The sequence below is a fragment of the Hyla sarda genome, chromosome 2 (genome assembly GCF_029499605.1).
Source record: "Hyla sarda isolate aHylSar1 chromosome 2, aHylSar1.hap1, whole genome shotgun sequence".
Lineage (NCBI taxonomy): Eukaryota > Metazoa > Chordata > Amphibia > Anura > Hylidae > Hyla > Hyla sarda.
Window position 1 is genome coordinate 369,594,873 of NC_079190.1, and position 144,179 is coordinate 369,739,051.

The 144,179-nt window shown below is 42.0% G+C and overlaps 1 protein-coding gene across 4 annotated transcripts; it reads left to right on the top strand.

Moving 5' to 3' along the window:
• The first annotated feature begins 19,167 nt into the window (after positions 1-19,167).
• NGF (nerve growth factor) lies at positions 19,168-118,784 on the top strand. Of its 4 annotated transcripts, none has more exons than XM_056560752.1 (4): positions 19,168-19,192; positions 39,389-39,684; positions 106,324-106,445; positions 117,952-118,784. In XM_056560752.1, exons 2-4 carry the CDS (start codon positions 39,552-39,554, stop codon positions 118,660-118,662), a joined length of 966 nt encoding a protein of 321 aa, XP_056416727.1. In that variant the 5' UTR covers positions 19,168-19,192; positions 39,389-39,551; the 3' UTR covers positions 118,663-118,784. The 4 variants fall into 4 exon arrangements, with proteins under 4 accessions (XP_056416727.1, XP_056416726.1, XP_056416729.1 ...); XM_056560751.1 differs by lacking the exon at positions 19,168-19,192 and adding an exon at positions 32,886-32,989; XM_056560754.1 differs by lacking the exons at positions 19,168-19,192; positions 39,389-39,684 and adding an exon at positions 32,949-32,989.
• The last annotated feature ends 25,395 nt before the right edge of the window (positions 118,785-144,179 follow it).

Sequence of the window (144,179 nt, forward strand, 5' to 3'; positions counted from 1 at the left end):
TTTTGCCATATATAGTGCAGCCCAGCCGGCAACTCTGCAATTCTACTCCAAGCATGACTCAGGGTTACCGCTCCTGGCAGGGAGAATTAACCCCGAGTCACGCTCGAGATAACCGCTAAGAAGGTTAAGTTAGGATTTTCCTGGAGTAAGTGTAAGCAAACTTTTACTTTATTGCGACTTTTTTTGCGAAATTCTCATTTTATAAATCTCTAACTACCGTAAGCTGATTAGTGAAAGTTGCTTACAAAAGCTGAAATAATTATTTTTGCTTTTCTCGCTCTGAAGAATAATTGTCGCAAAGAAAAATGTGTAGTCGCAACTGCGACTTTTTAACGACAAATATAAGAAAAAACAATGGGTAAACACTTTTATGAATGTCCCCCTATGTGTTGGAATGCATATGCAGTCAGCAATATGTCGTCCGCACCACGCAAAAGTTACACCTGCGACTGAACGGCGCAGAAGAAATATCAAAACGGGCTACCTGTTACACAGTGTATCTCGACACTGTCTGGAGAAACACAGAGGGGTCACCAACCCAATCCGGATATATCCGATCGACCATATCAGAGAACCATGTCCCAAACAGATTTGAGGAGCTCATCAAAGGGGAAATGTATTGGATTTTCCGACTGAATACACTTACACGGAAAGGACTTAATAAAGCCAGAGAGGTTAGCAGATAACAGCACCCCCCCCCGCCCCCGCCCCCCAAAAAAACAATAAAAATAAAGATATATGCATGTCAGTACATCTTTATTACACTTCATCTATCTTCCCCAGATACCACATTGTTTTAAAAGAATGCACACCTAATATCAGCAATATGGGTTTTCTCATCTATGACCATTAACCGATACAGCTAGGATAAGACATACTGTAACTAACTGTAACTAACATGCTGTAACTCTGCCTAACCAATGACTTTTCATCTTCATTTCAAATTGCTGGCCACTATTATTACTTTAATTATCATTATTACTATCATTACTTTTACTATTGTTACTATTACTACTATTACTACTATTGGTATTTTTACCTCCACTAACGGATAATTTTTTGGACCCACTTCTACACCTACAGTTTCTTTTACCATTGCCCCCCTATCTCTCATATATTGAATATACCCATCATCACCTCCTAATAGAACAGTCCCTTACGGAATCATTCTCACTCATTTTATATTTACATTACTTACATAATCTCCTGTCCTAGGATTAATTATTATTATCTATTTATTTATTATTACTGCCCTCTACCCTATGGCACATCCATTAGTCCCCTTATATTAAACTAATCAGTACACCATTGTACTATCTACTATATACCACATGTCCCTTCTCTCTTATCATACAAACATATAGGCATATCCATGCACACAACATATGCACACAACATAAATGCTCACTCAAGTAATACTCCATTATAGCTTTCATTTAGCTAAACGCGTTATCACTCCACTAACCTTGCTTCTTCTTTCTACATTATAGCCTTGTTTATACACTTTATACACTTGTTTATACACTTGTTTATACTGTAAAATCATTATGTGTCCACTATTGTATACATAGATATACGCTGCATGCGCTAGTACTGCAAAAGAATGTTGTTTGATTCCTAGTAAAAAGCCCTAGACGGCATCACAGGTCCCCCATTCAAAACTAAAACCTGAGCGGCATTGGGATAGCATGTTTCGCATGTCAGTGCTGCGAGCCCGTATGCACAATCACTGACACTTGCCGGGAGGACAGCGCAACTTCGGGGAGCGCGATCAACAGCTCCGTCGAATCACTCCAGCCCTGCTACTATAAAATATCAAATACAGACCATCCTGTCTGCACATTTAATAAGTTATACCTATTTTAGATGTGTTTATTGTTTGTTTTTAGATATTTATTTACATGTCCATGTGTTTATGTACTCTTCTGGCCCACAGGTGACATCACGGACCGGGGCTATCTCCCGTACTTTTCCAAATACTTTTAGATAAAAAAGGAGTGTCATTTGTTTAGCACCTCCGACCTGATGAAGCGAGGGAACGCGTTGTCTACCTGTTTATTTTAACTATCTTCTGAAATAAACCTATTGGTTTTACTACGGCTGGTATCCGTACCTTACTTGGTACCACAGCTCCCCCGCAAGCACCAGAATTGAGGACGGAATTCAGTGAGTAGCTCCTCTCTCACATATCTGACTCCAGTTATTAATTTGAAGACAGATCTGCATGCTAGGACTGTACTCAGATCTTGTGTATCACCTCCTGTTTACCAGCTGAAGTTACATAACTTTCATAGTTTTTCTGCTCACACTTCCTCATTCTAGTTTTCTCCTGATCTGCTGCTCTCCATATATGGCTGAGCTCACTCACTCAAAAGAGACAAGCACAGCATTTTTGTGTATTCAGCAGACAGGTAGCATTCAGAATCTGATAAGTGTATATACTGTACAAAGTACAAAATATACAAAACTTTTAATATGTGCCCCATTTTTAATACAAAGAGCATTTTTTAGTCTTAACATTTTTTGCAGGATTTTGCATTGATGACCTGTCCTGACCTCTGGGATCCCTAATATTCAGCAAAGCAAATGGGCAGTGACAGTCACTGTAGCAGCGTGGCTCCTCAAATGGGTACTCCACCCCTAGACATCTTATCCCCTATCAAAGGGGATAAGATGTCTGATCGCAGGGGTCCCACTGCGGCACCCCAGTCAATCAATGCACGGAATGAACTCCACTTCGTGACCGATGATTGGTGATGCGGGGGGGGATCTAGACGTCACAGTCACGCCTTGCTCATGACGTCACGGTCATGCCCCCTCAATGAAAGTCTATGGGAGGGGGCGGGGTGTGAAGGCCCATAGACTTGCATTGAGGGGGCGTGGCTGTGACATCACATGCTTCCGGCGCTCCGGCGCTGCACCCGACACTCTAAATGAACCCCGAGTGCAGCAGGGAGATCGCAGGGGTCCCCAGTGGTGGGACCACCGTGATCAGAAATTGTATCCCCTATCCTTTAGATAGGGGATAAGATGTCTAGGGGCTGAGTACTAGTGATGAGCGGCATTGCCCATATTCAAATTTGCGATATTTCGCGAATATATAGACAAATATTCATCCTATATTCGCGAATTTCGCGTATTCGTTACATTCGCATATGCGAATATTCGCATATGTGAATATTTGCATATTTGTGTATTGGAGGAAGAAAACAGTGAGGGGGTGGGCAACTTTACTATTGGCTGCTAGGGATGTTGTTAATTACCTCTGACAAGTGTATTTGCATCATTCTAATTGGCCCACAAGTGAAAAGAAGGAATATGCGAATATTCACATATGCGAATATTCGCACATGCGAATATGCGCACATGCGAATATGTGCAAATTCACATATGTGAATATGCGCATATGCGGAAAAAAAATTTATATTCGCAATTTCGAATATATAGTGAATATATTCGCAATATTCGTGAATTCGCAAATTTGCGATATTCGCCATAAAAATTTGAAATGTGAATATTCGCTCCCAACACTACTGAGTACCCCTTTAAGTGCAGTACCAAACATAATAATATCCATATATATCCTGCTGTGTATGTTACTGCAGCTCAAAAAATGTAAAATACGGAGCTGAGCTGCAGTACCAGACCCAGTGGCATGGACATGTATAATGCTGTGGCTGAACTGCTGCCTCTATAGATTAGTGGGAGTTCTCGGCTCTGCTTCCCCATTGATTAAACATTGATGACCCAAGCTAATGTTTGAAAAACAAAATGCAATTGATACTTGTAATTGTTGGCAAGGCCTCTCTTCAAAACTTCCTGACCCTCCTCATTACATAAAGTATAGTTGCCACCATCAAACCAAATGTGCTCATGATAGTGATCAGCAAAGCCTCGTCTTGTAAAAAAAAATGCTAAACATCCAGTCACCTTTGGTCATACCAGAAAGGACAGGCTTAGTTCCTGAGTAATCACATTATGGCCGGCAGCTCCTTTGTTAATCCTGATTGTCATTTTTCCAAAAAGTGCTGTCTATTCATTTGTAGAAAATAAATACTGCATAAAATACAAAGCATTCAGAAGTCTTTAGACCCTTTCAATTTTTTCAAATGTTTTTATGTTGTGGACTGTAAATCAACAGAAACAGATTTGTAAATGAGTATAAGTATAGAGCAGATATAGTGTTTCTGAGCACCAGCGGTATTACGTAGCAGTTCGTCGGTGCATGCTGATATGTGCTGGGGGGGGGGGGGGTGCTATCCAATAATGCACAAAGACAATATACCAAAGTAGAATGAAGATCCACTCACCCCGTTATTTGCAAGCAGAGAGTTCGTTTATTTTCTCATGATGAAATACAGACAAGACCCTTGCAGCTCGTGTGGGGAGAGTGTGCAAGACGCTGCAGACAATTGTTTCAATAATTTTTATAAAGAGTTTTTAAAAGTAAGTACAACAAGGGTAGCAAATACCCTGTACAAGGATTGTAAGTAGCATAGAAAAGTACATTAAAAGGACATCAGATCAACCAAAGAAAAAGGTAAACAACATGGTGGAGGTAAGCATAACACAAACGCCCATATAGAGCGAACAATGTCCTGTTCATACAAGCAAGTAGACCAATATAAGATGAAAATACATATTGGCCCTCATTTACTATTCTAAACCCGACTTGTTTTGTCGGGTTTTACTGGCGCATCTTTATCTGCGACATGTCGCAGATATCGTGCGCCAGTCTGCGACATGATGCAACATTTTTTCCGACGGACCCGATGTGGATTCTCCCAAACCCGAAAAAGGGGCGTAACCTGACATTTCTGAGCTTTCCCACGTATTTATAAAGGTTTCCAACCCGAATTTGTTGAATTGTTTTGGATTTTTCCCCGACAACTCAGAGGAGTTGGAAACCAAAACCAACAAAAACCACGTGCGACAAACAGGATGCGACATAATAATAATAATAAATACCAGGGGAAAAAAGCAGTTGGGTAAGAAAGCAACATAGACTTACAACCCGATTTTCTAAGTAAATGAGGGCCATTCTCTATAGAGTAGTCCCTGATACAAAACGAGGGAGTGTGCCCAAATGTAGGTATGTAATAGTCCGTAACAATCAATGGAGTTGCAGAAGAGATAGTGATGTTTAACTGTCAGGAAACTTAATTTCTTTTTTACTTTAGAAGGCAGTAACATAACAAAATGTGAAAAAATGAAAGGGTTTGAAGACTTTCCAAATGTATTATATGTAGGACCTGCTGTTCCTAACATTATAAGAACAGTAGAAGCATCTGTGTATCTATGTTTTGCACTGTTCTTTTTACTAACAAAAATGGAGAACCTTGGGGAACAGTATTTTCTGCGCATTCCTGCAGGATGCTACTGCTGTTGATAAATGATGTTTTAAACAAAAACTGGATTGTTCATAAAATGTTACAGCATGAGGTTATGAAATGTCTGAAGCAGTGGGATCCAAAATTGAGTGGGATGTAAAAATATGAACTGTCCAGATTGGATGACACTAAAGACATTGGGATTCAGAATCGGACCAAACAAAATGAAGTCCCCCTTGCACAGAGAAGGTTTATAACATACACTCCACAAAATATTGCAACTGCTGAAGGAAGTTATTCTTCCAAGCTGAAGTTGGCACTAGATTTATGGCTGATACAGTTACAGTGAACATCCTTTTTCCAGGTATACTATATACAAAAATCCAGAAAAGTGTAAAGAAAATATGGTGGGACTCACCTATTTGCTTGTTTTAGTTCTTTTATCTAAAAAAAATAAAATAATAATTCTTGGATAATTTTCTGTGCAGTGTATATGTGTCTTGTTGCAACTGGCATCTTGGTTGCAACAAGACACATATTTCCTGCATGGAAAATTTTTTACTATGATGAAAATCTGCAAATGGGTGAGTGCCATCATGTTTTCTTGATGCTTTTCTGCATAGATAGAGCACCACCATATTACGCATGTCAATCCCGTCAATGGAAAAGCTGCATAAGGATACTGAGGAGGATAACAGTGCCAGCTGGCTACTTTCTGAAATATTGTACTTCATACAAAAATGCCACCAATGACCTCGAAAAAAAAATGCTACTCTAGACATCCACCAGGGAGAGGGGCACCTACATTCTGCAAAACCATACTTTAACTACCGTAATCATAGCTAACATTGCAATATGAAGTGTGAAAAGGACTATCATTTCTTTGTTAGCATAATAATACTTAGAATAATAACTACTATTAAGGCATTTAGAATGATAAAACTCATTCATACTGTAGATGGCAGTGTAGCCTGCCTTGGTATTCATGTTTCTACCTCCCAATTGGCAAGTCCCGAGTTTGAGAAAAAGCAGAATGTAATTTAAAGAGCTTAAAATTAAATACAGATACAACCACAATATTAAATAACTGGCAACAGTGACGGAAGTGGAAGGACCCTGGAAAACTACACTAAACTCCTTCCTCCTGCAGGGTATCTTGGCATTGGCTCTACCCTGATGACTGATGAAAGCCACTCCTCTTTGCAGATCCTCTTCAAGTCATTAAGGTTTCAAGCTACCTACACAGATTTTTTAAGGGAATATGATCTGGAGACTGGCTAGGTCATTCTAGGACCTTAACATGCTTCTTCCTACAAATATTTTTTATGGGATTACTGTCTGGGGCTGGCTAGGCCATTCTATGGCCTTAACATGCTTCTTCTTGAGCCACTCCTTTGTTGCCTTGGCTATGTGTTTTTGGTCATTGTTTTGCTGGAATGCCCAACTACTACCAATTTCAATTCCTTAGCTGAGGGAAGAAGGTTCTTACCCAAGATTTGTTGGCACATGGCCCCATCCATCAACCCTTTGATGTGGTTAAGTTGTCCTGTCCCCTTAGCAGAAAAACACCCCCAAAGAATAATGTTTCTACTCACATGTTTGATGGTAGGGATGGTGTTCTTGGGATCATAAGCAGCATTTCTCCTCCTCCAAACACGGCGAGTTGAGTTGATGCCAAAGAGCTTGATTTTGGTCTCATCTGACACCAACACTTTCTCCTTTGAATCATTCATATGTCCATTGGCAAACTTCAAATGGGCTTGTACATGTGCGTTCTTAAGCAGGGGGACCTTGAGGGAGCTGCAGGATTTCAGTCATTCACAGTGTAGTGTGTAACCTATTGTTTTCTTGGTGACTATTGTACCAGATGCCATAAGATCATTGACAAGATCCTTCTGTGTAGTTCTGGGCAGATTACTTAGGGTACGTTCACACGTGCAGATTTTTTAGCGGGTTTTCCACTGCATATTTGAAAGTGAGCGGGCTCTTCTCGGCTGTCCGCAGCAGATTTTACATTCCGCCTCGGAAAATCGGCTGCGGACAGCCAAGAAGAGACCGCCCACTTTCAAATACGCAGCGGAAAACCTGCTAAAAAAATGTGGGCGTGTGAACGTACCCTTACAGTTCTCATGATCACTGAAACTCCACAAGGTATGATCTTGCATGGAGACCCCAACTAAGGAAGATTGACAATCATTTTGTCTTTCTTCCATTTGTAAATTATTACACCAACTGTTGTAATAGTTTTGTAGCCTATTCCAGCTTTGTCTACAGTTTTGTCACTGACATCCTTAGACAGGAGTCTTTAATACAGGTAACAAGCTGAGATTACAAGAACTCTCGTTAAGGGTACATTCACACGGGTGGATTTATTTGCGAGTTTCCCGCTGCGGTTGTCCGCAGCATATTTTCCGCTGCAGAAAATCCGCCGCAAGCCCCATTGAAGTCTGTAGGGTCTGCAGCGGATTTTCCACAGTGGAAATTCTGCCATGGCAAATCTGCTGCGGACAGGTGAAAAGAACCCGCCCCCTTCAAATATGCAGTGGGAAACCCGCAAATAAATCTGCTGTGTGAACTTACCCTAAGAGAGTATTCCTAATCTTAAACCAGTTTAAGAGACACTTGGGGACCAGAAATCTTTCTAATTGATAGGCAACCAAATACTTATTTCAGTAAAATTAAAATCAATTTATAACTTATTTTAACTACTTCTGGATTTACAGTTGCTATTCTGTTTCTCATTGCTCAAATAAACCTATAGTAGCTTTTAAGTTATAGACTAATCATTTCTTTGCCAGTTAGCAAACATACAAAATCAACAGGGGATCAAAACATTATTTTTTTTTTTTTCCTTTTATTGTAAAAACTAGATTACAGTTGAAAATTTTGTCTAGTAGAGTTTGGGCTGCTGGGTATCTAAAGGTTGCTGTTAAAGGGGTACTCCCTTTTTTTAAATAAACTGGTGCCAGAAAGTTAAACAGATTTGTGTCACGATGCCGGCTGGCAGGTAGTGGATCCCCTGTGCCAGAGAGGGATGGCGAGGACCGCGCTAGTGGACCGGTTCTAAGCCACTACAGGTTTTCACCAGAGCCCGCCGCAAAGCGGGATGGTCTTGCTGCGGCGGTAGTGACCAGGTCGTATCCACTAGCAACGGCTTACCTCTCTGGCTGCTGAAGATGCTGAAGATAGGCGCGGTACAATGGAGTAGGCAGAAGCAAGGTCGGACGTAGCAGAAGGTCGGGGGCAGGCGGCAAGGATCGTAGTCAGGGGCAACGGCAGGAGGTCAGGAACACGGACTAGGAACAGACTAGGGAACGCTTTCACTAGGCACTAAGGCAACAAGATCCGGCAAGGGAGTGCAAGGGAAGTGACTAGATATAGGGAAGTGCACAGGTGAACACAATAAGCTAATTGGGCCAGGCACCAATCATTGGTGCACTGGCCCTTTAAATCTCAGGGAGCTGGCGCGCGCGCGCCCTAGAGAGCGGAGCCGCGCGCGCCAGCACATGACAGCAGGAGACGGGAACGGGTAAGTGACCTGGGATGCGATTCGCGAGCGGGCGCGTCCCGCTGTGCGAATCGCATCCCCAACGGCCATGACAGGGCAGCGCTCCCGGTCAGCGGGACCGACCGGGGCGCTGCGGAGAGAGAGACGCCGTACGCGCTCCGGGGAGGAGCGGGGACCCGGAGCGCTAGGCGTAACAGTACCCCCCCCCTTAGGTCTCCCCCTCTTCTTGGGGCCAAAGAACCTGAGGAAAAAAAATTCAATTTTTCCGTGATGAGGTCCGATGCAAATTAGGAGGGGTTCTGTGTGGAAACGAACGAGACAGTCCCATCTTTTATTGTAAAAACAATAGATGTAGAGGGGTCTGGCGAGACTGGTCACAGGAACGTAGAACCTGTTGATGAGAGAGGCCAAAAAAAATTTTCCTGCAGATCCGGAATCCAAGAAGGCCACTGTAGAGAAGGAGAAGGCAGAGGCAGACATCCGCACAGGCACAGTAAGACGTGGAGAAGCAGAGTAGACATCAAGGACTGTCTCACCTTTGTGCGGAGTCAGCGTACGTCTTTCCTGGCGGGGAGGACGGATAGGACAATCTCTTAGGAAGTGTTCGGTACTAGCACAGTACAGGCAGAGGTTCTCCATACGGCATCGTGTCCTCTCTTGAGGTGTCAAGCGAGACCGGTCAACTTGCATAGCCTCCGCGGCGGGAAGCACAGGAACAGATTGCAGAGGACCAGAGGAGAGAGGAGCCGGGGAGAAAAAACGCTTCGTGCGAACAAAGTCCATATCCAGGCGAAGCTCCAGACGCCATCCGGAAGAACGCATGTCAATGCGAGTGGCAAGATGAATGAGTTCATGTAGGTCAGCAGGAGTCTCTCGTGCGGCCAGAACATCTTTAATGTTGCTGGATAGGCCTTTTTTAAAGGTCGCGCAGAGAACCTCACTATTCCAGGACAACTCGTAAGCAAGAGCACGGAACTGAATGGCGTACTCGCCAACGGAAGAAACACCCTGGGCCAGGTTCAGCAGGGCAATCTCGGCTGAAGAAGCTCGGGCAGGTTCCTCAAAGACACTTCGAATTTCCGAGAAGAAGGAGTGTACAGAGGCAGTGACGGGGTCATTGCGGTCCCAGAGCGGTGCGGCCCATGACAGGGCTTTTCCAGACAGAAGGCTGACTACGAAAGCCACCATAGACCTCTCAGTAGGAAACTGGTCCGACATCATCTCCAAGTGCTGGGAACATTGCGAAAGAAAGCCACGGCAATACTTAGAGTCCCCATCAAATTTGTCCGGCAAGGACAGGCAGAGGCTAGGAGTGGCCACTCGCTGCGGAGGAGGTGCAGGAGCTGGCGGAGGAGAAGATTGCTGGAGAAGTTGCGACTGAAGTTGGTGCGAAATGGTGGACATTTCCGACAGCTGACGGGTTAGAAGGGCGGCCACCGTGGTGAGGTCAGCGACCACTGACAGAGGAACTTCAGCGGGATCCATGGCCGGATCTACTGTCACGATGCCGGCTGGCAGGTAGTGGATCCCCTGTGCCAGAGAGGGATGGCGAGGACCGCGCTAGTGGACCGGTTCTAAGCCACTACAGGTTTTCACCAGAGCCCGCCGCAAAGCGGGATGGTCTTGCTGCGGCGGTAGTGACCAGGTCGTATCCACTAGCAACGGCTTACCTCTCTGGCTGCTGAAGATGCTGAAGATAGGCGCGGTACAATGGAGTAGGCAGAAGCAAGGTCGGACGTAGCAGAAGGTCGGGGGCAGGCGGCAAGGATCGTAGTCAGGGGCAACGGCAGGAGGTCAGGAACACGGACTAGGAACAGACTAGGGAACGCTTTCACTAGGCACTAAGGCAACAAGATCCGGCAAGGGAGTGCAAGGGAAGTGACTAGATATAGGGAAGTGCACAGGTGAACACAATAAGCTAATTGGGCCAGGCACCAATCATTGGTGCACTGGCCCTTTAAATCTCAGGGAGCTGGCGCGCGCGCGCCCTAGAGAGCGGAGCCGCGCGCGCCAGCACATGACAGCAGGAGACGGGAACGGGTAAGTGACCTGGGATGCGATTCGCGAGCGGGCGCGTCCCGCTGTGCGAATCGCATCCCCAACGGCCATGACAGGGCAGCGCTCCCGGTCAGCGGGACCGACCGGGGCGCTGCGGAGAGAGAGACGCCGTACGCGCTCCGGGGAGGAGCGGGGACCCGGAGCGCTAGGCGTAACAATTTGTAAATTACTTCTATTAAAAAATCTTAATCTTTCCAGTATTTTTTGGGTCTGTACTACAGAGAAAAGGGGTTTCTTTTTGGAACACAGAGCTCTCTGCTGACATCATGACCACAATGCTCTCTGCTGACATCTCTGTCCATTTTAGGAACTGACCAGAGCAGCATATGTTTGCTATGGGGACAATTCTTAAAATGGACAGAGATGTCAGCAGAGAGCACTGTGGTCTTGATTTCAGCAGAGAGCTCTGTGTTCCAAAAAAGAAAACCATTTCCTCTATAGTATTCCGCAGCTACAAAGTACTGGAAGGATTAAGATTTTTTAATAGAAGTAATTTACAAATCTGTTTAACTTTCTGGCACCAGTTCATTTAAAAAAAAAAATGTTGGTGTTGCAGTGTGCAGTCAAGAGGAAGGCTTGCAGGCTGGCTGGGGCTGATGGTGCCACAGTAAGTCAAGGTAAGGATGGGCAAAGGGCTTCCTCAGGTTCATACCATGTTCCTTGGGTGGGTCCGGTTGCTTACAGGGGCACGTGATATAGATGTTATCTAGGGAACACTATAGTGTGGTCTAAGCCAGGTTGTTAAGTGGGGTGCCCTGATGGTTAGGTACAGGAATCATTCCAGACACAGTTGGATAACAGTGATAACAGGGATAACAGTGATAAATTAAGACACAGCCTTAATGGTAAATAAAAGAGGAAACCTTAGGGATGTGCAGAATTGAGATCTTGATTTTCTCTATTTCAGCCTCTTAACCCCTTAAGGACCGGAGGGTTTCCGTTTTTGCATTTTCGTTTTTTGCTCCTTGCCTTTAAAAAATCATAACTCTTTCAAATTTGCACCTAAAAATCCATATGATTGCTTATTTTTTGCACCACCAATTCTACTTTTTAATGACATCAGTCATTTTGCCCAAAAATCTACGGTGAAACGGAAAAAAAAATCATTGTGCGACAAAATTGAAAAAAAACGCCATTTTGTAACTTTTGGGGGCTTCCGTTTCTACGTAGTAAATTTTTCGGTAAAAATGACACCTTATCTTTATTCTGTAGGTCCATACGATTAAAATGATACCCTACTTATATAGGTTTGATTTTGTTGTACTTCTGGAAAAAAATCATAACTACATGCAGGAAAATTAATACGTTTAAAATTGTCATCTTCTGACCCCTATAACTTTTTTATTTTTCAGTGTATGGGGCGGTATGAGGGCTCATTTTTTGTGCCGTGATCTGAAGTTTTCAACGGTACCATTTTTGCATTGCATTGCATAATTTTATTCATTTTTAAATGATATAAAAAGTGACCAAAAATGCACTATTTTGGACTTTGGAATTTTTTTGCGCATACGCCATTGACCGAGCGGTTTAATTAATGACATATTTTTATAATTCGGACATTTCCGCACGCGGTGATACCATATATGTTTATTTTTATTTTTATTTACACTGTGTTTTTTTTTTTTATTGGAAAAGGGGGGTGATTCAAACTTTTAATAGGGGAGGGGTTAAATGATATTCATTCACTTTTTTTTTCACTTTTTTTTTGCAGTGTTATAGCTCCCATAGGGACCTATAACACTGCACACACTGATCTTTATCATTGATCACTGGTTTCTCATAGGAAACCAGTGATCGATGATTCTGCCGCGTGACTGCTCATGCCTGGATCTCAGGCACTGAGCAGGCATTCGGCGATCGGACAGCGAGGAGGCAGGTCCTGTAAGCTTTTCGGGATGCCGCGATTTCGCCTTGGCTATCCCGAACAGCCCACTGAGTTAACCGACACTTTTTACTTTCGCTTTTAGCCGCGCGGCTCAGCTCTGAGCGCGCGGCTAAAGGGTTAATAGCGTGCGGCGCCGCGATCGGCGCTATTAGCGGTGGGTCCCGGCTTCACTATGATGCCGGGCCCGCCGTGATATGATGCGGGGTTACCGTGTAACCCCACGTTATATCACGGGAGCAGGACCAAGGACGTACCGGTACGTCCTTGGTCCTTAAGGGGTTAAAGTGTGTTTCTAACCTAAGACTTCCTCTCTTCTTAGAGGTCACTCAGAAGAGAGGGACTCAGGTTAGAAACACACTTTAAGAGGCTGAAATAGAGAAAATGAAGATCTCCATTCTGCACATCCCTAATGATGATGGTCTTCCTTTTGAGATGATGATCATAATGATGTTAATTCCCTGATATTGAAGCTGCAAAACTGTCATTGGAGAGGAAAATGAGCCCTCTCTCCTCCTCAATCTAAGCTAGACTCCCTGGGCTGAACTTCCTGTCTCTGGTAGACAAAAGGCTGTGCCAGGCATGCTCCTTCCACCTTCCAGAACCTTTCCCATATTGGTGAATGGGACAGTGTAATGCAATGGGTCCTTCACTCACAGCGAACATAACATTCACCAGTAGATGGCAGCATTACACATTTTTTTGACATAGGTATAGTAAAAATTGTAACTCTGTTCCATCATAAAATGGGTGTTAAGGCATATTACTTCACAGAATGCAAATGCCATGTCCTACAACCAATATAGACGACTAGAAGTAAATTTTGTTTGGGTGGTGGGTGGGTCCAATTACTAAAAAGATGCTTCATGGTTCTGTATAGTGCTCACTGTAGTTATGTGTACTTACTTAGCATACTCATATTATACATCCTTGTACCTTTCTCAGGGTAAAAAATAGATATAACAATGTTCAGAAAATAATAATAAATTAAACCAGTTTAACAATACAACTTCTTCTCACAGGAGGAATATTGTTTTGGGAGCCTGCAGCTTCATCAGTCTGCTGCTTTGCTGACATGCTACTGCGGTGTAATTTTTCCAGATTAAATAAAAAGCAGCTGCCATAAAAGGAAAAAAAAAACTATTGTTCTTCCTAAAAAGACTTTCCTGACTACAGACTTACCATACAGTATCCTTGTACCCACAGTAAATTGGTGAGGATCTCATCAGGAGCTAATGGAAGCCATGTGGAGACATATCTGCATTAAAGCATTACAGACTGTTTTATGGAAATGAACATGTAGTTTCTTCCCAAAGACTGAAATAGATGATTTACTGAGCTTTTTCTTAGGGGAAAATGAAGCTGTATGCAGCTGAACTCCAGCTTTGTTTTCACATGTTGGTTTCTGCCACTGAAACATCTGCATGTGCTGGAAGTACGCTGCCGGCTTTGTACTTCTATGGCACATGGCTGCCTATCAATAAGGGATCTCTCATCCATCCAGTCCCACACAATAATCCTGCCTTCTCAATGGATTCAATTCATCGGATTACCTTCTGTTCTTTACATCTGCTGCTATCTTTTCCATAGAATGCCTCTGCAGGATATCAGTTACCATAGCAGAGTCAATAGCTGACAAAGTGTAGAGTATAAACTCGCATTCATACATGAAAAAGATACATAATGGCTTATTAGCTGAATTATATCTAAGATGTAACCCAGAACAATAGTGATGTGGTATGGTGAGACTCCCTGTACCACCAAACAAATAACGAAAATAATTACCTGATGCTTGGGGCCCTTTTACACCTGGACAGGTCGTGTGTAATAGGGCATCAGATCGTATGCTTTTAAGCTACACATTGCCTGCAATGATCATGTGTGTGGTCCTGCCCACCCAACACCATGCTGTGTACTAGGCTGAGATCTTCTAGATCAGAATTTATATGGTCCAGGGGTCAGCATTTGTGATATAGCCCATAGAATCAATGGAGACAAGCGTTAAGAGCCATATCTAGATGGCCAACACAGATTTTTTATGGGATTAAGGAGACCGGCTAGCCCTCTCTGGCTAGACCTTAACATGCTTCTTCTTCAGCCATTCCTATGTTGCCTCAGCCATATGTTTTGGGTTATTGTCATGTTGGAATACCAATCCACAACCTATTTTTAATGCCCTAGCTAAGAGAAAAAGGTTCTCGCCCATGATTTGATAGTACTTGGCCCCATCCATTGTCGCTTTGATGAGGTGAAGTTGTCCTGTCTTCTCAGCAGAAAAATACCCCCAAAATATAATGTTTCTACCTACATGCTTGATGGTGGGGATTGTGTTCTTGGGATAATAGGTGCATTTCTCTGCATTAACATAGCGAATTTAGTTGATGTCAAAGAACTTGGTTCTGATCTCATCTCACCCCAACACTTTCACCCAGTTCTCCTCTGAATCAATCATATGCTCATTGGCAAACTTCAGATGAGCCTGTATATGTGCTTTCTTAGGGTATGTTCACACTGAGGAATTGGGGCGGAAATCACGCCGAAGATTTCCACCCCAAAATACAGTTTTTTTTCCTCTCAGAATAAGCAGCGATTTCGCGCGGAATTCACACGGAAATCACGTGGAATTCTGCACGGAATTGCATGCAGAAATGCAGGTTTCATCCGGAGGAGGAGAAGAGGAATATATCTCTTTTTTTTTTCACGCGGAAATTCCGGGCTAATTCCGCACTAATTCTGTGCGAATTCCGTGCGGATTCCGCACGGATTGCGTGTGGAAATGCTTCTGACTGAAAAAAAAAAATAACATTGATTTCTATGGGAGAACGACGCTGATTCCGCCTGAATGAAAGAACATGTTCTTTCTTCAAACGGAACAGACTTCCTCGTCAGAATTCTGCTTGAGGAAATTCCTCAGTGTGAACTAAGGGACAGAAATTCTGTACAACTCTATGGGGTTTTCACTGCTGAATGATTTGGAGAGGAAAAAGCGAGCAGAATTACTTGTGGAAATTCCTCTCCAATTCCTCAGTGTGAACATACCCTTAAGCAGAGAGACCTTGTGGGTGCTACAGGATTTCAGTCCATCACAGTGAAGTGTGTAACCAATTGTTTTCTTATTGACTATTGTACCAGCTGCCTTAAGATCGATGGTAAGATCCTCTGGTGTAGTTCTGGGCAGATTCCTCACCATTTTCATGATCATTAAAACTCCACAGGCTAAAATCTTGCATGGAGCCTCCGACCAAGGGAGCTGGACAATTATTTTGTGTTTCTTCCTATTATGAATAATCACACCAATTGTTATAAACTTCTCACCAAGCTGCTTGGCAATGTTTTTGTAGCCCATTCCAGCCGTGTGTTGGTCTACAATCTTGTCACTGACATCCTTGGACAGCTGTTTTGTCTTTTCCATGGTGAAGAGTTTATAATCTGATTGTTTGATTGCCTATCTGGACAGGAGTCTTTTAGACTGAATGGAGGTAAGGGTTAAGAGCCATATCTACATGGCCAATACAAAAGCGTAAATAGAAGCATCACAAACCAACAGTGCCAATTGATGTATGGGTGCAGGTGGGCAAGATATCCAGCCCAGACAACCAGCTGTAGTAGGTAGCCATGTCTAAGACATTATCTCACAAGATTCCAAGCATAATGTGAAGTTATAATGATCTTTATGTATTCAAGTAAGATGTAATGTTTCGACTGTCATCTGCAGTCTTTCTCAAGCATTAATAAAGTTCACTATAGCTTTACCTCACCCTTGGAGTGCTGTGGGATTATTTATTGTATTTGGCTACATGGCCAATATAATATGAAATTTTATTGTGATGATAGAAGTAATATCAGGAAGTATTATTTTACTGAGAGAGTAGTGGATGCATGGAATAGCCTTCCTGCAGAAGTGGTCGCTGCAAATACAGTGAAGGAGTTTAAACATGCATGGGATAAGCATAAGGCTATCCTCCATATAAGATAGAGATAAGCATAAGGCTATCCTCCATATAAGATAGGGCCAGTGACTATTGATAGGATTCAGATTATTGGGCAGACTAGATGAGCCAAATGGTTCTTATCTGCCGACACAATCTATGTTTCTATTATTACGATATTACATTTTAAGGCTAGGATTTCACTTGTTTTTTTTTTCTGGCAGTTTTTGGATATCTGCCACTGAAGTTTTTGAGCCAAAGTCAGAAGTGGAAGTCCTTCCTTTATATGTCCTATTCCTTTTGAATACACTTCTGGCTTTGGCTCAAAAACTGCAGTGGCAGTTTTCCAAAAACTGCCAGAAAAAAAAACAAGTGGAATCCTAGCCTAACAGCTCAAAACTTGACCAGACAGGCAGAAAATTTGCCAAATGTGCCACAGTAGTGCATGCTGAGTAATTGATTTGGTGCATCTTGCCAGATACCGTATTTTTCGCCATATAAGACGCTCCGGCATATAAGACACACCCAATTTTAAAGGAGGAAAATCTAGAAAAAAAAGATTCTGATCCAAATACTGTAGTAAAATATTTTATATCAGTATAGTTCCCTCACAATAGTTGGCAGTATAGTTCCCCCACAATAGTTGGCAGTATAGTTCCCCCACAATGGTAGGCAGCTCCCCCCCCCCCCCTCCACAATGGTTGGCAGTATAGTTCCCCCACAATGGTTGGCAGTATAGTTCCCCCACAATGGTTGGCAGTATAGTTCCCCCACAATAGTTGGCAGTATAGTTCCCCCACAATGATAGGCAGCTCCCCCCCCCCACAATAGTTGGCAGTATAGTTCCCCCACAATGGTTGGCAGTATAGTTCCACCACAATGGTTGGCAGTATAGTTCCCCCACAATAGTACGCAGTATAGTTCCCCCACAATGGTAGGCAGCTCCCCCCCCCCCCACAATAGTTGGCAGTATAGTTCCCCCACAATGGTAGGCAGCTCCCCCACAATAGTCGGCAGTATAGTTCCCCCACAATGGTAGGCAGCTCCCCCCTCACAATAGTTGGCAGTATAGTTCCCCCACAATGGTAGGCAGCTCCCCCCCACAGACATACAGCTTCCAGCCATATACAGTGTATGGCTGGAGGCTGTATGTCTGTACTGCCCCACAGTGTTCCGGTCACCGCTCCTCTGGCCCGGTGTCACAATCTACTGCTATGGCCTATGGACCATAGCAGTAGGTGTCGGGACCGGAGGAGTGGTGACTGGAACACTGAAGATTACGCGCCGCCGGTCACTCACCAGGCCCCGATCGCCGCGCGTCTTCCTCCGGTCCTCCTGTCCTCCGGCGCCTCTATGGTTGTACGCACGGGACGTCACTGACGTCCCGTGCGTACAACCATAGAGAGGCGGAGGATCGCAGGAAGACCGCAGGAGGACCGGAGGAGGGCGCGCATCGGCCGGGGAATGGTTCGTGACCCGCGGACATCCTTATGTCCCGAAAAGATTTTATCTGCCCGGGCCGGCTCCTGTGTGCGTCTGCAGGCGGGGGCCGGCCAGAGCAGGTAAAAACTAATACTGTATACTAAAAACCAGGGTGCCTCCAGCTGTTGTGAAACTACAACTACCAGCATGCCCAGACAGCCTTTGCTGGTCCGGGCATGCTGGGAGTTGTAGTTTCACAACAGCTGGAGGCACCCTGGTTTTTAGTATACAGTTATTAGTAATTCACCTGCCCGGCGCCCGGAACTGTATGTTCCAGTCCTAGGGCAATAAACATAGCCGGTGTGAGGTGAAAAATTCACCGGCGGTCATGAGGCTGCTGCGGGTGGGGAGCGGGTAGTCAGCGCTGTACCGCACCGCCGCAGCCTCTGTACTTACCGCTGAATTCCCAATCTCACCCGCAGCAGCCTCGGGCGTATATTCGCCGTATAAGACGCACCAACTTTCCCCCCCACGTTTTGGGGAAGAAAAAGTGCGTCTTATACGGCGAAAAATACGGTATGTTACATTCTTTTCTCTTCCTTATGCTACCTCTTGGTTGGTTTACTTACTTTATACCAATATTTTGCACCATGCACTATTAATAAAATTAATGCATTATGCTTAAAGGGGTACTCCGGTGGTTAATTTTTTTGACTATATGACATCTTCTTTGTAAGTTTTGTTTTTTTGCAATATACATGTGTTATATGTTTTGGCAGCATGTGTGTGTTTTTCTTACCTGTTTGTTGGGCAGGAAGTTTTGTAGTTTAGAGGGTTTTCTTTTACTGTTGTCCACAGTTCTGAGTCTGTTGTGGACAAGATGTCACAGCTTTTTTTTTTTTTCGTTGTCTGCATGAGGAATAAGCCACGCCCCCTCATCTCATCCAGCTGAGTGCACAGCTCCTCACCTCCCCTCCCCCTGCTCTGTATTCTAAGGACGCAGGTCTGCACAGGAGATGGAACACGGAGGAGATAAGTGTTATCTGAAGGGGAGGATGAGAAGGTGCACAGGCTGGGGATGTATGGACTGCAGAGGAATAAATCTCATACTGGGAATGATCTCTATGGGGGAGATTTATCAAAACCTGTGCAGAGGAAAACTTGCCCAGTTGCCCATAGCAACCAATCAGATTGCTTCTTTCATATTTCACAGGCCTTCATAAAAATGAAAGCAACAAGCTGATTGGTTGCTATGGGCAACTGGGCAAGTTTTCCTCTGCACAGGTTTTGATAAGTCTCCCCTATATGTGAGGGGGAGGGGGGGGGGGGGGACTCCTGAATGACACATGCTGGGAGTTGTAGTCTCTGTGTGTGTATGCTGGTGTTTACAAACCACTGTGCCTCCAGCTGTTGCAAAACTACAACTTCCAACATGCCCTGACAGACTTTGGGCATGCTGGGAGTTGTAGATTTGTAACAGCTGGAGGTACACTGGTTTGGAAACACTGTTCTAGCCTATTCAGCATACACATCATGTTACACAGGTGTTTCCCAACCAGTGTGCCTCCAGCTGTTGCAAAACTCCAACTCCTAGCATGCCCAAAGGCTGTCAGGGCATGCTGGGAGTTGTAGTTTTGCAACACCTGGAGGCCCCCTGGTTGAGAAACACTGGTGTATGTCCTACAAAGGTGTGGTGAACTACAACCCCCAGGAGACTACAGAGGCAGCATGCTGGTGTTATACCACAGACTGAAGACTACTGAATAATACATGCTGGGAGTTGTAGTCCCTTTTGTGTGTGTATGCCAGTGTATCCCAACCAGGGCTGATTATATTAGTGTGCTGTGTATAAGGGGGCCGACCTGGGAAAATAGTGGGATGGGTAAAGGGCGGAACGGAAAAAAAAAAAAAAGGAGCCGCCCCAAACCAGCAAGGCATGTGGCATGCTGGGATTTGTAGTTTTCAGCACAGCAAGAAACAGGAAATAGAAGCAAAGATAGGAAAACAAAGTGGGGGATAAAAAGATAACAAAGAACGGAAATAGAGTTTCCTAAACAACAAGAATAGAAATAAAACAAAAGAAATAGGGTAAGTCACAAACAGAAAAACACGTTGACCACCGGAGTACCCCTTTAAGTCAGTGTTTCCCAAGCACGGTCCTCAAGTACCCCCAACAGGCATTAGTGTTGAGCGGCAAAGGCCATATTCGAATTTGCGATATTTCGCGAATATATGGACAAATATTCGTCATATATTCGCTAAATTCGCATATTCGTAATATTCATGTTTTATTTTCGCGTATGCGAAAATTTGCATTTGCGAAAGTTTGCATATGCGAAAATTAGAATAAGCGAAAATTCGCAAATGTGAAAATTAGCATATGCAAACATTTGCATAAGCAAAAATTCGCAAATGCAAAAATTTGCATATGCAAATTTTCACATATGCGAAAATTCGACCACCAGTCTCACATAGTAGTATTAGAGCCTTCTTTACACCACACAAGCTGGAAGCAAAGAGGGGTGATCACTATGATGTGTACTGTGAAGAAAAAAAAACGAAAAAAAAACGAATATTCGTAATTACGAATATACAGTGCTATATTCGCGAATATTCGCGAATTCGCGAAAATGCGATATTCGCGAATAAAATTTGCATTGCGAATATTCGCGAGCAACACTAACAGGCATCACCAAAATTATATCACTTGTGAAAGACTGTGAAAGGAGATCCTGAAAGCATGACATGCTGGGAGTACTTCACAACCACATTTGGGAAACACAGCAGTAAATCTTCTATTATTCTTATCCCTTTAAAAAAAAAAACTTTTAAGAACTGTCTGGCAATGGGCAAAATGTCAGTAAAAACATATTATTGAATAAGTGGGCATTTCTAGCATGTCAACACATCACCAAGAAGCGGTAAAAAAAGGCAACACTGGTACAGCAGCAACAAGGGATCGGGAAGGTGACCCCTTTTAAACATGTTTTCCCTTCTTGGAAACTCCCTTTAAATCTGAAGCAAGACATGTGCACAAACGCAACCTAAAATGGGACTACTGTTTGTTTGACATCAAAGGCTATGGACACCTTTGGACTGTTAACTTATAATGAAGGAAACAGAAGTGAAGAGCATTGATCACAACTTTATTGCAGATTCCGAGTTGACTGCAACCACATGACCCCTACCTTCTGTACAATGTGCTACAGGCAGGCAGCTTGATTCTTAGAAATCAGAGACAAGGATCCTTAATTCTGGCAAAGTTATGTTTGATGTTAAACAGATGAACAAATCTGTTGGGTGCCTATCCTAGTGCCTGGTTCTTTGCAAAGAATTTGGAGCACTGTTGTTGCCTGCACAGCTATTTTTCAGAGAAAAGGCTAACCCCTTGTATTTCACATTCAGTTTTTTTTTTTTTTTGCCATTATCATACACATTGGCCCTCATTTACTAAGAGTGGAGTGTAGTTTTCTTTGTGGATTTAATTCCGTACAATTTATTTTCCACGGTATTTACTAAGGTTTCCCTACATTTTCCACTTTCCCTACACTTTGCTTTTTTTACACATGCGCTGATCTGTAGGGTTTTCCTCAGCTCAAATCCACTACATTTTATGTGGAAACCTTAGTAAATATGTTGGGTTTTTGTGAAAATGTCGGGAAAACGCCCCTTTCCCCAGACCACGCCCACTTCCCAGCAACCACGCCCCTTTTTTGGGTTCTCTTAGAAAAATTGAGAGTTAGTCGGGTTTTTCAATTCTGGCGCAAATTCTGGCGCAGACAGAATTTCTGGTGCAATGCGACAGAATCATGTTGAGTTTGCAATAGTAAATGAGGGCCATTATCTTTAGCCCCACAGCAATATCTGGTTTATCCCAGAACATGCATCCATATAGTTCATTACTGTACTTGAATCATGTGACCAACATTCAGAACACAAGAAAATGACACGGAAGTGGTCTATCCTGAAACAGCTGACCTTTGTAAACTACAGGATGACATTATCACCTATCAGACCCCTCTTCACAACTTACAAACCTATTAACACCTTAATAACATATTGTATGCTGCTTGTAATGTCAGTTTTTTAAATTTTTCCATTTTAGGCCCTGTTCAGACTTTGTTTTTATGTATGAACAGTTTTCTGTGCTATTTCCCCAGGATAGGGAATAGATAATGCTATTAGCCAATGGGAAATCGGTTGGGGCTATATAAACCCGAGCTCTGCCAAACTCTGGGATGGTTATTAAATTTACCTTGGCTATGTCTGTTTGTCTGAGTTTTAACTATGGTTAATTCCTGTTCATGTTATGATTTTAGTCGGCTTTTAGTACCCTGTCATATGTTAGTCTGTGTTCTCACTTTGACTCTTGCTTGCTCTGTATTTAGTATTCCTGTTTAGAATCCTGACCCATATTCCTCCATGTTATGGAGTTTGGTTTTGTAGTATTCCTGTTTATTATCATGATCCGTTCTAAGACTAGTGTTACATAGTTACATAGTTAGTATGGTTGAAAAAAGACATACGTCCATCAAGTCCAACCAGGGACTAGTGTTCTGTGTATTATATTTCTGTTTACTTCTAGGCCAGTATCTTGATCCCATGGTGGAGTGTGCCCGCTGGCTAGTAGTCTTTTTGGCTTTGGTATTGATGTCCCTCCATGTTTGGAGTGGGTAGTCTAGTTTGTTCTTTGTTCTGTGTCCAGTGTGAACGTGTTCTATGTTTTCTGACCTGTTTAGTGTTTTTCATTCAGTTCATCTGTTCATCCAGTGCTTCTCCTGGTTTCTGCTGTATACTTATTCCATATATAGTCTTGTTCATATATTCATATCTGCCGTTTATCTTGATTCTGGTTTCTAAACTGTATGCTTTTACGCTATTTCTTGCCCTGTTTGTATATTTATATCCTGTCTGGTTTATCTGTTTTTTTTCCCATTATGTTACTGACCTGTCCCCAACTATGTACGGTATTATTTGTGTACCTTTATGGCCAATGTGGCTCCAAGTTGTCGATGCGCCTTTTAGGGCGGATGGGCAAATAGGAAGGGAGAGTGTATCTAGGAATAGCTTAGGGCTCACTCTCCCTGTCCACCCCCAGTCATGACATTGCTGCTGTTTCCTCTATGATGTGAATATATATAGTTGTTATTTACCTTCCCTGAGGCTGTGTTTAAACACTGCATTTTTAGTGCATTTCTTCTGTTGCTGAAATAATGTTCCCAAAATGTTGGCACAAATAGTAATATTTTATGGTAATTGCACACATTTCATTAACCCCCTTAAGGACTCAGGGTTTTTCAGTTTTTGCACTTTCGTTTTTTCCTCCTAACCTTTTAAAAATCCTAACCCTTTCAATTTTCCACCTAAAAATCCATATTTTTGCTTATTTTTTGCGTAATCAATTCTACTTTGCAGTGACATTAGTCATTTTACCCAAAAATTCACGGCGAAACAGGAAAAAAATGATTGTGCGACAAAATCGAAGAAAAAACGAAATTTGGAACTTTTGGGGGCTTCCGTTTCTACGCAGTGCATATTTCGGTAAAAAAGACAACTTATCATTATTCTGTAGGTCTATACGGTTAAAATTATACCCTAATTATATAGGTTTGATTTTGTCGTACTTCTGGAAAAAAATCATAACTACATGCAGGAAAATGTATACGTTTAAAAATGTCATCTTCTGACCCCTATAACTTTTTTATTTTTCCACGTACAGGGCGGTATGAGGACTCATTTTTTGGGCCGTGATCTGAAGTTTTTATCGGTATGATTTTGTTTTGATCGGACTTTTTGATCACTTTTTATTCATTTTTTAATTGACCAAATTACGCTTTTTTGGACTTTGGAATTTTTTTACGTGTACGCCATTGACCGTGCGGTTTAATTAACAATATATTTTTATAGTTCGGACATTTACGCACGCGGCGATACCACATATGTTTATTTTTATTTACACTGTTTTATTTTTTTTATGGGAAAAGGGGGGTGATTCAAACTTTTATTAGGGAAGGGGTTAAATGACCTTTATTAACACTTTTTTTTAAACTTTTTTTTGCAGTGTTATAGGTCCCATAGGGACCTATAACACTGCACACACTGATCTCTTACACAGATCACTGGCGTGTATTAACACGCCTGTGATCAGTGTTATCGGCACTTGACTGCTCCTGCCTGGATCTCAGGCACGAAGCAGTCATTCGTCGATCGGACACGGAGGAGGCAGGTAAGGGCCCTCCCGGTGTCCTGTAAGCTGTTCGGGACGCTGCAATTTCACCATGGCAGTCCCGAAGAGCCCGACTGACTAGCCGGGATCGTTTCACTTTCACTTTAGAAGTGGCGGTCAAAGCTTTGACCGCCGCTTCTAAAGAGTTAATACCGCACATTGCCGCGATCGGAGATGTGTGGTATTAGCCGCGGGTTCCGGCCGTTGATGAGCACCAGGACAGACCCGATGTGATGCGGGAGCCGGAGCAGGATGTAAATATACGTCCTGCGTCGTTAAGGGGTTAAAAGCTTGTAATTTTTTGTAATCTCAGCTTGTAATCTCAGTCTACATTAACACCTCAATTGTGATCATGGGACCAATTACTTTTTTCTCATAGCAATACTTCTCTAAAAAATTTACTTTAAATTAAAAAAAAGACATCAAAACTGCACATAATGTGAACTGACCTCAACCCACTTATGAGTTTCAGCAGTTTAGGCTTCTGAAGGCTGGAATCTAGTCAAGTGATAGATTGATCACAAGGTGATCTCATTGGGGTATGTGCAGAGATTGGACTCCATCCACTTCTCCCTGCAAAGCCAGATGATTCATAAGAAACATAGCTAGCACTAGAAAATCATTTCAGTGATGAAATAACAATCAGTAAGGCTGAAAACATGTACCTGTCAGGTAAAACAGGTAAGCACGAAGCAAACAATTGATTTCAAAAGGTAAAGGCAGTGCTTAGTGAAGTCAACATGTGAATGCTAAATTTAAGAGTTCGTGTTGGAATGTAAGGGCTCCAAAATAATTTTGGGTTTGTGTCAACTGGGCACATGGACAGATGACTCACTATATCTCACATCAGCATTCTAGACATCATTTCCCAAACTTTCAGTTCTGTGTGCCATATGCTAAGCAAAAGGCAAAGCTTGTGAGTAACATATGAGCGACAGATACCGATAAGGACATGTAACTCATCTATGACTCAGCATTATAATACACTTAGGTCACATAACTAAATAACTTAATCATTTCTCTTTATTAATAAGCCCAATAGTAATTGTATACTACAAGAGACATATATTACCTGAAAGATAATTAGATTTCTATACTTGAATATATATTCTACCATTTTCATGTATATGTATAGATAAGTTCATACACACGTCAACAAATATCCATTGTTTAACTATGTTTCATTTCAAAACATTAGGAGCTGACAGAACGGGAAGTAAAAAATTAACATATTTTGGGACATACCGTATAAACCCGAGTATAAGCCGACCCGAATATGAGCCGAGGCCCCTAATTTTACCCCAAAAACCCAGGAAAAGTTATTGACTCGACTATAAGCCTAGGGTGGGAAATGCATCACCCCCCCCATGTAATCATCCAGACCCCCGTCATCATCCACCCCCCCTTTACCATCACCACCTGTCAATCCCTTCATTAGTGGTCTTCAACCTGCGGACCTCCAGATGTTGCAAAACTATAAATCCCAGCATGCCCGGACAGACATCGGCTGTCCAGGCATGCTGGGAGTTGTAGTTTTGAAACCTCTGGAGGTCCGCAGGTTGAAGACCACTGCGGCCTTCATCATCATCCCCCCCCCCTTCATCATCACCCCCTGCCAATCCCTTCCTCAGTGGTCTTCAACCTGTGGACCTCCAGATGTTGCAAAACTACAACTCCCAGCATGCCCAGACAGACATCGGATGTCCAGGCATGCTGGGAGTTGTAGTTTTGAAACCTCTGGAGGTCCGCAGGTTGAAGACCACTGCGGCCTTCGTCATTATCCAGACCCCCCCCCCTTTTGTTTTGTACTCACCTCCTCTCTGCGGTGAGCTGGTCCGGGCCATCTATGCTGCAGGGACTGTCCGGTGGGGATGGTTAGTCATTGCGGACTGTCCATTTTTACCGGGGGGCCTCTTCTCCATGCTTCGACCCTGGCCCCGGAGTAGTGAGTGACGTTGCCTTGACGACGACGCATGAACCTCCCTGTACGTCGACATCAAGGCATCGCCATTATTCCGGGGCCGGGCCCGAAGCGCGGAGAAGAGGCACCCCCGGTGAAGATGGACAGCCCGGAACGACTATCCCTCCCACCGGACGGTCCCTGCAGCACAGATGGCCCGGACCAGCTCACCCTAACGTCCCGCCGAGCGGAGGTGAGTACAAAACCGAGCGGGGGAGGGGCTCTGGATGACGACGAAGGCCCGGGCAGTGGTCTTCAACCTGCGGACCTCCAGATGTTTCAAAACTACAACTCCCAGCATGTCCGGACAGCCGATGGCTGTCCGGGCATGCTGGGAGTTGTAGTTTTGGAAGATCTGGAGGTCCCCAGGTTGAAGACCACTGTTAAATCAGACATTGGCAAGCGGTGATGATGAAGGGGGTGGCGTGGGATGATGACATGGTAATGATGACAGGGTAATGATGAAGGGGGGAAGATGACAGGGTAATGATGAAGGGGGGATGATGACAGGGTAATGATGAAGGGGGGAAGATGACAGGGTAATGATGAAGGGGGGTATGATAGGGTAATGATGAAGGGGGGATGATAACAGGGTAATGATGAAGGGGGGGGATGATGACAGGGTAATGATAAAGGGGGGATGATAACAGGGTAATGATGAAGGGGGAGATGATGACAGGGTAATGATGATGAAGGGGGTATGATGACAGGGTGATGATGATGAGGGTGTTAATGACGGGGGTCTGGATGATGACAGGGGGGGATGATGTATTTCCCACCCTAGGCTTATACTCGAGTCAATAACTTTTCCTGGGTTTTTGGGGTGAAATTAGGGGTCTCGGTTTATACTCGAGTGTATACGGTAGATAGATAAATAGATAGATGAATAGATAGAAAATATAGATAGATAGGTAGATAGTTATCCACACACGATCAAGCGCATGCACATATGCGCATGAGCATTTACGCATGGCGAAAAGAACCGCGAATATGTCGAATAAGTGAATTTCGCAAATATAGGACGAATATTCATCAATATATTCGCAAAATATCACAAATTTGAATATGGCATATGCCGCTCATCACTATTTGGCTCCTTTTTTTTGCACTGAACGGCCTCGATACAGGTCAGAACACAACTGACACCTCTGGGTTCTGACGGATCCATTGACATCTCATCCCCTATCTTTTGGATAGGAAGTAAGATGTTTTTTGGCGGAGTACCACTTTAAGCATTTGGCTGGGTAATGTATCCCTTCACAATCGATTCAAATTTTCTATCATATTACAATGCTCAAAAAAATTAAGGGAACACTTAAACAACACAATGTAACTCCAAGTCAATCACACTTCTGTGAAATCACACTGTCCACTCAGGAAGCAACACTGATTGACAATCAATTTCACATGCTGTTGTGCAAATGGAACAGACAGCAGGTGGAAATTATAGACAATTAGCAGGACACCACCAATAAAGGAGTGGTTCTGCAGGTGGTTACCACAGACCACTTCTCAGTTCCTATGCTTCCTGGCTGATGTTTTGGTCACTTTTGAATGCTGGCTGTGTTTTCACTTTAGTGGTAGCATGAGACGGAGTCTACAACCCGCACAAGGGGCTCAGGCAGTTCAGCTCATCCAGGATGGCACATCAATGCGAGCTGTGGCAAGAAGGTTTGCTTTGTCTGTCAGCCTAGTGTCCAGAGCATGAAGGTTCTACCAGGAGACAGGCCAGTACATCAGGAGACTTGGAGGAGGCTGTAGGAGGGCAACAACCCAGCAGCAGTCCAGCTACCTCCGCCTTTGTGCAAGGAGGAGCAGGAGGAGCACTGCCAGAGCCCTGCAAAATGACCTCCAGCAGGCCACAAATGTGCATGTGTCCACTCAAACGGTCAGAAACAGACTCCATGAGGGTGGTATGGGGGCCTGACGTCCACAGGTGGGGGTTGTGCTTACAGCCCAACACCGTGCAGGATGTTTGGCATTTGCCAGAGAACACCAAGATTGGCAAATTCTCCACTGGCGCCCTGTGCTCTTCACAGATGAAAGCAGGTTCACACTGAGCACATGTGACAGACGTGTCAGAGTCTGGAGAACGTTCTGCTGCCTGCAACATCCTCCAGCATGACCGATTTGGCGGTGGGTCAGTAATGGTGTGGGGAGGCATTTCTTTGGGGGGCTGCACAGCCCTCCATGTGCTTGCCAGAGGTAGCCTGACTGCCATTAGGTACTGAGATGAGATTCTCAGACCCCTTGTGAGACCATATGCTGGTGCGGTTGGCCCTGGGTTCCTCCTAATACAAGACAATGCTAGACCTCATGTGGCTGGAGTGTGTCAGCAGTTCCTGCAAGAGGAAGGCATTGATGCTATGGAGTGTCTCTCTAATCACAAAGAACAAAGTCAAAGCCAGCACCACCATGCTGTGTAGATGCTGTGCAATTAACCTTTGGATGTTTGACTCAGGTGAGTGCAGTGGAAGCAAGGTGAGCGCTACATGCTAAGAAACAGAAAGCAACAAATGTAACTTCACAACAGGAGATAAAGAAAGCGGAGCGCTCACTATTCCACAGTAGGCAGGTCACGTCGATGGAGTGATCCTGGGACGGGGCATAGGTCCAAGCAGGTAGGTTGCAGCTGTAAACCCGGGCGAGCTCAGACGTCAGGCCACGGACCATTACATGCCCCTAGGCGCTTCCTCAGGCCACTGAGGCGAGTCCGTGGCCCGACGTCCGTGGGCCGACGTCTGAGCTCCCCCCGGTTTTCAGCTGATGCCTCCCTGCTTGGACCTATGCCCCGTCCCAGGATCACTCCATCGACGTGACCTGCCTACTATGGAATAGTGAGCGCTCCGCTTTCTTTATCTCCTGTTGTGAAGTTACATTTGATGCTATGGACTGGCCCGCCCATTCCCCAGACCTGAATCCGATTGAGCACATCTGGGACATCATGTCTCGCTCCATCCACCAATGCCACGTTGCACCACAGACTGTCCAGGTGTTGGCGGATTCTTTAGTCCAGGTCTGGGAGGACATCCCTCAGGAGACCATCCGCCACCTCATCAGGAGCATGCCCAGGCATTGTAGGGAGGTCATACGGGCACATGGAGGCCACACACACTACTGAGCCTCATTTTGACTGGTTTTAAGGACATTGCATAAAGTTGGATCAGCCTGTAGTGTGGTTTTCCACTTTGATTTTCAGTGTGACTCCATTTCCAGACCTCCATGGGTTGATACATTTGATTTCCATTGATAATTTTTTAAATTGATAATTAGTTCATTCATTCAGATCTAGAATGTGTTCCCTTTTTTTTTTTAGCAGTGTATTTAGAGACAGAACTATAGAAAAATGTCTTTCTGATAGATGTGAGAAAATCTAAGAATCCACAATATTTTTCCTATTCCTGTCCTTTTATTGCCGGATGAGACAGATTTGATGTATTTATCCCAGCCTAATCTTATTCGCATTAATATACAGGGGACCCTGTCATCATTAATATGATGCACATTTGAGTTGTACGTGTTTTGACTTCTGCCTTATCTTTATGGCATGTTACACGCCGCTATCCCAATAGCAGCAGACGACTTAGAGCTACCATTTACTTCCCACAGAGCCTCTTATCTCAAGCACGTCAGAATATGGTTTAAACGGAGGGTGCCATTCAAGAGACCAGACAATGATGCTATAAATACGCAGTGAGAAATGAAGACCGCAGAAGGCTATGGCACATTGCACACTGTAGTCACTCCATAATGAATATACTCCAGAAGGACGGAAAAAGGAAAAGACGCAGGGAAGAGAATAAAAGACAGGCTGCAGGGAAATAACCCAGTCTTGTTCTAATTGTCTTTTTGTCCTTGAAGTGTGGGTGTTCATCTGTCTGGCAGCTACTAGTGGGAGTATTTGGCCATTCTTCCCAGACACTGTCATGCTTTTTTCCCCTCTAATGTCCACTAGGGGGCACACACACCAAGCAGATATCTATGAATTAGTGATGTATGCACCTAGGAGCTGTGACATCACAATAGCACTATATATCTTTGTTTACAGACTATTGTAAATGATTCATATATTACTTACTGTATACAAAGATGATTTATTAGGAAGCCAATATGGCAGAAGCTTTCAATCCATAAAATTAAGCCTACAGTACAGGGCTCAGTGCCAGTGCGGTCTATAAACAATGAACCTCCAGCTGTGGCAAAACTACAACTCCCAGCATGCCCGGACAGCCGTTGGTTGTTGTTTTGCCAAAGCTGGAGGTCCACAGTTTGGAGACTACTGATCTAGGACATATATTTGGTGAAGCATTTTTAAACTGTCGTAACAATTTTCATTCACACTTGATATGGTTGACCATAGCTTAGCTGCTGACAGCTATACATTCCCCAATTCCCTATCCCCATGCACAGAGGCATAAGGTGCATAAACATCTGGCTCCGGTTATTTCTGCGGGACACGTGACATCCAACCATGGCAGATGTCAGGAAACTGGCTACCAGGATCCATTAATATTAAAGGGGTTATCCAGGAAAACATTTTTTTATATATATCAACTGGCTCCAGAAAGTTAAACAGATTTGTAACTTACGTCTATTAATTTTTTTTTTATCCTTTCAGTACTTATGAGCTGCTGAAGTTGAGTTATTTTTTCTGTCTAAGTGCTCTCTGATGACACCTGTCTCAGGGACTGTCCAGAGTAGAAACAAATCCCCATAGCAAAAATCTGCAGTGTGCAGTTCCTGAGACAAGCAGAGATGTCAGCAGAGAGCACTGTTGCCATGCAGAAAAGAACAACTCAACTTCAGCAGCTGATAATTATTGGAAGGATTAAGATTTTTTAGTAGAAGTAATTTACAAATCTGTTTAACTTTCTGGAGCCAGTTGATATAAATAAAAACAAGTTTTTTCCTGGAATACCCCTCCAGTGGAAAACATTATTATTTTTTTTAATTTTTTTTATCAACTGGTGCTAGAAAGTTAAACAGATTTGTAAATTACTTCTATTTTAAAATCTTTATCCTTCCAGTACTAATCAGCTGCTGTATGCTCCAGAGGAAGTTCTTTTCTTTTTGCTTTTCTTTTCTGTCTGACCACAGTGCTCTCTGCTGACACCTCTCTCCATGTCTGGAACTGTCCAGAGCAGGAGAGGTTTGTTATGGAGATTTTCTTATGCTCTGGACAGTTCCTGACATGGACAGAGATGACAGCAGAGAGCACTGTGGTCAGACAGAAAAGAAAAGCAAAGAGAAAATAACTTCCTCTGTAGTATACAGCAGCTGATAAGTACTGGAAGGATTAAGATATTTAAATAGAAGTAATTTAAAAATCTGTTTAACTTTCTGGCACCAGTGGATTAATTTTTTTTTAATTGTTTTCCACCGGAGTACCCCTTTAAATAGTCATCCAGTTTGGACAAACCTTTAGGTTCTGTTAACTTTTTACTGTCTGTTAGTTTTATAGTTTTGTTTTTGTTTTTCTTTCTGCTGTAGGTTCTGAGGTTGCAACTAAAGATGAGGGAACTTACAGTAAATTCGATTTGTCACGAACTTCTCGGCTCGGCAGTTGATGACCTATCCTGCGTAAATTAGTTCAGCTTTCAGGTGCTCCGGTGGGCTGGAAAAGGTGGATACAGTCCTAGGAAAGAGTCTCCTAGGACTGTATCCACCTTTTCCAGCCCACGGGAGCACCTGAAAGCTGAACTAATTTATGCAGGAAAAGGCATCAACTGCCGAGCCGAGAAGTTCGCGACGAATCGAATTTACTGTAAGTTCGCTCATCTCTAGTTGCAACCTTCCTGCAAAAAAAATAAATAAATATCTAAACCTGTGAACACCGAATCAAAGTTGTAGGCATCTGTCAGGTGGCATTATAAAGGGTCAAATTGGGTGATAAACATTTAGGGTACGTTCCCACACGGCGTATTTTGCTGCGTATTTGCTGCGTATTTGGTGCTGCGTATTTTCCTACCCATTGACTTCAACAGAGAAAATAAAATACGCAGCAGCAAATACGCAGCAAATACGCCGTGTGGGAATGCACCCTTAGGTCCACATTAGCTTTGATAGCAAAGCAACAACAATGTTAAAAGAGCTCTCTGTCTGGAGGAGGAGAGGTTTGCTATGGGGATGTGCTCCAGCTCTGGATAGTTCCTGACACAGACAGAGGTGGCAGCAGAGAGCACTGGGGGTCAGACTGGAAAGAACTATACAACTTCCTCTGATATGTACTGGAAGGATTAAGATTTTTTAAATAGAAGTGATTTACAAATCCATTTCACTTTCTCATACCAATTGATTTGAAAACATTTCTTTTCCTCCAGAGTGCCCTTTTAAGACTGAAATGATGTCCAATTAAATCAGTGACCTTTAATCACTGATTTCATTGGTGGTCCTCAAGAGCTGAGAAGAAATGCTAGAAGGAAGCCGATCTGCTAAATGTGTGAGAAGACGTACATATTATGGGATATTTGTCAATACCTGTGCAGAGTAAAGGTTGCCCAGTTGCCCATAGCAACCAATCAGATTGCTTCTTTCATTTTTCAAAGGCCTTTTTAAAAATGAAAGAAGCAATCTGATTGGTTGCTATGGGCAACTGCACCACTCTTCCTCTACACTGGTTTTGATTAATCTCCCCCATTGTCTTTAGAATGAAGTGTCATATTTTAAAAGAAAAGGTTAGTAAAAATAATGTAGGGATTATTTTATGTGGGTCACATATGGTCCCCAATCATAGACTTAGGATTTCTCAGGGTGTGTTCACACCACAATTTTACTATACGGTATCGGCATATGGTTTCATAAAAAAAAAAAAAAAACGTATGCAACTGTACAGAAAACCATGCCATAGACTTCCCATTCAAAACCGTATGCACCATATTGTATACGGTTGTCTCTGTTTTTTCAAACCACACGTTTTTTTACTTTTTTTTTTACAGACAGAAAACCGTGGCCTACCACGGTTTTTGGTCTGGGTGAAAAACTGTATTAAACCGTATAGGTTTTTTTTTTAAACATGGGAGTCAATGGGAACATGTGCGTCCGGTTCCATCCGGTTTTCACCATCCGATTTTTGGCTTTGCTCAGTTTTTTTTCCTGGAATTTCAATCAAACAAGTAAAACTTTATTCATAATGGAATGAAAAGTTAAAAACGTATATGTTTTTTTCTTAAAAAACGGAAGCAACCATATACCGTTTTCAACCATATACAGATAAAAATTTGTACACATGTTTTGATACAGTTTAGTCGGGTTTTGAGGAATCCGTTTTATTATCAATAACCTGATACAAAACTGTATTGCAAAAACGTGGTGTGAACCCACTCTTAGCAAGATTTTTCTTTTTCCTTTACTATATTTTAAGTTGGTGGAGGGGCAAATCGTGCCTACAGTATACCTATAAACTATTTTACCTACTCCCAAGTTTTTGGCAGCTAACCTAAATGAGGGCTAGTGCAGGTTCCACGATTCTGAAACATAGTCTGAATCTCTGTTGCTATCCATTATGGCTGGAAGCATCTATTTGTTATTAAGTATCAGGGCTGCACAGCTTTCACATGCAAATTCCCACGTTTCAAACCTCTTGGGAAAATTCTTTCTACGTGGCGGCAGAGTGTAAGAACACAGCTGACCTCAGGAACTGATTTACCATAATCTTCTGTTATGATCTCATACTGGCAGCCATAGAGTCTAGAAATAAAGATCTGCGTAGTTAGAAGGTAGACTATATCAGGGTTACATATGGGGTTCCTCAATCAATTTCTGAAAGTATTGTGGTTTACCCGACTTTGGGGAAATTTTATGATCAAAAAGCCTTTTGGCCCAGATAGAATATGGAGGTAATGGCAGAAAACGGTAATCATCCCGGTCATTTTTACCAGTGGGTGCTCTAGAGTTTGCTGGAGGGGGGTCAACTATCTGGATCCAACTACTACCAAGCAATTTCAGAAGCAGAGTTTTGGAGAACTGTCATTGACTGATCATTCTGTGAGCCCTAGCTTCTCAGCCTGTGTTAAATGGGTACTCCACTGCTCAGCGTTTGGAACAAACCGTTCTGAACACTGGAGCCGGCGCCAGGAGCTTGTGATGTCATAGCCCCGCCCTCTCATGATGTCACACCCCGCCCCCTCAATGCAAGTCTATGGGAGGGGGCGTGACGGTTGTCACGCCCCCTCCCATAGACTTGCATTGAGAGGGTGGGGCGTGACATCACTTACCCATTTAAAGGGGTACTCCGGTGAAAACCTTTTTTCTTTTAAATCAACTGGTGGCAGAAAGTTAAACATATTTGTGAATTACTTCTATTAAAAAATCTTAATCCTTCCTGTACTTATTAGCTGCTGAATACTACAGAGGAAATTCTTTTCTTTTTGGAATGCTCTCTGATGACATCATGAGCACAGTTCTCTCTGCTGATGTTATTATAATAATAATAACGCTTTATTTATTGTTGTCCTTAGTGGGATTTGAACCCAAGTCCCCAGCACTGCAAGGCAGCAGTGCTAACCATTGAGCCACCATGCTGCCCTTAGCATATATCTGCTATGCATGGTTGCTAAAATGGACAGAGATGTCAGCAGAGAGCACTGTGCTCGTGATGTCATCAGCATTCCAAAAAGAAAGGAATTTCCTCTGTAGCATTCAGCAGCTAATAAGTACTGGAAGGATTAAGATTTTTTAATAGAAATAATTTACAAATATGTTTAACTTTCTGCCACCAGTTGATTTAGAAGAAAAAAGGTTTTCACCGGAGTGCCCCTTTAAGTGTAGCCAAGGTTGTACATGACATGTCTCCAGGGAGTACTGACACTGTGCTTATACTGTGCTTGCTGTTAAGCACTAAGCTACGCACAGGCTTACTGGAAGCTGTAGTTCCACACTGTACTGATATTGTATATCACACACATTAAAGTCTGATAGCATAACAATAAACGGAGAGGAAGCAGAAGGGAGGGCACTCCACTATGGGGGTTTGGCACTTATATAATATTGGGAGTACTATAGGAGACCAATGTGTCGTTGTCCAGGGCCCAGCTATGTATCAACGAACTCCTGCGGGGTGCACGTAGTACTAGTCAAGAACTCAATATACATGTAAAAGGAGCAAATTTGGATTATTAGATCTGGAGGCGGGCCAGGACTTGCGGCCATAATGCCAATGCAAAATTCTGTCCATAATATGCCTGTGTGAATACAGGCAGGTTACCCACGGGTTAGATGCTGTGGGTTTGAGTTTCCCGCTGTGTATTTTCTGCAGTGGAATCTCAGCTGAAAATCCTCAAAGATGACATTAACCTCAATGGGGTCTGCTGCAGATTTTCTGCTGAGGAAATCCCACCCCAGGAAATGCAGGTAACTTGACCGTGTGAACAGATACACTTGGGCTAGGTTTTCACCAAAGAAAGAGAATCCAGCACTGCTTGTCATCAATAGCTTCTCCCATATACTGTATGTGGAGCATAGGAAGGGTCACCTGGACCAGGGCAACTATTCACCATAATACAAATATGAGACTTCCAGCTCCTATTACATTTCTAAACCTTATTGCATCATCGTTAAAATATCAGAAAATCTGACGTGTTTCGGACCGGGTTATAAAATTCCAGTCTTGATTAATCCCTATCCAAATTTTTAGCCTTAGGACATGTTCACACAGTGGAATTTTCCTGCGGAATTCTGATGTGATATTCCACACAGACATTCCGCTGCAGCAGCAGCTTGAATTCAGTGGGATTCTGCTGCACTGTTCACTTTTTGTACGGAAATTCCCATCCTGGCTTCCGAAAAAAATTCTTCCATTCTGTCCATTCTTCTGCAGATTTCACTCGGAAATATATTGCCCTGTATGAGACGGCACATTTCTTGGCAGTCCTAGCATCCACCAGATTATTCAAATGTGCGGAATCTCTGCACTTTTTCTGGACACTCCACACATTTTACACCATGTGAATATTGCCTTAGGGTATGTTTACATTGCGTAATGTTCGTCCAGAAAATTTGGGCATAACATGCCGACTCTAGGACCACTCGGAAATGTGCCGTTTCCATGGACTGCAAAGCATTTCCAATTGAACTCTGCAGAAAGAATTGACATGTCAATTCTTCCATTGGAGGCCAGAATCAGAGCTCCCCCGGCAGAGGTTTCCACCATAAAAATTCTGCCGTGTGCATGGTTCAGCAAAATCCAATTTAAAAGAATTGGAGTCTGCTGCAACGGAATTTATAAACCGAATTCTTCCACTGTATTTCACTCAGATACCCTAAAAGTAGTTCACATGGCCAGAAATAGTGCTTAAAGGGGTTGTGCGCTGCCCTGACTTTTGGAGCTCCGCTCACAGCGTCCGGAAGTTCATTACTCCGAACGCTGTGTGCGGGCTTCCGTGTTCGCAGCCGCCAGGCGTGATGTCTCGCCCGCCCCCTCGTGACGTCTCGCCCGCCCCCTCAACGAAAGTCTATGGGAAGGGGGCGCGACCGCTGTCACGCCCTCTTCCCATAGACTTTGGTAGGGGGCGGGCGTGACGTCACGAGAGGGCGGGCGAGATGTCACGAGGGGGCGGGCAAGGGGTGGGCGTGACGTCACGCCCGGCGGCCACGAACACGGAAACCCGCACACAGCATTCAAAAATTAGGGCAGCGTACAACCCCTTTAAAGGGGTACTCTGGTGGAAAACTATTTATTTTTTTATTTTATTTTATTTTTTTTTCAAATCAACTGGTTCCAGAAAGTTAGGGTACATTCCCACATACGCAGATTTGATACGGAAGATATGATGCAAAGGATTTTCTGCTGCAGTTTTCAATGCATACTAAATGACTGAGCATAGTTCTAATTTGCAGTTACAAATCAATCAAATCTGCAGAGGATCCTGTACGTGTGAACCTACCCTTAAACATTTTTGTAAATTACTTCTCTTAAAAAATCTTAATCCTTCCAGTACTTATCAGATGCAGAAGTTGTGCAGTTCTTTTCTGTCTGACCACAGTGCTCTCTGTTGATGCCTCTGTCCATGTCAGGAACTGTCCAGAGTAGGAGCAAATCCCCATAGCAAACCTCTCCTTCTCCAGAAAGTTCCTGACATGGACAGAGGTGTCAGCAAAGAGCACTGTGATCAGACTGAAAAACACAACAACAAAGAACTCAGCTTCCTTTGTAGTATACAGCAGCTGATATGTACTCCTTTAAAAAGTGTGTGATTTCACCTAAAAAAAAACATGTGATGGAGAACCATGCAGAAACCAGTGGGAGCTTAAAGGGGTACTCCGGTGGAAAATTTTTCTTTTAAATAAACTGGTGCCAGAAAGTTAAGCAGATTTGTAAATTACTTCTATTAAAAAATCTTAATCCTTCCAGTAATCTTTAGGGGCTTTAGGAAATGCTTTTCTTTTTGGATTTCTCTTCTGTCACAACCACCGTGCTCTCTGCTGACCTCTGCTGTCCATTTTAGGAACTGTCCAGAGCAGCATATGTTTGCTATGGGGATTTTCTCCTGCTCTGGACAGTTCCTAAAATGTACAGCAGAGGTCAGCAGAGAGCACTGTGGTCGTGACAGAAGAGAAATCCAAAAAGAAAAGCATTTACTCTGTAGTATACAGCCCCTTAAAAGTACAGGAAGGATTAAGATTTTTTTAATAGAAGTAATTTACAAATCTTCTTAACTTTCTGGCACCAGTTGATATAAAAGAAAAATTTTTCCACCGGAGTACCCCTTTAAGCACAGTGCTCAGAGAGAACCATGACACAGCGCTGCATAGCGGCAAGGATTTTGCTTGTGTGCACAGACCCTTATCGGGATGTTGGTAATACAGATACATTATAGAGTCCACATTACATCTGCAAGTCCGGTAAAAGACTCAAACTGACAGCATAGAGTAATACCAATCCAAAAATGTGTCCATCTTAACAGTGTGACCGCTTTAAGACCATTTCTAGTGTGGCTATTCACTTATGCTGCATGTGGGATCACATGTATATACCAGGGGTCAAGTCCTGGGAAAAAAGTGTGGGAACTCACCCAAGATTTCCACTTAAAGGGGTACTAGACATCTTATATCCTTTCCAAAGGATAGGGGATAAGATGTCTGATCCGGGAGGTCCAGCCGCTTGGGACCCCCACTTCCTCCCTGCTGTACCTAGCTTTCATTTAGAGTGTTGGATGCAGCACTGGAGGCTCGTGACGTCATGGTCACCCAATGCATGTCTAAAGTAGGGGGCGTGATGGCCGTCACGCTCCCTTCCATAGAATTGTATTGAGGGGGCATTACTGTGACGTCACGAGCCTCTGCCCCGCATCACCAGTCATCCAAAGCTCGCTCCGTGCACTGGATGTCTGGAGTGCCGCAGCCGAGATCACAGGGATCCCCAGCAGCAGGACCCCCCGCGATCAGACATCTCATCATAGGGTATAAAATGTCTAGGGGCAGAGTAACAATTTAAGGGCTGGTCCTGCAGGACTCCTGCAAATGGGAACTGCGTTCCTGCTGTGGAAAAAGCGCAGGAACTCCATTCTCATGAGTTCCTGCAGAACTTGAGCCCTGAATATACCTATGTAGCTGTATACTTGTACATATATTGTATATTCCCGATCATTTTACAGGTACCAGTACACAAAGACGTAAGACCTAAGGGACAGATGTAAAGTAATCCTGTTCTAAACATTTAGTAATATAAAACATATGTAAAGCTAACTATAATAACATGGACAACCCAACGCAATATATCCTCTATCTTGATAAACGTCAGCAGAATAATGATTGTCAATTCTTCCTGTTAGTTCCAGATATTCTCTCAATTCCCACATTGACCTATCAGCAGAAATTCATTCAAGAGATAGTTATTTATGCTTGATGAGTCCCTCCAGGAGCGCGAGGGTTAAGCCATTGTGCGATTATTCGAAAACACGACTGCTGGGACGAAGCCGATAGGTTTAGACGTAATCCCAGTTTAAACTCAGCGATCACTATAGGGGGTTATTATCCGCTGTTCTTCTGCAGATGAGAAGAGGATGCCGTCCAGATCTGAAGGTTTTCTGCACACACAAAAAAAAAACCACAATTTGACTTCTGATTCCATTTGGTAGATATCTATCTGGAGGATCCAGTCACTGGCTGAACAGAGAGGAATAGAGGGGAAGAATGTGAAACACACCTGGTTTATGTCAGAAAGGCACTAGGACCTTGAAGAATAGTCCTGCCTTATGAGTCAGCCTCAGATCTCCAGCTCACAACTCCTGAAACCAGTGAATGAGAGGACAGACATGTGAATGGCTCAGCTGGGATTCAAAGCACTTTGTGGACTGGGCTGTGAGAGGTTACAAGACAACTGGATCATCCGGGATTTCACCGCCTTGTGACTGTTGGATCTACCTAAGCACAGGTGAGGATCAACCGACATGCGCCAATCTGCAGGATTACTTATTGCGTAAACTTTTTATGGGGAATATATTAGATCCTATTTGTATCTGTGTTCTAACCCTGAAGCTTTTTAGGGTTGTATACAGTGTTTTTCAACCAGGGGTGCCTCCAGCTGTTGCAAAACTACAACTCCCAGCATGCCCGGACAGCCTTCGGCTGTCCGGGCATGCTGGGAGTTGTAGTTTTGCAACAGCTGGAGGCTCCCTTGCTGGTTTAGTAACACATTACAAGTAGATCTAGAGGCAGAAATCTTAAATAAGAACATTTTACGCATTCCTTTCCCTGCACTGCTGTATGGTTCCCTTGATGTAGCAGAGCTGTGTTTCTCATTTAACCCTGTATTATTCAAGAAGCGTGCACTGGGTTTTACCTGCCATCACAGGTAGCACAAGTTGACTTCACCAAGTGACAAACCCATCTCTGCTGCTTATGTATTGAAGAGGTGTTTCCCAACCAGGGTGCCTCCAGCTGTTGCAAAACGACAACTACCGGCATGCTGGGAGTTGAAGTTTTGCAACAGCTGGAGGCATTCTGGTTGGGGAACACTGTATTGAAGTTAGATTTGGGAAGAAACTAATGTGATAAAATATTGCACACACGCATTTTGACTCTCGCAGCAGGTGTTTTTTTTTCACCTTGTACACCTTGATCCTTCTGATATGGTTTTGGTCAGTGTTTTCCAACCAGGGAGCCTCCAGCTGTGGCAAACCGACGTCTCCTAGCATGCTGGGAGTTATAGTTTTTGCAACAGCTGGATGAGTAACACTGGTTTAGGTGGTAGCTTTCTGCCTGTGGCACACATTTTGAGGACTGTCCCATGCATAAGAAGGTGTGGCGCAGGTTCACCGTCTCTGGTGCGATATTTTCGGCTATTATGAACCCTCGGAGGTATGCACCATCCCCCTGGCACAGATCAAAGGATAGTCCTGCACATCCCAGCTCCCTTAAGAGTTAAGAAGCACTGGCTATTAAGTGGTTCCTACTCTCCGTAATCTTCTTTGGTTGCCATCGTTCATCTCGCAAAGCTGCTGGATTCGCAACGTAACTTCTTACAGGATAAATATTGGGTGTTTTCACGCATTAAAGCGCATTAAGTTTAAACCTCGCAGACTATTTAGTCAATGAAAAGTCTGCCAGCTCTGTTCTACACAACAAGCGCCGGGTAACGCCATCCCCGTACTATATAATCATCGAAACGTGTAAAGCGTACACGTTTGGCAGATAGCAACTCACCATTCAGGTTTTTTCGGATGCAAAGCTTAATCCAAAATACTGTTGTAGACAATCGATAGCTGCTGTTGCTGGTGTTTTTTCTCTCGGTTGCTTATAATTGTTTTCCACCTGAGTACCCCCTTTTTTTTTTTTTTTTTTTTTTTTTTGGGGGGGGGGTTCAACTGGTGCCAGAAAGTTAAAGGGGTACTCCGGTGGTAAACGTATTATTCTTTTTTTTAAATCAACTGGTGTCAGAAAGTTAAACAGATTTGTCAATTACTTCTATTAAAGAATCTTAATCCTTCCAGTATTTATTAGCTGCTGAATACTACAGAGGAAATTAATTTCTTTTTGGAACACAGAGCTCTCTGCTGACATTACGAGCACAGTGCTCTCTGCTGACATCTCTGTCCATTTTAAGAACTGTCCAGAGTAGGAGAAAATCCCCATAGCAAACATATGCTGCTCTGGACAGTTCCTCAAATGGACAGAGATGTCAGCAGAGAGCAATGTGCTCGTGATGTCAGCAGAGAGCTCAGTGTTCCAAAAAGAAAATAATTTCCTCTGTAGTATTCAGCAGCTGATAAGTACTGGAAGGAATTAAGATTTTTTTTTTTAATAGAAGTTGATTTAAAAAAAAATTACACCGGAGTACCCCTTTAAACAGATTTGTAAATTTACTTCTATTTAAAAATCTTAACGCTTTCAGTACTTATCAGCTGTATGAGCTACAACAAGTTATTTTCTTTTTTAATTTATTTTCTGTCTGACCCCAGTGCTCTTTCCTGACACCTCTGTCCATTTTAGGGACTGTCCAGAGCAGCTCAGGTTCGCTATGGGGATTTGCTCCTGCTCTGGACAGTCCCTGACATAGACAGAGGTGCCAGCAGAGAGCACTGTGGTCAGACAGAAAAGAACTTCCTCTGTAGTATGCAGCAGCTGAGAAGTACTGTAAGGATTAAGATGTTTAAACAGAAGTAATTTTCAAATCTATTTGAATTTCTGGCACCAGTTGATTAAAAAAATGATTTCCACTGGAGTACCCCTTTAAGGTCGCTCTTCTTTATAGAAATCTAGGGGGGCAATTTCTCTGGAAAGCGCCTGTAGTAAATCATTGGTCTATGGAGCCTGCTCTACCACACATGTGCAAAATATCATGGGCTGCAGAGTTCTATGGGTGAGATGAAACGAAAGGATAGTATAAAATAAATATGCTGGCAGTCTGGAGCTTATTTCTATAATAAGGGCACTGCGGTATAGTAGTCTGCTCGGCAAGTGTGACTATTGTATATAACACATGCCTGCAAATAGCTCTTTTGTTGATGCCAACGGCACATATCACTGTGTCCTTTTTTAATTTTATTTTTTTTTCCTTTTTTTTTAATTTTTTTTATATGAATCTGTTGCAGACAAGAGTAACAGAGACAGCTTGGGGGATTGAATTGTTCTCTTACTAGCCCTGTTTACCTTGCCAATAGTTATTAACCCTGAGTTTGCCATTGCCTTGCCTACACATCTATCAACGAGGATATCTAAAGGTTTGAGCTCCTATAGTCCTTATAAAAAAAAAAAAACGGAAAATAAATAAATAAATACATTTTAGACCGTATAGTTTTTGGCGATCTGGTGACCATTATATATTTAACGACAGGATTGTTATACCTGACATATGCTCGCGATTACACGGTATTGCAATAAGTTGTCTGGAGCAGAGTTTGCTTGAATTTTACTGAGACTGTTTGTTTATATTGGTTATATATATATAACGTGTGTTATGGGTTAGTTTACAGTATCTACACCAGTACCGTGCTGGGTTTAGATGGCTTATATAGAGTGCTGGAGTTCTTTTGTGTACAGTTAAATTCAAGAGCATATGAGATTTGTGTAGTATTTGGCACATCTTATTGCGCTGTAAAATATGTAACGAAAAATGCTAGTTTGAGGTCTAAAAATAGGACAGTCTTGATTTGATTTTTCAAATTGAAAACCTCAGGTATTAAAAAAAAACAAAATTTAATAAATAAAAATAAATGTTAAAAATAAATAAATTAAATAAATAAATACATTAAATAAAAAATAAATAAATTAACAAATTAAAAATAAATAAAAATGAATAAATAAATAAATTTAAAATAAATAAATTTAAAATGAAAAAATAGAGTGTAGCACAGTGTTTTCCAAACAGTGTGTTTCCAGCTGTTGCAGAACTACAACTACCAGCATGCCCGGACAGCCTTCGGCTGTCCGGGCATGCTGGTAGTTGTAGTTTTGCAACAGCTGGAAACGCACTGTTTGGAAAATGCTGGTATAGCAGAGCTGAGGTTGTCATTTGGCACAGTTGATCTCTATATAGGATCTGAAAGGTCTTCTGTGTTTAGACATTGGTGAATTTGGCCCGTGGGATTAATCACCTAGTATCTAGAAAGAGTCGGAAATACCTTGGAGCATACTTTGCTGGTTCCTGTCTAAAAAAGGGAAAAAATAGATGTCTTCCTGACTTCAGTAGAGTACAGCTGGATTGAGCCTATAATCGATGTGTTCTTACTGTTTGAACTTGTTTACTAGGTCTTCCTGTCTGTAGTTTCAGCTGTTTTGGGAAAATAGTGAGCCCATAAAATGAATGGGTCTTGTCTGGATTATCTCCTGGTAGCTGCATACAGATGCGTCAAGGGATCATCTGATTGTCCCCTCATCCCCAAGCTCTAAAACTTTAATGGCCGACGTGTTAATAGCCACAATAGTCTTGTGAACATTTCTGATAAAATGTTGGATTATAATATGTACAACTGTCCCAGCTCCTATAATCTCTTTACAATTCACTAAGGGATTATAATGGGGGGAGGGGGGGGGGTTACTAAACTCAATGGTTTTATCACATTTGTATGATTTGGATAAAAAACATACATGTTGTTTTTGGAATTTAAAAATTAAATAAAATAAACACCCCATGTGGCGTTTCTTTGAGCCACAAACGCTGCTGGGAGAAATATAAAATACCATACCCACATGGTGTTTCCTTTTCTTTTTGGTGTTTTTAGGCTCGGTGGCCTAAAAATCTCAGTTGTCTGTGGGAGAGTTAAAGACTGGATTAAAGGGGTACTCTGGTGGAAAAAAAAAATGTGTTTTATTTTTTAAATCAACTGGTACCAGAAAGTTTACAGATTTGTCAATCATTTCTATTTAAAAATCTTAATCCTTCCAGTACTTGTCAGCTGCTGTATGCTCCACAGGAAGTTGTATTTCTTTCTGGAATTCTTTTCAGTCTGACCACAGTGCTCTCTGCTGACACTTCTGTCTGTGTCAGGAACTGTCTAGAAGTGTCAGCAGAGAGCACTGTGGTCAGACTGAAAAGAACTCCAGAAAGAAATACAACTTCCTGTGGAACATACAGCAGCTGATAAGTACTGGAAGGATTAAGATTTTTAAATAGAAGTAATTCACAAATCTGTTTAACTTTGTGGCACCAGTTGATTTAAAAGAAAAAAGGTTTTCACCGGAGTACCCCTTTTTTAAAGAGAGAGGAAATGTATCAGTCTTACCTTTTTTAAATGTCTTTCTTTTTGCATACATTTCTGGCTTTAGCTCAAAAACTGCATATCTAATTCTAGTCTTAGGGTACGTTCACACGCGCAGGTTTTCTGCTGCGTATTTGAAAGTGGGCGGGCTCTTCTCGGCTGTCCGCAGCAGATTTTCAGCGGCGGAATGTACACAGAGGAAAATCTGCCACAAGCCCCATTGAAGTCGGTGGGGACTGTGGCGGATTTTCCGCAGCGTAAATTCCGCCGCGGAAAATCTGCTGCGGACAGCCGAGAAGAGCCCGCCCACTTTCAAATACACAGCGGAAAACCCGCTAAAAAATCTGCGCGTGTGAACGTACCCTTAGGCTATGTTCACAGAGCACAACATAGCCAAATGGAAAGAATACCATCTTGGTTTCACTTCTGGTTTTGGTAAGAAACAGGGACCAAAATGAGGACAAAATGTAATAGTATACTGTGAGAACATAACCGAAAACATTTTTGTGTCTCACTAGTTTATTTTAAAAAAGTGCTTGTCTTGAAAAGGGGTGTGGTTTAGAAAAGTCAAAAATGCGCCAAAACTTTGGTGTTCAATATTATTATTCTAAAGTAAAATAACCAAGAGGTGGCATAAGGAAGATAAATACGTCTATAGACACTAATAAATCTTCCTCACTGTCCCGTAGCTATATATTTAAATAAGTGTTACTTGTGTTTGAAGTATAAGTCCCATACTTCGATCCTGCATAATCTTCAGCTTCAGCAGGGGGGACGCAGGCCATGCTAGGTGGTACAGTTACCAAGGCAACCATACCACGCTCTGTGTAGTTTTGTGCACTAGTCCCGTTCATCAGAAATGGGCTCCTGCATCAAACTTTGCTCAGCATACTACGGTTGCCTCGGCAAACCACACCACCCAGCATGGCCTGCATCTTTCCACACTCAGGATACATTCACACGTGAGTATTTTCTGCAGAAGATCTGCTATAGCAGATTTTGCTAACCACTGAAGTCAAAATCTGCAGCAGCAAATACACGTGTGAATGTACCCTTCACACGGGCAGATTACCTGCGGAATTTCCACAGCGTATTTGATGCGCAAAATCCGCAGCAGTTTTTGCTACCATTGACTTAAATGGGTCAGTAGAAAATCTGCAATAGAGGCAGATTTTCCTTTGGACCCACTGAAGTCAAAAGTAGCAAAATCCACTGTGGATTTTCTGCAGCAAATATGCTGCGGAAATTCCACAGGTAATCCGCCCTTGTAAACATACCCTAAAGCTGAATATCGCTGACAATATAAGTATGGGACTTTAATAATACAGACTAGTTGATCAAACTATACTTTAGACAGTGGCTAATAAGAGGATTTATACTGTGGTAGTTCACTAATACATGGTGTGAACGTGAAAGTTATAAAATAAGGATCTATGGTCAGCACTATCGGTTAGAGATGGTTTCTCTATAGTGTAGACGTAGATCTAGAAATTTCCAGTAGAAGATTCTTATAGGGTCATTTATGGCACGGTACTTTCCAATGATGAACATGATGTGGTGCCCCATAGCAGGACAATCAGATGATGAGTAGCTGTAGACTGTTCTATATAATGCTATTTTTCATTGCCTATTATTTAGATTGGCTTTTCCATTTAGTGAGCAACATAACTGGTTGGATGATTTTGTTGTGACAATCTTGACTGTATAAGATGCTGAATAGTAATAGAAAAGGCATCGCATGTGATTCTTGTTGCTTGATCAAAGCTAACCATAAAGTAAAATCTAGGTGTATAGACCATTGAAATTGTCCTATGCATCCTCCTCTTATTTTAATCTTAAGAGGTTGTCTCATTTAGTAAAGCCCATCCCCTTAGACGTTACCTCCTTTAGTAGCAGTTACAAGACAGAGCCCATCAGAGGATTTCAATATTGCTTACAGTGTCTGCTGTTCATTGCCTGGAGGGCGACAGTCTCTGTAAACTTTCATCTGCTCATAGGAGACTTTGGAGATCATCCCTGTATGTGAGCTGTATTGGGCATCTATATTTTCTACATTGGCTTTGTAGACTGGGAAGTAGGACCCCCAACAGAAGACATTAGAGTTGTCACACAGTGGACTATGGAAATTCTCCACATTACAAGCAAACAGAAAGTGGACCATTACAACTTATGGATGTGGGCTTCCTCCTGGTAGGTGTGCATTACCGTTCCTAGAAACAGTATCCACTATATCAAGAGTGACTCTTGTTTTATCGTATGATTCCTATAACTATCTCTGCTGTCTTCAGAACACCTATAATTGTTATTCCTACCATCATTCAATGGAATCAGACCCCACTGAAGTAGGTGACACTAATACTCAGTATGTTTGCAACCAAATGAACTACTAGGACAATGTTTTGCCAGGTCTCAGTAATACTATGTTTTACCTTTTTTTAATAAACTGAAATAGGGTGAAAGCCATGATTCTAATTTGAAAAGCCATACACACTAAGGAAAAAAGAAACCCTTTTAAAAGGGCAGTTTTGCAATGAATGAAATACATAGGTTAGCTTGCAGTTAGTTCACCATGACGCACTTCGAACTTTGAAGCTAAATATTGACCTGTCTACGCATTTAATTTAGTTGCAATTGATTGTATGCTGTACATTGATTTTACGCTTGCAACCAAGGTTAGGACATATCCAGTGTGGTGTTACTGTGTTTTTTTTTTTTTTTTTTTTTTTAATTTATCCATTCAAATATGATTTGCCTTTGATTTACTTTTTTGACTATTTGATGGTTGGGATGTCCATGGTTTTTCCCCTTAACTGTATATACCTATAGTATAATGTATGCCTAATATTAAAACAGGTATGGTTATTTGGGCAATAGATACAATGGTCAAGTAGCTACTGCAGTGCTGGAAATGGGACAATCTATGTTAGAACAACCAATCAAACTGGAAATCTCCTCTAAGCTGATGGTGATAACTTGAATATTATTGATAGATTCCTTCAAGTATTTTCCCCCAATTAGCTCAAGTCTGTAATGCAGCAAACAGTCTGTCCACAAATGCTTTTAGGCAAACATTTCTGCTGAAGGAGAGGATTCAATATTGAACCGGGATGCTTCAAGGGTCTAGGGTCTGACCCTTTTATCAAAAAGTTCTAACGATGGCAACATAGGAACTAAAATATGTATGGTTATGTAGGTGAAATATTCACCAATCATTTATTTGATGGTTGCTTAACAATTAACCTATTTCTTTAAGTATATAACCACATTCATGTTTTTATAGCCAAAATATTATTAGGAGTTCTGTGAGAGAACTGAGGGCCGTCATTGACTTAAAGTCTACCCTCACAACTATAAGGAAATTATGAGACATTCAGTTATGTACATGGGAAAAGAATCGGCCCTATAGCAAAAATAAAAATTACACCTCAATATGAGACTTCATTTTGCCAACCAAGACCCAAGAGCTTGGTGTTTTGTTGTATTTCTGTCTCTACACCCCTTCCTCAATCGCTAGACCAATTTCTACCTCCTTGTTCACTAACATTGCAGTTCTTCTTAATACTGTAGTTCTAACCACCCAGTAGCAGAGGAAATTGAAATAGGGCTTGGAGCCTTTATTGATCACCTTGAATGTAGGATATATTCCTCCTCACAAGCTTGTCTGGCAAGCCAGGCTAATTATATTATGAGGGTTGGAATGATGAAGGTGGTAGTCCCTGATATGTAATGTGGGTAAATGATGAACCCCAATGTCTGTCTGTTTGTCAACCGTTCCCTTTCACAAAGCCCATGAATGATTTTAGAAAGTGGACACTTAGGAGAGGTAGAATCTAGTCATTTTCCCTTTTTAAGATGATATAACTTTTGCAGACTACACTTTTTGGCAGAAATATAACTTTAGTACTTTTGCATGTGAACCTTAATGTGTCTAATGCTGGTGTAGACAGCTCTTATGGACTTGCTTAATGTACTTAATACTTGATCTAATTGGCAATGATTCTCACGGGGGTGAACTGTGGAAAAGAGACTACAGAACTCCACCTACTTCTGGCAAACTGCAGCCGAAACAACAATCCATATGTAGAGCGTGTGCACTTTACTATCTACATATGTAGATTTGTCCTTACCATTGGTGGAATTCCAAGTTTTTGTGCATCGGCTGATGTGCACCTATGGAAGGAAACTGACTCAGAGTTCAGCCTCCTCTGGGGGCGTTCAAAGTCCTCGCGTATTGGTTCATGCGCATCTATGTAACACAATTGTCATCAATGATAGTGAAGACACTCCTCCCTTACTCCTACTGCAGATGCATAGTGGTCAGTTACTGTCCTCCATAAAGGTATGGCTGGCTGGCCAGCATAAAAGATGCAACTATATGACACCTTGTTCAGGGGTCTGAACAGATGCAAAGTTTATGAATCTTAATGGGTTTCTTCGCTGCCCCAGCGTTCAGAGCATTTTGTTCCAAATGCAAGTCTATGGGAGGGGTGTGTGACAGCCGCCATGCCCCCTCCCATAGACTTGCATTGAGGTGGCATGGCATGACATTACAAGAGGTGTGGCCGTGACATCACGACCCCCATCATTCGCACCCAGCGTTCTAAATGTACGCCGGGTGCTGCACAAAAATTGCAGGGGGTCCATCACGATCAGACATCTTATCCCCTGTCCTTTTGGATAGGGGATAAGAGGTCTAGGGGAGGAGTACTCCTTTAACCTTACAAACCCCTTGAAGAATAATGCTGAAGAGGTGAACAATCCTTGCAGTGGGACCTTTGGCTAGGAACAGGCTTGCCTTAATTGAAGACCCGACTAGTCACAATGTGGCCTACTTGTTGAAGGTATGCCAGACATTAGCTATACCTAGGCTCACAGACTTTTAGTTCCCTCAGAAAAGGAGCTGAGGAACTAACATATGCTCTTGGCTAGGCCTGCATCAATGTGCTTGGAATCCTAAATGTGACTTGATTCTGGTTTCAGCTGGACAGAAAAAGTGAGACAAGTTTAAGCAAGAATGAACTGTGTATGCATGTTGTGGTAGAAGACACTAGAAACAGAAAAACTAGAAAAACATATATGCAATGTAGAAAGCACAGTTATTTAGGCCTTCAGCACGTGAAATTCTCACTTTTTTTGGCAAGAAAACTTTTTATTTACTTCAGCTACCCATATAGTCTGTGTAGCAGCTGGTACAGCTTGTGCTGGGCTACCACACTTGGCTACCCAATAACATCTGCCTTAGAAAATATCGCATTGAGCATGATTCAGTACAAGATTATTATTGTCTATATCTGGCAAAAAGTGATTTTTATTAAAAAAAAGAAAAACCCAAAAAAAACTATACTTCCCTCTTACTTGGTCCCCGAAGCCCAATATGTTAGAGTGCCACTTAGCCAATGTGGGACAGTAATTGGCTGAGCAGTAATGTCTTTTACTGACCCAGCACCTGGTCTCTGGTAAACATTACTTCCTGTCCAAGTAACCTTCACAATTTTTTCTATGGTGGGAGGCAAATTTAAATAATACAAACTATAAAAAGCTGTTTCATTAGAAAAGACCTACTTTAAAAAAATAAAAACAAATTCCATGCTGACCATAAATAGTCAGATTGTTTCTTTAGAAAACCTTGAGACCTCCATAGATAGAATTCACTTTTTTCCATGCTAACCTTAAGTGTCCCACTTTAGATATCAGAAATGTTGGCAGGTACAGTATGTGAGTGTATATGTCAGCTATATGCTACAGGGCCATGCAAAGCAAACTAGATAAAACTATGTGGTCCTATTTCCTATTGCCATGTGTCATGGACTGGTACAACTGTAGACAAGTATTGACATAAACACTAAGTCAAAGTGACACATTAGCTTTTTATCAACTTTGTAAAGGGATTCCAAAGAGCTTGGGCCTGTGTATTATAATGTATACCACTTTGATTCAGGGTGCAGGCAGAACACAACTGCCATATATCAAAATAAGCTTTGCTCTTATCAACAAAGACTGGTTACAAGTACTTCTGCAATGGCACAGTACCAACCTCAGTTCCATAGGACATTGCCATATACTGTAAATCTATGTAACCCAGGGTCCATATATGATGCTATTTTGTGGACAATTTATAATGTGTTAAATACTCCAAATGACTAATCCTAAACACATGCATTCTGTCCTATTTAGAGGTGGCATTGGCCTACGTTTTTAGGATACTTTCTTACTGTAATAATAAGACATCTATGTTATAAGGAAATCAACAAGATCCTAGCTTGTCCTGAGAAAGGTAACATAACCTTCATGTGGCTAAAATGCAACCACATTTTAGCTTCTCTGTTAGTCCAACAGGGGTTCTATTGAAAGTAGCTTAAACTATCATAGAATCTCTGGGGTGACCAAAGTCTGGTTCTGTAGAACTTCTGAGGGTCCAAGTGTTACTTCTATAGAACAGACCGTAAAATTTTGTCTGTATTATTAACGTGACTAATAGGCTGCAATAACTAGTTAGGTTTTTATTTTATTTATATACTTGTTTGTTTATTTTTAAACTTTCTAGATAAATTAGGATTTTTTTTTTTCCCTTCTGGAACACCATTTGACCTCTGATGGACACACTTCCTATTTTATCCACCATGATTTTATTCTGCAACTCTGGTTGGAAAAAATGGCTGTTCTGTCTAAGTACAGGAAGTCTGTTAATATTTAGGTTTCCTTTACATCAATAAATAATTTTTAAACTACAAGCAACTAAACAAGAAGATGAGCAGAATGAGCCTTAGGGTATGTTTACACGAGCAGATATCCAGCACGTATAATGCCGATCCGCCACTGAAGGACCGCTGTATGCTACCTATACAGGTGCCTGCTCGGAGCGGCATCGCTACGCACATCGCTACGTGTAGACACACTGCGATGTGCGAGTTGCCATGCACATGCAGCAGCTCTCGGCCTAGCTCATAGAGCAGGGGGAGCGGCCGCGATGTGTGCTAGTACACCGCGCATGCGCAGAGACTCACACATCGCTTCAGTGTGTCTGCTTGTAGTGGTGTATTGCCGCTCCGAGCAGGCACCTGTAAAGGCTGCATACAGTGGTCCTTCAGCGGTGGATCCGCAGCGTAATACACGCTGGGGATCCACTCGTGTGAACGTACTCTTAAAGGGGTACTGCACTGGCCAGCCTTCCGGGGAGGGGGCATGGCGCCCGTCATGCCCCCTCTCATAGACTTGCATTGAGGGGGTGTGACTTGATATCACAAGGGGGCATGGCTAACCCCCGTAGTGCGAGCACAGCATTCGGAAATAAATATTCTAAGTGCAGCTGGAAGGCTGGCCAGTGGAGTACCCATTTTAATATGAATCTGTAGTGAAATGTATTTATCCTTTAAAGTGTACCCATAAGATCCAACAAAAAATATTTTTTAAATATATCACTCAGTACCTAATCCTGACCATGTACATCTAATTTTTATGTGTCTAGCACCTGCATTTATTTTTTTATTACACTTTTAATTTAGCTCACTAATCTGAATTCCTCTCAAAGGAAGGGGGCGTGGCCTCACTGTCCAGGTCTCCGCCCCCTCCCTCAGTATGCTGTCTGCTCACATCTCCCCTAGCATTAGCAAAACTACAACTCCTAGCTTGTCCTAACTGACAGTAGCGGGACACAAGCTGACAGTGGGAGGATTTTTCCTCCAGCTGTGACCCCTGCACTCACAGCTGTCAATCAAGGAAGTGTGTCCATGACATAGGTGATGACTCATGGACACAGCAGGACTAGTATGTGTCCGAGCAGGCAGGGGGGCAGTTGTTTGACTGGCTTTTTCAGGATGAAATACTGAAAATTTTCTAATGAAAGCAATTGCAAAACCTATTGGTTATACATGCTTTACAACATATCAAAAGTTTTTGTATCTATCTGTGCCCATTTAAAGAAATATATATATATTTATCCCAGTAGATAAAGATCTATCACCCTAGTGTAAAACTATTGTAGTAATTATTGACTTCCTAAAGGTGATGTTACCATACAATGCCTCCAGCTGGGTGGTAGCTTCAGTGGTTTCACATGTCATTTTGGACATTTCGTCATTGCACTAAGCTACTTTAATTGTCCCATTGTGGTTACTGTAAATTAGTTATCAACCACCCAAAACAATCATTTTCCTGTTCTATAATGTAATCATTGAATCTTTTGGCTTCTGTTTCTATGCAGCGAAGATAAAATGTTAGTCAGGAATTGAGTGTATTCCATATTTTAGATGCACCCAGAAACTGCTGCAAGGATTTGCACAACATTTTGGAATAGCGCTTTTGGAAAAGAAATGGCAACATGTTTTATGTTTGGTTGTATCAGTGAAATGTTTATAACTTTAAAGGGGTATTCCAGCTTTATACATCTTATGCCCTATCCAAAATATAGGGAATGAGATGTATAATTTCAGGGGTCCTGCAGCTGGGACCCCCGCAATCTCTGTGCAGCCCCCCTACATTCTGTGGGTTCCAGGGGCGGGACCCCTGCATTCATACATCTTATCCCCTATTCTGGAATACCCCTTTTAAGTCTTTATTCCTTTGAGTTGTATTACACAGTTATCAGCAAGTAAGGCAACTATTTTCTTTGGTTTTTTAATGACAATAAAACATAATAACTGAAAAAGACTGTTAGAAGTCTCCAATCCTGTGATGTTGGGCTATTATATAAATGGTAATTAGTATTGCTGCCTTGCAGCTTGATCTTTTAAAGCATACCTGTCAACAAATAAATGCTTATCTATGTTACTTACTATATCATGCAGACTCTTTATTTTTTTGTATTTGGCTAACAATTCCTCTGTTCTGCTGCTCACTCAATTTGACCTCCACTGCTCAGGAAGGGGTGTGTGCAATGCAAGTACTGAGCCTGCCCTTACTCACAATGCATTCACTTCCTCCTTGAGTCTGCTGTGCTGTGTTTCTTCATCCAAAAACACTACAATCTGCTTAGTAACCCCCTCCTCTCTGTTTTCAGACAGGAGTCTGACAGACAGGACAGGAGTGAGCACAGAGAAGTGCTAGTCTCACCCTCACTTTTTCCCTGCCTGCACTTTAGCTTGGACAAAGATGATGCTGCAGCTGGACAGGATAATGTTCTGGATGGTATGGGGACCCCTAGTAGTCTTTTTGATAAGTCATAATTTCTATAAAACGATATAAACATTTTTAATGAAGTATATTAGAATGTTTACAATTACTTTATGCAACAGTTAAAGTAGTGGTACAGGCTGTCCCTCTGCCAGGATGCTCAGCAATCCACAGGAATCTGCAGGGAAACCTGGTAGCTCATGTTCAGTTCTCCAGCAGGAGCACACGGGACATTATTTGCTACCCATTTTAATCAATTGACTGTCCAAACCAGTGTTTCCTGACCAGTGCGCCTCTAGCTGCTGCAAAATAACAACTTCCAGCATGCTGGAGGCACATAAATGCTGAAAGGGGTACTCGGGTGGAAAACAATCTTTTTAAAATTCATTGGTGCCAGAAAGTTAAACAGATTTGTAAATTACTTCTAAAAAAAAAAAATCTCAATTCTTCCAGTACTTATCAGCTGCTGTATACTACAGGGGAAGTTCTTTCCAGTCTGACCACAGTGCTCTCTGCTGACACCTCTGTCCATATCAGGAACTGTCCAGAATAGGAGCAAATCCCTATAGCAAACCTCTCCTGCTCTGGACAGTTCCTGTCATGGGCAGAGGTGTCAGCAGAGAGTACTGTGGTCAGACAGAAAAGAACAACTCCCCTTCCCCCAGAGTATACAGCAGCTGATAAGTACTGGAAGTATTGAGATTTGTTAATAGAAGTAATTTACAGATCTATTTACTTTCTGGCACCAGATGATTTAAAAAAAAAATGTTTTCCACCGGAGTACCCCTTTAACACTCTAAGTAGAAATAGTTTGTAGATTTTCTCAAGTTTGGACTATAAATGAGTGTTCTTTCTTAATGGTCTATTCACACGTACAGTATTCTGTGCAGATTTGATGCACTTTATTTTCTGCTGCAGATCTCAGTGTAAACTGAACACAGCTTGAAATCCTGCGCATCAAATCTGCGCAGAATACTGTACGTGTGAATAGACCCTAAAGGAGAATTTTTATCTGGGAGAGTAAAAAATGTTCAAAAACTTTTCAGAATCCCCCATGCCAGGCAGGCAACCTTTGTTTGATATTGTGGCATAAAAAAGTACCGTATTTTTTGCCATATAAGACGCACTTTTTCTTCCCCAAAACTGGGGGGAAAAAGTTGGTGCGTCTTATTCAGCGAATACACACCTATCGCGGCGGTCCCTGCGGCCATCAACAGCTGGGACCCGTGGCTAATACAGGAAATCACCGATCACGGTGATGCCCTGCATTAACCCTTCATACGCTGCGATCAAAGCTGACCGCCGCGTCTGAAGGGAAGGTGACACTAACCCGGCTGCTCAGTCGGGCTGTTCGGGACCGCCACGGTGAAATTCCGAACAGCTTACAGGATGTCGGGAGGGACCTTACCTGCCTCCTTGGTGTCTGCTCCATGCCGATGTGATGACGGCGACTGAGAGCGTGGATCCCGGGGAAAAAGACGTCCGGAGTGTCGGGGACACCCCGGGGACGTGGCGACAGCGATGGAGCGACATCCAGGGCAGCGGTGACGGGTCCTGAGCGGCGGGGACACGTGAGTATCACCTCCTATACCAGTGGTCTTCAACCTGCGGACCTCCAGATGTTGCAAAACTACAACTCCCAGCATGCCCGGACAGCCAACGGCTGTCCGGGCATGCTGGGAGTTGTAGTTTTGCAACATCTGGAGGTGCGCAGGTTGAAGATCACTGTTGGGTTCAGAATCTTTTTTTCAAGATTTTGCCCCTTTAAAATTGGGTGCGTCTTATATGCCGGTGCGTCCTATAGGGCGAAAAATACTTCCTTTTAGTGCTGGACCTGCTATAGAGAATAAGAGAATGCCAACATTTGTTTTTCTAGGTGTAACATATCACAATTTAAGTGATGGGGGGTGGGGACGAAATGTTACTGGGATTAAAGTAATACTTGTGTTTTCTGATAAAGTCCGAAGGAATATAAAATGTTTTACTTTCTAACAGAATATTCAGACACGGTTTTGGTGGTTTTTTTATTTTATTTTATTTTATTTTTTTTTATTTTGGATAGAATTAGACCTATTTGGTTTTGCTGCTCAAAGCAATACTGACCTCTTCTGGTGCAAATTAGTATCTTGTTCACGGTGGGCTACAGAAAATGTGATTGGCTAGTCTTTTTTAAATGCAGTATATAATGTACAATCTTATTATGTTACAAGTTACAATCCTAAAGGGGGGAAAAAGCCTAAATATACAGTATTTATCTGAGTGGAGAAAATGGCTGTGTAATAGATGGCATACACATGGGGTCGTTCCTCATGGGGTTTACCCTGTATTAGCTAAATATGCCATCGACTACAATTATAAGTGAATCCATCTCTACAAGCTCTGGTATTACTATATAATTGTAGTCCTCAATAGTTGGTTATGAACGATACTAATATTAATAATGACAGTTTGAAGTATGCTTCTCTCATTGCATGTAGAAACCCCAAAAAATCATATGAATATTTAAAAAGTATAAAAAATAAATAAAATACAATAAAAAAGATACCCCATCCTCATGCTGTTCTATGAAGTTCATTTTGGGATAAGTAATAACAATCATGGAATAAACCCAATAGTCTTCAACCAGCTTTTCCAAAGCTACAGCAATCTCTGAAACCCTCTCACAGTCATAGCATCTTTAAAGGGGTACTCCACTGGAAAACTACATTTATTCAACTGGCTCCAGAAAGTTAAACACATTTGTAAATTACTTCTATAAATAAATCTTAATCCTTCCAGTACTTATCAGCTGATGTATGCTCCAGAGAAAGTTTTAAAGTTCTTTTCTGCCTGACCACAGTTGTGATGCAAAGGGCATATTTAATTACCCTAGGGGCAGATGGCATTAACCCCTTGTATTCGTAACGCCAGGGCGTGGTTTATCCTACATACCACCCGAAGGTATACTGCTGGATCCTGGGCTAGACACGGGGGGCAATAATGACTATGACGCCAAGTAACAGATAATGGTAACTTTACTGAGGTTAGACAGGTGGAAAAGTCTACAGTTCAGCCAGGACCCACGTAGGTGACCAGTGACTCAGATCTTAGGGGCTTGCTGGGAGTTGTAGTAGAGGTGGACAATTTAATGCAGGCCACGTTGACTTGACAAATGATTACTGTGACTGACTTGACATGTGACTGATTACTGACAAAACTGTGATTGTGGCTTACTTGCAGACTGGACTTGAGGCCTCCTATGACTCTGGACATACACTTAGGCTCAACTTCACTGGCCCTCAGCAGGAAGCAAGAGAGAGAGCGGAGGCTCCACCCAGGGCTTTTATGGGGGAGGCTCTGGGGGGTTCCAATGGTCACCCTTAAATCATCTGGTTACTGATACCTCCTGGGTAACAATCGCATGACAACTCACATGGTAAACAGTCTTAAAGTGACAACGCTTTCTTCACACATTACACAGTATAATACATAATAAACATATTTACATGGGGGGACAGATGCAAGGGGGGCCCAGGGAACACTGAAGGAAGGCTGCCTGACAGGGCAGCAAGGGTACGGGGTAACACATCCCATACTGGGCCACCACACAGTGCTCTCTGTTGACTCCTCTTTCCATGTCAGGAACTGTCCAGAGTACAAGCAAATCCCCACAGCAAATCTCTATTGCCCCTGACAATTCCTGACATGGACAGAGGTGTGAGCAGAGAGCACTGTGGTCAGACAGAAAAGGACAACTCAACTTCCTCTGGAGCATACAGCAGCTGATAAGTACTGGAAGGATTGGGATTTTTTAATAGAAGTAATTTACAAATCTGTTTTAACTTTCTGGTACCTGTTGATTTGAAGAAAAAATAATAATAATTCTAACGGCGTACCCCTATAAAATTACCTTTATATGAAACATAGTATACTTTTGTATACACAACCCCTGGTGAAAATGATAAAATTGCTTTACACACCCTTTATCCCCTCTTTTATACCAAATAAAAAAGTCACAGCTATAACACATAAGTGTTTGTTTAATAGTTGAATGTTACATATTATTTAATTGCATTTGCTTCCAGATTATGTAGAGGAAAAACAAATATGGAATCACTCAATGTTGAAGTTGTTAAATCATTTTTGAATTTGCATTTCTTAAACAACTACCAGCACAAGTCTAAAAATCTCCAGTTAAAAGAAAAAGGGCTTATTAACCTTACTGATGTTTGGGACTTGGCAAATTGTAAGAAAGTAAAGCCCCAACAAAAGGAATGTCAACTGAAACAATAGGATGAGTTAAAAAAAAAAAGTTGGTTCAAGTATAAATAAATATTTAAAGTTTTTAAGAGAAAAGCATACAAGTAGACAAAGGAAGGATGTCAAAGTGTCAAGATAGAAAAACCAAAGCCATATGCCTTTAATCTAGAAAGTACTAATGAATTGGGATTTGCATATTGAAAAGCCAAACCCCCCCCCCCCCCAAAAAAAAAAAAAAAAAAAAAAACAGTAACTCCTGACATAAGAAAACAAGGAAACCATGGTCTAAAGTGGGATCCATGACAAGTGAAAGTGATATTTAGTAATCACCAGTGTGCATTGACCATGGAAATCACACTTGGACTCTTGAAGGGTGATGTTTCAATGACGACGATAGAACGGTCTTAAAGAGAAAAAAAGAAAAAAAAATCCCAACTTTTGTTATATAGTATTGCACGTCAGGTGAATTGGTAAGGGAGTTTTAGACAGTTTTCCCAATTTAACATTGGAAAATATTTTTTAGTTATGAATTCATTTCTAGATAATAATACAACTAGGCATATTAACGTAAGGGTACGTTCACACATACAGGATCCTGCACAGATTTGATGCGCAGGATTTGTAACTGCTGATTATAACTATGCTCAGTCATTTAGTTTACATTGAAATCTACAGCAGAAAATTATGTGCATTAAATCCTGCGCATCAAAAGGGGTATTTCGGGCAGCTGGTATCAGGGGGCTTGGTTATTTCTTGTATTTCCTCACAAACTAGCCCTCTGATGATGTTTGTGGTCCATCTGTACGTCCTGATGTGACTGTGTCCCATGATCTCGGAAACGCAAGGAACGTTGACACAACGGGATGTACAGATGGACAGCAAACGTAATCAGGGGGCTGGCTTGCGAGGAAATGCAAGAAATAGCCAAGCCCCCTGATACCAGCTGCCGCCTTGAGCCATAAAGGATTGTGAGATGAAGGTCATCAAGACCTGAACTAAAATGCTAGACCTGGGGGTACCATATAAAGAAGAAAAAGTAGACTATCCACAGCATAGCGGTATAGCAAGTAAATGTGGAACTTGCATAATTCTTCATAATGGACAGGATAGATAAGTTAATTAAGCCCGGAATACCCCTTTAATCCAATTGAAAATGTATGGTGGAAATAAATGACAAGGAAGCATTCTATGAATGTAAATTGTCAATGGACTGTTCTTTAAAAAACATGAAACCAAGCTTGATGTAGCATATGTGTTCAGACCATCATAAAAGCTTGAAGGGAAGAAACCAAATGGATATTTTTTTGACAATTAAATATTCCCCCCCCCCCCTCTACTAAAAAAGCAAATTCATTAAGGAATTTACAAAGCATGGTGATTCAAAAATTTAGCATGAGTTTCTTCATTTCTTACTACTGTGTATGTTACAAGAAATACACAGAATTATTTAATTTCACACATTATAAAATAGAAAAGAAAAACAGCAGTTAAATACACACAATGTTGAAATTACTGCAATTTTTTTCAACCATTTGGGAGGATTATCATTGTGTGGCTATGTGCAAATTACAGCCTAAAAAATGTCAGGAAGGCAATGATAAATTTCCCCCTATGTGTACACTGACTGCTGCTTTTCCATAGACTTTAATAGAAAAAATTATTAGATAAAGAAAACAGTTTTTTATATCTCATTTTATTGATGTGTTTTTGTTTTCACTTCACTCTGTGTGAACTTGTGTGAGCTTGAATCAAATTTGTACCAAATATAAAAAAGAAAAAATATAATTTGTGGAAGGACAAGTGGGGCTCTGGGCAGTGAGGACAAGCGTCGGCTCTGGGCAGTGAGGACAAGCGTCGGCTCTGGGCAGTGAGGACAAGCGTCGGCTCTGGGCAGTGAGGACAAGCGTCGGCTCTGGGCAGTGAGGACAAGCGTCGGCTCTGGGCAGTGAGGACAAGCGTCGGCTCTGGGCAGTGAGGACAAGCGTCGGCTCTGGGCAGTGAGGACAAGCGTCGGCTCTGGGCAGTGAGGACAAGCGTGGGCTCTGGGCAGTGAGGACAAGCGTGGGCTCTGGGCAGTGAGGACAAGCGTGGGCTCTGGGCAGTGAGGACAAGCGTGGGCTCTGGGCAGTGAGGACAAGCGTGGGCTCTGGGCAGTGAGGACAAGCGTGGGCTCTGGGCAGTGAGGACAAGCGTGGGCTCTGGGCAGTGAGGACAAGCGTGGGCTCTGGGCAGTGAGGACAAGCGTGGGCTCTGGGCAGTGAGGACAAGCGTGGGCTCTGGGCAGTGAGGACAAGCGTGGGCTCTGGGCAGTGAGGACAAGCGTGGGCTCTGGGCAGTGAGGACAAGCGTGGGCTCTGGGCAGTGAGGACAAGCGTGGGCTCTGGGCAGTGAGGACAAGCGTGGGCTCTGGGCAGTGAGGACAAGCGTGGGCTCTGGGCAGTGAGGACAAGCGTGGGCTCTGGGCAGTGAGGACAAGCGTGGGCTCTGGGCAGTGAGGACAAGCGTGGGCTCTGGGCAGTGAGGACAAGCGTGGGCTCTGGGCAGTGAGGACAAGCGTGGGCTCTGGGCAGTGAGGACAAGCGTGGGCTCTGTGACGTGCTCCCTGCTCACACTTTCTGTATTTTGTCCCTGCACACAGGCAATAACCACCAAGACAAGACAGAACTTTTTTTAACCCATGAATATACACATTTTTGACCAATGTATTTTACAAATATACATATGATTTTATTATCTACATGACAAGGTTTTGCAAATAACAGCCCCAATTTAACAACCAGTGACTGAAAAAATGTAAGTATATTTATGAGTAATCCCCCTTTCTGCTGATGTCATGAATACTATCACTAGGCTTATGTAGAATGCTTTATTATACACATTGTTGACTCATTTGAGTCAAGACGCTATAACTCATTTGTCTATGCACAGAAGCTTTGACACAAAGACACATTTGTGCAGCATTTTATTTTAGTGACTAAAAACAAATTACTATCAGAAGAAGGTGTCATGTAACTATGTCTTGCTTTTTTTGTCTAATAGGCCTGGAGGTTCCCAAACACAATAATGTGAAAGTTATCGGAGCAATTTACTATTCATGACTCCATTCTAAACACAATTACCTCTGAACCATGCATCACTGCCGAATATAAGCACTCTAGGCTTCTTACTGCTTGCTTTCCTTCACTGGCTAAACTGTCTTCAACTCCTTGTATAGTCATTCACTTTAATGTTATAATGACTCGTGAATATATTTTATTCTTGCACAGTAATAGTGCAGTGTATGACATTACATCTTGTCTGCAGTTGAGTTTGTCCCAGTACAATAGTTATTATATAAACATATCTTTCATTAAAGAGACTATTCATCTTCAATTAACTTTTGTGTTTTGTAGTGGCCATAGTAGATATGAAGTTAAACTAATCCTTGCTTTTTAAAGCGCAACTGTCACTAGGTATTTCCCCCTTACTCAGGCGCTAGACATCTTATCCCCCCCTATCAAAAAGATAGGGGATAAGGCGTCTGATCATGGGGGTCCCTCCACTGGGGACCCCCCCCCACGATCTCCCAGCTGCACCCGGCATTCATCCACACCCCCTCAATGCAAGTCTATGGGAGCGGGGTGTGGCTGTGAAATCACCAGCCTGTGCCCCGCATCACCAGTCAACTGGCACGGAGCGAAGTTCGCTCTGTGCACCGGATGTCTGGGATGCCGCTTCCGAGATCGTGAGGGTCCTTAGTTTTGTAATCCAGCCCTACCTTTTTTTTTTTTTTTGTCCAGAGTCAGCAACAGTCAGGCTTGACCAGTGGTCCGCAATGCCTCCAGGCTGTCGTGCCTCTATCCTTCTAATATCAGCGTTTGGCCCACTGTGATTGACACACAGGTAAGTGCCTGCCAGGGAAACATCTGGAGTGAGCGCTCGCTGAGGCACCTCACCACATGCGGTAGAAGAGATTGGCGGTACATGCACAGAGGACCGGTGTGTCAATCGCACAGCGGGCCAAGCGCTGAAGTAAAGGAGATGGGCATGGTGGCCCAGAGACATTGCAGACCCCTGGACACATCCATCTGACTTTTTTTACAGATTTCGTACAAATGTCTTTTTTTTTTTAGCACCATAAAGGCGCCAATTCAGCAACCAAAGGTATGGGTATAGTTTTAGAGGGTAATTCCTAGTGACAGTTGCGCTTTAAGATCTGTCAGCTTTCCTGACATAAATCTGTTTCAGTAAATATTTACATTTCTCTATAAAATATTAATGCTGAAGCATATTTTCTTAGAATTCTGCATTTTTCTTTATGTATCACCCAGAAGCATATGAATAAATTGATAACCGAGCAATAAAATTTCCTATGACTGGCTTCACACGGGTGTATTACAAGATGCTTCTGTGTCCGCACAGAGGGGTGTCAGTTTGGGCTGGTGATGGGGGTCAGCATATGGACCCAAAAGAGCATGGACATGTATTATGCCCGTTATGAAACCGACCTTTGGAAGTGGAAAGTGTCCCTACACATTATGGCACTGTAAGATCATTGCTGACAGTCAGGCCCGTCGCTTCAGGACCGACAAATCAAGCAATTGCTTGGGGCCCCGAGCTGGCCCGGGGTCCTGAACAGAGCTGGTGCTTGTCCTGCTGGGCCGTCCTCCTGCCCCTATCCCGGTTCAGCAGCTCGCCTTGTCTGCCGGGCCAGCAGTGCGAGAGCCTGGAGCGGGACGGGAGGCAGAGACTAAAGCCCCTCCTGTCCTGTAGCATGGTGGAGCAGGAGCTGTCAGCTGTCCTGCTTCGCCATTACCTCACCTTTCTCTTAAGCTGCTCTGTTCACACAGTGTGAGCCGCTGGGACGCTATCCACGGCAGGCCAGCGCAATCACGTCACACCATCGTGCCCGCGCCTGGAGATCACATCCCGGCGGCTCACACTGCAAAAACGAAGCAGCATGTGAGAAAGGTGAGAGCTGCACGGGCGCTATGGAACATGGGAATTATTAAAATGGGGGGAGGGGGGGCATGGCACAGGACATGGGGCATTATATGTGGGGGGCACATGTCAGGGGGGCATTATATGGGAGGGGCACATGACAGGGACCCCCCTGTCATGTGCTCATATAATGCCCCCCTGTCATGTGCCCCTGACTTATAATGCCCCTGTCATGTGCCCCTCACATTTAGTGCCCCTCACTTATAATAACCCCTGTCCTGTGCCCCCCACATATAATGCCCCCATCATGTTCCCCTCACATATAATGCCCCCTGTCCTGCCCCCTCAGGGGGCATTATATGTGAGGGGCACAGGACAGGGCCACCCCTTTCATGTGCCCATATAATGCCCCCCTGTCATGTGCCCTGACTTATAATGCCCCCCTGTCATGTGCCCCTCACTTATAATAACCCCTGTCCTGTGCCCCCCACATATAATGCCCCATGTGGGAAAGGGGGGGGGGGGCAAATACCTTGGGGCCCCCAAATACCTTCAAACGGCCCTGCTGACAGTGGCAGACTGAGGAGGTTCACACCATTTTGAAGGAGACTTGTATCACCTAGTAGAAATACCTGAAGGAATAATAATAAAGCTTTAAGGTAATTGGTGTTAGTGCAGTACATTAAATGAGGTGATATGGGTATTTATAAATCCATCCCATATTGCTCTATTCTGTTGTACAGAGACATTTCTAAAGATCATGTAATGTCATTGGGGTTACTAAACAGTTAAAGTAGAAAACATAGTTATAAAAAAAAAGAAAAAAAATCATCAAAATAACACAGACCTGTTAATACCTCAGACTTGGCTGCAACTTAAGACATTCAGCACAGGCACCAACGCATTCTCTTCCTCTCTAAATCTTACTCGATTGACTACCCTCCATAAGCAGGTTACGAATAACACAATGCAGGTTGTGGGGAATTTTTGTCTCTGGATAATCTATTGCCTCCATTCCTTTGGTCGTACTTAAATGATTAATAGTTAAGATGTTCAATGCCAAGCTTTAAAACCTAGAACCACATGCCCCCTTCAACTAATAATGTCCATGCATCATTGCCAACACGTTGTGCTCAAAAAGTATTTCCAGAACCTGCAAAGCAGACTTTATGCACAAGGCCTTTAAAGGGGTATTCCGGCTTTATACATCTTATCCCCTATCCAAAGGATAGGGGATAAGATGTATGATCGCAGGGGTCCCACCTCTGGGGACCCCACCGATCTCGATGCAGCCCCTGACATGAATGGAGGGGCGGGGCGTGATGTCACTAGGGAGCGTTGCAGTGACGCCATGTCCCCGTCTCTAAGCACCCAGCACAGAATGCCGAGATCGCAGGGGTCCCCCTTTTAGATAGGGAATAAGATGTATAATGCCGGAATACCCCTTTAAACATCACACAAAGCACAATGGGGGCATTGAGGGCCTTATGTCTATGGTCAGCTCTGGAGTAATTGATGCCATTCCTATAGTCTACCACATTTTACGTATTTACTAGTGTGAAATATTTACCAAGATCTCCAATTACAATCCACATTGCTGATATAATCATATATTAAGCTGTCAAAATATTCTGTATTAAGCTAAAAGATGTCATAATAATAGGCTTCTGCTCTATAAGACTAGATAAAGCAACCTTGTAAAGTGATGAAGAGTAAAAATACATGGAGCTAATGACCAATACATTGAGATTTGGAACCACCCAAAAACAATTAGTAAGGAAAGTCTCTCAAAGGTGCTGATGATCTGTCCATTCTATGACTTCAGGCTTTGACAGTTCTTGAAGAGGATATTCACCAGGAATAAGCCGTAAATTGATTCTAACAAGATGCACCCAATTTACTTGGAATTGATTGTAGGTATATATTTTGTGACAGGCCTTGACAGGTACATGTTGTTCATTCTCATCTGTCCCATTATATTATGTTATGAATGATACAATGCATCAAAGCATTCCTGATCTGGGGCACACTTCAGCGTATTAACTCCTCTTCCTTGTTTGTTGCTCTTTGAGTACTTTTTGAATTAACCGTGGTTCTGCAAACCTTGCTCTGTTTATTTCCTAAATATTTTTTTTTTTAAATTATGAAACACTCAAATACAAGCAAGTTTTATGTGAGCAGGGATACTGATCTCTGTAAATGCTAGGCTTGTTTGGCTTTTTATTTTTATTATGTATATAAAATTAGTTAGGTGTTCCCTTTCTTTAAAGGGAGAGATTAGACTGCTTGTTACTGCTCTATAATGTCTCATATGCTGCTGCTCTGACGGTGTGTACATAGACATAGGAGAGCAGTATGACCCCTTCCCTTCCGAGTGGAAATCTGGTGAACAATTCTATATTCAAATTATATAGGGACTAGAAAGAGTGCTCCTCCTCATGTACAGACAAAGGATAGCTTATCCTGAAAAATGACCTAAAGTAAAAGATATTCTATAATATTTGCTGTAAATACAATGTTTTTTTTTGTTTTTTTGTTTGTTTTTTATATGGTTGTGAGGATCCTTGTATGAGAATCCTATGTTTACCTATTGAAAGCCACGCAATAGACACCATTGCTCTGTTACTTTGAATAATTGTGGCATCAACCTTTTCTAGTCATCCACAGATCTGTTTAATTTTTAGTGTAAACTTAGGGCCCAAGCACACATGTCTGATTATCATCCGAACAGGCCAACATGTGCATTAGAGTCAGAAATCAGCCAACAAATGAACAAGTACAGGTCTCTGGTGAACCTATAGACAATGCACGAAGCACGTGCTGACCCAACGCTCCATGAAGTGGGGAGAGTTTGGTCCACGTTCTGGAAAACATGGGCGCCCAACCTCTGGGATAGGGGATACATTTTTAGGTTCTGGAAGACCCAATTAATGTGCACAGACCCTTTTAAAATGCAATGCTATTCACACACAAACAATGTATAACATATGTTTTAATTCAAGACACAATGATTTTGACCAGTGATCATTTTGACTACTTAAGTTAAAAAAATATATATATATTTCCATACTTGATTGCCAAGTATTAATAATTGTCATCATTAATAATAATTTTTTTCACAATGTGAAATTGTATTATAAAGCTAAATACAGGGAAAAACAAATATTATGAGCCTAGCACAAGAATGTCGGCCAAGTTAGAACAGTGTATGACGTGCTTAGATGCACCCAAGTAGTTCTCTCACAGGACAAATACATGTGCATGGTAATAAATAAGTGACGTTAACAAAATGACCAGACTCTTGGCGGCTAACAGACTGAACAAATTTGTAGGGAAAAGAAAGTTTTAAAAGAACTATTCTGATTATTTATTATCTCTCCTCTCAATTAGAGGGTACATTACCTATCCCTTTGGAAAACTTCTAGCATGTCAAAATGACTTTTCAATGGAAAGAAGGGGGTAAACCCAGGGGTATAGCTAGGTTTTCATGCACCTGGGGCAAAGATTCAATTTGGTGCCTGACTTTTATTCCCCCACACATACACATCCACTCCCCCAATACACATACATACACTTCTCCGGAACCCCGGGAACCCCGGGCACACTTTCAAACCCCTCTGGTGGCTTATCTTCCCTGACAAGAAAAGAATGGGGCAGCCAACTGTCTGACTTTCTCTACATCAACATCATCTGTTGGGATAGAGTCAGGAAACCAACAAACAATTTACATGGTTTTTTTTCTCAGAAATTCAAAGAGAAAATAACTTTATCTGCAGTATACAGCAGCTGATAAGTACTGGAAGGATTAAGATTTTTTTTTTTATTTTTTTTTATAGAAGTAATTTACCAGTCTGTTTTAACTTTCTGGCACCAGTTGATTTGAATAAATTGTTTTCTACTGGAATACCCCTTTAATAAATAAGTCTATCCTGACAATTTAGGTGGAATCAGCCAATGATGTGTATGGGGACCTTCCAACTCTCCTACAGCAGATATTTGGGGGAAGGGGAGTGGGATTGAGCATTTTTCATGATATTTATTTACTCTGGTATTTTTCTTGTTTTTGTGACAAGGAGACCTACATCAGAAAGAAAATAGTGTCCTGGGTGTTCAGGAACTATTCAAATATTGACAATGGAAATAATAGATTAGAATGGCAAAACAATTTACACCTCCTTTTCCAATGGTCAGTTGTGCATTTTTATTACCAGTTTCCTGTTTCGTGAGGAATGTACAATTTGGCTAATATGCAGATGACACAAAACTATCTCTTCGGGTAATGGTCCATGAACAAATGTATATTATGTATGGTTATATATTTTATGGCTACTTTGCGTGACTTAGTCTTATGAATGTTAAAAAAAAAATTTGCTTGCATACGATGCCAAGAACTGTAGACAAGATGAGGATCCGACTGAATGAATAGATGTCTTTGTGGCTGTGAACTTTACAAATCAAATAGTATAGCCTCTGCAACGCACAGCAATAGGATTTAGCTAATAGGTATTTGATGTGACCCCTAAATTCCCTTCCATTCAATGTTCTGTGCATTGTGATAAGGTCACAGTTAGAAGTAGCAGAAAAAAGTCTATGTTCTAATTCCATTGGGTAATTACCGGATTAAAAATTTTGCATCAATACATTTTTTTTTTTTTTTTTTTTTATGCTTTCAGTCCAGCACACAGAGGAGGTTTTATTCAAGACAAATTATCTAAAATGTAGAAAATTCTTTAATATGTTTTTTTTTTTTTAATATAATAGTGTGGTAATGGAAACGTTTTTCCTCCAAAGTCATCACCCGCTAAACCCTAGAGTTATGTCAATGCCTTCAATTATTCTTATTTATGATGAGAATGTTTGCATAGAACAGGAATGTTATCTGGAGAATTTTGTATCCCACAACGGCTTTCTTCATTTTGGATCATGTATAGAGGTTTTGCACTTTATAAGATTTTTAATTCTGTCAAGATGAGATGCTTTATCTACTTTGGGACCCCTACCAATTCTTATGAATGAAGATTGCATGCTGCACTGAACGGTCTATGTTACTGCTGTACGAGAAGCCTAAGATGTCAAGGTTAGCAGTGGATAGAGATGTGGCCATGCTGGAGACTAGGAAGAGAATGGGGAGCCATACTGTGGACATGAAAGGAGTTGAGGAGCCATGATGAGTGATGAAAAGGGATGGGGAGTCAGGGTGGATGCTAGAAAGGAAAGGCGGAGCCATGCTAGGGGTTAGGAAGAAGACAGGGAACCATGATGGGGACTAGGAAGGTGATGGGGAGCCATTCTGGAGGCTAGGTAGCAGATAAGAAGTCATTCTGGGAGCCAGTAATTTGAAACATGGTTTTGAAACTTTTCATTCTAAGGCTAAGTTTTCACATTGAAAACATCCTGATGTATTGTATTTTAAGTGCATTTTGGTCCTTAATCAGTAAAAAAAAGTTTGTTTTTCGATTACAGACTCGAATGTGGATTAAAATTAAAATAAATCAGTACATTTTATAATATGTAAACTTGGCCTTATTTGTTCTTTTGTTGGCTATGCACATTTGCTGATCCTTTTAGACACGTAAAGGGGTACTTCGGTATTTTTTTATTTTTTTTAAGTATGCCCAGGCTACCTTCTTAAACAAGAATAAAAAAAATTACTTTCCTCCTTTACTCCCCTCAAAGCCTCTGGTATTGTAATTCCTGGTCTCTATCTTCCACTTCCTACTGCTGGGGGTCAGTACTCCCTTTGGTTCAGCCTATCACTGGTCACAGTGGTGTCCTGTCCTCCTGTGTCCAGCAATGTGATGTATTGACCATAGCTCTGGTGTGCGCTGTGGTCAATCATTGCGACTCAGCCAATCATTTTTGACTTAAACAAAAAAAAAAAAAAAAAAAAAAAAAGATACTGACCTGTCCGTTAATCACTGCTTCTATCCCAACAGTGTCTGGTCCCAGCTGAGCAATACTTCCTGCTGTCACATCACCATGAAGAATATGCTCACCCAGTCTATCTCAAGCTGAGGTTGGTCACAACTACAGCCAATGATTGCAGAGTGGGCATGTCTAAACAAAAACAAGCAGTAGTGCTCAGCCAAGACCGCATGCTAGTGGGGGATTCTCCACTCTTAACTCCATACAATCCATAGTGTAGTAAATTTAAAAAATATCTCTATTTACTCTTTCCTGTTGTGTGATTTATATGATGTTTTATTCTATGTTTAATCGGAATGTAAATCTTCTATGCTATAATTAGTGGACTGACATGGGAATACGCTTACTGTTGTGTACAGATTAATATGGCAAGTAAAAACACAAAAGAGTTGGCAGTGCTGACCAAAACTGTTCAAATAATTGATCAGAGTAGTTTTCCTTCTTCGCTTCAGGGATATAAAGATGACTCACAGAATTGGTGTTTAATCAATTAAAGTGCACACGAGGGCCGATGCTAATGAGCCAGCAGGACCGGGCAGTCTTTGTTTCCATAGGCTTCTATATAAGCGCCATTTATTATGGATAAACAAGACTATAAGAAGAATAATTAAAATTTGCATGCCATAGCCTATTTAACAAGATAAGGCAGAGTGAAAGGGGTGTGTGAGTCCTTAGCAAACATTTATCTGAAGGTGCACTCTCGAATCGAAAAGAATGATGGGATTTTTTTAATTAATGCATGGTATTCTGAAAAATTATTTCATCTTTTCAAAATGTATCTGTTTTACCATGTTAACAGAGCTGTGATAGAGATGATTGGAAATAACAACAGGCTACAGAGCAAAAGTGGAAATTAAATGTTCCTTTCCTGTTCATGCTTGTAACGTGTCGTTTTCCACTTATCAAAGTGGTGATAATGATGTCAAAGCTAAGTTACGTTTTTTTTTTTTGTGCCCTGTCAAAAGTTCTTATAGTTGACATTAAATAGATTATCTTCTTGTTATATTCTGGCTGTATAATAATAATCACAAACATTTACCGAAATTATATGGTGTTTTATTGACTGTTCCCTTAAGACTAACTGGGACTGGCTTATATTCATGCCATGTGTAAATGAGAAGATACTGCAATTACATTTTCTTTTAACATAATATGCATAAATTAAAACTGATCAATAGAGACAGGCAAATCTCATGAGATTTATTTTGACTCCTATTTCTCATATCTGACAGATTTAAAATCTCATTACAGATTTGGAAGTACATCATTTGCTATTGCCCATGTAAAGTATACACAGGAGCAGGCACCCCTGCTTCTATACAGTATGGATAGAGTGCCCAGCCCAGCAAATTTAGGTAGTGCAAGGTACAATTCTTGCACCTCTGCTTACCTCTGAACCACCCTATGTTCAGGAGCTATTTTCTTTGGATCAAATTTGATTTGTGCTGAACAGATTTTTCATGAATTTTTGAAATTCATAACTTTCTGTAAGACTCTGTGAACATTAAAGTAATGGGATCTGTTTACAGCAGCACCATTTCATGTAACAGTGATAGGGATCAGACTGGGAATTTCTACCGATCAGCATAGACAGCACGATAACATATTCAAATGGAAATAGCAAAATAGTTATGAGAACCAAGAACACTTGGTTCCTGCACGAAAGCTGCAAAATGACATATAGCCTCAGAATTAAAACCAGTAACTATATACTAAATCTTAGATGTGATAGATTTTCTGAGTTATGGCACTGTAATCTTGCTGTTGGATTGCGCTTCAGAGTGCAAAGGAGGCAGGGAGCCAGCACACTCAACTCCCCTGCCTCCTCCATATTCTCTGTCCGGTCTTCCTCCTTTTATTAATATGCTAATAAATGCACTAGGTGAGTGCACAGAGAGCAGAGCGCCCACCCACGGCATTCATTAGCATATTACAATAGTAAACTTCATACTTTACTAACACTTCCCTTTTAAGGGTTGGGTCATGTGTGCTGCATATTAGCTACTGCATATTTCCCTACCTATTGAAGTCAACGGGTAGCAAAATATGCAGATATGCAGCAAAGTATGGCACGTGTTACCCAACTCTTAGAGTTTATTAACACGTACAGTATCCTGCCTATATTTGATACACAGGATTTGATGCTGCAGATTTAAATCTGTGTTCAGTCATTTCAATTACATTGAATTCTGCAGCTTCAAATCCTGCACTTCGAATATCCACAGGATACTGTGTGTGTGTGAATGGACCCTTAATGTTAAAGGGGTACTCCACTGGAAAACATTTTGTTTTAAATTAACTGGTGACAGAAAGTTAAACAGATTTGTAAATTACTTCTATATAAAAACCTTAATCTTTCCAGTATTTATCAGCTGCTGTATGCTCCAGAGGAAGTTATTTTCCTTTTGAATTTCCTTTGTCTGACCACAGTACTCTCTGCTGAGACCTTTAGAAACCGTCCAGAGTAGGAGCAAATCCCCATAGCAAACCTCTCCTGCTCCGGACAGTTCCTAAAATGGACAAAGGTGTCAGCAGAGAGCACTGTGGTCAGACAGAAAGGAAATTTAAAAAGAAAAAAACTGCCGGTGGATCATATAGAAGCTGATAAGTGCTGGAAGGATTAAAATTTTTAAATAGAAGTAATTTACAAACTTTCTTGCACCAGTTGATTTAAAAAAAAAAAAATTTCCAGGGGAGTTCTCCTTTAATAAAGCTTTCCAAAAGACTCTCAATAAAAACTCCTCTTGCTATAGCCATCTTTAAATATTGTTTTCTTCTGTTGAGATGTTTGCCTTGGTTTTCAATGTCATAATCTGTGGTTTGCAATATGTGTGATCACAATTACTGTGTAAACTTACTGAGGCTTGCTTGTATGATTTGGCCGCCTTTTTATCTCATCTCTAGTCCCTATTGTCGGCCTCCATTAGATATGTTTATACTATATCACTTCTGAAATTAGAAGTTATAATGTGAGTTTGCATACATGAATATTTTGTCTGTTCTTGACCTGCACTCTGGACATGGGCTTGTTTTAGGACGGTCTTTGGAATGAAATATGTTTGTTACTTTGTTAAAAGCCACTGTTTAGAAAAAGCTACCAGAGCTAAATATAATTTCAGAATGCTTAAAATACCTCATATCTAAGGAACTATACATTAACACACACATTGCCAGTAAACGCACACATTGTCAGGAAACACTTAATTTTATAACTACATAGTCAACATAAGAAAAAACACATTCTTCTCCCCAAGCCATTTCCAAATGTCTAAACAAAAAAGGGTTGTAATAGGCCCTAACATTACGTGAAATTCCAAGATAGAACCTAACGTAAAGTGGTCAAAATTGTGAACTAGGCCGCATATTCAGACATAACCTGTAGCTCCCTGTCTACAAATTCTGCAGCAGCCCTCCTTACCTACTATAGAATGTGTTATTTATTATAGTGGCAAAAAAAGAGAAAACTATTAGGAGCACTCACCGTTTCTTCTGTGAATTAAAAGTTCATACTTCATATCAAATCCAGGGAGAACGGTTTAGGTGACTGCTGTTTCTCGTCTAATGGAGGAGCTTAGGGTTTGGATTTGAAAAAAAAGTGTCTCCGTTAGATGCAAAACGATTGTGATTCAAGCAGCTCTACCTGTCATGTCTACCTTTTCTTCTCCGGATTTAATGGATTTGAAATAAAGCATAAACTTTAAATTCACACAAACTGTGCGTGCTCTTAATTTTTTTCAGCTTTTTTTATTTTTCAAACAGTGATACGCACCCATTTTTTCCTATATGGAAGTCAGCACCATCACACCAATTTTACACTTGTGGTTCTCTGCTACAAAACAGAACAGTGTTATGAACACTATATTATGAACGACACTAACTTTACAGCCCCTGTAGCATAGTCAAATAAAATAAAAAATCCTGGAATACCCCTTTAATTCTTTGATTTATTAAGATCACAGGCATCTAGAACTACCTACAGCCCATTTTACTAGTCTACAAGGACATTGAGTGCTCAAAGTAATGTTTATATAATTATTTCATGATCTAGTGTGAACCTATACAATGGCTTCTTCCTAAAAGGTTTTACCACACCTTTTATGCATTGACTGTAAAGCTTTGGGTGCTGAATGATTCCACTATAGTTGCTTGACAGAATCAGTCTGTGACTTCCTTATAATGAAAAAAAAAACCTGAATGCACAACAATAATTATACGTGACACCTCAGCCCAGAGCGAAAATAAACAGCATTGTTGAGATGATCATTTTATAGGCACCTGTTTGGGGGTTGCAGGTGTTTTTGCCTGGATATTTTTTTGCAACATGTATACTTTTAAAAGAAAAGAACTGATAGCAAAATCATAGCAATTTATCTATTACATTTCTATAGTTGGAACAGAGCTCCCATCGATGGGTCGACTCAACGCTAAGCACTTTAAAGGGGTTCTCCACTGCTTTAATCTTCTTTGGCCAGTTAGTTAGTACTGTGGCTATATGTCATTAACGCTTTCTTTCCTGTTGCTAACGCTACTATATGTGGTTTTTTTTCTTACCTTTTTTAACAGACCCGGAAGTTGGTTAATTCCTTAGTTTGCTGGCTTGCCTCGAGCACCTTTTTTTTTTTTAGTGTTAACAATCCCCCAGCGCGTCAGGCCCGAGGCTGATATCCCACTGGCACATGCGCAGATGACCCTCACGATCGAGGAAGAACTGTGCATGCGCCAATCACCGGAGCCGATTCGCCGCAAGCAGCCCAATCAGCATTCAGCTTAGAAGAAGCTGAAAGTAAGGAGGTGCGCGCTTATGACTGTAGAATATTCATTGGCGCGGAAGTCGGGCATGAACGGAGCGAGGGGCAGGCCGGCCTCCCACACAACACCCTGCAGGGTGACGTATCGATGGCAAGATGGCGGCGGGAGAAAAAATAAGTGGTCGAGGCAAGCCAGCTAACTAAGGAATTAACCAACTTCGGGGTCTGTTAAAAAAGGTAAAAAAAAAAAAACACATATAGTAGCGTTAGCAACAGGAAAGAAAGCGTTAATGACATATAGCCACAGTACTAACTAACTGGCCAAAGAAGATTAAAGCAGTGGAGAACCCCTTTATTACATAAGTACAGTACCTTCATAGATATAAGTAGTTATCTTCTGACCCCTGGGTCGGACACAGTAGTAGGGCAGGGTCAGCTGGTACTTGTAGTCCCATAAGTTCACAGTAGCTGAAATAAGCAGTTAGACACCATGGGGGAGATTTATCAAAACCTGTCCAGAGGAAAATTTTCCCAGTTGCCCATAGCAACCAATTAGCTTGCTTCTTTCATTTTGGTGAGGCCTTGTTAAAAATGAAAGCAGTGAGCTGATTGGTTGCTATGGGCAACTGGGCAACTTTTCCTCTGCACAGTTTTTGATAAATCTCCCCCCATGTGTCCCCTTAGAGTCACTACAAATGTAAAGTAGAAGGGCTGCTCTTTAGATGTTCAGTCTTGATCACTTGGGGCACTTCCTAGCTAATGATTTCTTTGGAAATGGTGACCAGAAAGGCCCTTAGTGGTCGCAGAACAGTGAAAATCCAAATATTGTGGATATTACATCAAAATCTGTACCTTTTCTGAACTTTATCTACAAAGTAGAGGCACATACTATGTCGTTAACAGTTCCAACAATAGTACCAATAAATATAGATGGCACTAAAGGGGTTAACCCATGTGGAATGAAGGTAGTCAGGTAATGGTTCCTGAGGTGTTAGATGTTCTTAAAGGCTAAAAGAAATATTGCAGGTTAGTTCCCAGCTCTAAAACAGATAATCTGGCTCGACAAGATGTCCACAAGCCACAGACCGATAAGGGGCTCTCTATAACACAATATACCAACACAGTGCCTTGCCCCTTAGGAGTACAGGCCATAATTACAGAACATTTAGCTACAGATATGTTGTGAATAGTGCATTTGAAGGCTATGGTTTGTAATACATTTAACTTCTTTTCAAGAACTCCCAGGCAAGGCAATGTTTTGAACTGCCATCGTCTAAACACCCTGACACCAACAGATCGTATAACTTTTGACACTCTTTACAGTAGGAATGTGTAGGTCTCCCGGATTACCCATAGGTATCTGCTTGAATGCCACCGATAAGACCCTCCCCACTTGCGAAAAGGTGGCTCATGTTCCATGCAACTAGATACTTATCAACTAGCGTAATTGTGCTACCATTTAACAACCATATAATATACTAAAAATTAAGAGACATCTATCTATCTATATATATATATATATATATATATATATATATAGCTAATAAGATAATGTGTTGTACAAAATATGTTCAAAAATATAAATTAATCTTTAGATAAAAACAATAAAGACTGAAAGACAATGGGGAGATTTATCAAGGCGGTGCAAAGGGAAAGTTGCCCAGTTGCCCATGGCAACCAATCAGATAATTTCTTTCATTTCCCTGAGGCCTTGTTTAAAATGAAAGCAGTTATCTGATTGGTTGCTATGGACAACTTTTCCTCTGGGCAGGTTTTGATAAATCTCCCCATTGAATACATTGGCAAACTCAGCAGTATTAGATCGATAAAATGAATCTTGATGAGAAACCTACTTAAAAAAGATATTCAAATCAAATATCAGGAATGACAAAGTATAAAATCACAGTGCTAGTGCAAATAAGTACAGTAAAAATGCATGCATACCATAAAACATTCATACATATAATACAACACAAAAAAGTTATATTGAGGAAAAGAAAAAAAATATTGTCTTGTTTATTATTATTAGTAGAGATGAGTGAACTTACAGTAAATTCGATTCATCACGAACTTCTCGGCTCGGCAGTTGATGATTTATCCTGCATAAATTAGTTCAGCTTTCAGGTGCTCCGGTGGGCTGGAAAAGGTGGATACAGTCCTAGGAGACTCTTTCCTAGGACTGTATCCACCTTTTCCAGCCCACAGGAGCACCTGAAAGCTGAACTAATTTATGCAGGATAAATCAACTGCCGAGCCGAGAAGTTCGTGACGAATCAAATTTACTGTAAGTTTGCTCATCTCTAATCAGTAGTAGTAGTAGCAGCAGCAGTAGCAGCAGTAGCAGCAGCAGCAGCAGCAGTAGCAGCAGCAGCAGCAGCAGTTAATTCATGAGATGTTCTAGCACTAAAAACCACAGTTAACCCACCACACCAAAGTGTGGTTTAGTCTGACCCAAGTTTATTTAGACACAATTATTTGAAGAGGTTAAAACACAACCTGCAGCTTTTCATTACTACTGGAGCCCTAATACCCAAAAGAATAGACAACGGAAAGCAAATGACTGCAGCTAATTCTGCTTTAAAATACATTTCTAGACTTTGTTCACACTGTGTTAAAAATACAGGCATATGTTTTATGAGCATTTATACAAAAACAATAATCGGCCATTTTTTTTTTTTTTTACAATTATGATGGAAAAAATGCCTGCAAATATGTGAGTAATAAAATACATTTATATTTGTTACATAAAGAGAACATATCCTTATCTATAAAATGATGCTCACAGTGTTTCTTGGGACTCATGTGCTCTCTAATTAGATTTTTTTGATTTTTATATTTTTGTCCATAATACTCATTCATGCCAATGTGGCATACTGTGTCTGCTTAGTGCTTGGCAATGGTACCCAGGTGTTTGTACATGCCTAGTAGTTTATTTATAACTATTATTGCCTTTAAGTTTTAGACGTCAATTAATAAGTGTGTAATTTAGGCATGTTTATTTTTGTCTTGAAGTGCAGACTGGCTGTTTTATAGGTAAAATGGGGCAGATTTATTAACAGTCTCATATCGTTAGACAGGACAGAACTAGCCTAGACAGACGGAAACTGAATCAAGTTTCCCAAAGTGTTGCATACTGACATGTATTTTCCTTATTGTCCTAGAACAGCACCCCTCCTCCTCTAGATATGAAACTGTAACTAGAATTAGTTAAAGGGGGAAACACCCTTTTCCTTCCTCAGTTTTGTTTCCTAGAACATAAGTGTTGCCTTGAGTGCCTAAGATGACTGTATTTAGTTGCCGTTGTTTTATTCCTGATACCCATTTCTTTCCTTAAAGGGGTACTCTACTGGCTAGCCTTCCGGCTGCATTTGGAACATTTAGTTCCGAACGCTGTGCACGTGCTGCGGGAGTTGGCCACGCTCCCTCGTGATGTCGGGACACACCCCTTCATATGCAAGTATATGAAAGGGGTGTGACGGCTGTCATGTCCCCTCCCATAGACTTGTATTTATGGGACGTCGCCTGATGTTCTGAGGGGCGTGGCCGACCCCCACAGAACACGCACAGCATTTTGAACTAAATATTCCAAACGCAGCCGGAAGGCTAGCCAGTGGAGTACCCCTTTAAGATATAAATTAAGGTATATTTCTCTCCAGTCTATGTAGGAGATACTTGTGGATGATTCGGGAATTGGCATTTCACCTGCTCTAGGTACTCCGGCCCTAAGATATCTTATCCCCTATCCAAAGACTTGCATTGCGGGGGCGGGTCATGACATCACATGGGGCGGAGTCGCGACATCACGATACTCCGGCCCCGTAGTCATGACCCGGCAGACTCCGGGGCTGAAGTGCAGCTCCCAGAGGTGGGTGCTGCATGCAAGATAGCAGGGGTCCCCAGCAGCGGGACCCTCGTGATCAGACATCTTATTCCCTATCGTTTGGATAAGGGATAAGATGTCTTAGGGCCGTAGTACTTCTTTAAGACTGCAGAGTAATACCGTTTGTGCTTCCAGCTTCTCTATTAGGCCTCACACATTGCTGAGAACTTTTGCAGGCAATGCCTGTTTGTTCAATGCCCAGACAAACTCTTCCCCCTAAGAGAGGAAGACTGAGTTTTAGGGCAGGCTGAGAGAGAAGATTGAGGTCACTCAGGCCAATCTCAAGGAAGCAGAAATTTTAGCTGGTAAGTTTATGGTAGTCCCCCGCAGCCTATCCTGCTTCCTACTACCATGAATCACTGCTGATTTACTTTTGGTAAGACAAGTGCAATACTAGCTCATAGCTACTAAGAAAAGTGGGAGTGAAGCTGGTACAGTAGCCTTTGGCACTTAAGTTCAACTTTTGCATCACTTTAAGGTTAGAGATATGTGATAATTTAAATAGTGTATTTGTCACATGAAATGCAAGTTGAGTTGCACTCAATTGTGACGGCACTACTGACTGTATGCAGGCTGTATAGAGGTTGAGATAGCTTTTCCTGGGCCAAGCATGGGGACAATGATGACACTGATGCCAGGTTACAGATAATTATCTTTACTGAGGCAGTAACTGTAAATCTGTTACAGTACAGACTTTGGTGCAGAGGGAGGTGCAGAGTGAACTAGAATAGCCTGTCGCCTTGCTGGGATTTGAGTTGCTGAGACTTGAGATCAAATGGCAGTCCACACTGACTTGAAGACTTTACTGACTGACTGACTGGCTGACGAAAGAGAATGTTTTCCCCTAAAAAGTATGCTCACTGCTAGGCTTTGACTTTCACCTAATCAAGAGGGTGTCCTAAGATTGGCTTGGCTTCAGATTTAGGGTTTCTCCTCGTTTAGGCCTTCTCTGACTTCTTCAAACACTTCTCCACACAGCACTGACTCGGCTATACTGCTCCTCACCCTAACTGAAGAGTGGCCCCACCCCCCCATGCACACAGAGTAACATAAGATAGAGTAATGCACTTAACCCAAACATAACACATATAACCTAGTATAATTTAGTAGTGGGTCAGGCACAGCAGCAGAAAGGATGCCCAACGCAATCTTTAGCCCACAGGACGACATCCTGTGCTGGGACACCACACAAATACTTATTTTTCTCATGGTTTAATCCACTTTTCTTTATTAATGCAATATTCATCAAAGAGGGGTCTCATAAAGTAAAGTCCTTTAATAGCTATTGACCTAACCTTCTGATGTATGGTATAAATATGCATATTTCTGGAGTCTGATTTGCTGTGTTGTCCATACCTATTTTTATGCTATTTTTTGGGAGGAAATGTTTCTCTTGTTAGAGCTTCTATTTGTCTTTTAAAGGGGATCTGTCGGCATGGACACTGGAGTGTAAATAAGTCAATGGCTAGATAGGGCTAGTCATTATGATTCTGGGCATACTTTTTTTTATTCCAATAGTTCTCTTCAGGGCTGAGATGTAAGCCTTTGGTTAATTTGCAAATAAGACCAAAATTACCAAGGGGCGATTCCCATTGTGGCAAGAGCCCAGGTCTGTCTTGCCCATGTCATCTTTATCTTGTGACTGTTAGTCAGATGGAGTAACAGATGCAAATTAGCTATGGCATGGTGATAAAGAGGTTGGACTTAACTGGGCTCTTGCCATAGTGAATAATGCCCACTTGGCACCAATATTAACAAAAAGGATTATATCTCGATGATTTAGAGGACTGTTGAAATAAAAAAGGTATGGCTGGAATCATGACGGGAAGCCATTGGATTTCTAGCCATGGACTTATTTACACCTCTGTTTTCCTTCTGAGAAATGCCCTTGTACATGGACTTCATCCCTAAGAATTGGAAGAGGAAATTAGAGACCCCATAAGTGTTGGTAGTAGGTATCAATATACACTATTAGCACAACTCTCTACTCTACAGGGGACATATAGCAGTATTGATACCTGCCAGCACAAATGTCTCTTTTAATCAATTACCACAGCAAAACCTATTTTTACCATAGTTTCTATTCAATTTTAGCCATAGTCTTCTACCACATTGACTGCTGTTAAAGCCATACCTAATCTACTATTGCTGTGCTAAAAAGGAGCTGCAGGTTGACTATAAAAGGCAGTTGTACAAGTTTAGGTTTAGGATGTAGGATTGGATTAATGTTCTACTGCTACTTTGTGTGTAATGTCCCTGTATCCTGTATTTTTTTAAGGATCCCATGGACAAGGCGGAAGTGTACCTTACAAAATTTGTAAACTAAACCCTGAGCATTCAAATCAGTTATCTTGGTCATATGCATGCTCAGATCTCTTTACATTACAGGTGACATCCCTAGGGAGCAATTGTTATTCTTGCTCCCTTTTCTGAGTAATGTCATAGAGTTATGTCTAATACATGATGACTACCTTATTCTTAAATCTAGTATTGCTTTATCCTTAAACTAGTCCATACAGCTACAGGAAATTGTGAAGCTGGATCAAAATCCAAGCCCTGTGCCATTTCTTTTCAGGTAGAATTTTTGTTTATCTTGCTTTGGATGATATTTTATAGAAGCCCTAAGATAAGTAAAAGGGTTTCCTAAGGCATAAAAGATCCTTTCATCTTTGAGTCAGGACAGAAGACCAAATGGAAGCAAGATAAAATAGCTGGACGTTCCCTAAAAAGAACAAGGAATATATTTTACACTCCCAGTCTGAGTCACTTCAGTCACATTTACCTTAGTCATGACTTGGTCTATGACTAAGGCCCAAGCAACCAAAATGTGTCAGTTCCTACGTAACCCCTGGCTATTTGGATAGTGTTTTCATATTTTAATGTCTCTATAAAGAGTTAGGTTTTATGGGACTCGTCCAGCTGGAACTCTCTCTTCATGCTCTTTAAAGTAGTTCTTTGATTATCATATTCCTGTTCTTCATATTCCTGACAGGTAACAAGGTGACGACATATTACCAAGTAAATGAAATCGGCCCAGTGTACATAGATATAGAGGGGTAGAAAGTGGCAGCCATATATATATATAATTTTTTTTTTACCAGAAATTATCTTCAGATTTTCCAATCAACATTGTCGTAATGAGTATTTTAATCCTTACTAATTACACAAAAATACTGGTGTTTTTTTTAAATTATTGAGTGTGTCTAATTCTAATATAATAGTTTTGGAACAATGTGCAAGCGAATGATGCTCTGCTTTCTTCCACCTGTCTACAAATCTCCTCCTATCACTATTCTGTAACGTGCTGTGACAAGCTTGGGAAACATCATACAGCATGGCTTGAGAAACCTCCCAATTGCTCAACCACTTGTTTGACCAGACAGATCACTTGTTTCTATTATGATGCATTTAAATAAAATACCTTCTGTAGAGAACAGAGTTTCAGAGCTGTTTAGTATAGCACTAACCAGGTTTGACTTACAATGGCAATACATAAAACTGTATACAGTATGAACTATGTGTGTGTTTGTTTATTTATTTTTTCTACCCTCTCCCTTAGCTAAAGCATACTAACCTTGCTACTAAGAAAACCCATTTGAAGGGGTTATCCACCATAAGTGGATTTTAGTACTTACCTGCCAGACAGTAGTGGACATGCTAAGGAAGGATCTGCGCTTGTCTTGGTGCTAAATGGCTGTGTTGTAAGTGCACAATAATGCTGTTCATTTCTTTTTGTTAAATGGCTGTTAAATTTCCTATTGGGGTTCCCTCCCTCCAACTACTAATCCCAGAATCCCTTGTTTGTAAGTGTGAGGTCACTGCTCTCCATCTTACACATCAGCCACCCTACCAATTGAAGCACACCTGGGACAATTCTCTATAGCCATTTGGAGAATGATCTACCCCCTCACCCAGCGGTTACTCCACCCTTTGAAACAGACAGGCTTCCTTTGAACATCGGACTAGTGATGTAATGTATGGGACCACACTGCAACATGGGAAAACCTGAGACAACGCTTATTTTGTATGCTGTTATAAATAAACATGGGGGCAAAAATTGCATAAGAATTGTGAGACCACCATCAAACAGACGCTATATTAGAAACTACACTACAGCCCCTGTAGCATAATAAAAAATAAAAAAAAGCATCCTGGTATACCCCTTTAAGCACAGTATCATGTAGTTATTAATGTTTATTTCAATATACTAAGCAGTCCAGATACTATTCTTTGTACGTAGTATAAACCCATTATGTCCAGCATTGATTCATAGGTTTGTACTCCTTACCAAGGTGAGCTGCTGCACTTCATTATTGTATTGTCTGTTCTGCCAATGCTTTTTGTGTCAAATATTACATAGCATACATGGCGCCAAGATTATGTTTTTTGCACACCTGCTGTGTAGTAGACACATTGAGAAAAAATGTCTTGGCTGCTGCATAAATATTGATCACAGTTTGGCTTTACCAGCTAAGGACTTTTGGCAGTCGCTGCAGGAACAGTTTCCCAAATGCTTAAGAAGAAGATGGCTTTAAAAGCTATCCTAAAGCAATTCAACAAGCTCTGTACTCTTATTATGTTAGAGGAAATCCACCCAAATGTAATCTCTTGACATGTTTGAGATACATTTGGGATGATGACAATGACCAGGACTGTGAGCTTGAAACTAGTTATTTTAAAACCAGAAATTGCCAAAAATGTGTTAACTTTACTAATACCTACGTACTCTTTCTTACCTTTTCCCTCACCTTGACATATCACAGGATGAGTGGGAAAAAAAACACAACATTTTAGCAAAGATAGGATATTTATCTTTTTTTGCGTTGCGTCCCCACCACGTGCGTTGCAGCCTGTTGAGGATTTTAAATGTATGTTGTGACAATGTATTCAATTTGTGCTGTAAGAAATTAGAGAAAATGCATACATCTGTAGGTTTCTGTTTTTTGCTACCAAAATATGTTAGGATTATCTCCCTACATGTATTGGTATGTTACTGTATAGGCTGACATAGGCTATTGACTGTCATTGTAAAAAAATATATATATACCAAGTGAATTGCAATTGCTTCTGTATCAATAATAAAAAATAAAAAAAATATTATTATTATTATTATTATTGTAATCATATTTACAAACACATACCCGCTAAGCGTATATCAAAGGAATACTCTTTTGGCATATGCTGAGTGCATGGTGATAATGGATACATTTTATAGGGGTATTCCAGTGGAGTAACACATTTTTTCTGATCAACTGGTGCCAGTAATTCGTAAATTACTTCTATATAAAATTTTAATCATTCCAGTACTCATAAACTGTTGTATGCTACAGCGAAAGTTGTAAAGTACTTTTGTGTCTGACCACAGTGCTCTCTACTGACTCCTCTGTCCATGTCAGGAACTGTCCAGGGCAGGATAGGTATGCTATGGGGATTTGCTCCTCTGGACAGTTCCAGACACTGACAGAGGTGTCAGCAGAGAGCACTGTGATCAGACACAAAAGAACTTTACAACTTCCTGTGGAGCATACAGCAGCTAAGTACTGGAAGGATTGAGAGTTTCAAATAGAAGAAATTTACAAATCTTTTTGGCACCAGTTGATTTGAAAAAATAGTTTTTCCACCGGAGTACCCCTTTTAGCATTCTCCAGGAGCTGTCACAATGTATACACTAAAGGTTTTAACAAAGCCTTTTAGACCATTCTTGCACACAAGACCCTTAGAGGGGTTTATCAACTGGTCTGTGTCTGCAAAATTGTGTGTGCTGTGTGTTTTCATTTTGTGCATGGACGCCGAAGTTATCATTTTATTTTGTGCTATTTCATGTTGTCTGCCTTAGCTTTGTCATTCTTCTAGCTGTGTGGTCGCGGGGGGTGGGGGTGGGGGGTTGTTGTGCAGATGCACAAGTTGGTGAGCTGAATTTATCATTTGTGCGAAAATTGTTGGTTCGAAAATCTTGGTGACCTTCTGGCATATAAATATGTGTAAGCTTTTCCTGTCATTTGCGCAAATTTAGGAAGTGACATATTTTTTCGTGCAGCAACTGGGAAAGCCACACTTTGGTGATTTGTAAATCACCAGGAAAGGAAATAAAGCTAACAGCACTCGCCTGTTTATAAAACTTGTCCAATCTTTACTGCTTGTGCATTAATAACATGCCCGGGGATAGAGGGGTAGTGGTCAGCACAAGGATGACTGAATGGATGGTGCAGCAAGAATAGTTTCACAGGTGACCCCTTTGACTAAGCCAAAGCCAGACAACTGCCCAACAATTGGCACTGCAGCGGCCATTCAGTCAACCCATTGTCGACCCAGACCCCTCTAATTACTTACTTATTTGATTTACTTGCCTGAATAGCTATTGTTACTCTACATAGTTGTGCACTTTCGAGCTGTATAGAGGGCTTGCACCTTTTCAGTCTGGAAAAGGATGGTGGCCCAATCTCAATGATCTTCTGTCATGTCCCTGAGATTGACGAGAACATTTATGGCTATGAAAAGGTTGCCATTATGCTAATAGAAATGAATGAACTCAATGGTTCAGGTGACTCAATGTAATATTAGCTCTTTGCTGTTTCTAACACGCCCTTTACTCCATTCTTTTCTTTATGTTCAACCATCAACAGCGTATGAGAGAATGCAGAAAGCTATTGCACTGCACGAAAAATGTCTTTATAGGAATTTAATAGTTGCCATTTACTGAACTCAAAGTTGGGTGTAAAAGATCATCAATAAGCTTCGCAGATGTACAAAGATGTTTCTTTATTTTTATATATACATTGAAACATATTGTGCATGCTGTATTATTTATACATGGGGGTACATTCACACCTACAGTATCTGTTACTGCATGTTTTTTGCCGTTGATTTTCCTACCCATTGACTTCAACAAAAGCAAAACATGCAGCAAATATTGTACATGTGAAAGTAACCTTAAAGGGGTACTCCGCCCCTAGACATCTCATCCCGTATCCAACGGGACCCCTGCGATTTCGGCTTCTGCACCCTATACATCTGGTGCACGGAGTGAACTTTGCTATGTGCCAGATGACTGGCGATGCGGGGCGGAGGTGAATGACGTCACACTTGTGAGGTCACGACCATTCCCCCTCACTGCAAGCCTATGGGAGGGGGGAGTGGCGCCCATCACGCCCTCTCCAATAGACTTGCATTGAGGGGGCGTGGTCAACACAAGCTGGGTGTGGCCATGATGTCACGAGCCTCCGGTGCTCTAAACGAATGCTGTGAGCAGCAGGGAGATGGGGGGGGGGGGGGGGGTGCGGGTCCCCAGGGGGTGCGGGTCCCCAGAGACGGTACCACTGCCATCAGGTGTCTTATCCCCTATCCTTTGGATCAAGGATAAGATGTCAAGAATGCCCCTTTAAGCACTGAATGTCCTTGTGAATATTTATCTGCTCCAGAGCCTATGACAAAAGACACAGGTTTTGTAATGCTGATAAAAGATTGTGTGTGTGTGTGTGTGTGTGTGTGTGTAAATTCCTCTCACTGGATGGTAATTCAAGCATATAAATGTATGAAGAACATCTATTTTACACTACACAGTGCACATGACCGAAAACCTGTAGGAAGGAAAATTCTGGCAGAGTATGTGCATGAAGAGAAGAATGACACTGGATAATTGCTTCCTTGTTATCTCTTAATGTGTTGGTCACAGCTGGTTGTCATACTTAGATGAAGAAACCCGGGTGGAATCTGGAGAATCCACAGAAAATGCTAAATCTAAATGCAGATATAAGTTACACTGTGAAATAGGTTCATTCCACATCAACATACTGGCTCTCATCAGAGTTGTGAGAATATCAACATTAATTCATGAAGCGTTCAGTTATTTATTTATCTAGTTATTTATTTATGTTGCCTATTTAGTGCACCATAGGTTATTATCATTAGGCTCTTGAATATACCATGTACATACCTATAGCAGTTAGCGTGGCATTCAATCCTGTTTCCCCTCCTATTTGGCTCCCCTATTATTGCCTATATTTCTCATGATACCTCGGTAGATAGTCTGATAATTACACTTGGTCTGTGTCCTAAGTGCAGCAAGTGATAGATCAATTACATAGATCTGTCCCCTAAAACACATTATGGAATAGGATACGAGATGCATCCTCAGTCTGTCTCTTTTGTGAGTGGTTTCTCTCCGTCAGCTCTACCATACAGGGGTGAAGGGTGAATCCGGATTAGTAACACTCTGCAGCCAATCGTTGTATAGACTTGCCCACACTTCCAATGCAACCCTACTATTCCAGTGCAATACTAATCTCTATGTTGGGGCACAGAAGAATTGCATGGGTAGAACTTGATGGGATATAAGGTTCTGAGAGCTGCCCAGTCATCTGGTATATTTATGATTCATCATGAAGTCACTAAGGCTGGGTTCACACCACGTTTTGTTAAATACGGCTCCCGTATACGGTTGGGAGGGGGGGGGGGTGGGGCTTAATCGCGGCGCCCGGACTCAACCGTATTCGTGAACCGTATTTAATGTATGTCTATGAGCCGACCGAAGTGAACCGCAGCCTGCGGTCGGCTTCGTTTTCAGCCGTATGACATGCTTGCATGTGTAAACAGGAAGTCAGTCTGTTCTGTGAGCCGACCGGATTGAACTGCAGCCTCCGGTCGGCTTCGTTTTCAGCCGTATGCGGTTTCCCGACCGCAGGCAAAAACGTGGTCGACCACGTTTTTTCCTGCGGTCGGGAAACCGCATACGGCCGAAAACGAAGCCGACCGGAGGCTGCAGTTCACTCCGGTCGGCTCATAGACATACAATAAATACGGTTGAGTGCGGGCGCCGCGATTAAGCCCCGCCCCCCTCCTCCCATCCGTATACGGGAGCCGTATTTAACAAAACGTGGTGTGAACACAGAACAGACTGACTTCCTGTTTACACATGCAAGCATGTCATTTTTTGGTTGTCAGACTAGGGGACACATGACCCAGCTACAGTAATGACACTGCAGGAATGGAGGTGGTGAAATAGTATTAAAGTCGCAAAAATAAATCTTAGTGCTTCATTAGGCTAGGTTTCCACTTGATTTTTTTTACAAAAAAAAGCCAATAAAAACGCCCATTCTGCCACATGGCATTTTTTTTGTGAAAAAACGCTGCGGCCAGATGTTGGCTGCAAGTCAAAATGGAACTGCAAAATGCAAAATCCACTTGGCGTTTTTCAGTTTGGCATTTTTTAGTTTGGCGTTTTTTAAATCCTTTTGGCGTTTATGGGCTCCTTGGCAGTTTATTTTATTTTTTTTTAAAGTCCTCTTTTCAAGAATTTGACGTTTTTTCCGGAAAATCTTTCCATTTTCCTCCCATAGAAGTCTGTGGGAGTGAAAAAACGCCAAGAAAAACACCATGTGGATTTTAACTTTGGCGTTTTTTCAGGCGTTTTCTATTCTCTTTTGGACTTTAGCGATCAAAAAAAGTGATGGAGATACCTTTTTTATAAAAAAAAAATTCGTAGGGTACCATTAAAAAATAATAATAAAAAAGATACAAAGGTGATGGAAAAATAATAAAAATGTAGTGTTTGTGTTTTTCCTTTTTTTTTTTTTTTCCTTTTTAAGGTAGTACTACTGCTCCAAGCATGGAACACACCGTTCCATGATGGGAGTAGTAGTACCTGTACTAATTGAAAGATTGCCGGGGTCCCTTGCGATCATCCTGTATAATCTATAGATGCGGCCGCTCTTCTATGGTCCCCTGCACTGCCGTATATATCCACCTATTCGTATTTTCCACAGAGAGCTGTGATTGCCCAGATGGTTCCAGCCAATCATAACTCTGTGGTAAATAGGAATATGTGTATATATACGTCAGTGCAGGGAACCATAGAAGAGTGCCCGCCCGCATCTATACATTATACAGGAGGATCACAGTGGATGTCAGGAGTTACACTCACTGCGATCTGTTTATTAATGCAGGTACTACAGCTCCCAGCATAGAGCAGAGTGTTCTCCATCTTTGGAGAAGTAGTACCTGCAGTAAGGGACAGATCACAGCGGATGTCACTCCTCCTGACACCTGCTGCGATCCTCCTGATGTGAATGTCGGGATCAGCTGTTCTCAAGGTTACAGAGCCGGGAGAACAGCTGATGCTGAACAGTAGATATACATCGTATATCTACTGCCAAGCATGAACTTACAGTGAGCCTGCAATGTGTTTACAGTATACATATTGCTGGCTCACTTAACCCCTTGCTGAGCTGTGCGCTAAGCCAGCCCAGCAAGGAAAGAGTTAACTTACACTGCTGGACAGTGTAGGTTAACCCTATGGGTGGTATACACTATATACAGCTATCTATAGATAGCTGTATATAGTGTATACAGAAGATGAAGTCCCCTTACCTCCCTCCAGTCCCCGTGGGTCCGTGTAGCTCCCCCCTAGTGATGTCATTTGGGGGCAGAGCTACAGATGGGATCCAAGCTGGTAAGGTAACAAAGCTCTGTTAACATTGTTCGTTTTGGATAATGTGAACAGACCCATTCTGGCAGTGTCTACCCAGACAGGGAGACTCCAGCTGTTGCTAAACTACAACTCCCAGCATGTCCAAACAGCCAAAGGCTGTCTGGGCATGCTGGGAGTTGTAGTTTTGTACCTATTGGAGGCTCACTGTTTGGGAAGACATTGCATTATGGGCGCTCTCCCCTGCGGAGAGCGCAAACAATGTCCTAACCCATTTCTTTCTTCTCGTTTCAGATCTGTGTATGCAGAGGATTACAGCGGATTTGATGGATTACGACGGATGAACTGGATTTTTTCTTATTTTGATAAAATGCTTAACGAGGGCTGTGGGGGAGTGTTTTTTTAAATTAAATAATTTTTTCAATGTGTTATGTTTTTTATTATTATTATTGAATTTTCAGGCTTAGTAATGGAGGCTGTCTTATAGACGGAATCCAGCTTGGCGTTAGCCCCAAAATCAGCTAGCATTGACCCCCAATTATTACCCCGGTACCTCCCGCCACAGGTGTGCCGGGAAGAGCCGGTACCAACAGGCCCAGAGCGTAAAAAATGGCGCTCCTGGGCCTAGGCGGTAACAGGCTGGTATTATTTAGGCTGGGGAGGGCCAGTAACAATGGTCCTCCCCCACCCTGGTAACGTCAGGCTGTTGCTGCTTTGTTGGTATCTGGCTGATACTGAATATACAGGGAACCCTATGCGTTTTTTTTTCATAAATAAATAAAAAAATAAAATAAAGAAAAGCATAGTGTTCCCCCTATTTTCAGTATCAACCAGATAACAATCAAGCAGCAACAGCCTGACGCTACCAGGGTGGGCAAGGACCATTGTTACTGGCCCTCCCCAGCCTAAATAACACCAGCCTGTTACCGCCTAGGCCCAGGAGCGCCATTTTTGACGCTCCAGGCCTGTTGGTACCGGCTCTTCCCGGCACCCTTGTGTCGGTGGGTACCGGGGTAATAATTGTTACTAAGCCTCAGCTTAGTAATGGATTCCGGCTCTAAGACAGCCTCCATTACTAAGCCTGAATATTCAATTTAAAAAAAACACAACACATTGGAAAAATTATTTTGTTTTAAAAAACACTCCCCCACAGCCCTCGTTAACCATTTTATTAAAATAAAAAAATACAGTTCATCCGTTGTAATCCATTGAATCCGTCGTAATCCTCTGCATACATGGATCTGAAACGAGAAGAAGAAAAAATAATAATAAATGGGTTAGGACATAATGCAATGTCTACCTAAACAAGGAGCATCCCATTGGTGCAAAACTACAACTCCCAGCATGCCCAGACAGCCTTTGGCTTTCTGGGCATGCTGGGAGTTGTAGTTTAGCAACAGCTGGAGTCTCCCTGTCTGGGTAGACACTGGCAGAAGGGTCTGTTCCCATTATCCAAAATGGACAATGTTAACAGAGCATCAGACTTACCAGCCTGGATCCCGTATGTAGCTCCGCCCCCTAATGGCATCATCACTAGGGGCCAGAGCTACCTGGCAGTGACAGAAACGAGGGAGGTAAGTGGACCTCCTGTTCTGTATACACTATATACAGCTATCTATAGATAGCTGTATATACTGTATACCGCCCAAAGGGGCTATAGGAGCAGGGAGTCCTGTCAGTATAGTGAGGGGATTCCCGGCTCCTGTATAGTATATATGGGTACACTATGCACCCCTGTATACTATAAGGCCGGGGGAAGTGGGTAGTGATGCTATACATCATTCCTCATCTCCTTACACTCTGTGGACCGGGTGCTCAGCATCCGGCCCACAGAGTGGTCCCTGAAGACAGTGAGAAAACTGCCACAGGGGACAAATTTGGCTGTTTCCACACACCAGGAAAAACGCCCAAAAAAAGCCAGAAAAACTGCCCAAAAAAAAACAAAAACAAGTGGAAACCTAGCCTAATACTGATCTTCTCGATTCATAGTCTTCCTAATAGCTAAACCACACCTGTTTATGGGTTGTGTTTGCTATTTCAGCTTAGCGACATTAAAAGAAGGCAAAAAAGGTTTTTGTACAACACTTTGGTAACCTATGTTATTCGTGCTTGGAGACTTGTCTTTGCATATCCCTGTGCTGTTAGTGTCCCTCATTTCACTACTAGGTATGACTATCATAAGAGAGAGAGCCAAAGGTCATCGCACCAGAAGTTGGTGCCGTGTGCTATTTCACAGTAAAGGCAGGACTAAAGCGCACATCACATTTTCCGCTGCGGAAATTACGCTGCCGAAAGTCTGCCACAGAAAACCTGCCCCGATTCAAACTCGCAGCAGGAAGCACGCTGCTATCTCACAATGAAATCCGCCCATGTAAACGGACCATTAGAATCTATTCACACATACAGTATCATTTGCATATTTGATGCTGAAGATTTCAGTGTAAAGTCAATAAGTGAACACAGCTTAAAATATGCAGCCTCAAATATGCGCAGGTTACTGTACATCCTAAGGGTCAGTTAACTGGTCCTTATTTTGGCTGCAGATTTGCTGCCTATTGACTGTCAATGGGCATCAAAAATCCCCTACCCCTACCGATCATAAGAATGAATTGGAAGAAACTTGCAGCTATGTGCTTCACTCCGCAGCCTGCATAGATGGCCTCATAGACTTATAATCAGACTGTCTAGTGAAGCTAAACATAGATCAGGTGAATGAGGCGCATGACCTTGCACTTTTCCTCCGTCATGTTACTGATTCAAGAGGTGCTATGGCTGAGAGCCTGACTGATGACATGTCAAAGTTTTTTAAAATGAAAGGGAGCCTTTAAAGGGGTACTCCGCCCCCAGACATCTTATCACATATCCAAAGGATAGGGGATAAGATGTCTGATCGCAGGGGTCCTGCTGCTGGGGACCCCTGCGATCTCCCTGCTGCACCCGGCATTCGTGTAGAGCGTTGAGTGAATCACCGGAGGCTCATGACGTCTTGGCCACACCCCTTCAATGCAAGTCTATGGGAGGGGGCGTGACAATTGTCATGCCCCCTCCCATAGACTTGCATTGAGGGGGCGTGGCTGTGACATCCCCTATCCTTTGAGTTCCCCTTTACGGCCTCTTCTAAATGTTTGTACAGTTTTCTAGTGAAATGTGAATTCTGCCATTTTTTCATATTAATTAGGCAGAAAACCAAATTGTTGCATGGTTCGCCACTTCTAGAGATGCTTCTATGGGAAAACATTTTCCCCATACAGTACATAAGTAGTTAGAGCCTGTATGACAGTGCCTGAAGGCTTTACTAGTATTTCTGCACTGGGTTTTCTGTGTTTATGAATCCTTGCAAAGTGAGGAGTTAAACTTTATCTGTCATAAGACCTTTTTTATGCCCATATTAATGAAACGAACTATAAGCGAAGGTTATGACGGTTATTGTAAGATCACGAGAAGAAAATCTTTAACAGTGATGTAGATGTAACATATCAGCACATTTCAGTTAGTGATTATCTGCAGTGAATTCATTGTGAAGAATACTTTTCTGGTTTTGTATCTGTTCCAGCAGACAGATCATTTAGTAAAGGCTGTGAAAATGTGTACTTATAAGGAGAGATGGTATATGTAACTGTATTTGTCAAGCACATTGCTGTGTGTTTCAACATGTCTCTTACTGATCTTTCTGGCAATTTCCAATATATAAAATATTCCCAGTGTGGTACTGTTTTATCACATACATAATAAATTATGCTAAAATCCCAAGTTTGAGTTAAGGTGAAACGGTCATTTCTGGACATGTCAAAATGTTTTATTGGTGGTGGTCTGGGTGCTGAAACCCCCACTGATCATTATAAATCAGCAGGGAGAAGCATGGCTGAGTGTGGCTTCTCCCTGATTTTGCACCCTTATCGAAGACCATCTCCTTAGAAAGTCTATGAAACCCATGCTCAGTGAGCTAGCAACACAGGGGAGAATAAAGAACCTCTTTTGTTCTTATGAACCATTTATTAGAATATTTGAAAGAGATATAACGTTGGCCCCTAATGCTTTGACTTGAACAAAGTGTGAAACATATTGTGCCCAGTAGTCGGAGAAGACAAAGCACTGGTCGAGATCTAGTAGATAAACAAAAATTACCCAAAAACTTCCACAGGCCTCAGGTAAAAGGAATCTCTGTTGTTCTGAGATGTCAACGATACAATATATGTATCATTGACATTTGCCCAATATCTCTTTTGGTGCAAATTGAAGCGCTTTGGAAAAGGTTTGTTCCATATAAATTATTACACTCCATTAAATGCTACATTATAACTACATATTGCTTCAAAAATTATGGACATGCCCTTATGGGGTCATGTGCGCGACAACACTGTCTATGGAGCTGTACTGAAGCACACGGAGTGCCCATGCCTCTATTTTACAGGTTGTAGGCACAAAGTGTCACCACCTAGTGAGACACTGTATTTACAAACTAAATGGAGCATTCCACATATGTATAGCAGGCCACCAGTCATAGATGGTACAACTTGGTTTCTTAAAGTGGTACTTCAGTATCAGAAAAATAGTTTTATTTAAAAACAATCACCCCAAAATATATAACTTACTAATATAGTGTTATCACTAATTGTACAAGCTTTATAATGTTTTTGCTTGATTTACCCCTGACAGATGCATCATTCTATGCTATGTCAGGAGGCTTGGCTAGATTTTGTGTCTGATATCATACCCCACCCCCTGAGTGATGTCATTACCTCTGATCAGCTCATACAGCCCAATTTCTGACATGTCCCTATGATATGTCAGAAATGTGTAGAAATTATAGGTTCACTTTCATATATCTCATGGAAACAAACTGTATTAACTAGATCTTGACTTTCAATTGTTAAACTGTACTTGCTCTTTAACAATATGGTCAACGTTCTTGCCAAAGGCTGAGATTTTGTTTTAGATCAAGAGCTCCATAGACTATATAATTGGGTAATTGATTCCCTTTGTGTAGTGTGGAGCCCAGGGCTCGGATCCAAGGCTTTCTGCTCTGATTACACCCACTACCGCTCTCTCCTATGAGCCGCTGGGCATGCTGTTGCAATTGGAAGACTGTCCTTAAGTGGAAATAACCTTTTACATGTTACTTTGACATGCTTGTTTACTGTGCACCTCTTGGAAACCACAAAATGTCAGAACATCATAGTAGTCAAATAGTTCCACTGATACACTATCCCTTTAGGCCTTTATGCACTAGTTATGATTTTGATCAAGTACTTTACATGGTACTGATGCAAATCACATCTCCAATAAGTAGAAAAATGTGTGTATTTTACTAGCATTAAAGGAAATCTGTCATCAGAATCACCCGCACTAAACCTGTTACACAGGCTTGTAGTGCGGGTGATCCTGATTTAAAACGCTTGTTACCTGGTTAAAAATGGTTCCGCGGTTCTTCAGATATCTTTATTTTTAGTTTTCTGTTATTCCCTGGCTTGGAACTCAGTGGGAGGTGTTATCATCTCTGACTCTGCTACACATCATTCTAGCTGGGCGGAGCGGCCGCCCGGCTCATGAATATTCATGAACTTATCCTTTTAGTCTAACTCCTTTTTCTAGGTCTGGTGGGGAGGGCGGCGCATGCACCGCGTTCCGTACACCCGGAAGCGGCGTTCTCCCCCCGGGTATTCACTAATGCAGCCCGTCTTCTTACTTGTATTGGGCCGCAGCGCGAGTGAAGCCAGGGGGAGAACGCCGCTTCCGGGTGTACGGAACGCGGTGCATGCGCGGCCCTCCCCACCAGACCTAGAAAAACAGGAAACAGGTTTAGTGCGGGTGATTCTGATGACAGATTTCCTTTAATGTATATTTTAAATGAAGATTTTGACAAAGGCTTAATTTTTACATAACATTCACAGTAGTGCAAAACTGCATCCTGCTCTAAAATGAACAAGATTAAAAAAATTTCGAAACCCCAAACACATGCATGGTAAGGACTTTGACTTTCCGAAAGGATAACTGTTGTGGACTCTTTTATTCTTCTCCGAGGTAAAAACAGTTGAATATAAAAATAAATACGATTTATTGAATACCATATTTTTCACCCTATAGGATGCTCTGGCATAGAAGACACACCAAATTTTAAATGAGAAAAAATCTAGAATACAATGTAAAGTATAGGTCACAGTGATCTTCAACCAGCGGACCTCCAGATGTTTCAAAACTACAACTCCCAGCATGCCCGGACAGCCGTTGGCTGTCCGGGCATGGCAGGAGTTGTGGTTTGGCAACATCTGGAGGTCCGCAGGTTGAAGACCACTGGTATAGAAGGTTATACTCGCGTGTCCCCGCCGCTCCGGACCCGTCACCGCTGCCCTGGATGTCGCCCTCCATTGCTGTTGCCACGTCCCCGGGGTGTCCCCGTCGCGTCCCCGTCGCTCCGGAACGTCTCTGCTCTCGCTCTCCGTCGCCGCCATCACATCGTTACGCACGCTGCTCCTATTGGATGACTGGGCGGCATGCGCGACGACGAAGGAGGGCGCCGGCCATGCAGGGGATCCCGGCACAGCGCAGACACCGAGGAGGCAGGTAAGGTCCCTCCCGGTGCAGCCGGATTAGTGTCACTTTCGCTTCAGACGCGGCGGTCAGCTTTGATCGCCGCGTCTGAAGGGTTAATGCAGGGCATCACCACGATCGGTGATGCCCTGTATTAGCCGTGGGTCCCGGCCGTTGATGGCCACAGGGGCCTCCACGATTGGTGTGTATTCGCCTATGCGTCTTATACAGCGAAAAATACGGTAAATGTTCTTTTGTTTTTAAGCAACTATGGGTGCAATGCATGTTCTGGTTGAGGATATGGGTATTTATTAACTGTTCTCTCAATATTGTAATAACTTACAAAGCATTTTGTGTTTTACTCCATTTCCCATTATCTAATAATAAATTTAGCTTAAATCATTTTAAGACTCAATGCTTGCAGCCAGCCTTCAGTAAAAGCTGCTAAACTGGCTCTCCTTTGTAAGACAAAACCACAAATATTCACATGCCTCTCCAGAATTCTGAAAACATAACTGTGATAGACACGTGGCTGGAATATGCAGATTCATTTGTAATGCTGTCAACTGAAAATCTGTATCGGCAGCAGGCATGAGGCTCGGGCTGTGTTCACGACAGATTTTATAAAAAAAATAATACATCTACAGTGGTAGTTACTTGGTTGTGATGAGTGTTTCGTAATCTAAAAAGTAGTATTTTTATGTAATTTCTAAAACTGAATACAAATAGAGTTGAATTGGTTATTTACCTTTTTGTAAATGCAATTTGTATATTGAGTCAAGGGATTGTCTAGGACTACAGCAAAAGTGCTGCATTATGGTATTGCATAAATAGGAAGACATATGTGCTCTTAATGGGTTATTCCAATTTATAATCCTCATGCCTTATCAACAAAGGATCTCAGAGTGTCAGACTGCTGAGACCCCTGTGATCTCAAGAAAGGGGATACAAAACATATTTAGAAATGGTTTGGCAAGTCGTACATACCTACTTCTGCTCCATTCATTGCCTTTGAGGCTGTCGGAGATGGCCACGCGATGTACTTGATTATATTTATTAGGGCCATGTACAATGAATTGTAAAGGGAAAAAGATACAAAAAGAAGAGGACAGTGTCTCCATATGATTTTGTGGGTTACAGGTGCCCATGGGAGACCCCCACAAAACTGAGCTCCCACCTGGAATGCATCTTGAGTGCTTTCATATCACCCCTATATAGGGTGCATGTGGGACCCTGGGTTGCTGGCTGTCTGTGATCCGACTGGTATCCTAAGGCTAGGAACCTGTAGTGAGGTTTATTTCATGGGAAAAGCAAAAGGGCACTGATTTCTCTCTATACAGTCCTGTGCGAGAAAAACTCTGTACAAACAGCATTATGAAGCAAATAAAGGCAACAAAACCAAAGTAGCGCGGAGAGTCACCAACAATTCATAGTGAAATCATAAGGTCACCATGGCTTGTGGGTGAAAAGCAACAAGTTACCTTTATGATACTCTTCATGTTAAAATTGCAAACAAAATCTCAAATGGTTGTATAGTTTTGTAAGTTCTTCAAGTTTCCTTGCAGCATAAGGTCATCTGAGCTGTATTTATAAATAAATAGGACCTTAAACAAACTGTGCTACCTATCTTCATCAACAGGAACATAAAGATCACATTAAGCCACACATATACTATCTTGGATAAAAATACATATACTGTATTTGTACCCCTTCCACCCCTATGCTCTTGAATTAAATTAACAAATACCCCTTGGCACCAACTGCAGTACACAGAGATTTTAAATTGGAGTTCGCACCAAAAGCAATAAATGAATCGGGGAAGATGGTGCGGACATGGAGGTGTAGATGATACCTGTATATCACTGCTGACATTCTACTGCAACAGCCAGGAGCTAAGATAACTCTGGGTTTTGGCACCCATCACCTCAAATGTCATGTAAGCAAGAAATGAGCTCTCAAACCCGGTATGCAGAAAGTTAAGTGTTTATAGGGAGTCATATTTAACCCCTTAATGACCATGGACGTATGCTTACATCCTGCGGCCGGCTCCCGATCTGTGAAGCGCGCTCAGAAGCTGAGCCCGCTTCGCATCTGCGGGATATCGGTTACTATCAGCAACCAGGACCCGCGGCTATTACTGGACATCGCCTATCGAGATGATGTCTGGTATTAACCCTTTAGTCGCCACAATCAAAGTTGATTGCGGCGTCTAAAACAGGAGAATACACTGCCGGTTAGCTCAGCGGAGCTGTTTGGGATTGCCGCCGTGAAATCGCGGTGTCCTGAACAGCTGACAGGACAGTGGGAAGGTGTCTTACCTTGCTCCTGGTTGTCCGATCGGCGTTTGATTGCTCCAAGCCTGAAATACAGGCTTGAGCAATCAAGCACAGAAAACACTGATCAATGCATTTCTATGGCAATGCATTGAACAGTGTAAGAGATCAGTGCATGCTGTTTTATAGCCACTAGAGGCGTTTTTTAAAACTGCATTAAAAAAAGTTAATAAATGTGATTCAACCCCTTCCCTAATAAAAATCCTAAATAGCGTATTTTAGGTCACTTTTTATACCATAAAAATGAATAAAAAGCGATCAAAAAGTCCTATCAAAGCAAAAATTGTACTGATAAAAACTTCAGATCATGGCGCAAAATATGAGCCGGCATACCGCCCCGTTCATGGAAAAATAAAAAAGTTATAGGGGTCAGAAGATGACAATTTTAAAACGTATGTGCATGTAGATTTTTTTCCAGGATTACGACAAAATCAAACCTACATAAGTAGGGTATCATTTTAATCATATGGACCTACAGAATCAAGATAAGGTGTCATTTTTACCGAATAATGTACTGCGTAGAAACGTAAGCCCCCAAGAGTTACAAAATGGCGTTTTTTCTTCAGTTTTGTCGTACAATGATTTTTTTTCAGTTTTTTTGCCGTAGATTTTTGCGTAAAATGACTGATATCATTAGAAAAGAATTGGTGGTGCAAAAAAAAAAAAAAAGCCATCATATGGATCTTTAGAAAGGGTTATGATTTTTAAAATGTAAGAAGGAAAAAACAAAAGTGCAAAAACTGAAAAACGCTTGGTCCTTAAGGGGTTAAGTTATATTTTTTTTAAGTGGTAATTTAAAACAAAATCTATATAACGATTTTAATTATATTAACTCCCAGAATGAAGAGAACATGTCATTTTAACTGCAAAGTGCAGTGCAAAGACACAAATTCCCCAGAAGTTGCAAAATTACTTTTTTGATCAAAATTTTGCCCCACAAATATTTTTTTGTGGTAAAATGAACAATGATGTTAATGGAACTAACGGATTTTAAAAGACAAGAAATCCAAAACCAAAATGCAAATTAAAAAAATGACCCGGTCAATAACACCAAAACAACCCTGCGTCATTAAAGAGTTAAAAAATAATGGACACAAAAAAGAAAGCAATTTGTTAAAAGAATAATGGCTAAAGAAAACACATTATTTTTCTTTTGGATAGGATAGATGGCTTAGATCTGCTAGATCTGTTGAAGGAGTGAGGATAAATAGATACTAAAGTTATGTCCTTAGTACCCAAAAGTAATGCCATATGGACCTGACCTACTCACCAAGAAGGTAAAGTAAGTATAATAGAAATCCCCTGATGGGCCCAAGAATTCACAGATGGGCCTATAGAGCTTCTTTAGATTAATACATTTAATAAAATGACGTGTAATATTAGCGAGCAGCTTACCATTTTGTAGACCAAATTGAAACTCCGAATATCTTAGCTTCCTGAATCCTTGTATGGAGGGATATATTGAAGTAAGGCTCTTTTTACACTAGGCTTACTTATGCATTTACTATAACACATAGAAGAGTAGGATAATGGACTCACCGCTGGCTTTGTAGGATGCTTCAAGCTATAGTATCTACAGTCTCGGCTTCCCTGGATGAGAGCACTGCTGAAGCTTTAAGTAGTATACGGACAGTTGCACATGCTGTGTGCCAGAAATATAGATATATATTATTATATAATATATATGGTGAATTTGCAGTGCCAGACTTTTGTCTCTTCTCTTACTGATGCATTTGTACAGGAATCTATGGGCACAGTCTATGGGCACATTAGGAATTAACGTCAGGAGAAATTCTCTATGAAAATGGTAAAAACTATGAAGAGATTGGAGATGAAGAGGCACATTGTATGCAGCCTTATGCTTCTGCTCCTGCTCCTTCATTGTAGCCATCCATGGGAGTCCCAGCACCTTGACCACCACTGATGACCACCATCATTACAACATGTAAGAAGTATGTTAAAGGAAAACTGTCAGCAAGTTCCCCGACACTGAACCCAATACACTGGGTTATAGTGTGGGTGAACAGGAGTCCATACATGGGTCACTTACTTTTTTAGGCTTTCTTGCCGCAGAGTTGTCGTTTCTAGTTTTGACCTTTATTTGCGCTCTGAAGGCGGGTCTTGCTTTGGGTTCCGGAGGAAGGTGTCTTAGCCCGCCACCCTTGTTTGCATATTCATTTTCCTCCTGAGTGCAGGGCTCTGTCTGCATCGCATGTACTGAAGATTTTACCCAGCTCTCGCGTCCTGATGAGGTGACAGCTGTGAGTTGGGAGAGCATTCTGCACAGTAACTGCGCATGTGCCGTTCCCCTGCTACACCCGGAAGTAAGGAGTAGTGAGACTTCAGAAAGAGGTACTTCTGGGTGCAGCGAGTGACCGGCGCATGTGCAGTTACACTGTGCAGCGTCATCAGAAAGTGAGATCTGGTTAAAGTCTCCAGCGCATGCGCTCTACAGGCAGAGCACTGCTCTCAGGGGGAAATGAATATACGAACAAGGGGGGCAAGTCCCCTTCCTCCGGAACCCAAAGCAAGGCTGCCGGCGGGGACCCGCCTTCAGAGCGCAAATGAAGGCCAAAATTACGGAACTTTAGCAAATGGCAACTCGGCGACAGGAAAACCTAAAAAAGTAAGTGACCTGTGTACGGACTCCTGTTCACCCACACTATAACCCAGTGTATTGGGTTTAATGTGCGTGAACTGACAGAGTTTTCCTTTAAAATGATAGGTACACTTTACTTTTTTGGGTGCTTTCGTGAGGGAAAATCTGCCTTTTGCTTTATCAACCAAAAATGAGATGTAGGTCAGGAAGATTATGGCTATATAAATCTAAGAGCCATAACTTTACATTTTCCTTAAAGAAATGGTTTATTGTGACATGAGAGGTGATTGTTAATGGCATTTTCTTTTTATAATTTTACCAAATTTTTTCACATGGTTATCTCCTGGCAAAGCCTTTTTTTTTCTAAAAGAGAACATTATGGGTCCCAAAATTTCTAGCTCCACTCACTAATGAATGATTTTTGGGGGGCATGTCGCATTTAGGAAGCCTCTATGTTGCCAGAACACCAATCTCCCCCCCCCCCCCACATGGCACACTATTTTGGAAACTACACCCCTCAAGGAACTTAAAAAGGGGTTCAGTGAGCCTTATTACACCACAGTTGTTTGACGACTTTTCGTTAAATTAGGATGTGTAAATGAAAAAAAGTGCTCTGCTGCTGCACTACAATGCTCAGAAGAGAAGGAGTACCATTGGGCTTTAGGAGAGAGAATATCTTTGGAATGGAAGTCGGGGGCCATGAGCATTTACAAAGACCCCCCCCCCCCCCCCCGTGGTGCCAGAACTGTGGACACCCCCCCCCACATGTGACCCCATTTTGGAACTAATCCCCTCACAGAATTTAATAAGGGGTGCAGTGAGCATTTACACCGCACTGGCATTTGACAGATCTTTGGAACAGTGGGTTGTGCAAATGAAAAATTAAATTTTTCATTTTCACAGACCACGGTTCCAAATATCTGTCAGACACCTGTGGGGTGTAAATGCTCACTGCACCCCTTGTTACATTCCGTGAGGGGTGTAGTTTCCAAAATGGGGTCACATGTGGGGGGGTCCATTGTTCTGGCACCATGGGAGCTTTGTAAATTGACAAATTTTCTCTACAAAAGCCCAATGGCGCTCCTTCTCTTCTGAGCATTGTAGTGCAGCAGCAGAGCACTTTTATTCATGTACACATCCAAATTTAACGAAAAGTCGTCAAATAACTGTGGTTTGATAAGGCTCACTGAACCCTTTTTTACGTTCCTTGAGGGGTGTAGTTTCCAAAATAGTGTGCCATGTGGGGGGGGGGGGGGGGGTTGCTGTTCTGGGTTACAAATTTTGGTGGACTTTATTTTCCCCTATTTTCCCTTGTGAAAAATGAGAAATTTGAGCATTTTAGTAAAAAAAAAATATATATTTTTCCCATCCATCTTTAATGAAAATTCTTCAAACACCTGTGGAGTGTTAAGGCTCACTATATCCATGTTATGTTGCGTGAGGATTGTAGTTTCCAAAATGGGGACACATGTGGGTATTTCTTTTTTTGTGTTTATGTCAGAACCGCTGTAAAATTAGCCACCCCTGTGCAAATTACCCATTTAGCCATCAAATGTACATGGTGTGCTCTCACTCCTGAGCCTTGTTGTGCATCCGCATAGCATTTTACGCCCACATATGGGGTATTTCCGTATTCAGGAGACATTGGTTACAAATTTTGGGGGTCTTTTTTTTTCTTTTCCTTTTACCTCTTGTGAAAACAAAAAGTATGGGGCAACACCAGCATGTTAGTGTAAATTTTTTTTTTTTTTTTTTTTTTTTTTTTAATACACTAACAGGCTGGTGTAGACCCCAACTTTTCCTTTTCATAATGGGTAAAAGGAGAAAAAGCCCCAAAAATTTGTAACGCAATTACTCCCGAGTACGGAAATACCCCATATGTGGCCCTAAACTGTTTCCTTGAAATACGACAGGGCTCCAAAGTGAGAGAGCGCCATGCGCATTTGAGGTCTAAATTAGGGATTGCATAGGGGTGGACATAGGAGTATTCTATGCCAGTGATTCCCAAACAGGGTGACTCCAGCTGTTTCTAAACTCCCAGCATGCCCTGGCAGTCAGTGGCTGTCTGGAGATGCTGGGAGTTGTGGTTTTGCAACAGCTGGAGGCTCCGTATTGGAAACACTGCTGTATAATAAGTTTTTTATTTCATTTGGGGGGGGGGAGGCTGTGTAAGGGGGTGTATATATAGTGTTTTACCCTTTTTTATGTGTTAGTGCTGTGTTTTTAGGGTACATTCACACTGGTGGGGGTTTATGGTGAGTTTTCCGCTAGGAAAACTTGAAGCAGGAAACTCACGTAAACCCCACAACTTCCATCATGCACTGACAGACCTTGCATGCTGGGAGTTGTACTTTTGCAACAGCTGGAGGCACACTGGTTGGAAAACCTTCAGTTAGATTCTGTTACTTAACTCAGTATTTTCCAACCAGTGTGCCTCCAGCTGTTACAAAACTACAACATGTACTCCCAGCATGTACTGATCGCCGAAGGGCATGCTGGGAGATGTAATTATACAACAGCTGGAGGTACGCAACTACAACTCCCAGCATGGCGAGACAGCCGTTTGCTGTTCGTGTATGCTGGGAGTTGTAGCTTTGCAAGATTTAAAGGGCCACGGTTTAGAAACCACCGCACAGTGATCTTCAAACTGTACCCCTCAATCTTGCAAAACTACAAATCCCAGCATGCCCAGACAGCATACTGCTGTGTAGGCATACTGGAGTTGTAGTTTTGCAACATCTGGAGGGCTACAGTTTAGAGACCACTGTATAGTGGGCTCCAAACTGTAGCCCTCCAGATGTTACTAGACAACTCACCGGCTTCCATAGTCTGCACCAGGGAGCCAGCCACACGTTATCGCCGCCCACTGCCGCCACCGCCGATCGCCGCCAATTGGTAAGTGACATCCGATGGTCACAGGACAGTTCCCCCATTCTGCCCGGACTACTGTGGGTGGGCAGAACGGGGGAACCCAACTTTAACCCCCCTGCCCCCGATCTGCTATTGGTCGATCGCTTCTGACCGACCAATAGCAGGGATAGGAATATTCATAAGTGCCCAGTCACATGAGCACTCGTATTTACTGAGCACTGACAAGAGTGGTGAGGCGCTTATGAATATTTAAATCTAGCTGGCGGAACCGCCTCAGAGCACAAGAGAGAGCTGGAAGAAGGGGGACCTTTGGAAGATCGGGGTTCTGGACTGCAGGTAGGTATAGCAGTCCAAGACGCCGCATTGGTCTCCTGTTCACCCGTACTATAACCTGGTGTAACGGGTTATAGTGCGGGTGAACAGGTGACCGTTTTCATTAAAGGGGGTACTCCGGTAGCAAACTTTTTTTTTTCAACTGGTGCCAGAAAGTTAAACAGATTTGTTAACTCTTCCAGTACATATCAGCTGCTGTATATTATAAAGGAAGTTGAGTTGTTCTTTTTTGTTGGACCACAGTGCTCTCTGCTGACACCTCTGTCCATGTCAGGAACTGTCCAGAGCATGAGAGGTTTGCTATAGGGATTTATTTCCACTTTGGACAGTTCCTGACACAGACAGAGATGTCAGCAGAGAGCATTGAAAACAGAAAATAACAATTAAACTTCCTCTGTAGTATACAGCAGCTGACAATTACTGGAAGTACTAAGATTTTTAAATAGAAGTAATTAAAAAATCTATTTAACCTTCTGGAACCAGTTGAAATAACACATTAAATAAATGTGTAAATGGTTGGATTTGGTGTCATGCTTAACCCCTTTAATATCTATTAAATCCATGGTATTTCTTCCACTTCTCTACTGGTAAATAAGCGGCTTGTAATTTTTTGTCAAAAATGAAAAACCTTAGTAAAGTGAATTGAGCCCTAATCTGCTTTCCTCATTCCATTCCCCCTCTTTGGATCCTTGACATCTGTCAGCATCTGTTATCCCTCAGCCATTCTTATGTTTAAAATGAAATAAGTATTAAACAAAATAAAGGAAACCTTTTCAGACTTCCTATTAACAGCTTATAAACAAAGACAGAAATTGTGACTGGTTATTATTAGACACAATGTTATTAGTGCCCCTTTTTAGAGTGATTATCAAGGATACCTATTTTCCTTCAGTTCCTGTATAAACAAAGCAAATATACCCCCCCCCCCCCTCCCCCCCCAAAAAAAAAAAAAAAAAAAAATAGTATAAAGGAAGTGTAACATTTCCTTGAGACAATGATAAATGGTGGTCCCACAGTCTTTTCCTTTTTTTCTCCACCTGTTTGGTCTTGTGCCACCAGACACTTTAAAGGCTCTTAACCATTGTAAACCAGACTGCTTAAGAGAATGCATTGTGAAGAACTTGGATGTGTTTTCAATTATTATTGGTGAAATGCTGAAGCTTTTTTGTGTCGGCTCAGTGATCAAAGTCTGGATAAGATTGCTAATCCGTTACATGTAAAAAGAATCACACAGTATCATTTCTATGTATTCTCAGGCATTATGAATCTGACTCTTTTGAGGCTAGACATATTTATTTTATTCAGTGAGAAAAAATGTTTACAAAATTGAGTAAAATTTACTAAAATCTAAAAGTTCTAATACTACTGCATCCTGGTCATGTTTCATAACTTTATCAAAAACTAGAACAGCTATTTGACCAGAAGACTGCATTTTTTGTTTGGAGTTTGGTGTCATACATTTCATTAAGTTTTCATTTGTTTCTTTTTTCTAAATAAACATATTCTAATTGATCTATGCAAGAAATGCTAAGATATTTTTGTACCATTATTAACTTAAAAGGGTACTCCACTGAAAACCTCTTATCCCCTGTCCAAAATATCTCCACTGTGGCACCCCTGTCATTTGGTGCATGGAGCGAACTCCGCTCAGTGCCCGATGGCTGGCCAACACAGCTGCCACGTCCCCACCATTCATGTTTATGGGAGGAGGCATGATGGCTACGTACTAGCCGGCACGGCCCCTGCCATAGACTTGAATGGAGGGGGCGTGGAATGATGCCATGAGCGCAGAAGCTCCAAGGTTCCGTGTTCCGGTTACTGCTGCCAGCCCGGAGATCACGGGGGTCCCCAGTGTCGGGACCCACGTGATTAGACATCTTATCCTCTATCTTTTTGGATAGGGGATAAGATGTTTTCAGTGGAGTACCCCTTAAATATCATGGAATTAATGGAGTATGATAACCTGTAATAAATCTTATGCAATATACATGGATTTATTGTGATACTTTAATTTAATTTATTTTGGTGAATTTTGGAAATAATACTGAGTACTAATACTTTTATTTTTAATAGGAGATCCCAAAGATTACATCAAGTATATACACTTTTTGCAACCATTTTTTTATTGCTTTAATGCATTTAAAAAAAATATCTGTCCTTTCCGGTGAATAAACCATTGTGTTAGTAAACCATTATGTTACTTTTATCTGGAATATTTCAACAGTTTTGCCATTTGGAGGCAAATGTTAGCTTTCCTTGAGCTCTTCAGCAGTGGTGACATGTACTAACTGCTACAATGCTTTCCATACACAGTGAAAATATAATATCAAGCTCCCCTATGTCTCTGTAGCACACCCTCAGAAACAGCAGTATGGGGGACATTATACAGCAGTAATGAGCATTATTGCTGTAAGTCCAGCAAAGAAGTGAGAGAAGACTTACTACAATGTGCTGCTATGTTTCTGTATCTATGTTTCTGTATTTCTGTAGCTAACTCCTTCTCCCCACACCTCTCTATAGACTTATATAGGCTGCATGTAACTGAACCCTCAGTGAGCTGATAGCCCTTCTTATCTGTCAAGTGAATTGAGAGGGAAGGATTGGCTTTGTGGGGGAGGAAGTAGGTAGCTCTAAAGTGGACAAAGGGGGCATTTTTTTTCTAACATATATAGGATATTCTAATAAATATTGAAAGTTTGTTCAAATTAAAGTGAATATTTGACAAAAGCATGAGGCAATTTTGTGAATATTCTTCTTCTTATTATTTTTGGCAACACATTTAATGCATACTTGTGCTTTGATTTAATTTACCACTTTTCCCTTTTCGCTAACCAACAAACAGCAGAAGAATAAGATAGAATGGACTAACGCACAGCTTCTGACTACACAGTGCATTTAGTGTGTAACCAAATAGACACCTCAACCTACATAGAAGCCATAGACTTAAAGGGGTACTCCACTGCCCCAGAATTAGGAAAATTTTGTTCTTAACGCTTGGAGCAGGCAGCGGGGGTCGTGACTTTGGAGCCACGATCTCCTGACGTCACGCCATGCCCTCTCAATGCAAGTCTATGGGAGGGGGCGCAGCGGCTTGCATTGAGGGGGCGTGGTGTGACATTACAAGGGGCATGGCCCTGACATCATTACTCCGCCGCCCGCACCCATCGTTCTAAACAAACGCTGGATGCTGCACAAATATCACGGGGGTCCCAGCTGTGGGACCCCCACGATCAGACATCTTATCCCCTATCCTTTGTGAAGGGGTGGAGTAGCCCTTTAAAGGAGTAGTATTTTAGAATGTAATACTTTTATAATATCTAGCATGTTTAGTGTTTCAAATGGATGGATTGTTACTACTAGAGAAGAAGGAGAAGTAAAAATGGTTCCACAAGATGAGGAAATGCTAACAAGCTTCATCAAGATTCAGTATGACTTGAAACGTTGAGATCTGGCATCAGAACGAGACATTGGAGCATGCTGGCAGTTCACGGCTCCAATAAAAACAGGAGCACGATATCAGATCATTTCTTCTGGCTCCACAGCAAAAACTATCTGGAGTGCAAATGCAAGTCTCCATCAGTAAGGAAAGTATTCTTGGAAATTGTATTAGTAGTGCATGAGGTTGATGTTCTTTCATTACTCAATAACGCGATTCCACATAGACACCTGCACGTGCCAGAAAGCTTGCAGAAATTTCTTGTTTTAAACGAACAAAAACTGTTAGCTATTCAGATGATATTTAATATATGATATGGAATAAGTCACACTGTCCACATTTTCTTTGTAGGATTATACAGCAATTATTAGGTCATGTTTTCCTCCTGTAGCACTCTGATTCTATATTTTTTTATAGCTATTTGTAGAAAAGCGCGAGGGGTCTTCATATTCTAAAATAAATATATTTTTTTCTAATGTTTTTATGTTGATTCCTGAATAGTTGTTTAATGTCATTTGTTTTATTTTACAGCAGGAAGGCACCTCCAAGACACCTCCCTGTACAGATGGTATGCTGGGCCTCAACTCAGCCCAGTGTTTGGATGGAATAAAGGCCTCTGGGATAGAGCAGCTTTGTACACTGTACACCCAAAGGTAAGAAATTTTACATTTTCAATCTATGAAAGTGTACAGTATTTGCAAACAAGGGCAAATGTACTAAAGAGACTACCCATGTAGTTATTAACCCCTTTACGCAAAATCAGGTACATGTACGTGATGATTAGGGATGACTTCCTGAGTTAACTCTGGGGACGCTGCGGTCACTTTAGCTGCAGCGTCTATTAGGGTAACAGAGGGAGGGAGCTGCCTCTGTCACTGATCGGCGCTCTGCAAAGTGAAAGCAGAGCGCCAATGGTTGCCATGGCAACCGGAGGAAGTGGCCTCCGTTGTCATGGCAACAGATAAGTCTTTTAGCTAAGGCAGTGACAGATGTATACTCCATTGAATTATGTGTATAATAGTAAAAAATAAAGTAAAATGTGAAAAAGTTAAAAGTAAATAAAAAAGTGAAAAACTAAGTGTGAAAAAATTTTTTTTAAGTGAAAAAAAAATAAAAAATTAATTATATAAAATACACCCCAAAACATACCCAAAAAATTGTCCACCCAACAAACGTCAACATGTCCCGCAAAAAAAGAGTCCTCACACAATTGCGTTAGTGAAAACATAAAAAAGTTATGGCTCACAGAATACGGTGATTTGCAAACAGGATTTTTTTTACAAATCTAGTTTTTATGCTATAAATTAACTATAATATAAAAAAAAGTATAGAAATTTTGTATCGCCATAATCGTATCAACCTGCAGAGTAGAGTTAGCATGTAATTTATACCGCATGACGAACGACCCAAATTTTTTTATAAAAAACAACCGCAGAATGGATTTCTTTTATGTATACGGCCACATGTATCACATGTACCCCAGAATGGTACCAATAAAAGCGGCAACTGGTCTCCCAAAAATAGGCCCCAAAATCCACACAGCACGCCTTCATGTCTGACGCCTGTGTGAGAGACATGTAGCACATAAAGGCCACATATGGGATATTTCTAAATACATCAGAATTCAGGGAATAAATCTTGTGTTTTATCTTTGTCAACGCCTACTGTGTTACAGAAAAAATTTATTAAAATGAAAAATCTGCAAAAAAATGAAATTTTAAAATTCAGCCTCCACTTTGCTTTCATTTCTGTGAAACACCTAAAGGGTTAATAAACGTATTTAATGTCATTCTGACTTCTTTAAGGGGAGCAGTTTATAAAATGGGGTGATTTTATGGGGTATCTAATATAGAGGCCCCTCAATTCCACTTCAGAACTGAACTGGTTCTTGAAAAATCAGATTTTGAAATTTTCGTGAAAATCTGGAAAATTGCTGCAAAACTTTATAAACCTTCTAACGTTTAAAAAAGTAAAAGAATGTTTATCAAATGATGGGAACATAAAGTAGACATATTCTAGATGTGAATTAATCATTAATTTGGTGCAATATGACTATTTTTAGTCATGAGCAGAAAATGTAGTCTTGAAAAATGCAAATTTTCAATTTTTTCACCGAATTTTTTTTCTTTTTACAAAAACCGCTCAATATATCAAAATTTACCACTAATGTAAAGTACAGTGTGTCACGAAAAAACAATCTCAATTGCTTTCATAAATAAAAGCGTTCCAAACGCATGTCAGATTTTGAAAATTTGCCTTGGTCGTTAAGGTCAAAACAGGCTATTGAGTAAAAGGGTTAAAATAGGTGGCCACCACTGACTGGTTCCCTTCCTTTAGCAATAAGTTTGCAAAAAGCTGGGAAGATGAACATATTTCTTAGTAAACAAAGAGTTGACCAAAAGGTCGTGGGAAAAGATTAGAAGAAACAATGAACTAAAGCCTTCTGTCCAAGGTGGAAAAACCTAGCACCAAAAAAAATTAAAAACTACCCAAAGCTCAAGGTATATGTCGGAAAGATTGAGGTTTACCACGATGTACCCCAACCAGATCCATTGATTTTAATTAAAGCAATGTATGCATGTCTATGGAGCCCATGCTGTGTAGCCACAGGTTAAACTGGGAGAAAGATGCTGAAAGGGGTACTCCAGTGAAAACCTTTTTTCTTTTAAATCAACTGGTGGCAGCTGGTTAAACATATAATGACTGCAGCCATTATATAGACATGCAAACTGGTATTGAACTAGTTTCACCAGAAATTAAAACCTTTAATTAACCTAAAAAAAGGACAGGGTGGACACATGTGGGCATGTCCCCTACTCTGTACTCACAATTCTCTTCTGTAGAAGTCACATAAATCTGTATTTTGTGGACACTGTATATCTCTTTCCACCTGAGGGACTACCTGAATGCCTATGAATTGCCCTCTTTCTTCAACAAGAATCTTCAGCTTCTCAATGCTTTCCTCACCCTGAAAAAGCTGTCTGAGACTGTCAAAGCCCTGCCCAATGGAAATTCTCATGGGCCTGATGGCTCTCCTTATTCTGATTACAAGACTTATGCCAATCTTCTCTCCCCTCAACTCCTTTCTTTTTTTAACTTCTCAATGACTGGTGATCCTATTCCACCTAGAATGTTTTCCTCATATATTATGGTAACCCTTAAAGGGGTACTCCGGTGAAAACCTTTTTTCTTTTAAATCAACTGGCTCCGGAAAGTTAAACAGATTTGTAAATTACTTCTATCAAAAAATCTTAATCCTTCCTGTACTTATTAGCTGCTGAATACTACAGAGGAAATTCTTTTCTTTTTGGAATGCTCTCTGATGACATCATGACCGCAGTTCTCTCTGCTGACGTTATTATAATAATAACGCTTTATTTATTGTTGTCCTTAGTGGGATTCAAACCCAAGTCCCCAGCACTGCAAGGCAGCAGTGCTAACCACTGAGCCACCATGCTGCCCTTCGCATACATCTCCTATGCATCTGCTATGCATGGTTGCTAAAATGGACAGAGATGTCAGCAGAGAGCACTGTGTTCGTGATGTCATCAGTGTTCCAAAAAGAAAGGAATTTCCTCTGTAGCATTCAGCAGCTAATAAGTACTGGAAGGATTAAGATTTTTTAATAGAAGTAATTTACAAATATGTTTAACGTTCTGCCACCAGTTGATTTAAAAGAAAAAAAGTTTTCACTGGAGTACCCCTTTAACTGAGTAATTTTCCTGCCTCATTCTGGTAATTGGAGAAGGTCTGAAGACCCAGAACTGGAACAATTAAAAAACATTTGACATTGAGAGACACTTTATGGATTAATGACATATTTGTTGGATGTAATGAGCACGACAGTCCATTATCATTGTGGGTGCTCTCGTAGGATCCCAATTTTTCTTACAACATCAATGTAGACAACGAGGCACTCCACTTTAGTGAAAGCAATTCAATTTATTTACAACAAGCAATCATATACAGGTGACGTTTCGGTCACATGGTCCTTCTTCAGAGCCGGTTGCTGCAGAGGTAGTAGGTAAAGTAAAATGATCTGAAGCCATGTGTCTAGGATGTGAGGTATTGAGACCTATAGTCGCTTTTTTTGGGCTAGAATTTTTTTTATTGGTCACAGGATCCTAGTGCACAACAGGGCGCCATAGCAACAGGGGCTGCGGGCGGCCGACACAGTTCACAGTGTAACAGGCTGAAGCTAGAGCGGGGAGGAGCGAGGACAGAGCCAGAGGTCGCACGTCTGCATGAGATAATTAAGCCACGCCCCCTTATCTCCCCCTCCCGGAGGATGGAGGTTGCAGCTCTGCATTAGACAAGAAGACACAGCAGGGGGAGAGAGAGGATGTACACAGCTCCCTCCCCCCCCCCCCCCCCCCCCTGCTCTGTCTCCACAGGACCTAACTTACCACGGGGAGGTGGCAAGTTTGTACGGGGAAAACACAGAGCAGGGGGAGGGGAGAAAAGACGTACGTGCACAGCTCCTCACCACCCTAATGACTGCTATGTGTGAAGGAGAACATACTGTACTGCACAGGCTGGGGATAAGAGGAGGACATTGCAGCATGAAAGCTGGGAATGATTTCTGTGTGTGAAGGAGACATATTACACGAGCTGGGGATGTATAGACTGCAGGGGAATAAATATCATACTGGGGATGATTTCTATGTGTGAGGAGGGGACTCCTGAATGACACATGCTGGGAGTTGTAGTCCCTGTTATGTGTGTGTATGCCAGTGTTTGCCAACCAGGGAATGCTGTTAGTAGTAGTTTTGCAACATCTGTAGGCACCCTGGTTAGGAAACACTGGTGTATGAACTACAACCCGCAGGATACTACTGAGATACAATATAGGTGTTGGTGAACTACAACCCGCAGGATACTACTGAGATACAATATAGGTGTTGGTGAACTACAACCCCCAGGAGACCACTGAGATACAATATAGGTGTTGGTGAACTACAACCCCCAGGAGACTACTGAGATACAATATAGGTGTTGGTGAACTACAACCCCCAGGAGACTACTGAGATACAATATAGGTGTTGGTGAACTACAACTCACAGTAGACTACTAAGACAATAAAGGTGTGGTGAACTATAACAATTTATGTTTTAAACAGGGCATAGGATATGTGAAGGGGGGCAGGGTCCGTCCGTCTAATTATGAAATAAAGATAGAGGTTCTGAGAGAGAGGGTCTGACAGAGAAGTGGACTGGTGAAGGGGGGGGGGAGGGGGGGTCTGAGTCTGATTAAGGGGGACTGGTGAAGGGGGTAGGGTCTGATTAAGGGTGAAGGGGGGGAGATGGTCTGATTATAAGTGACAGGGGAGTGAGTAATAAGAACATGGGACTGGTGAAGGGGGGGGGGTTCTGAGTCTGCTTAAGGGGGATTAAGGGGGTCTGCTTGAGGGCCTGATTAAGAGGGTTTGCATCTGATTAAGGTGGCCAGGGGACTGGTGAAGGGGGACATGGGACTGATTAAGGGGGGACAGGGGACTGGTGAAGGGGGGCAGGGGACTGATTAAGGGGAGGCAAGTGTTTTATTGAACGGGTGACCAAGGGTTTTGGTGATGGGAATGAAGGTGGCATATTGTGTGCCTCAAATTGTCTAGAGGATGCCAAACAAAAACATTGGTTGAAGAAATGTGGGAGAAACTATGCATGCTTAGTGTTGTAAAATAGTTAGATATAGTGTTCTGACAACATAGCTCTTGTTTCTACAATACATAAACTTGTGTAACTTTTTTTATATAACAGTTTTTTTTATTAAAGAATATTTCTTTAAAACAGATATTTGAGAATAAGAAAATAAAAGTACATAGAATAATAAACAGAGTCATTTCATATTAAAAAGACCAGGTTACAATATGATGACATAGATCTGGCTGTAAAGATGTTGTAAAGTCCAGATTATTTCAGGTCGGTTCTGTGAGTATCCGGGGAAGACCCCACATCAGAGACATGAAGCTTAGATAAAAGCCGTTGTCTAACAGATAATAAAGAATGAAGCGAGGATAATATGAAGTGCTATTAGATGATACTAATGATACTAATAATATCTCTTGACTCCGGATCCATTACACCTCAGCTTATGGTCAATAATCCAGGCAATATGCAATGAAGAAGATGCAAAATAATGTAAAAAAAAAAAATAAATAAATAAATTAAAAAAAACAGGAGGTAAAAAGTTTGTAAGAGGTAGAAAGTTATATAGAGAAAAGGACAGGCAAGTATGGAAGATAAAGATAAAGGGACAGATAAGTAGGGAAGATAAAGAGAATAGAGAAGTATCCGCTCGGCTCCAGCTCCTCAGGGTCCGTCCACAGCCTCAGACCACTCTCGGGGACTCCACATATTCATCCCACCGGCGCCACAAAGTATCAAAAGCATCCAGTCTGTTTTCCACCATGGCGGACATATTTTCCATTCTCCGTATATCTGCGATTTTATCTAGTAGCATCTGGAATGGGGGGCTATCAGTTTTCCTCCACCACTGAGCCACAAGACACTTGGCCGCAGTGAGTATATGTAAGAAGAGTTTAGACTGAATGGTAGTGATTCCGCTGGGGGGGATGTTCAGAAGATATGTCTCCGCTGACAGTGGGATGTGGGACCCTATAACCCTCCTAACTAGTGACTGCACCTCCAGCCAAAAGTGTCTTAGAAGTGGGCAATCTAAAAATGTGTGGTATAGAACCAATATCTCTATTACACCTCCAACAAGAGGGGGAAAGCTGCGGGAAGCGGCGGTGCAGCAGATCAGGTGTGTGATACCAATGTAGTAAGATTTTGTACTGGTTCTCTTTGTGTGTGATACAAGTCGAGGACTTAGCTGCCCGTGACCATATGACCTGCCATTGTGCAAAGGTGAGAGATTTCCCTAAATAAGATTCCCACTTGGTCATATATGGGTGTTGTAGTTGGGACGTGTCCTCTGGAGATATTAGGATATCATAAATTCTTGAGATCAAGCCTCTAGTGGAGGTGTCTCGTTTACAGATAGATTCAAAGGGTGTTAGAGGTGGGAAGGGGGGATGGGATGGGTGAATCTCTAAATATTCCTGAATGATGTGGAAGTGAGACAGGGACTCTCTTGTCATGTGAAATTTGTCACTAATAGATTGTGGGGTCAGAAGCTTTCGAGTAATGGGATCAACCAAGTCGGCTAAATAAAATATCTTGGCTCTGATCCAAGGAGAGACAGTCCTGATGTCATCACTATCTGGAATACTAGGGTTAAATAACATTGGTGTGAGTAGAGAGGTTAGTGATTTAAGAGGGTATGTGGAGGAGGCCTCATTCCAGATTTTAATAGTTAATCTCATTGGCCCCAAAAGGTTCCTTGTGACAGTGTAGGGGGTGGATGACCATATCATAGATATAGATGGGTGTATAGGAGAAATCCATAACTTCTCAACTTCAGTCCATGAGGGGATTCTCTGGAGGTGCACCACCAAATAATATTTATATATATCAGGCGTGGCCAGGCCTCCAAACTGTTTTTAAGCAGATGGGACCGCCGCTGAGAACTTATGTCTCCCACCCCTCCATATGAATTTAACCAACATAGTTTGGAACTTTTTAATCGCAGTTTTGGGAATGGGGACAGGCAAAGTTTCCACAAGATACAGGAATTTTGGTAGAATAGACATTTTTACAGCTGCTATTCTTCCTAATAGGGAGAGTGATATTGGGGCCCATTTGTCTAACAATGTTTGTATATTTTGGAAGAGACGAGGGAAGTTCTGCTTATATAGGGAAGAGTATGTGGGTGTAAGACGGACTCCTAGGTAACCCAAGGACGTATCCTGCCATTTATAGGGAAATGACTGTTTAAAATTTGAGATCAGTTGGGGGGAGATTAATTGGGAGGGCTTCTGTTTTTGAAGTATTGATCTTGTAACCCGACAAATGCCCATAATCAGTTAATGCCGCATGGAGATTGGGTAAGGATATTGAGGGGTTAAAAATGGTCAAAAGGACATCAACCGCAAATAGCGAGATTTTGAATTCCCTATTTTTAACCATTAAACCTTCTATATCAGGACAATTCTGAATGGAGGCTGCTAATGGCTCTATACTGAGAACAAATAGGAGCGGGGAGAGGGGGCACCCCTGACGTATGCCATTATAAATTTGGAATCTAGAAGAAGTGGCATGTGGTAATTTGATCTGAGCAGAAGGTGTGGTGTATAATTGGGAGACAGCAGTAAGGAAGGGACCATCTGTACCATAATTCTGAAGCGTAGACAGCAGGAAAGGCCAGCTAAGCCGGTCAAAGGCTTTCTCTGCATCCAGGCTCAAAAAAAGGCCTGAAGACTTTGTCTTATTTAATATGTCAATGAGGTCAATGGCTCTCCTAGTGTTGTCCCCCGCCTGACGGTGAATGACAAAGCCAACTTGGTCTTTGTACACAAGGCCAGGTACCACATTGCTCAGTCTGTCCGCCAGAATTTTAGTGAATAGTTTGAGGTCCGAATTTAGTAAAAATATGGGTCTATAACTTGCGCATTCTGATGGGTCTTTCCCAGGTTTACGGATCACAGTGATAGGAGATGCTAGCATCATGGGGGGGGATAGGTGTACCCTGAAGAAAGGAATTAAACAGTGTTATTAGATGGGGGGCCAAGATATCTGAGAAGGTTTTGTAATATAAGTAGGATAGTCCATCAGGACCTGGTGATTTACCATTAGGTAGGGCTTTAATGGTATCAATTAATTCTTCCATAGTAATTGGAGAGTTTAATTCATTAAGCTCGTTGGATGTAATTTTTGGTAACCCACATTTTCCCAAGTAGTCTTTAATTGTATTGTCCCTCTGGGTTTTGTTTGAGGGTAAAAAAGAGGGGAGGTGATATAACTGAGAATAATACTCTCTAAATATATCAGCCATACATTCAGGGTCATAGGCTATATGGCCGTTTGTGTCCTTAATGGCTGGCGGAGTGGTGTGTGTGTGAGGCTAGAGAGTTGAGTTGCGCTGCCAAAAGAGTGTGTGGTTTGTTAGCTCGGGCGTAATATTTGTGTTTCGTATAGACGAGAAGCTTTTCTACTTTCCCCACCGCCAGGTCCTTCAGGACACTTATGTGTAACTTATGTATACATTGATATACACGATTGTTACCAGTCAATCCAGTTATTTATTATTGTACTTGTTTGCACTTGCACTTAAATTATCTGTAATAAAAAAAATTAAAAAAAATGTTACAAAGATTTTTTTCCTCTTTTTGTATGTTTATGGGGTAATGGGGGGTGGGGGGAGTGGGGGCACAAGGTTAGCTCACACAGGGCGCCTGAACACCTAAGGCCAGCCCTGTATATATGTGTGTGTGTGTATATATATATATATATATATATATATATATATATATATATATATATATAAATAATGTGTGTGTATATGTATATATATATATATATATATATATAATGTATAGATAGTAAAACTGTACATGTAGTAGTGCACGTGTATACAGTTTCACTTTGCTTGAATCACTCCTGCTGAGAAAACTGTTCTAGATTACACACTCAAATTTTCCAGGTATTTCCAAAAGGGGAAAAAATGCAGAAAGTGTTTGATGTGCTATATAAAACTGGCTATGCTTTGATTTGCTGGCTTCTATAATCGCTTCCTCATGACAAATAGGTTACTTGTTAACTTTAACAGGGATAAAATGTAAACACGCATATTAAGCCATCTGATCTACATTACATTGGCCATAAGGATATTAAGTAATGTTTGTAGGTGGTAGTAGACCTAATAATTCTAGGCAAGACAAACCTCTATCGGTCTTTTGAAAGACACTGGGATCATTCTTTTACATGCGGATTGTGGGATTGCAGTAAATTTATAGGATTACGGAGTTGGAGACAAGGAATGTCTATTTGTCAGCCTAAGATTGATTCACAAGTTTTCATTTTGTCTTCTCCCTATCCATATCCTATATGGTAGATTTATGACAAATATTGTTCAGGTAATGTTGTTAGTATCACTAACACCAGTGACTCAGACTGAAGGATATTGAAGGCTTACTTTCCATTTATCACAATTCCTGTCAGTAACATGGACTGACAGCATAATTACAGTGTATTCTGATTTTACTTATTGCTTTCCAAACCATACAGAACAACTTTCCTTCAAACTATTGTTAATAATAATAATAATTAATTTTACTTAAGTGTAAAAAAAGACAGCTGAATAGTATTAAAACTTAAAGTGACTGACTGCTCAAGATAAACTTCATCCATGTGTACTATTCGGAATTAAGATTAGTAAACTTGTAGAAAGGCAGGTTACCAGATGGTAACTGTTTATAGATGTCTATAGAACATGCGTGTGTGTGTGTGTGTATATATATATATAATATATATGACAAACCTCCACTGTATCTGTAGGAAATGCTTTGCCGTCAATACTCTATTGGCAGTGAGATGATGTAACTCTCTAAAACAAAATATGGCAATTGTTTCCTTACAGGTATACTAGGAATTCTTACCTTTTTATCATCGTGTTGTTTTTATATCCAAGGAAATACATTTTATGTCTCTAAAGCCACTAGAGGTTAGTCTTTCTGATACACTGCTCAAAAAAATAAAGGGAACAATAAGATAACACATCCTAGATCTGAATGAATAAACTAATCATATGAAATATTTTCGTCTTTACATAGTTGAATGTGCTGACAACAAAATCACACAAAAATTATCAATGGAAATCTAATTTATCAACCCATGGAGGTCTGGATATGGAGTCACACTCAAAATCAAATTGAATAACCAGACTACAGGCTGATCCAACTTTGATGTAATGTCCTTAAAACAAGTCAAAATAAGGCTCACTAGTGTGTGTGGCCTCCACGTGCCCGTATGACCTCCCTACAATGCCTGGGCATGCTCCTGATGAGGTCCAACTCCTGGACAGTCTGTGGTGCAACGTGGGGTTGGTGGATGGAGCGAGACATGATGTCCCAGATGTGATCAATCGGATTCAGGTCTGGGGAACGGGCGGGCCAGTCCATAGCATCAATGCCTTCCTCTTGCAGGAACTGCTGACACACGAGACGTGAGTGGAGGGGGCGTGGCATCTTATCCCCTATCCTTAGGATAGGGGATAGGATGTTTACAGCAGAGTACTCCTTTAATTAACCTCTGGCTGTTCAGTGTATTTTATGTGGCACTTTGCAAGGATGCAACCACTAGGAATTTTGGATTCTTTTGGAAGTGAATTTGATTGGAGAAAGCATATAATACAACCTAGGATATATATATATATATAATTTTTTTTATTTATTTTTTATAATTGATAGGAGAGAGATATGATTTGCCAGTAGGGGTGTATTTTAAGAAGGCACCCATGGGCCAGTGCCTAGAGCTGCTGCAATTAGGGGCAGTACTTGTCTTCCCCATTTCAGTTATTTACTTCAATAGTAGAAATCTTCAATAAACTTTTTTTTCTCATCTGGGCAGAAACTACTGAAGCATGAGCAGAGTGCTAGTGCATTTAACCTATACTTTAATAGGTCTTGTGATTTTAAAGGTATATTATATAGCATCCCATGTCAATATCCTAAGTGAACAACAAGTTTACTATGAGCTGCTGATGTTTGTTGTAACTCCACAGGGTCCTGCTGTGCATGTAGTTTTGGCATTTAAGGAATGTAACAGGGCCCACCTTTTGGTAGATTGTCTGCTCTTATTATAAAGCACTGCCACGGCAGAGTCCGACACCAGTGTCCTGAATGAGGAAAAACATCTGGTTGTCTACAGGGGAGGTTTAGGCTCTTCCGTTTGAGCTCAGAATATGGTAACTACAATTACCTCATAACTTACCTTTTTAATTGTTTTAGATAACCATCAATTTAACATTTGTGCATGTTAAATGCTTTAATATAAGTTGTTTTCCTATTATAAAAAGACAAATGAAGTTTTAAGAAAAGGTTATTTGGGCTGTTATGTGTTCTGTGGTTTAAATATGTTACAGGTCCTCAGGTTTGTTATTTACAGAGAATCGTCAGCATTTTTTTATGTAATGTATTTATTTATTTTAGTTAATAATATTAATAGTAAATAAATAAGTAAATAAAGTTGTAAAAACAGTTGCTATTATATTTTAATTTTTTTGCCTGTTTTTCTTTACACTTTTTCCTTTTTTTTTTCTTAGGCGGAAAGAGTAATGTCCATGTTGTACTACACTCTGATTATAGCATTTCTGATCGGCATACAGGCTGCACCGAAGACCAAGGACCATGCCACAGCCGGCTCATCAACAAAGCATCGTATTCAGCATCATCACTCACATCGAACTAAGTCTCTTCACCGAAATCATGGCAGAATAGAGACAAATGAACACGCATCTCTTCACAATATTACAGTTGACCCTAAACTTTTCAGGAAGAGGAAATTTCGCTCTCCAAGGGTTTTGTTTAGCACTCAACCTCCTCCATTGTCAGAGGACCTACGGAACTTGGAATATTTAGATGATGAGGAATCCCTCAATAAAACTATCAGAGCTAAAAGAACGGTGCATCCAGTGCTTCATCGGGGGGAATATTCTGTATGTGATAGTGTCAGTATGTGGGTTGGAGAAAAAAACACAGCCACTGACATCAAGGGCAAGGAAGTAACTGTGTTGGGGGAAGTCAATATAAATAATAACGTTTTTAAACAGTACTTTTTTGAGACCAAGTGTAGAGATCCAAAGCCAGTTTCAGGTGGATGCCGTGGGATTGATTCAAAGCATTGGAACTCCTATTGCACCACCACGCATACATTTGTCAAAGCTTTGACGATGGAAGGGAAGCAAGCAGCGTGGAGGTTCATACGGATAGATACAGCTTGTGTCTGTGTGCTCAGCAGGAAGGGACGATCATAAGTAGACACTTCTTGCTGCTCCATCTTCTCCCCACCCCTACCTCAGCCTGTAAATTATTTTAAATTATATGGACTGCATGATATATTTAAAATTTTTACTGTAAAAAGAGAATATTTATTAAAAACTTTTCAAAATGTTTTCTCTTTTTGTTACTTGCACCATACTATTTTGGTGATTAAAATCTTGAGGTTTTCCCTCTAATAAGGACAGATAGAAGTATTCAGTCAAGCTTTTTCTGTGCTTCCACAGATTCTGAATGTCCATGAAGTCATGCACAGTGTATTTCTAGAAAGAAAATACAACAATGGTGGTTGGGCGGCACTCAAGCAATCCGCCGTGCATGAGGATTGTGTAGAATAAAGTAGAAGAAATGTCCCGGCACAGGCTCTGGTGCTTTTCAATGCTTTATTGATGCATAAAGAGTATACAGGGACACAAGATGCGTTTTGGCTTTTGCATTTATCAATTGCTAAAGCAATTGATAAAGGTGAAAGCCTAAACGTGTCTTGCGTTCCTGTATACTCTTTATGCATCAATAAAGCATTAAAAAGCACCAGAGCCTGTGCCGGGACACTTCTTCTGCTTTGTTTCTAAGAAAGAGACTGATGGAAAAGGCTTGTCACATGTTCCTCCATATGCAGACATTTGCTGGACAGAGTCAAATACGAGGGACGGTCAGTCAATCACCTGCTGAGGCAAGACATCAGTGTGCCTGGTTATTAGCTTGAACAGACTGTCACTTGCATTCATACAGGAAGGTGGGGGCCACTCTGCTCTGAGGACGTGTAAGTAGACAGTGTCCCAGCATTTGGACCCCCACAATGAGACACTTACCCCTTATCCTGTGAATCGGGGATAAATGTCTAAAAAGTTCAATTCCTTGTTTCAATTTAAGCTCACACTTTAAAGTGTTAGGTCTGGGTGTTTAGACACTTATGGATAGCTAGAAGAAACCTGTAGAAGCGCTAGGCTGAGCTCTTTTCTCCCCAGCTATCTGCTTGCCACATCTTGCTGCAAAGACTTCTTATATTATAGGTCTATAGAGGTCTATAGAGTCCACCTACTGTAGCAAGACAGGAAGAGCAGTGACCACGTAGATAAGTGCCCACCCAACTGCTCTTTCTGGCTCATCAGGTTAGTGCAGATGATGCTGCTGTCAGATTCCCTTTAAAGGGGTATTCCAGGAAAAAACTTTTCTTTTTTTTTTTATCAACTGGCTCCAGAAAGTTAAACAGATTTGTAAATTACTTCTATTAAAAAATCTTAATCCTTTCAATAATTATCAGCTGCTGAAGTTGAGTTGTTGTTTTCTGTCTGGCAACAGTGCTCTCTGCTGAAATCTCTGCTTGTCTCGGGAACTGAACAGAGTAGAAGAGGTTTGCTATGGGGATTTGCTTCTAAACTGGTTGTTTCTCGAGACACGTGTCATCAGAGAGCACTTAGACAGAAAAGGACAACTCAACTTCAGAAGCTCATAAGTACTGAAAGGATTAAGATTTTTTAATAGAAGAAATTTACAAATGTTTAACTTTTTGGAGCCAGTTGATATATATATATAAAAAAAAGATTTTCCTGGATAACCCCTTTAAGGCCATATTGACATGATTGTGAACTATATTTTGTGTTGAACCTGTGACGATTAGCCTTTGATAAGTGATTACACTTGAATGTATGCTGTGCATATGATAACAATTTCTTCAGACACCTACTTGCAAACTATTGTCATCAAAATATTTTTTTTATATATTTGAAAAATTTTGTTCTCAGCAATGCAGTCCTTTATTTCTTTAAAGGGGTAATCCGGCGCTTAGACATCTTATCCCCTATCCAAAGGATAGGGGATAATATGCCTGATCATGGGGGTCCCATCACTGGGGACCCCCATGATCTTGCACACCGCACCTCCGCCCCGTGTGACATCACGCTCCGCCCCCCTCAATGCAAGCCTATGGGAGGGGGCATGACCGCTGGATAGGGGATAAGATGTCTAAGCGCCAGAGTACCCCTTTAACTCTGTTAGAAGCATGTGCATAGAGCGAGCTCAGGAGCTTTAAGGGGTTATCCACCATAAGGGGACTTTAGTACTTACCTGCCAGACAGCAATGGACATGCTTAAGAAGGATCTGTGCTTGTCTTGGGGCCAAATGTCTGTGTTTTGAGTCCACTATAAGGCTGCTGCTTTATTTTTGTGAATTGGCTATTTCCTGTTTGAGTTCCCTCCCTCCAAGTCCAAGGATTCCTTGTTTGTAAGTGTGAGTTCACTTTTATCCCTTCCACACATCAGTCACCTCACCCTTTGCAGCACAACTGAGATATGCATGCTGTTCATGAAACTACAATTCCCTGCAGCTCTGGAGAGAATAGTTTCCTTACTGCCCAGTGGTTGCTCTACCCATTGAAGCAGACTGGCTCCCTTTTATCACCTGACTAGTGATGTAATGTCTTGGGGTGCACTGCAACCTGGGAAAACCTGAGACAACACTAATTTTGCTGCTTAAAATAAACATTGGGGCAAAGATCACATAATTGTGAGACCAGCCATCAAACACAGGTACAGACACTATATTATGAACTACACTCTTTTTTTACAGCCTCTGTGGCACAATCAAATACAAAAAATAAATAAATCCTGGAATACTCTATTTAACTCTCTCATAAACAGCAAGCATCAGATGTTTATTATAGTTGACTCTCTGCTACATCAGCTGGGATTGGGGAACTCCAATCCTGGCCCATTAACCACTTACATGGGATTGTCAGTCAAGAGCATCTGCAGCATCTAAGCAGTAAGACAGAAGTAAGATAGAAGCTCATTTGCAATGTGATCAGAGGGATTAATTTGCTAATCATCGCAGCTGGGGTCCTAAGACCCCCAGGTCTGCCATTGTAGTACTCCAACTGTAAGTGCCTGATCATGCAGAACTGCAAGTGATCAAACAATCACATTTTTTTTTAAGTAAAGTTTTTAACAATATAACAGATAAAAGTTAAAAAATCCATTTTCCTAGTCAAAACGTAAAAAAATCTAAGCTATAAAAAAAAAAGTTTAATTTCAGTATTCTATTCTCTATAAAAGTCTCAACAATTATATCACTAATACCAATGCTAACGGTACCATGAAAAGCTTCAGCTGACCCCACAAGAAACATATATTTCTATACCACTCCTTCGAAAGAAAGAAAAAGTATGTGCCTGGAACACAGATTACATTTAAAAAAAGTTCATTTTGTAAAAGAAATAAACAAAACTTAAAAAAATGTGATAGTACTGTTACTGAAATAACCTAAAGAATAAAGATAACATGTCACTTGTACCTCACTGTGAATACTGTAAAAACAAAATTAAAAAAAGCAGAATTAAATAGATTTTTAATATTCCACCCCAGAAAGGATTTTTTTTTTACTTTTACCTTACATTATGCAGTATATTAAAGGAAGTTATTAAAATACTTGTCCCATAGAAAACCAGACGTCATTCACTGACAAAAAAAATGAAAAAGAAGGTGGAAAAGTAAGGGGGAAAAGAAAGATTCAAAAGTCAGTAAGGGAACCTCCTCATTCCTTAAGGTGTCAGCAGAACACTTGTCTATTATGACCATGCAAGGTCCAATCTCCTATGTACAATAAACAAAACTATGATTAGACAATTTATAATAACTATAATTATCACTGATGGCTAAATAAAGCACAATGAGTTAATGAGCAAATAATGGTGGTACACACAGACTTTTAGAAGAGTGCGTGTGTGTGTGTGTGTGTGTGTATATATATATATATATACTGAAAAAATTGCATATTTGTTTTTATTAACTTTTATTAGGACCTATACAATAAAGGCTGGCCTTTTCTGTTGTTGTCCGCTTTCCTGTACAGAATGGGACAAAGTGAGTAGAGTCAGCTCTTTATTATTAGACTGTAGATGAGTTAAAGGGGTATTCTGGACAAATACATCTCATCCCCTATCCGAAAGGATAGGAAATAAGATGTCTGATCACGGGGGTCCCGCCGTTGGGACCCTCCGATCTCCGTGCAGCACCCACATTCTATGTGGGGCTGCTTCTCCAGCCTCGGAAACTTTTGTGTTTACAGGATTTGATACGCGACCTTAGGCCTCCCCCCCTCCATTCATGTCTATGGGAGGGGGCATGATGGCCATCACGCCCCCTCCTATAGACATGAATGGAGGGGGCATGGCATCACGTCACGTCTCCAGTCTGGGAAACACAGAGGTTTCCGAGACAGGAGAAGCAGCCCCGCATAGAATGCGGGTGCTGCACGGAGATCAGGGGGTCCCAGCGGTGGGACCCCAGCGATTGGACATCTTATCTCCTATCCTTCAGATAGGGGATAAGATGTATTTGGCCGGAGTACCCCTTTTAATGTCAACCTTTTGTTCTGCTAGAGCTGTAGATAAGCCAGGATAGAGACACTTGTCACACAAGTAATTACAGGTAGAGATTATTGGCCCATGTCACATGTGCAAATGTTCATTGGTCGGCTGATTGCATTGTTTTGCCCTGCTGAAAAAATAATTGTTCATTGACCCCATATCTAACCATGTAATCGGGAATGTGCTGCCAACATTTGATGTCCGTAAAGGGCTACACGAGTGATCAGCAACCAATTGTAAAGCCCTTCCTGCACAATAGTCAAGTCTTGTAATAGGCTCAATAAATGAGCATCGATCTAGAAGATTGGCACTTGTTTACACAGCAGAGTAGTGCCATGTGATAGGGCCCTAAGGTTCTGTGTGAATCTGTTTAGCTTTGAGACTGATTCTCTTCATAATTTACACCATAGTAAAAACTTACCATTACCTAACATAGTCACCAAATATATTGATTTTTACTGGTTGTGTATTGTGTCTTGGCATTCTTGATATTCCCAGGTAGTAGGAGTGGGACATGACTTCTCAATCTCTGAGCCTGGCAGCAGATCTATGGCTGCCACCCCTCACTTTGGGAGATGATGTGATTTGTTCTCTGAAAGCAGATATCATTATGCAATGATTATGTCAATACATTGCAGGGTCCATAATAAAATTTTAATTATTAGCAAATAGACATAATAGTGCAAGTATAAAAGTAATGCATATATATAGAGATACTACAAAGCAATTGCAATAGAAAATTTTAAAATATTTTTCAGCATATTGAATAATATCTGCATTTATTTCTTCTCATATATGCATTCACAGTTAACATAGTGACGAGTAGTAATTCTCTGAGGGAAAATACCACCCATGTGAACAGAATATGTATCAGGTTTCAATTTAGATTCCTATTAACTCTAAAACAGACCGTGTGATCTTGACTTTTATATTAAGCCTCTGGCAGTTTTTGTTAATGTGAAATAGCAGGTTACACAACCAATGGCTTTACTCTTTCAATGTCAACCTTAAAATCTCAGACAAGGGTCTCAATATTTTCCAAAAATAAAAATGATGACTTTAACTTGTTGATGTCTAGACTGCCATACGCAGGAAAATGTAAAATGTTGTCTTAATAACTTGATGGGAAGACCACTTGACGTGTTCTAGATAAAGTAACCTTATGTATGCTTTATCATTACATGACATCCAATATACATCCTAAGTAAATAATCTGAACTACAGTCTAAGGGTCAAATTACACTACGTATTTCTCGAGCGTAAATCTGCTCCGGAGTTCCACTGTGGAAAATACGGTTGTTTTCAATAGGATTTTGATGCCCCTTTGACACTACATAATTCCGGACTTCATACTCTGATGAAAGAAAGCAAATGTTCATTCTTTTGGCAGAATCCGTTTGGAAATGCATTGCCGTCTATGTGGTCTTTAAAGGGGTACAAACTGTTCCGAATGCTGGACCCGGCACCGGGAGCTTTTGATGTCATAGCCCCGCCCCTCATGTCAAGTCACGCGGGGCTATGATGTCACGAGCTCCCAGTGTCAGCTCCAGCGGTCGGAACAGTTTGTTCCAAACACTGAGTAGCAGAGTTCCCCTTTAAGTGGTCCTGGTGCCGGCATGTTCTACTGGTGCCTACTGCAGAGAGAATATCCAGGTGTAGATTCCATGGTGTGAATAAACCCTAATTGTTTTCAAGAACTGTCAACAAGTTGGTTGAGTCACACCCCCAACAGTTTAGCACTGAACTGCAATAATAGATGCTAATAGTAAATCAAATTACAGTATAGTGTCTGGTAAAAGCTTGACACTTTACAGAGTTAGCTCCCTTTGAAGTCAGCAAAGATGAGGAATTCATGGAAATTTGCAAGGCTATTCATAAACATATATATGGAGTGTGTATATATACAGTGTGTATGTGTGTGTATATGTGTGTGTGTGTGTGTATATATATATGTATATATATATATATATATATTTATTATTATTATTATTATTATTATTTATTATTATGATATTTTATTTTTATTTTTTTATTATTCTGACATTACCTCTCTTTAAAATGAAAGTGGGTGCTGACACTTCCATTGTTCAACTGCTGTGTATGGAAGCTCTGCAGCACATGTTAAATTATTTTGCACCAACATCATGCATAAGGTGACTGTGTTTGTAGCTACTCTGTACTATGGATTATGAGGTTTCCAAATAGCGGACCCTATTAATCACATGTAATCATAGGGCTACTAATCAGGATTGAGGCAATACCTTCTTTTTACCTCCATTCCAGTGCTAAAATATGTCTTTTGGTTGTTATGCTAATTAGATTAAAAGCCCAGGAAGCATTCCCAAGCAAGACAAGAGCCCATGTTTTATTGTCCCTTCAACTTTAATCTGGTAGCAGATGCAAGAGGGTCAGTAAGGCCGGGTTCACATATGTCCAGCACACGGCATAGGTGAACTCAACGCAACTGATGCCATAACTGATGACAAGTTCGGCATCTGGCGTCCATTGTTTCTGCATGGTGGACAGAGGAACATAGCAACCTGTGTTCCCCTGTCCGGTGCCCTCCAGTGTGTCCAATCATCTGGCATCGAAATTGAGACACTGAATGATTGTGAACTGTCCCATTCAAATGAATGGGATCAGTTCTAGCATCAGCTTCCCTCCAGTGCACGCCGGAGGGAAACTGTGCTGGACGCCTGATATATGTGAACCCAGCCTTATAAAGAGAAGATGGGCTTGACTTGCCTAGGCTCTTTCCATGCTGGGGAACACCCTGGGCTTTTTGAACCTTGTTTTCATAATAACAAAAAGGCTTATATCTTGGCACTGGAAAGGACTAAAAAAAAAGATTAAAAAAAAAGTATGGCCTGAATTCTGATGTGCTTATTTACACACATGTTTTTCTGCTAACAGATCCACTTTAAGAATTTCCGAAGGTCAGTTCCTGACAGATGTATTACATGTATGTTTTGTTACAGAAAAACGTTGTAAGTCATCCAAAGTGCATTTTTTTTCTAGGTGGATTTTTTCCAGTGCAAGCGGAGGGGAGGGGCAGGGGGTGTTAAAAACCCCATCTACTTGTACTGCACTGTCAATTGCTGCAGATCTGCATTGTAAAGTATGCTCTAAAGTACACTCTGGAATAATAGGGTTTTTGAAAATGAGTTTTCTGAACCAGACAACCTGTTGTAAGTTTCTATATGGCTACATTCAAAAACTCTCTACATCTTGTCAGCTTATGTACTCATACTTGGGTGGATGTGCACCTTCCTTCCATTGATGTCAAAGTTACTATAGGAAACCCTTTAATCCTTTAATGAAAATTGCCCTTAACTATTTGTCTTGAGAACACGGTGAGGCATGCCTCTGTAAGCACAGTACATGAGCCAAAGCCTTTAGCGAAGCATTGGCGTTTATGTGAACGTCATTGAGATCTGAAACATAACACTGTAGTTGTAAACAGTCTGGAAAATATGGGTTTCCAAGCAGTAAAAAATTCAGGTTTAATTACACACAAAATATTTAAGTCAAATTGTTGTGAAACTGATACAATGTGGGTGTTTACCTGTCATTATAGAATACTATAGGATAATAACCCTAACCATCTCTGCTACATGTTGTGATGGCTGACTCATTAAACACATTCAAGTGGGGCCTGGATGCTTTTATTGAAATGTATAACATTATAAGGTATAAATACTAGATTTATTAAGTTAGGACGTTCATCCAGAATTCTATTCTGATAACAAATTTAGACTGCCCCATCCATACCAGGATAAAAATATATAAGGGTGATAAACCTGATAAGTCTTTTTTCCTTTTGTCTTCTTTCAACTCTTGGAAAGACATAGACTGTTATTTTCTGTTTCCACTACAATACAGCTGAGGTATTTGAAAACATAGCTATGTCAAACAAATAGTAGTATGATCCTAGATTATAATCGGTTATGTCCCATTTCATATTTGTTTCCCACATTATGAAAATTACTATTATAACTGAACTGTAAAGCTTATACGCCACATTAGGGATGAGCGAATCAAATCTGACAAATCCAAATTCATTACGAATTTCAGGAGAAATTCGATTTGCAACTAATGCGAATATCGCCACGATTCGATTGCGCAAATAGCTTCATTAAACTCCATTTAGTGTGGTCCAGGCTCCAGGGCATCTAAAATGGCGGATCCACATGTGAGGACATGGGGCAAGGAATCCTGGGAAGGCGGGAACAAGGGTAGCATGCAACATGCAGCCCATCAGCAGCCAGTCACCCCTGTGATGTCACAACCCTTTATAATCGTCAGCCATTTTGCGGCCAGTCACTTCAGCCTTTTATTGCAGAGAGTGAGAGAGAGAGAGGGACAGACAGCAGTGTTTGTTGCACAGAAAAGCATTTTTAAAGCAGCAATTCACCTCCCAGTCACATCAGTGTTCTATTGCAGAGAGGGACAGAGAGCAGTGTGTTGCACAGAAAAGCTTTTTTATAGCAGCGATTCACCTCAAGCCCAAATCCAACCTGGAAACACAGATAGGGAAGGGAGTGAGATTGAGAGAGTGAAATTTTGGGTGTAGTACACAGCGACTGTGTGCTTCAGCACTGGTGTGTAAAACAACTGAAAAGCTAATAGTAGCCAGCCAGTTAGGGTGAGCAGAGCAAAAAAAAAGCATATTGTCATCTATTAAGTGTAACCTGTGCGTACATCTAAGTGGTGTATCATCTTGTTCCTGTTAAAGTCTCAAGGGCCTAGATACTGTGAAAGGCCAGGCAAAAGTACACTCTGGCTGTTGTAGACAAATACTGTTTTAAGGGTAGTCGAGCACATTGTCCTCCCCTCATATGTGCATACCACATACGTACATCTAAGTGGCGTACCATTTTGTTCCTGTTAAAGTCCTAGACTCTGTGAAAGGCCAGGCAAAAGTACACAACTGATGGTGTTGTAGACAAATATGGTTTAAAGCCTACTGGAGCAAATTGTCCCCCCCTCATAAGTGCATATCACATACGTACCTCTGAGTGGTGTACCATTTTGTTACTGTTAAAGTCTTAAGGGCCTAGATACTGTAAAAAGCCATGCAAAAGTACGCACCTGCTGGTGTTATAGACAAATACGGTTTTAAGCTTAGTGGAGCGTTTTGTACTCCCCTCATATACGCAATAAGTATGTCAGGCAGAGAAGTGCCAGGACAAGCACAGAGGAGTGGCAGAGGCCTAAATTCATCAAACAGAATTTGCAGCAGACTAAAAGCGACGGGCAGCAGGAGTCGCAGTGAAAGGCCTGCGCTCTCGGTATCAGCTAGTGGTCGAGTCTCGACCAGCAACCCATCTGCCATCATTGATTGGTTAACACAGTCATCCACTTCATCATAAGTGAGATCTGATACCCCCAGTCAACAGTTGGTGGGTTCCTCATACACAACCCTCAGTTGGCATGGCCCGGGTGCAGTCCCTGTCCTCCCATTGCCTCTGTCCTATGCTGTGGGTTCAGCTCCACTATTTAGTGAGGACAATCTACTAGAGGAAAGTCAGCAGCTACTGCCCAGCCAAGATGTGGTGAGGAGGAGAGTGACGTGGTTGGTGGTGGTATGAACGTTCAGGCTCCTGGAGCAGACACTGTTGAGGAACCTGAGGAGGACATCAGTGACATGCAGACACAACTCTATGATGATGAAGCCAATTGCACTTGGGAGCCGGGTGCAGAAGGGGCTTCATTATCATCAGGAGAAGAGGCTTGCAGGTTGCCCTTGAGGCAGCAGCTGAGCAAGATGGTAGCATGGTTGCCAGTCAGCATGGTGGTAGAAGTGGAAATTCTGGGGCCAAATGTGCCCAGGGAAGACCACCTGCTTCTCAGCAGCCTACCTTCCCGGGAGGTAGTGGAACAGGGGTTCGGCAGCAGTAGCAGTCAATCAGCGCGCACTGTTGGTGGGTAAATCAGCTACTCGGCGGTGTAGCAGTTTTTCATCAAGCATCCGGAGGATGTTAACCCGGCCACATGCAAAATGTGTCTGCAGAAGATGAAACGTGGCCAGGGTCCCAATGTTGGCACCACAGCCCTGCGTCAACAAATGCAGCGTCACCATAAAGCGGCCTGGGAGAACCGTGGCTCCAATGTGGTGGTCCAGCCTGCTGCATCACCCAGTGGCAAGCCGCTCCCTGTTTAAGCCACCCAAGGTTCCACCACCTCAGCCGAAGGGAGCTTTGTGTCATACCCATCTTTTGTCACTCAGAGATGCTCCTGCTCCTCCTACTTCGAATCAGTCATTCCGACAGCAATACATCGGCGAAGCCATATCCAAGAGACAACAGTATGCGCCCACTCATCCAACGGTGCAGAAGCTGAATGTGCTCCTGTCCAAGTTGCTGATGCTGCAGTCCCTCCTTTTTCAAGTGGTGGACTCTGCACCTTTCAGAGAACTGATGGCTAGTGCCGAGTCGAGGTGGAGAGTCCCAAGCCGTCATTTCTTTTCGAAGAAGGCAGTACCAGCCCTGCACAATTTTGTGGAACAGAAGGTGGGCCAGTCCTTGAGCCTGTCGGTGTGTACCAAAGTGCACGGCAGCGTCGATGTGTGGAGCTGTAACTATAGTCAGGGACAATACATGTCCTTTACGGCCCACTGAGTGAATGTGGTTCCTGCACAGCCACAACATCAAGTTGGACAGGTCACACGGCTTCCGCCTCCACGCTCTCAGGCCGTTAGTCCTGTGAAAGTGTGCGACTCCCCGTCCTCATCCTCCACCATGTCCTCAGTCTCCACTGCCCGGACAAGTCTCAGGGAACCATGGTGACTGACAACGGGAAGAACATCTTGTCTGTGCTGCGACAAGGAAGCCTGAGACATGCACCCTGCACATCCTAACAATGGGAAGGAAACTTTGCATGCACTTCAGCCACTCGTAGACGGCAAAGCACACCCCCTTGAGCTGCAGCGTCAGAATGGTATCCCCCAACATAGTCTGATTTGCGACGTTTCCACATGTTGGAATTACATCCTCCATATGTTGGACCAACTATACGAACAGAGAAAAGCCATCACTGATTTCTGGATGATCCAAGCGGATAGGCGGACTCCCCTGTGTAACTTCAATGTCAACCAGTGGCAGCTCATACATGACACCTGCCGTTTGCTCAGGAGGAAGCCACATTATTAGTCATTTGCCAGGATTACGGGATGAACAACGTCATTCCACTGCTTTATTTCCTACAACAGATGGTGGAAAGCATGGCTGGTCAGGGCACTGGAGACGTGGTGCCTACACCTCACGGCCACATGAGCCCTTTGGGGGCTGAACTGGAGGAGAGGAGGGGCCCAGTGGAGCACAGTTTAGGTTTCTCAAAAATTGTGGTTTTTCTAATAATCTGACAGGAGAGGAGAAGCAGGAGCAGCCAGAGGAGCAAGAGGGTTATGAGAAAGGCGAGGCAAAGTACCCAGACACACCATGCAGTGGAGATGAAGGCAGGGAGTCCCTCCGAGTCACTTGTACAAATGGCACAATGCATGCTCGATTGCTTGCGTATTGACAGCCGAAATTTCACTCTTCAGCAGCATGATGACTTCTGGTACATATTGGACCCTCGCTACCTGCACAAAATGGGTCCTTTTTTGCATCCACTGAGAAGTAGGACAAACTGACCTACTACAGAGACACCCTACACAGTCGGTTGGCCGATGCCTAGCTGCGCCATCGTCCATCCTCTCACAGGTCTCGCAGGGGCCCCCTGCTCTCACTTTCCACTCCCATGGCTGCTGGAGAAGGGTGGGGTGGCAGGAGCAGTACCAGCTCCATCAGCAGCAGCCTGAGTCTACAGTCGCTGATGTATAGCTTTCTTCACTCGCATAGTGAAACAACTCATCAGCAGCAGGTAGACCTGGAGCAGGACCTGAACCAGCAGGTGGTGGCACACTTTTACATGACAATGCCAACACACCTTGAAGATTGCCTGACTTCTGGGCAGCTAAACTTGATTTGTGGACGCAACTAGCAGTGTTTGCCCTGGAAATGCTGTCCTGCCCGGCCTGTAGTGTGCCATCAGAGCGGGTGTTTAGTGCGGCAGGGGCCATAGTAACCCCAAAGAGAACTTGACTGTCCACTAAAAATGGGGAGAGACTGACCTTTGTGAAGATGAATCAGGCATGGATCAGCCAGAATTTCCACCCATCAATGCCAGATGCATCAAAGTAGATTTACCATGGTGCCACACCAACACTTCCCAAATATGGAAGGTGCTAAACATATTTAAGGTGCTCCTCCCCAGTTACAGCATCAGACTCCCAGTAAGTATTGAGGATATCCATTATGTAGAACTTAACTTTGAATAATATTGTTAGGATAAAAATAAAATATATATGTACCCAAAATTTTTTTTAAATTCAACAAAAGGAAAGGTGTGCAAAAAACACCATGTGCCACCTATACCACCAAGTAGTCATGTGATGCAAAGACCTCTAGAAGGTGGAAGGGAACAACGTATGGTCCATTGTTACAGGTGGGGTAAAAACTTCCCCTGTAAGGCCCTACTCTGGCATTATTAATTCCCCTCTTGGCAAGTGTTACTCACCCTAAAAAGGGCGGCCCCACACAGGAACCTCTCCCTATTTCCCCCTACAAACACTGGCATTTCCCAGGGTTTTAAGTTTCAGGTGGAAATAAAGAGAGTTTTCTGTGTGGGGCTGCCCTTTTTAGGGTGAGTAACACTTGCCAAGAAGGGAATTAATAGGGCAAGAGTAGGGCCTTACGGGGGAAGTTTTTACCCCCACCTGCTACAATGGACAATACGTTGTTCCCTTCCACCTTTTCGAGGAAAAGTATTACTCATCTTAAAAAAGGTGGCCCCACACAGGAACCAATTAAAAACAATGGGAAATGGCAGTGTTTGTAGGTGGAAATAGGGAAAGGTTCCCACCCTTTTTAGGGCGAGTAACACTTGCCAAGAAGGGAATTAATAATGCGAGAGTACAGGGGAAATATTTACCCCCATCGGTTACAATGAACCATACGTTGTTTCCTTCCACCTTTTAGAGGTCTTTGCATTATAACAATACTTGGTGGTGTAGGTGGCACATGCTGTTTTTTGCACACCTTTCCTATTGTTTGATTACAAAAAATTAAAAAAAATTTGGGTCCATATATTTTATCCTATTATCCATATTATTCAAAGTTAAAGTTTTACGTTATGCATTTCCTCAATCCTTACATGTGCACACTAACACTTTTACAGAAGAGACCGTTTTCTTCTGCCTACCTGCCTCAGCTACTATTCTAATCCTGCCTCCTGTCTTATGCCACACATCTGATGCCTACTTTTCCTTTTTTTTTCACCCACCTTCATCACCAGGTACTGGTATTGCCACCCACCGCACCACTCTGTCGCCGGATCACTGTCAGGACTCTTGATGCTGCTACTGCCACCTCCAGGCTGTCTCATTCTGCCATCATGTGTTCACCTCGGGCTGATGTCACCTCCAGGCTGTGTCATTCAGCCACTATATGTTCTCCTCATGCTGATGCCAACTCTAGGCTGTCTCATTCAGCCACTATATGCTCTCCTCATGCTTCCGCCACCTCCAAGCTGTTTCATTCAGCCACTATATGGTCTTTTCATGCTGCTGCCACCTCCATGCTGTGTCATTTAGGCACTATATGGTCTCCTCATGCTGCCACCACCTCCACGCTGTGTCATTCAGCCACTATATGGTCTCCTCATGCTGCCGCCACCTCCAAGCTGGGTCATTTAGCCACTATATGGTCTCCTCATGCTGCCGCCACCTCCACACTATGTCATTCAGGCAATATATGGTCTCCTCATAATGATGCCACCTCCAGTCTCTGTCCATTGTGCCGCTCTGCGGCAGTAATTCTAATAGCGATGCCTCTGATCTGCATTTCATACTGAATAACAGTATTATTTCACTAACTCAGCACACACCCTATGTGTATTACAGAAATGGAAAGTGTTCTACACCCCTATTGAGACTTCATGTAGGCCAGAAATAGCCGTTTTTAATAGTGATTTGCTGCACATAAATTCGGAATATAAGCTATTAGAATACAGTCATGGCTGTAAATGTTGGCAACCCTGAAATTTTTCAAGAAAATTAAGTATTTCTCACAGAAAAGGATTACATTAACACATGTTTTGCTTTACACATGTTTATTCCCTTTGTCTGTATTGGAACTAACCAAAAAAGGGAGGAAAAAAAGCAAATTGGACATAATGTCACATCAAACTCCAAAAATGGGCTGGACAAAATTATTGGCACCCTTAACTTAATATTTGGTTGCACACCCTTTGGAAAAAATAACTGAAATCAGTTGCTTCCTATAACCATCAATAAGCTTCTTACTCAGCCGGAATGTTGGACCACTCTCCTTTGCAAACCGCTCCAGGTCTCTCTTATTGGAAGGGCGCCTTTTCCCAACAACAATTTTAAGATCTCTTCACAGGTGTTCAATGGGATTTTGATCTGGACTCATTGCTAGGCACATCAGAACTCTCCAGCGCTTTGTTGCCATCCATTTCTCGGTGTTTTCAATGTATGTTTGGGGTCATTGTCCTGCTGGAAGAGCCAAGATCTTGTATGCAAATCCAGCTTTCCGACACTAGGCTGTACAGTGCGACCCAAAATCCGTTGGTAATCCTCAGATTTCATGATGCCTTGCACACATTCAAGGCACCCAGTTCCAGAGGCAGCAAAACAACCCCAAAACATCATTGAACCTCCACCATATTTCACTGTAGGTACTGTGTTCTTTTTTTTTTTTAGGCCTCATTCCATTTTCGGTAAACAGCAGAATGATGTGCTTTACCAAAAGGTATATCTTGGTCTCATCTGTCCACAAGACGTTTTCCCAGAAGGATTTTGGCTTACTCAAGTTCATTTTGGTAAAATGTAGTCTTGCTTTTTTATGTATCTGTGTCAGCATTGGGGTCCTGCCATAGTGTTTCATTTCATTTAAATGTCGACGGATAGTTTGCGCTGACACTGATGCTCCCTGAGCCTGCAGGACAGCTTGAATATCTTTGGAACTTGTTTGGGACTGCTTATCCACCATCCAGACTATACTGCCTTGACTCATTTCATCAATTTTTCTCTTCCGTCCACGGCAGGTAGATTAGCTACAGTGCCATGGGTTGCAAACTTCTTGATAATGTTGCGTACTGTGGACAAAGGCAAATCTAGATCTCTGGAGATGGACTTGTAACCTTGTGGTTCTCAAGTCCTCAGACAGTCCTCTTCTCCTCTTTCTGTTGTCCATGCTTAGTGTGTCACACACAGACACACAATGCAAAGTGAACTTCTCTCCTTTTTATCTGCTTTTAGGTATGATTTTATATTGCCCACACCTGTTACTTGTCCCAAGTGAGTTTAAAGGAGCATCACAAGCTTGAAACAATCTTATTTTTCCACAATTTTGAAAGGGTGCCAATTATTTTATCCAGCCCATTTTTGGAGTTTGGTGTGACATGTCCAATTTGTTTTTTTTCCTCCCTTTTTTTGTTTTGTTCCAATGCACACAAAGGAAATAAACGTGTATAGCAAAACATGTATTACTGCAATCCTTTTCTGTGAGAAATACTTCATTTTCTAGAAGAATTTCAGGGGTGCCAACATTTACGGCCATGACCGTAAATGGATTTTATTTAGTAAAACTATAAAAATTTAGGGCAATAAAAAAGTAACATATTTAAATTTATAATGTACTGCAAGACAGTACATTTGATGTTGGTGGGTTTTAGGAAAGCCATTTCCAAGACACAAGGAAGAATTTATTAAGACCGCTGATTTAAACCCTTAAGGACAAGACCATTTTAACCTTAAGGACCTGGCCAATTTTATTTTTGCGTTTTCGTTTTTTCCTCCTCGCCTTCTAAAATCCATAACTCTTTCATATTTCCATATTTCCATATAAGGGTTTGTTTTTTGCGTGACCAATTTTACTTTGTAATGAAACCTCTCATTTTACCATAGAATCTATGGCGAACCCCCAAAAAGTGGATTTGTAACTTTTTTTTTACTTTTTATGTCTACATTTTTCAACTTTTTACACTTTTTATGTCCCCATAGGGGACTATCTATAGCAATCCTTTGATTTCTAATGCTGTTCAGTGCTATGTATAGGACATAGCACTGATCAGTATTATCTGTGATCTTCTGCTCTGGTCTGCTCAATCTCAGACCAGAGCAGAAGACCCCAGTAGATGGCCATAGCAAGGTGAGGGGACCTCCGGCCACCATGCTGGATGATCGGATCGCAGCGCTGCGGGCGATCCGATCATCCATTGAAAGTACCGCACTGCCGCAGATGTCGTGATCTGTATTGATCACAGCATCTGAGGGGTTAATGGCGGACATCCGCGTGATCGCGGGGGTCGGCCATTACCGGCGCCATTGCCGTGTATGACGCGAGCACTGTTCCGATGCTCGTGGTCATACACAGGACGTAAATGTACGTCCTGGTGTGGGAAGTCCCGCCAAACCAGGACATACATTTACGTCCGTGGTCGTTAAGGGGTTAAAAGAAAACTCCGATACATGAGTACCTATCAACAGTAATCTGTGCACAGAGCAGCGGATGCTCTGTACATGGGTAGAGCTAAGGTGCCAGGCAGGAGATCACAGGGGGTCTCAGTGGTCGGACCACCCGCGATCAGACACTAATCCCCTGGATAGGGGATAAGTACTTAAGTACCAGAGTTCCCCTTTAAGATTTGTCAAATACATTGAGGTGCAAGCCTCTCTCTCTCTCAGCGGTGACCTGAAGATTGACAGTCTTGTTCCTCCTCACCACATTATACAGTGTTTTAGAGTGCCAGTCATTGGACCATCTCACTTACATAGACACAGAGCGAGGAGAGAGTGGTGGGGCTGTGTGTACTTCTCCTGATCATTTGGTGTCTGAACACTTGAGGACATGTTAAAGGTCTTTTATTTATTTATTTTTTACAGGTACTCTTCAAGGTCACTTTTCTAAGGGTTCACTGGTGATCAGCTGAAATGTCCAGTTTCAGGGGAAGCTGTGTGTGTTCACAAGGTATGACACGGTGCCTACCAAATGTGGTATTTTATGGCCCCATGTCAAACATGTTGTTCGTTTTAAACAGTGCAGGTCTTAGCATCTGGATCCCCAATATTCAAAACTAACTCACTCATAAAATAATCACAAAAAAAGTAAATACTTAGCTTAGTGCATTGCCCCATTGTGTCTGATCAGCTTTCCTCTAAAGCTGAACACTCAGCAAACATCTCATAGGCTTTTTGGAAGGCTTTTTTTGCATTGACACATGATAGGGGCCAATGAGTCCTGCATTTAGCTATATTTTAGAAGTGTGAATATACTCTAGGTAAAACTGTTGTCATACATGACAGCAGTGGTGCATCTTCTACCAGGCCAACAAGGCCTGGGGCATCACTTTGTTAGGGGGTGGCTGCTGATCCACCCTTGCCCACTCCCTTCATTCACTTTAGGATCACTGATACCATTTCTAGATCAGTGGCTGCTGGTAGTGGTGGCGGCAGATGTGCCATGTACACGCATGTCTGCTTGAAGATGTTCCTGACACCCTGCTCCTGGGCCTCCAGGCCTTGGGTAGGCTAAAACAGAAATACACCTCTACATTGTCAGAAATATCTTATTGTACACACCATAAATAATATCAATAGACTTTAACATTCTCCCTTACTTAAATGTTCACACTTGAAAGCCTTTGTAGGTTATACATATAAATAATGAATGAATGTAAAGGTGTATCACCAAACATTACAAAGAAAACATAGAAATGTGTCAAGCAAGGAATTTTGCTTTATGCACAAATGGTAAAAAATGCAAATCCTTAAATGTTCCTTCTTGCTTTTTAAGCCTTTAAAGGCACCCCAGAATACTAAGTCAAAGTCAAATGCTGTCAGTTTAAGGTGTCATATACCATGAAAGAGTTTAGTTTCAAAATGTCTCCTGGATTAATGGCCAACAAATCTTATATAAGTACTAAAAAGTATTAAAAGTGTGACTTTATTATAGACAACACTTAAGAGGCCAACACATGGTTTGATGTATATGGTTTCATGGCACCTGATGAACAGATGTTAATAGCATCCATCAGCGTGATCGGTAAATGTGCATATAACACTTTTCAAACCTCTTTCAAAAAAGAAGATGGAAAGTTCAGGTTACAAAGTTTTGTTGGAAATGGTTAAAAAAAAAGACAAAGTCAAACAAGTTCACAGTTCTTATAAATGTATCCAGATGAGAGCAAGACATAAAGATGTTGTCAGTCTGGTGGAAAAATCCAAAGTCGAGATGCCAGTCATATTTAACTGTTGAAAGGGTTATATTTATTTGTCCTGTATTCTTTAATACAATGTACAGCAGTCCCTGGTGTTACAATGACCTCAAGTTAAAATATTCTCGACCTGCAATGGTTTTCCTGGGCAGTCATAAGACATAGTCACATACGACCTAAAATGCCATAAGATGAGCTGGTCCATAGAGTATGTACTAGTAATGCATGTTGGATTGATCACGTCAATCAGCCAGTCAGCGCATTACATTAGGGGCAACAGATGACAGACACAATGGAGAAGATTATCAAAACCTGTGCATAGGAAAATTGGACCATTTGCCCATAGCAACCAATCATATCACTTCTTTTGTTTTATGCACATTAGTCTATTTTTTAAAAATTATATCTGACTTTTAAAAGTTTTTTTTCTTGTTATTGTTTTAATAAGTACAGCTACAATTTCTTATTACAAGTTTCACAGTAAAAAAAATTCTCCCCACCCTCCACCCTGCCTGCGTGGGGGAAATATTTTTTATTTTTTTTACCTTAGACCCCAAGTTATATCATACTGTCTATTTCTTTTTTGTTTATTCTATCAGAGAGAGAGAAACTCATTGCTGAATGGTTGGAGGTGTAGCAGCAAACCAAGTTCTCAGTATTAAATGTTTGGCCAATATAACCACTTTAACCAAGTTTTCTATTAAACCCCAATATAAACAAATACCAAGAATAGCTGATTTTATACTTAACTGGACATTGCTTTTATATTTATTTCTAATAGTATTATCTATTTCTTTCCAAAATATTGTTTACTTTACCACATTTCCATATTAAAGGGGTACTCCGGTACCAGAGTTTTATGGTTATTTAGTGTGCTTGTAGTGAGTTTAGCACTTTTGTAATTCACATGTTATAATACATCTGTCCACAGCATATATGTTTTTTACTATATATGTTTTTTGGTGCCACGACAAAGAGCCAGACTAGGCTCGAAACGCGTTGTTTCTTCTTCTTTGTGTGTCGTATGTCCATGGATATCCTATGTTTTTAACCTGATGGATTAAAAGTCAAGTTTTACGTATTTTTCACCTCTCAAGTGGAGCAGCTGGAAGTCCGTGCTTTTTTGCCCATTCCTTGTCCATTCCATTCCGGGACCCGGCCCGCTGTTTGCCTACCCTTCTCTCCGCACCTTACTGGACTTCTGATCTTCCAGCATCGCAGAGTGGTGAGCTGAAATAGTTTTCTTCCCTTTTCTCCATGTTTTTTACTAACCTATTTTCTGTGAAGGAAGTTCAGTAGTTTTTCTGGTTGCTTTTGACTGTTGTCCACACCTGCGGCCATGTTTGTTCACTGTTGTGGACAAGACGTCAGAGCTGCAGGCGTTGCAGTTTTTATTTATTCTGCAATGGTTTCGTCCCTTTTCCACACCCCTGTAATGAATATTCATTGAATTGTTGAGGGAGGATGGATGTCTCCTCCCGCTGTCAGCCTGCCCTGCACCCGGCATGAATACCCTGTATCAGCTCTGCAGCTGACATGTAACCCCTTCCCTGCCACAGGGACCGTGCGCCCGTGAGGGGAATTGGCTATCATGATTCCCCCCGCGGGCGCACGATCCCCATGGCGGGGGAATTAGTAACATGTCAGCTGCAGCGCTATCATTATTCCCCCCACGGCAGTCCCCACATCATTGAATGAATGAATTGCCAGCCTCAGCGCTGTCCCCACATCAGGGAACTAGTCATATGTGACCCGCGGGCGCTGCTCTGCTTCCTGATAAACCGCAGCGCCCCCCATCAAGCAATTTCCCCGGCTGGTGATAGGCTGAGCACACTATCATGTAAGGAGCCGGCGGCTCCTTACATGACAGTGCGCTCAGCCTATCACCGGCAGAGGCGTGACATCGCTGCGGCCGGTGATTCGCTGACGGCTCTGTGACAGCATGAGGATCGCAGCAGAGGACCGCGAAGCTGTTACCTGTAGCAGCGGGGGAACATAGGAAAGTAAAGGAATGTAGGATGGCTCACAGTTAACCCTTACAGGGAGATTGCTTGGGGGGGGTGGGGGTTATCAGGAAGCAGAGGAAGGCCCTCGGGTCACATATGACTGGTTCCCTAATGTGAGGACAGCGCTGCGGCTGGCAATTAATTCATTCCCTGTGTGGAGAGTGTACAGCACTGCTGCAGCACACAGTTAACCCTTGTGGGGACTTCGTTTGGGGGGGTGGGGGGGGACCAGGAAGCAGAGCAGCGCCCACGTGTCACATTGTGGGGACAGCACGCTGCGGCAGGAAATTCATTAATTCCCTAATGTGGGGACTGTAGGGGTAAGGAGCTGACAGTGAGGGTGGGAGGACTATACTAATGAGCAGGGCGGGGAAAGGGGAAAGAAAATAAAACAAAAAAAACCCACAAACAAGGCTGGGCGGCAATGCAAAACAAGTTGGGCATCGCACTGAAAGAGGAGACAGGCTACAAGGCATGCTGGGAGCTGTAGTTTTTGAAGCAAAGGCAAAATGGAATTAGATGCTACACTACATGGACACACTTGTGCAAAGAAAGGAAAGGAAAGACAAAAAAAGAGCAAGCACGAGACCAGAGATAAGAAGAAAACTCACCTGCAAGGGTAAGTAGAAACTGAAAAACACCTTGGCCACCGGAGCACCCCTTTAAATGCAAGAAATCCCATAACTGGGAAAATGTATATTTTTTTTATTAAAAGAGCAGGTCACAGCATTGTTTAAAATTTTTCCCAAGTTTGATCACTCAAGTCATCACACTCCTTAAAGGTGTACTCCACCCTTAGACGTCTTATCCCCTATCCAAAGGATAGGGGAAAAGATGCGGGAGTCCCGCTGCTGGGGACCCCCGGGATTTCGGCAAACTCGCTCTGTGCATTATGACGGGCAATACAGGGGCCGGAGCATCGTGACTAAACGGCTCCGCCCCTTGTGACATCACGGTTCACTCCCCTCAATACAAGTCAATGGGAGGGGGCGTGGCGGCTGTCACGCCTCCGCCGATAGATTTGCATTAAGGGGGGGGCATTACAACATGAGGGGCGGAGCCATGATGTCACGATGCTCAGGCCCCTGTATTGCCCATCATTACGCACAGAGCGAGTTTTCTCTGTACAGTAATTACAACCCGGTACCACAATTTTCAACTTTCCCCCAAAGGATCTTAACATATAGTTTAACAAAAAATGATTATCCCTATTTTTAACATCTTGGGCCTTAGCTGCAAGGTAATATTTCTGAAGATGGGGGAGGCTCCAGCCTCCCTCACCCTCAAACATGGTCAAATGTACATGTTTCAAACAGACTCTGCCCCGGCCCCATATTAATTTATTCAATAAGGCTTCCATACCCCTGAAGCAGTGTTCAGGGATCCACATTGGTGGAACTTGAACAACATAGAGGATCTGTGGAAGAAAGACCATTTTCAAGCATGCCACCCTATCAGCTTGACTAAGGGGGAGCTTACTCCATATCTCTATCCTTTGTTCAATTTTCTTTTCAAGTGGTGTTAAATTATTATTTACAAAAAAATTCCATTTACAAAATAATTATGGTTTCTTCTGCTTTCAAAACTTTGACACCTTTAGAGGGGCTCCCTCCACTACCATCATCAAGAAAGACTTTAATAGATCTACATTCCCAAATTCGGTTATTGTTGCCATAACTTTGAGTACCATTATAATTGGATTACTTAAAAACAACAAAAGATCGTCAGCATATAGGAGAATCCTATCTTTATCCCCTTCTAAACCGAATCCCCTAATATCTTATGATCTTCTAAGAGCTTCCGCCAAGGGTTCTATATATAAAATAAATAGTAGTGGCAAAAGTGGGCACCCCTGATGAGTGCCCCTTGTGAGAGGGAATGGATCTGTTAAAGGACAACTGTAGTGCAACACTTTTATATATGCCCCGGCCCGTGGCCTCAAAAATAAACAAAATAAACTCATAAATACCTTCCTATGAGCCCCCGTTGTTACGGCACAGGCCTCACGGTCCCATACCCTAAAATGTATGGTAAATGTATGGTAAACCCCCCAAAAAAATTTGTCTATATAAATCTAACCGAAAATCATTCTTTTTCACGCTGTACACTTTCTGGTAAAAATTACATGTTTTCCTTTTTTTCTGGGTCAATATGAATAAAATGATACCCATGGTTACATACATTTCTATTATTGTACTGCTTTTAAAAAATCTGAAACTTTTTTTTACAAAATCAGTATGTTTAAATTTGCCCTATTTTGATCACCTCTAACTTTCTTATTTTTCCGTATTTAGGGATGTGTGAGGGCTAATTTTCTGCGCCATGATCTGTGATTTGCTTTAGTACCACGTTTGCGCATATGTGACTTCTTGATCACTTTTTATTAAATTATTTTTTTTTAAAGAAAACTTTATTGGGATTTTAATAAAATAGAACAAACATAATGTGAACCAGGACAGTCACCTGGCAAGAGAGCACATGAAAGAAATAAAATAAAGACATTGATCACAAAGAAACAGTGTATCTTATGGATGCCATCAAGCAAACGTCATGGTAAAATATACATGTCACAAAATCAAAGTTAAAACAACCCCAGAAACCCTCCCCCCACCCCAAAGACAAAGCAGTAGAGGCCACCAAGTGGTCATCCCTTACTCATAAATAGAAACTGTTCCAAGCCAATCATTTGGAAGGTGCGAAAAGTTGAATAGTGCAATAGAAAGCGGTAAGGCGAAGGTAGCCTGACTCTGCTCGAGTTGGAAAGTAGGAACACGGCCCCAGGAAGTTAGGTGTGTATAACTCGCAGTTTCCCCAGAGATCCCGCTAATGACCTTTTCAGATACCACGTGGTATCTTTAAATGGACACATAACCCTATTGATCTCTGCGTCAGAGCAGAAGGACACCAGAAAGGTCCTCCATTTTTAAAAAAAGGATCTGGCTGACTTTTCTTCAGTGCGGGTCGTTTAGTGTTAGTAAGGTCCATGAACAGATATTTTTTTCATCTGGACAAGCACCTCAGATACAAGGGGATCAGATGGTTGTAGCCAGTGTGCTAAAAGGCATCTCTTCGCCACCAGAAGAAAGGTTTGTAGAAGCAAGGTCAACCTCCTATCCCCAGGTAACAATATGGAGAACCAGTAGGGCGGGGTCCAACAGGAGGGATACTTGCAGTCGTTTGTTCAGGAGCGAACCGAGGGATGCCCAAAAGGCATGAGAAAAAGAACACGTAACCAGACCGTGTAGCAGGTCGGTACTGTGTTCGCCACAATTTGGGCAAACCTCGATGCGATCCAGGCAATCAGGAGTGCGGGGGAATGTGAAGCCATAGGTGGCATGATGCATTATCCTGAATTGAGTCTCCCTCCAGTGTTCACTAATCACCGCTTTGCATACCTTTGACCATCCTTCCAGGACAGGGACTGTAAGATCCACATTTCCCAATTTGCCCTCTCAGTACTGAAATAAAGAAGAGTGTGTCCCCTCCGCCCCCCTACGCTGAAGGTGACGGTATAACCTTGAAAGAGAGTGAGTGCTCTCCGTCAAGGAGATAAAGTGATCGAATGACGTGTGAGTGTTTTCCTCTAAAAGATCCCTGAGACAGGGTCTCAAAAAGGCCATGACTGTTACGCCGAGCGCTCCGGGTCCCCGCTCCTCCCCGGAGCGCTCGCTTCACTCTCCCCGCGGCAGCGCTCCGGTCACGTCCTCTGACCCGGGGCGCTGCGATTCCGCTGCCAGCCGGGATGCGATTCGCAATGCGGGTAGCGCCCGCTCGCGATGCGCACCCCGGCTCCCCTACCTGACTCGCTCTCCGTCTGTTCTGTCCCGGCGCGCGCGGCCCCGCTCCCTAGGGCGCGCGCGCGCCGGGTCTCTGCGATTTAAAGGGCCACTGCGCCGCTGATTGGCGCAGTGGTTCCAATTAGTGTGTTCACCTGTGCACTTCCCTATATCACCTCACTTCCCCTGCACTCCCTTGCCGGATCTTGTTGCCTTAGTGCCAGTGAAAGCGTTCCTTGTGTGTTCCTTGCCTGTGTTTCCAGACCTTCTGCCGTTGCCCCTGACTACGATCCTTGCTGCCTGCCCCGACCTTCTGCTACGTCCGACCTTGCTTTTGCCTACTCCCTTGTACCGCGCCTATCTTCAGCAGCCAGAGAGGTGAGCCGTTGCTAGTGGATACGACCTGGTCACTACCGCCGCAGCAAGACCATCCCGCTTTGCGGCGGGCTCTGGTGAAAACCAGTAGTGGCTTAGAACCGGTCCACTAGCACGGTCCACGCCAATCCCTCTCTGGCACAGAGGATCCACTACCTGCCAGCCGGCATCGTGACAGTAGATCCGGCCATGGATCCCGCTGAAGTTCCTCTGCCAGTTGTCGCTGACCTCACCACGGTGGTCGCCCAGCAGTCACAACAGATAGCGCAACAAGGCCAACAGCTGTCTCAACTGACCATTATGCTACAACAGTTACTACCACAGCTTCAGCAGTCATCTCCTCCGCCAGCTCCTGCACCTCCTCCGCAGCGAGTGGCCGCTCCTGGGATACGCTTATCCTTGCCGGATAAATTTGATGGGGACTCTAAGTTTTGCCGTGGCTTTCTTTCCCAATGTTCCCTGCATCTGGAGATGATGTCGGACCTGTTTCCCACTGAAAGGTCTAAGGTGGCTTTCGTAGTCAGCCTTCTGTCCGGAAAAGCCCTGTCTTGGGCCACACCGCTCTGGGACCGCAATGACCCCGTCACTGCCTCTGTACACTCCTTCTTCTCGGAAATCCGAAGTGTCTTTGAGGAACCTGCCCGAGCCTCTTCTGCTGAGACTGCCCTGTTGAACCTGGTCCAGGGTAATT

What these genes read in the sequence shown, in the direction of transcription:
- NGF (XM_056560752.1), top strand. Translation starts at nt 39,552, where the DNA reads ATGAGAGGACAGACATGTGAATGGCTCAGCTGGGATTCAAAGCACTTT. An exon ending in TTGGATCTACCTAAGCACAG is followed by an intron (nt 39,685 to 106,323) that starts GTGAGGATCAAC and finishes TTTATTTTACAG; the next exon opens with CAGGAAGGCACCTCCAAGAC. An exon ending in TGTACACTGTACACCCAAAG is followed by an intron (nt 106,446 to 117,951) that starts GTAAGAAATTTT and finishes TTTTTTTCTTAG; the next exon opens with GCGGAAAGAGTAATGTCCAT.